This window comes from Eurytemora carolleeae, unplaced genomic scaffold (genome assembly GCF_000591075.1).
Source record: "Eurytemora carolleeae unplaced genomic scaffold, Eaff_2.0 scaffold217, whole genome shotgun sequence".
NCBI lineage: Eukaryota > Metazoa > Arthropoda > Copepoda > Calanoida > Temoridae > Eurytemora > Eurytemora carolleeae.
This window is the reverse complement of record NW_019396108.1, coordinates 195,044-339,222: the sequence shown is the minus strand read 5'-3', so window position 1 is coordinate 339,222 and position 144,179 is coordinate 195,044. Positions and strand designations below refer to the sequence as shown.

Here is a 144,179-nt window from a genome sequence, read left to right as displayed (position 1 = left end):
GTAGTATATTTTCTAATTCTTTACTCTTTATTTTTTTATGATAATGTGAAAAGCCGTGTAAAATATTTTAAACATTTAAATTATTTAAAATATGGTTCATCTTTCAATAATCATTTTTTGATCTTAAAAAAATGTTATCTAACCTACATGGGTATATAGCTAAAGAATTAAATTATTTTTTAATTAAACAGTTAGAAATACAATTTATTTTTCTTTTTAGGTTTGAGTTCGTTAGAAATTATGGGAATGCAGAAAAATTAAAAGTTTTAATAAAAACGGATTTTTAATGAATTAAATTTTTTTTTAATTTCTTCAACATTTGAATTTATCAACTTGTTTTATTCAAATTTGATTTGGTGTTTTAAGACACACTGTAGTCCCAACCGTTTAATATTCATGCCAGAAGCATAATATACTATACATACCTAAATACCTGGATACCTGGATACCCAGATACTTAGATTCCTAGATACCTAGATACCTAGATACCTAGATACCTAGATACCTAGATACCTAGATACCTAGATACCTAGATACCTAGATACCTAGATACCTAGATACCTGGATACCTAGATACTTAGATTCCTAGATACCATGGATTCCTGGATACCTGGATGCCTGGATACCTGGATACCTAGATACCTAGATACCTAGATACCTAAATACCTAGATACCTAGATACCTGGATACCCAGATACCTAGATACCCAGATACCTAGATACCTAGATACCTAGATACCTATATACCTAGATACCTAGATACCTGGATACCTGGATACCTAGATACCTGGATACCTTGATACCTAGATACTTAGATACCTGGATACCTGGATACCTAGATACCTAGATACCTAGATACCTAGATACCTAGATACCTAGATACCTAGATACCTAGATACCTATACCTAGATACCTAGATACCTAGATTCCTAGATACCTAGATACCTAGATACCTGGACACCTAGATACCTAGATACTTAGATTTCTAGATACCTAGATACCTAGATACCTAGATACCTAGATACCTAGATACCTATACCTAGATACCTAGATACCTAGATTCCTAGATACCTAGATACCTAGATACCTGGACACCTAGATACCTAGATACTTAGATTTCTAGATACCTAGATACATAGATACCTAGATACCTAGATACCTAGATACCAAGATACCTAGATACCTAGATACCTAGATACCTATACCTAGATACCTAGATATCTATACCTAGATACCTAGATGCCTAGATACCTGGATACCTGGATACCTAGATACCTTGATACCTAGATATCTAGATACCTAGATACCTAGATACCTAGATACCTAGATACCTAGATAACTAGATACCTAGATACCTGGATACCTAGATATCTAGATACTCCCCCCTGCCTCTTTGCCCATTACATTAGATTAACAGGGTTAACAAATATAAGTGATCTAATGGAAGTTGATGAGGTTGAAGGTTGAATAAATATCTTTAAATTAAGCACAACAATGCTAAATATTTCATTAACCAGCCAAACTATTTGTCATGAATAATAATTCATTAATATAATACAGGGTGTCCCAATGAGCGATGACATTAAATCGTGTTCAATCTTAGATTTTATATAAGTGACACTGTATGCATGAACGAGAAAGACTTCTTGAATCTATAAAAAATGGGATCAAAAGACTCCTTTATATTGAGAATTTATTTTCAATACTTATCGGAAAATCTTAAAATTTGTTCAATATATTTCCACAAAGGATTTGAACCTGATTTTCTAATCTCTTTATTATAGACCTTAGATATTAAAACTATAAATTCTTGTAGACCAAATATCTAAACTTGAAATATCAAAGGATATACCATTATGCATTAGGTTGCAAAGATATAGGGTATATAAAATCAGAGTTTGTGTAAAAGACGGAATTCATTATGTATTTCAAATCTGTGAATTTAGAGCTCACACGGTTCGATTCCTCCTCGAACGTTCAATGTAAACGTTGGATAAGAAATTGAGTCTTTGGAACAATATCAAATATTTTAACCACAATATCTTTAGAACTCGATTGTAAACCTTTGATATTTCATATATATATATATCTAAGGTATGCAACATTTGGTTCCAAAGATATAGTGATTAGAAAATCAGAGTTTGTGGCAAAGACTCAATTCCCTTTATCGTTTAAGCCCAGATTGGATATTGGCAGCTGATTTAAACTTGATCGCTAAACCCCAGATTAGATATTGGCAGCTGATTTAAACTTGATCGTTTAAGCCCGGATTGGATATCATGGCAGCTGATTTAAACTTGATCGTTTAAGCCCGGATTGGATATCATGGCAGCTGATTTAAACTTGATCGTTTAAGCCTGGATTGGATATCATGGCAGCTGATTTAAACTTGATCGTTTAAGCCCGGATTGGATATCATGGCAGCTGATTTAAACTTGATCGTTTAAGCCCGGATTGGATATCATGGCAGCTGATATAAAATCAATCGTTAGAGCCCGGATTGGATATTGGCAGCTGAGTTAAAGTGACGTTAACCAATTTTTGAGTGATCCAATATCCAAAAATAGAATTCCTCGTAACACAACGATGCCCTGAAGCTGAGAGCCATCCTATACAAAAGTGTCTGCCTCTAATATTCCTTATTTTTGTATGAAATGAATTCATGAATTATTGTCGAATGAAAATTCTGTTTTTAAAATTCTTTTATTCTTTTTATGGTCGTTTTCTCATATAACCCTGGTAAAATATGAGACACATTAGATGAAGAATTAATTTTATTTCTTAAAGGAAATATAAACGTAATTATTTTCAGTTGTGATTTCTCTACAGAAGTGTTTTACGCATATCTATACTACAAAAAAAACAAATAGGATTCATCCCAAGTAAACCTTTGCAAACTTAGAAAATTGACAATATTTTGATTATCTGATTATTGATCAAATAAAGGCTTCTGCAGAGGTACCGTTGTAAAACAGGTTTTGAAATTTTGCATTGAATAAGGGCAACTTGAAATTACGCTAACAAACCTCATAAATATGCTTTTAATTTCCTTTTAAATGAATTGAGTTTTTGCCACATATTCAAAGGAATTGAGTTTTTGCCACAAACTCTAATTTTCTAATAATTTTCTTTAATAGTTCAAACTATGAATGCTATTAGATCAAATAATGTAAGTTTGAAATATCAAAGGTTTACATCAAAAGGCTACAGAGATATATAGGTTTTACAAAAAATGAATTTGTGGCAAAGACTCAATTCCTTAGCAACATAAAAACGCAAGCCTTTGATATTTCAAACTTAAAATATTCTAACTAACAGAACTTATAATTTGAAATATATAAGGTCTACGACGTTGAATTTCAAGGTATAAAGATTAGAAATTCAGAGTTTGTGGCAAAGACTCAATTTCTTTTTGATTTTTTTTCTTTAAAAACGTGTGCGAGCTCTGCTGTGACACTACTCTATATTCCAGAACAATACTTCATAGTAACTTTGTAGAGAAATTTAAATATCTCCAATTCCTATATTTTTTAACTTTAAAACTTTCTCTATATCTGTTTTTTTGTCTGTTTCTTTGAGCCGTAAAAATTAATATAACAGTAAAATTCCAACGTGTCCTTTTAAAGAACGGAATTGAATTTTTGCAGCAAACTTGAATTTTATAATACAAAAATCTTTGCAACCTGATCAGAGTTTGTGGCAAAAATTCAGTTCCTTCCAAACATTTTTTAAGTTTAAAAAATACTACGATTTCTCCCATATTGTTGTTTAAATTATGAAACATCATAAGTTTTTTAAATTTCGTCGAAAGTCCCTTTAAACGTAATTTCAAGTGATCCTCAATTGATAGAGTAGCATGTCCCATTAACAGCGGCACACTAAAACATTTGCTTCAGAAATATTCGAGAAATCATGGTTAAAGCTAGATAAACAACATTATCTTTAACATGTTTAATCAGATAATGTGAATCGGACATATCTCTAGTTTTGAATGGTCACCTAAAGTAATGACAACAGTTTCTTTAAGTCCTGTTCGAGCAACATATTGGCAATATTGTGTCAGGTCCATTATCTGTAAATTGATCAATACAGATCATTTAATATAATCTTTACTCATCTTTCTATAAAACTTTGCTTGTCTGTTTGTCAGATTGTATACAATAAACGTCAAAACGGCTGGACCGATTGTGCCAAATTTTGGTGTGGGACCTTACATGACTCAAGAAAGGTTTATGATTGCTTAAAATTACAAATATTTGTCTCCAAAAAAATGTTACGTAAAATTTGAAAATCCACGAAAAAATGGAAATTCGCCATTTTTTTTTCGAGAAGAAAGATTGAAGAACTTAAAAAGTTGAAAACAAGATGGGCGCGAAGTGCCATGATAGTTTAGTTATATGATATACTGCAATTGTCATTTATTCAATTCCCTCAAAGTGTAACAACTGTTTTTTTGACAAATGCATATTTATGTACTACTTTAATCTTAAATCCTAAAAATAATTGAGTGCTACTCTGTGTCTGTTAATCTATCTCTAAAATGTTTAACAACAAATAGTAAAAGGTTATTATCTTTTAACAATAACCTCAAATTTGCTTCAACCTCGTAAATCTATCCTCTTTAAGATATGAGCATAGATAAATAAAATACAGATAGATTACTAGATGTCGTCTTTTCAAGATTTAGATGTTTTTCGTTCAAAATAACCCTGAGGGAGAAGCCCAAAGAAGTTACGCGCATGCTCTCTCTCTCTCTGTGAAGTCATACAATGATGTCTGCGCGTAACTTCTTTGGACTTCTGACTAAGGGTTATTGTGAACGAAAAACCCTAAAATGTTGAAAAGACGACATTTATTGTTCTATCTGTAATGTTACTAATTTATGATAAGATATGAGATAATCATAAATTATTCTAAAATATATTGTTATATTCGCTAAATATGTATTTCTTTTTCAATCCAACATATTTTAAAGTAGAAGACAAAAATAAGATTAATAAAAAGTCCTTGCATAAAAAAGGATCCCTTTGATTGTCTTTTGTTTGTTACAGCACTATTACAAAACAATATAGCCGTACCTAATTCTCATATTCAAAGCAATACATTTTAAGCTGAAGCAATGAAGTTCCTATAAAGGGACTCTACTCGTAATTTAAAAAGTTTCGCCATTTATAGATTGAAATGTGGGATTCACAACGGTTCCCTTTAATTCTTTGTCTGATCAGGAGTGCTTGAAATATGAATCATCTTATGTTTGAAAAATAAAATAAAAATTCCTTATAGTTTCCATATGAAGGTGACTCTTTCCCATTGCCGGAATAATTAAAATCAAAAACATGTGAGAATTAAATAATATTCAAGCTAAAAAACCGAAGATATCTTCGCCATTTTTGATCAGATAAAGGTTTAAAGTACTCACCATTGTGAATTTATTGAAAGTTCACTTGGAATTTTGACAACAGTTCCTTTAGACATTATTATTCAATGAAAATTTTTAATCTCCTGGCTTAACTAAATCGCTTCCAAGATACAGAATTTATGCCTTGTCAAGAGATTAAAAATTCAAAAATTTAGACTTTAGTTTGAACTTTAATATTGAAATTTGAAATTTAAAATAATTCTCTTGCCTTACTAAATTACCGTAGAATTTGTAAAATTATGGATAAAAGGGTTGAGATGATGAAAATATGATCAAAAGGCAAAATATATTGCAAAAGAATTGCAAAATATTACGGTACATACAAAAAGTCTCCTAAACAAAATCCTTTGGCCACAGTTCCTTCTTCCCTCCTTCCTCCTACCCTCGTGTAGTCCAATGTACCTCTTCTTTGAGAAGACTTGTCCTCAAGCTGGCATATTTTTCCGGAAAAAAAAGACACTAACTGCATTTTAAGAAATTGCAAATATATATATTAATCAGATTTACATTTTATTGATAAATCTTTAGAAATATATGAATTCATGAAGGTGTATAGCAGGGTTAAAATAAAAACCGGAAATTTAATACTTGAATGAGTTGGATTCAATCCTTTACAAAATATCAAATCATATTGAATTAAATGATACATTTTCCTGCTATTACAGTGAGAACCAGAAAACTATTGAATAGGAAGACGACTTTTATCAACATCAATACACTTAAGTATTGCTTTAACGTCGTCTTCCTGTTCCACAGTTTTCTGATTCTACTGCCTTAACAATTAATACGCACACCTGGTTTATCAATTTATGAAGCAAATTCAAACTGGACGTTTTGGCTAAAATAAACTTTTCACATTCAAGAAATAAACTTAGCGCTTTTTTCAGAAATAAACTAAGGGTTTTTTTCCCCAAATAAACTAGTGTTATTTTATAAATTAACTGAGCGTTTTTCAGAAATAAACTGATCGCATATATCAGAAATGAACTGAGCGTTTTTTCGGAAACAAATCTAATACTTTTTCGGAAACAAATCTAATACTTTTTCGGAAACAATCAAATACTTTTTCGGAAACAAATCTAATACTTTTTCGGAAACAAATCTAATACTTTTTCGGAAAAATCATGAGCGTTATCATTATTTAAAAAGTAGCATTTTTCAGAAATAAAAAATCTCATTTCAGAATTCAGCTGAGTGTTATATCTGGAAATGAACAGAGAGATTGTATCAAGACCAAAACTGAAAACACAGGTAACAATTTTATTAATTAATAATAACAGATAAAACATTAGATGTTCTCTTTCTAGATTTAGCATTTTTTCGTTCAATATGAACCCTGAAGCAGTAGCCCAAAAACGAAAAACCCTTAAATATTGAACTGACTACATTTAGAGTTCTATCTGTATTATTATTAATCTAATGGTAAAGGTTTTTAACTCAGTGGAAAGAGGGGGAAACTGTTGAATGAACAGTGGCCGAATTTAAAGAGTTTGAGCGGCGGTTTAAATTTAAGCCGCGGCTGAAATATGGTTGGTTCCACTTAAAATTGTATCAAATGTTTCAAGATTTAAGCCGGCGCTTAATTTAAACCGGGTTTTGGCAGATTCACACCGCGGCTCAAATTCTTTAAATTCCATTTCAGATTAGTTAAACCTTTTTTCACGAGTAATCTCATGATTTAACATTATCACCTTGAGTCAGAGTCAGAGTCAATTTTAGTTAAGCCCTTTTTTGCCCTATAGCTCTCTCATTTTTGACGCTATCAACTTGAATTTTTTTAAATTTTATGGAATATTTTTTTTGTACATTTTTTATGCATAGGGTAGGTTACAGGGCGGTAACAAGTCCGGTCCGTGTGATATAAAGCTACAGATCTAAAAACTACTCTTTTGAAAATCTCTTTAAAAATAGACAAAAAAACGTGTGTCACATCTGAATATCTGTCAAAACAAATTGTATTTAACATATTTTTTAACTATTTTTTGCATTCTTTCAAGCCCTCTCAGTACCCAAACAGTCAAAAAAAATTTAATGAGCTGGCTTTAAAAAATTGAGCCATTAACATGCATTGACACACTTTACCTTTTCTCTAAAGCCTTTTCTGGGAAGGGGGGGGGAGGTGCGGCCCTTAAACATAGATTATCAGTTCGGACTCCAAATTATTCATTTGTGGTTGAAATAATTCTCTTCTTGAAATATTTCTTAAATTTTACCTTGTTTTTATCCTCTATTCATATAATTAAATAATTATTAAATATCAAACTTTATATACAATTTATTCAGACTCGACTGGTTTGGAATGATCATTGTTAAACCGGATTTATGTTCCTCAGACCAAGAGAAGTTTTAGGATAGTCAAACACGAAATAAGCGTTTTTTTGGGGCTAGACATAGTCTAGTTCTACAGATTGGAGCGGTTTTTATGACGTAAAAAGAGTTCACGTCCAGAAGCGAACATTTTTACCTAATAAAAACAGCTCACTTCATAAGGTTAGCAGTTTTTAATGAAAGAAAGTGTTTGAGAGAAACCTAACTGTTATAACGATTACCAATGCCAAGATCCATAGTGATGTTTCTGAAATGACAATAATAATTCGCATTTTATACAGTGAAACCCTAAATAAACCATACATCGAAAGAATTCATCAAATGTCGTATTTTTCACTTACTGATAATGAAATGTTGCAGATATTTAGTTTTTTTTGATGAAATGATTATATGGAACTCTTTAAAACTCTTCCCGCATATTCATGGCTATTTCTTTATTTTCGCAAATACTGAGATTTAGGTAAAATAGTATAAAACCCATAGACAAATTGTCAAGACGACATTTGATGAATTCTTTCGATGTATGGCTCCTTTAGGGTTTAACTTTAGGAAAAAATTGAATTTTGAAAAAAACTGTAATTTTAAACATGAAATTATTATTTCTTAGCCTATAATACCCCCGGCCCATAATTTTCCTAAAAACAATGTCAGCCAATTCGGTCCGGCCGTTTGGCCAGCTATAGCTAAAATATAAACCTACAAATATTAATATGAGCAAATAGCTTTATATTTGTGTGATATATTTAGGTAACATTTGGTGAGGTTTCTGATAATATGGGAGAACCAGAGAGGACGTTTGAGAGGACAGTGAGCAGAGACTCAGGAGGTTAATTTCATTTTTATCTTAACAATCCATTGTTAACGTAATTTCATAAGACCCTACTGAAAGGGTGCATTGTCCGATTCACAAAGGTACTATTGAAAAGATTGTCTGATCAAGTATGAATTATGAATACATGATGTTTTTGAAAACTGAATATTTTCATTTGCGGAATCCTACAAAAGTTACTTTTCTTGTTTCGGAAACTAAAGAGAAATTTTCCAAATGAAAAAAATGACATTATCCTCCACAGTGCTGATCAGATTAAGGTTTCAAAGGTACTGGGGGGAATCGGCCGTGCCTTTTTTTAATGAAAGCCACCACGACGACATCTAATTCAGGGTTAGCCACAAAATATGAGACTTCAGAGACGACTCTAAGGAACTTACTTATTATTCTTCATTATGGGATCTTTGAAAATGTAATATTAATTCTGTTATCCCAAAGCATTTATTACATTATTTTAAAAACTATACAAAACTCCAGATCATCATGTAATTATAGAATATTTGATCATCATGAAAGTCTTACATTTGGTGGGGGTAACCCTAGAGATAATCGTAATCCTAATTAACATCATTTGTAAAATATCGTGCATCAATATTTTAACTTTATTAAAACATGCTCATTTTTTAAGTTTTTCCTTTAACCAATGAAAAATGTCAATTTGGTAGTTTTTTAATATTTCAAAAACTGCCAATGGTCACTACTAATATATATATATATATATATATATATATATATATATATCTCAGATTAAGATTTCCTAAAAAATAAACGGTGTTTGAAATATGAATTGTTGTTATAAAAGGCAACAGTTACAGGCTTGCCTTTATTAACACAAGTTGTTGTTAGGTTTAATAATATTTAGTCACTTTAAAGTGTAAAAATCATAGAATTGTGTAAATTTCATACAAAAAGATTGGCAATCTATTTTTGCAAAATTTCTTCAGTTTTATTAGCAATTTCCATGCAAGGTTTGAAATATAAACAGTTTTTTAAATATCATTTAAAATTTAATCAAAGATAAAAAAGATTTGAAGGAAAATTACTCATATTCACGCTTTGTCAAATAGCAAAATTGTAAGGAAAATAGAGGTTTTTGACTCGGTAGCAATACAAAGTTTTTGACTTTATTTCTTGCACTGATATTTTCCTGTCATGTACAGTTTGGTTCAATACAATTGATTTGAGTTGATTGTGATGAGCTTACTTTATCTCCAATCAGTTCTTTTCTAATTTTGGACCTTTTAATCTAACATTTTAGTCTTTTTCTCATTAAAAAAGATAATTTAATAAAAATTTTCAATCAATTTTCTAGATGTAGGAGGAAGGTATGAATTGAATGGAAAAGAAGGCAATGATGGAAAACGCCGAGGAGAACGTGATAAACGACGAAGGTTAGGTGTTTCATTTTTCTCTTGAACTAAACTGAGGATATTTCCATGCAAATAAAATTTAGAAAGATTTAATGAATAGAAACAATAAGTTGAACCACGTACCACCGGGTCAAGATAAAAGTAGTGGTTCATTTTAACTATGTAGTTCAACTACGTCTCCTATGAATTAAATCTGGCCCCACTGGATAAAATATGCAACAACTATTGAAGAGATGGACATGTTTTAGCTCTGGTTAATGTAGAGTTATATTGTCAATAAACCTGGACATGGCTAGAGATGGACATTTGACATTTTACGATCCATTTCATTTGTGCGTTCATTAAAAAAATACGTTTTACTAAAGTTTATGAAAAAATGTAAAAAATGTAATAAATTCATGAAATGCGGATCAAGCGTTAAAAATTTAAATTGTTTTTTTTTTGTTTGTTTTCTAATTTCCCTGAATGTTACAATTTTTCTGAACGAAACATTTCTCCCTAAAAAATGTTCATTTGTTCCCAAACACGATTCCCATCTCTAGACACGGTTTATTTAGAGAACAATTCCCATCTCTAGACAGAGTTTATGTAGAGAACGATTCCATCTCTAGACAGGGTTTATGTAGAGAACAATTCCCATCTCTAGACAGAGTTTATGTAGAGAACGATTCCATCTCTAGACAGGGTTTATGTAGAGAACAATTCCCATCTCTAGACAGGGTTTATGTTTGTCAGCACTATAAACCAATCTCCTCTAATAAATGACTGTGTATAAAACAATAAAACAAGTAAAGTTTGCAACAAAAAGCAGATTGCACACTAAACTCGGTTTAATATGAAGTAACTATGAGATTGAAAAGATAAAATTTATCACGAAATTAATAGTTTTTACTTTTGGCAATAAAAAGTAAATCATACATAACAAATTTGTACAAGATTCTGGCCTAATTATTATAAATATCCTGCATGTAACAGCTTTGTCTGATCAAGGATGAATTATATATCAACATTTATAACTTTGAAAGCTGCTTAGTTTCCATTGGGGGCTCTCAACACAAATGACTTGCGCATTTCTACTGCAGGACGACATATCAGAATTATCTGAATTAAATACTTTTAAATCTAGAAAAACAACAATATCTTCTTGAACAGATAAATATTTCAAGGGTACTGTTGTGAATCCGGTATTTCCAATATTGCACAGAAGGTCACTTAAAATTATGTTACCAGTCCCTTTATTTCAGGGAACTGGAACATCAAACTAGCCGAGCTAATGGAGACAGGGACAGATACAAAGATGATGATCGGGATCGAAGATCAAAAGATGATGATCGGGATCGAAGATCAAAAGATGATGATCGGAAAGATGATGATCGGGATCGAAGATCAAAAGATGATGATCGGGATCGAAGATCAAAAGATGATGATCGAGATCGAAGATCAAAAGATGATGATCGAGATCGAAGATCAAAAGATGATGATCGAGACCGAAGATACAAAGACGAAGACAGAGAAAGACGATACAAAGATGAAGACAGAGAGCGTAGACACAAAGACGATGAAAGGGACCGAAGACCAAAGGACGAGGATAAAGACCGAAGATACAAAGATGAGGATAGAGAACGCAGATCAAAGGATAGTGATAGAGATCGAAGATCAAAAGATGAGGACAGAGACCGCAGTACAAAATATAAGGGGGAGGATAAAGAGCGTAGATCAAAAGACAGCGACTTAAAGGATGACCAAGACAAAGAAAAAAGATCAAGCAGAAGCAGAGATGAGTCTGATTACAGGTATAATTAGTTCAATCACTGATTTTAAAACCTCACAAAATTGCAGTGAGAGGTTTTGTGAATATAGAAACTATTTCCCCTTTTAAAGACAATACACTTTTCTCAAGCGCCCTGTACAGCTTTTCCTAAATCCCTGACAGGAATCCAAGAAAGGAAATGAGTCTTTGTCAGAGACACAAATTAGAATTTGTGCGAAAGACTCAATTCCTTTGTCAGAAATTTCAAAAATTGTTTGCTCAGTAAAAAACAATCTTTAGATTTAGAAATTGTCTAAAAAATGCGAATGTTCGGTAATAATTTTAATTTTTCTGAACGATGAAATTTATTGTTCATTGTTTGTTATTTTTCCTGAAAAAGATAATTATTCAAGAAAAACTTTGTTCGTTTCGAAAAATGTTCAATCACGAAAACGATGTCATCTCTATATTTTAGGTCATCAAAACGACATGTAGACGATAGACAGAGTTCCAAATATGAATCAGATTCCAGAAGAGAGGACAGAAGGGAGTACAGGGAGTACAGAGAACAAAAGGACTCCAGAGAGAATAGGGATTCCAGGTAATATAATTGGCTAATAGTTAAGCCTAACTTTTCAGATTTTCAGAAAAAAAGTAAAAAAAACTTTAACTTATACTGTAGCACGATCCAATATGACGGGGACACCCTGTATAACCAAATTCAGCAATTCTTAAGTAACCAAGACGACTTTTAAGCAGCTGGAGCAAGCTGTACGGTACACTGGTTTTCCACCGGCGAAAACCGAACTCCCTCACAAGTTTATATAATTTTATAATCAATTTATAAGGGACAGTAAGCGTAAATTCAAGTGACCTATCTTTCAAAGATGTCAAGGCCCGCGTTACAACGGTGCTTTTAAAAGCTTTGTCTGATCAAGTATGAATTAAAAATTAACTATTTATTTTTATTTGGGATTTCTCTGCGAAAGTGATATACACATTTCAAGCTTTTTCAGAGGCAATGGAGATATTATCAGTGTCAGAAAAATCAAGGAATTTTCTAAATTTTTTATCAGCTTAAGGTTTAACGGATATCAATGTAAATCGCTGTAACGCTGTTAACTTCCTAGTGGGAATATTGATTTATTTTTAAGGAAGTTCAGCGCATGATACAAAACACGATATATTTCCTTGTATTTGATAACACCATAGCAGAAGCTCTTATATTTTAGTATCTGATAACTAAACAGATAATATAGCAGAGCGGAAACAGGATAATATATCAGAGAGGAAACAGGATAATATATCAGAGAGGAATCAGGATAATATATCAGAGAGGAAACAGGATAATATATCAGAGAGGAAACAGAAAATATAGCAGAGAAGAAACAGGATAATATTTATCAAAATATCAAAAAATGAAAAATTCTATTCACTCGACCACTAAAAACTATATGTTCAGTCAGTGTACTGAAAATTACTGCAGAACACATAGTAAGCTATGTTTAGCGTGTATTATCAGGTTTATGATTACACTAAAGATAGAGAGGAGAAGGACGCCGGGGCTTTCAGGAAACACGGGGAAATGGTCATAAGTTAAAGTTAGGCAAGCTATTGCACATTAAAGCGACTAAAAGCATAATTTTAACCAATAAACTCCATGTAGTTTCATTAGAAGAATTTCCATTTACTGATAGCGCCGATTGAAGAATTCATATCTCTAATTGGATAATGAGACAGATAGAAAGATAGATGTTACTGCCATACTGTTTCTATTGGTTCAGAGTAGAAAACAAACACATGACATGGCAACGCTCTAGACTCCATCAGCTGATCATAATATGGAAGATATTGTCGTTTTTCTAGATTTAAAAGTATTTTTTCAAATAATTCCGATGTTGAAATGCGCAAGTCACTTTTGTAGAGGCACCACAATTAAAAATAATCAGTTTTCAAATTATAAACATTAATATCAAATTCATACTTGATCAGACAAATCTATTAAAGCATTATCATCTTTACATGAAGTGTCGCTGGAAATTTTGCTAACAGTCCCTTTATTGCCACTATAATAGGAGATGGTTAAGTTTAATTGATGTGGCATAATAACTGGCAGTCGTAGTACATTTTAATTTCCAAGCCGGGTCAACCTTTCTGGTCCCAGTTTGTACTGTATCGCCCAGACATTGGCTAAAAACAGCAGACACTCAATAGGACTAGCCCGTGCAACAAGGTTGACGCGGTCAGACTTTAAATTGAATTTTAATTTAATAAAGGGTCAGAGGTGCGTGTGATAATTATTATTTTTTAGGAGTATAACGCAGCCACCATGGCTTACATTTTGGGACGTCAAGTAACAAGCAAAAACCATGAGGGGGGGGATTAACTTTTATACTATGACCCACCCTAATGGACAATGTATCTGAATCTCATTTAATCTTAATAAATATTTTGCACATGTTTTCCACCACATTTATTCTAAACCAGAAAATGACAAATAGCATATTTTGCCAGATCATAATTTTAGATTTTCTGGCATAACAAAATATGTTTATGAGAAAATGAGATAGAACCTGGATGTCAAAGTATAATCAAACTTTTTCTTTTGAAAGGGGGTGGGAGGAGGAGGGATTTGACATATACAATTTAAAAAGTTAAAAAGACAGGAAAAGTGTCTGATAAAGTAAAGGAAATAAGTTTGTGCCACAAACTCTAATTTTCTAATCCTCATTTTTGTCCAATGTTGCAGACCTTGCAAATAATCTACGCTTGAAATTTTAAAGGTTTACACCATTAGGTTATAAAGATAAAGGGACAAGAAAAAGTTGAGTTTTTTTTGGCAAAAACTCAATTCCCTTAGGGTCAGAAATTTTCATCAAAACGACTTATGTATATGAGTATCAGTCACAGTACACAACAATTTTCAAATCAACATGGTAATGATTAATACTAACCATTTGTTTCATTTATACACTTCATATAAATCTATTTATTTCCCAAAATGTTTCTGAATTGAGATTAGACTTTAAAAAAGCCTTTGATTAATTCATCAGTTTAAAGTTTCGGATTTTATTCTGTTACTGCAAAATTTTGCTTTGCTCTAGGTGATCATTTTTTAACAATTTGAGAGTATTTACAATCAATATTTTTATATATTTATTTTAGAACTTCTGATCCTGAAAAGAGAAGAGCAATAAAGGAAAAAACAGATTTATTAAAATTCTTTATTTTTAATAACATTCTAAACTCCATTGCTTGATTTTTTAACTTCTTTTTATTGCAACCTAATTAAATTGAACTAACATTTGTATCGAAATATTACCGAAAAAAATAAAAATGATTTCGATAAAAATAAAAATAAAATCTAATATTGTTTATTTTTAATTGCATGGATCTATAGAGAGAAAAATACCAAAAACTGGAGTGAATTATTATTATTTACAACTACTTTACAGGGAAGTTAAAGGAATTTGTAGACAAATTGGTCGAGGGAATCTGTGGTTAAATAAAATTTTGAAATTACTCGAAAAACTATAGTTATATACAATGTTATCATCTTTTGAGATGAAAATGGATGAATTTTTTCCCGAAAACTTTGCAGAACGCGACAGGTGGTTATTTTACATAACAGTCCCAAAAGGACGTTAAGTAACCTAATCTCCCTGTGTTGGGGGAATAATAGGCCGATAATGTTGGTCTAAAGGCGGTTAAGTTATTTAGATTTCAAAGAATTTTATTTTTGTTACCCGAACCCGCCTGGTTGGGCTCGTTTGAGAAATGTAATAAAGAAAAGTTTCACGAGGAAGAAAAACAAAAGAACTATTTTACCCTGTTGAATTTGGGAAAACAAAACATTTGAAACATTTGATTAAATTGGAACCAAAATACATGGTTTTCAACAAAAATAAATATGACACAGCTACTTTCTGTAACTTCAAAGCTTATTCATAAACTATTAAAACAAAGATCGATACTTTTTTATGGATATTGTTAATTTTACGCGCTTGATCTTGATATCCAATGTTGGCACTTTTGATTTGAAGATCATTACTTGATCACATCATTTCAGTTATTCCTTGAAGGTACGATTATCATGGGATATGGAAGAGGAATTAAGTTAATCCATAGACTTCAAAATATAGAGATTAAGGTTGATCCTGAGATTCACAAGTTCCAAGCTTATGTATATACTAGAACGTTAAGATAGTTTCATTACTAAAAGTTTATTTTAAAAAATTGCTTAAACATTTACTTTAGTTCAGAGACCCCCATGGCTATTAAATACCCCCATAGTAATCTCATAGGCAACCCACAGAAATTCATTGGAGCTTTTTATTGCAGACCCCAAACTTTTCATTGCAGACCCAAAAATTTTCATCAGAGACCCCAACCTTCTCATCAGAGTTCCAATAGTAGTTCAATGATGATGTTTTTTTCCCAAACTCTTAAATTGTTTTTTTTTTATGATCTGTTTTTGATTAGTCTAAAGGAAGTTCTGATGAGGACACCTCATCTCTAGTTGACTCTGTTAAATCTATAAACCTAGCAGCAGAGGAACAACCAATACCAGTGGTAAGTTTGGCTAGACACGTTCCTAACCTTTTTTGCAATCGTTCCTGATTTGGGATGTGTTCCTGATTTGGAACGTGTCCCTGATTTGAAACGTGTTGATCATTCTTAACATTAACAATTTCAGACGGGTTTTTTCAACCAATTACTGGTTGTTCCACGTTCATTAATTTAAAGATAGTTCTAATGTTTTTAAGAACTCGTTTTAATGCATTTGTTAATTTTTCGGAACAGCGGCATTAATCTTGTGAATTTTGTTTGTACTCCTTTAATGACATCCAGCCCTTGTGGTAAGCTATTTTAATTTTTACATGGAGTAGGATACTGAATTTATTCTATTATAGTATGCTTAAATTTGAAGCCATAGCCCATTGAACAATTATTTTAAAACTTAAACTTTATCTTTAACCAACATTGGAACATTTACATTTTTTTCCTAGAAATTTTTTAAAATTTCATAAAGCTGTTCACGATTCTAAACATTATCATCAAAAAATGATTAATTTTACATAAGCAATTGAGCTGAGGTTAGTTAATCTTACTTTGATCAATTTTATCATCCATTGTAAGTAATTGATCAAAAATATAAACAACATAAAAATTATTAATCTCTATGAAATGCAAATGCACTTAATTTAATTCAAACTATGAAAAAAAAGTTGTTTAGCTAATCCACCCCCTGTGAGGATAAAACTGCAAGAGATAACAAGAACTTTTTTTTTGTGAAATTCCAAAGTTAGTTTAAACTTTATTTTGTCTGTATTTCACAAACAGAAAATGAAAATTCAAAAAAAAAATATATTTCTGTTGTATACAATTTTCTTAATGTTTACCCTATTCATATTTTATGAAAGGAAAATGATTGACAAGCTCATGTCTGATAACAGGATTTTTTTCTTTCTTAACATTTAANATGTATAGACAAGGAGCGACAAAGGCCCTAAAGAAAAGGTTTGGATGTAGTAAATACAGTACTCTGTAAAGTTTGTCCCTCAAACTGTCCAGGCTAAAACACTCTGTTATCCATGTCAACAAGGATGTAAACCACCTGGCTCTAAATGCCACACAGGGACACAAGCTAAGCTTATCAATTGCTCAGGCTCTAAATGCAACAGAGGGACAGAAGCGTAGCTTATCAATCTGGCTATAATCAGGCTCTAAATGCAACACAGTGACACAATCATAGCTATCAAAAAGCTATTACTCTAGCTCTAAATGTCACATAGGGACACACGCTTAGCTATCAACAAGCTATTGGCTTTCTACAAGCCCCTAATCGATCTCTACCCTAAACAAGGTATGATCTCAACCCTAATACAATACTCTACACTGTAATACTGTAATACTCTAACTGCCAATACTTAAGGTTTAAATGCTACAAGTTAAAGTTTATAGATGTAATTAATATCACATGATTAAGGCAATCATGCTACGTATTACAGCACAGTTGAAATAGGCGCATGCAAAGATGTGCATATTTATTGGATTAGGGAGGATATTTAAAGCAGTCAAGCTAACTCCACACATGTATATAAGTTGAATGTACTTATTTAAAAAGGGTTTAAGCTAACCATGCTACATATTCAACTGAAACACAGTTCAAATGATTAACGAGTTTTTACGTAGAAGTTTACAAACATAGATGATTAATGTACAATGAACTGCAAGTTTACAGAATATCATGTGACCCAATATTTATTACATGGACTCATTTTTGGACAGAATATATAAATAAAGAAATACTTTAAAGATAAGTACTTGAAAGACTGCACTAAACACTAAGCAAACATTTTTACCAGCTCAAAGACACAACTTAGAAGCCACAGTTTTATGTATATTTAGGACTGGGCACATCCAGACTTTTTTTAACCCCTTTGTTAAAATCGTTAGCTAAAATTGTTTAAGAGATTAATTTTTCAAATATCAGCTATTTTTCACTCTTTAAGTATGTTACTTTTCAATAACAGTCTCAATCTTATTGTCAATGTTAAAGGAATATATTTTAAAATTTGTTAACGGCACCAGCCAGATTGCCATTCATTTATTAGTTATCAAAATGTTCCACCATGCCTTATGTAAAATGAGTAAGGGCGAAGGCAGCTCCAAAAGCGATGATAGTTGTTGGGAAAATAGTTCCTAACTATAAACAAGCTTAATGCCAATCATGTCGATCAACAAGTGCTTCGACATAGTATGATACTTATTCACACATGCATTCATGACTAACATAACAGCTACAACAATTTGCGTAGCTTGGCCACTGGCCAGTTATTTTTAAAATTTTATATACAAAATAGCAACTCCTCCACAAGTAAGCAATCTATTGGTGTTGACTAATGTGTCCAAGATTTATCAACTGTTTGAAACCTATCTCATTAAGGTTGAACCAGTTGCCCCTAAGACAGCAGCTAAAAAGAAGTTTGCAAGTAAAATGAGAAGTATCGTCAGCGCAGTTAAGACAGCTCAGCTTCTAGAGGTAATTTAGCTTCAAATATTTAAAATATTTTTTTTTCGGGGGGGGGGGGGATTTAGCTCGAATCTTTTCATGATCAATTCGCAGACTAACATTTTTTTTTGTAGCTGTTGAAAAAAACTTTTGATAGTTAAGTTCCAAACCTTTTATAGATTGAAATATGAATAAATGCTATGGATTATGGAACACTTTTTTACAAATCAATAAAATTCAATTGTTTTGTAAAATCTGGTGCCTGATTACAAGAGATATAGTTGAATCGGAAATATTGAACCATTTCTCTTTAGACTACAAGAGAAGTGGTTTAACTACAGAGCGTCCCATATCATATTAGATTATCTCCAATCTTTAACACCAAAATAGACCCCTTAATACTCGAAAATCTTATCATTTTCCGCAAGAAAATTCTTATATAAGCCTTATGTTATTTTTCAAAATGGTTCATTATAATGAAATTTTCTAATTAGTCCCGAAAATCGTAATTTAGACCCGTTCTCGGTCTTATATGATGTGGGACACCCTGTATGTCTCACTATGATTTATTCAAATCTAGTTCCTCAATGAATTGGTTTTGTTAAAGATTTTACCTTTCTTGTTTAGAAGAGTCGTCACAACACTACAAGTGCAACCTTTGTTCCTAAATACGCTAAGGAGGACATTGTTCGAACTGGGCATATGGAGTATGATACTCTGTATGCTAGCAATGAGCGTGAGGTAGCGTATACGGGGGGAGCGCAATACCAAAACCCAGGGGCAGCTCAATACCAAAACTACAATCTGTTGAGCCAGGTCAGAGATACTCACACAATTCAACTAGAGCAGTCAATTCTAGCAGAAGGGTACTTTATCTGTGTATTTTCTTCTAAACTACTAAACACAGAAGCATGGCTCCGGCAAGAGTTTTGAATTCCGAACAGTTTTTTGCCTGTATAAGGTTTGCGGAAGGTTCTCTCAGTTGGAAAGCATCATTTAGTTTTAGTTAAAAACCAATTGTTACTTTTCTTAATGGCATTCCGAACTAGATAGATATAAACGAGTGATAGTATAAGCCGATGGATTCAGTGAAATATAGCCAATTATAGGGCGGAATTAATCCCAGTACAATACAAGAATACCAATACAAATAAACTCAAGTTTTTGCCGCGCAAAAACTCGGTCCTAGACCTATGATCAAATCGTCGACGTGAATTATCATGGGATATTCATAGGTCACTTGTTTGAAATACACCAAATAATCTTCTTGTGTTCTTTACGGGTTTTTGTTTGCTGGGTATGGGTCTATTTGATCAACCATTAATGTAACCGTTCACTTTTTTGGTTAACTTCAGGGTAAACTAAATGTTCTATCGACTATTCATTGGTATTAGTCTTACTTTATAAAGATATCTATGGCCGGAGAAAAAGCTGATTTATCAGAATTCCAGCACAAAGGTCAGGTACAGTTAAATTGACACTATTTGATGCTTTTGTAGCAGTCATGGATTTTTTAATACGATAATTTTAATTTTTCTTGGGCTGTTGGTACTGAACAAAAAATGTTTATAAAATGGCTATTCAAAGGTTTGTGCTGGAACTCTGAATGATAAATCAGCTATCTTTAAAAAGTAAGACTAATACCAATAAAAAGCTAATAGTGAACAGTACCTTTAAGTGAAAGAATGAAAATATACTTACTTGCTCAGCTTATAGCTACCGCAAAATAAAGAGAAACTCATAGAATATAATTATTTATAGAATTATTCTCATACAACCAGTACCAAATATACAAGGTAGTTAAAATGTAAAATATGAATGAAGTTAGTGTATTATTAACTAAATCTAAGACACAAGTTTTGGGGAAAATTCTTACTTTTTACGTAGTTGAAACTCTCATTACATGCAAGTTATAGGATTAGCAGGCTAATTTCTGCATTGTAAATTGTTTTAAGTTTCTTAGACTTTCTTTAATTTCAAAACAATCTTAAACAAAAGAAATGCTGGAAGTCAGAAAAATGTTTTTGTCCCATATAATCCTATTTTTATTCAGAGTTTTTAGTTTTAATTAGCTTTTAACCAAAGTTTAACATTTATCAATTTTTTATCATTTTTTTGATTTTGCTTTTTGACAATTTTTGTGAAGCTAAATAAACAGGAATAAGTTAAAACATTTTAAGTCAACGACCATCAAAACCTTCTTAATATAAGTTTAATCATGTCAATAAAGACATTTTTTGCTCAATTAATTGAAAAATATCAAAAGTGTTTGCTCTTCCCCCGAATATTTGGTTTAAAATTTGGAAGGAAAGGAACACTCAGTAAACAAGCTCGTAAATTGAAGCTTTAACAATACATTTCTAATATATATATATATATATATATATATATATATATATATACATTGGTATATTGGTATATATACAACTAAACTTATTCTCTTGAGCAAATTAATTATTTTTTTAATTGTGGTTTCATTATAAAAGCGCATTTGTGCTGCATAAACAATAAAGGAAATAATTTGACCTGAAAATGAAGATTTAAGGGTACCGTTGTGAATCGGCTATGACCCTATATATAAAGAGAGGGTCACTCTTAAATACAATAACAATCCCTTTAAGGAGTCAAGGAAAGCTAGTCAAGGAAGATTATCTGGTGTTGATCAAAAAAATATTTTTATTTTTAATTTTTTCCATAATTGTGAAAATCTCTATAATTTTGACGACTATTTTACCATAACAGAAACTTTTTCAAATTACTATATTGGATTTAATTTTTAATCCAATCAGTGTGTGTGCGCGTTGAATGGTTGATTCTAAGAATGCAAAAGTAATGGAAATTTTGATAAGTTATTCATGTCGGTCACGTGGATTTAATGTGTACATACAAATTCTTATTTTTAGGCTATCCACAATGAATTCTTTTAAGGAAATTCAGAATATAAGGATTCAGAAATGACATTTTTTTAAGTAGAAAAACCAGAACCGTACTGGACAAATCATATAGTAAAGAATAGATATTCATGAAAATCAAAGGTAGTGTGAATTAAACATCCAAATTTGAGATTTCTGTCCCACATGACTCACAAGTTCATTACTTTAAAAATTTCAACCTGTAGGCTGTAAAAAGTAATCTCGGTACTGAAAAAAAATATACGAAATTTCACAATACAATTTGATTAATTTACACCCTCTTTGATTTTCTCCTGGACATGATAATTTCTGGTAAAAATTACCCTTCCCATAGAATTGACTGGTCACGTACTTAATCTTTTATTAGCTAGATATAAAGAGGATTCAAGCTCATTTAAACTCAAAACTAAGTACATAGTTAACATGTAATGTTTTCATAGTAATTATTTACATTACAATGTTACTATATTACAAACATATCAAATAAGCCGTCAGGGACTGTCAATGGACAAATAAGTGAAATCCTCCCACCCCCCCAAAAAAAAAATTGAAAGTGTATTGGGTGCTTGAATTCTAGTTCAAACTTTAAAAACTATGTATTCATATTATATGTTCTGAGGAGGTTTGAAAAACTTGAAAAATGTCATTGAAATGGAGAACATTTTTATCTTCAGGTTCAGGGCAAAACTTATTTTTTTCTTTGCTTCACTAGCCAAACCTTCCATATAGTATAGATAGACACTCTTCAAGCAAAAACATTTTTTGTTTTTTGTGTTTTCAAAATCTTTATAATTAAAGTCATTTGTTTCAGCTTTCGAGAGGAAATTTGCAAAAAAATCATTTAAGCTTCTTTTTGTTCTTCAAAAAAAAATTGTAATTTCAGCTATATTAATAACTATCTTAAGCGCCAGGTGTCTTTGTAATTGAATGTCGTTGACCTTAGATATTTCAAACTATTAATACTTATAGATAAAATAATCTAAGTTTGAAATATCAAAGGTTTGCACCATCAGCTTGCAAAGATGTTGGGATCAGAAGATTTGAGTTTGTGGAAAAAACTCAATTCTTTTAAGGAAAAAGCAAAGATATAAAGTTTTTCTTATAAAATTATAAAGATATTCTTAGATTCTTTATTTGATTACGTTGAAAATCTCTTTAACCAAGTTGAAAATTTAGGTACAGTCTCTTTAATTAAAATAATTTTTACCTAATTACTAAAGAAAACATTACATATTGCATGGTGTGAATATATATATATGTAATAATACTGATACTGGCTCGATCAGTTTTTACCAACTCTTTTTGTAAAAATGTCTTCTTCTACATGTTTTTCTTTACATTTTATATCTTAGTTCTGTGTAAAATTTTCTAATTCCTATATCTTTGCAACGTGGAAGTAAAAGTGAAATATTTAAAATTATTTTTAGTAATATCAGAATTCACAGTTTAAAATATCAAAGGTCTACGCCATTAAGTTGCAAAGATATAGGGATTAAAAATCTGTGTTGTGGCAACACAGCTCCTAGAGTCATCAAAACAAAAACAATAATTTAAGAAGTTGAGTTTCGTCACACACTCATATTTGTTAATCCCTGTATCTTTTCAACCTGAGGGTTTAATGCATCCAACTTAAGATTATTTTTTCTTGAATCCATAGTTGAACTTTCAAAGGTTTACGACATTGGGTTACAAAGATATAGGGATTAAAAAAACAGAGTGTGTGGCAACAATTCAGTTTCTTTTTATCAAAAATAAAATGTGTCAACATTTGTCGAAATGATTGCAGGCTGTGATGAAATTCACATTTTACTAAAGAATATCATTGTTTTGATGAACCCCGATGAACATTTAGAAATTATATGGAACATTTAGAAATTTCTAATACATTTGGAATTTACAAACATTTCATTTTTTTTAAATCGAGATTTTAAATTTCCTCTTATCCCTTATCCACCCATAATCCCATCCCATTACCACCCCCTCCCTCCCCCTCCTCTTATTAACACTTACAGTACTATTGATCCCATGATCCCAGCATTCCCTTAATGTAAATCCCGTGACCCTCATTTTTATCCCATCATCACAGCCCCCTCACTTCCCATTTCATTACTCATCCCCTTTCTTCATCCTCAACCTGTCTTCTCTTCTTCCCATTTTATTCCCCTCATTACTCAGAATTCGTAATTTGATTTTTTTTTGGGGGGGGGATTACATTTATTTTTCTTTTTCTTCTCTTTTCCTTCCCTCCCTCTTAAAAAATGAATATAAGGTAAATTTGTTGCAGGCGATCTTTATCTCATTAATATATTTACCAAAGATGTAAAAGGATACATACACATCTGTTGTTAACCTATCTGATGTTAACTTAATCACATAGTTTTACCCAAAATACTTCACAAATATACAATTCCGATTAAAAAAAAAAGTTGGTCGTGCATGATTTTTTTAGCTTTGAACGCACGGAAATATCCTTTTTTTTACCTTTTTAATGTAATTTGCATGAATTGTTGTTAAACCCATTCACATGAAGGAACAAATTCATTTGTTTAATGTTTTAAATCGATTATGAGATTATGTTTGATTTTGAATCGATTATGAGATTATGATTGATTTTAAATCGATTATGAGATTATGATTGATTTTAAATCGATTATGAGATTATGATTGATTTTAAATCGATTATGAGATTATGATTGATTTTAAATCGATTATGAGATCATGATTGATTTTAAATCGATTATGAGATGATGATTGATTTTAAAGGCCAAGAAATATAAGTAGATCCAAGCCCAATTATTAGAACAAGATAACGAATTAGTAAGTAGGAAAATTGAAACTTTGCCACTAAGTCAAATTTGCAAATTAGATATTATAAATTATTAATTAAGTTTTATCAAATAATCTAAGTTTTAAATATGGTTTACACCATCAGGTTGCCAAGATATTGAGAATGGAACATTTCAGTTTGGGGCAAAGGCTTAATTCCTTTTATTTACAACGTTGAATTTAAAATATATCCTTTGACTATGAATTTGCTAAATTGAAATCCGTTTATAAAGTGAAATCCGGTTTTAATATGAAATCCATTTTTAATAACTTTTAAAAGTTTTGTGAGATTAAATATTCAAACAAATCCCCGACAAACAATGCTTAATTGTTCTCGGCAAACACTCTTTTGACTCCCGAGTGCTGACTTTGTCCTTCAAAGATCTGATTTAATTTAAGGTTAGTTGGGCTCTTTATACCTCTACCTGGAGAAAACTATGCTATCTCTCTTCGTCATTGCATTTTTTTCCCAGATACAAGTTGTATTCCCCAGATAAAGTTGCATTTCCCAGATAAAATTTGTTTTCCCAGATAAAAGTTGTATTCCCCAGATAAATGTTGTATTCCCCAATTATAAATTGTATTCCCTAGATAAAAGTTGTATTCCCTAGATAAAAGTTGTATTCCCCAGATAAAAGTTGTATTCCCTAGATAAAAATTGTATTCCCCAGATAAAAGTTGTATTCCCTAGATAAAAGTTGTATTCCCTAGATAAAAGTTGTATTCCCCAGATAAGGTTGTATTCCCAAGATAAAAGTCGATTCCCCAGATAAAAGTTGTATTCCCTAGATAAAAGTTGTATTCCCTAAATAAAAGTTGTATTCCGTAGATAAAAGTTGTATTCCCTAGATAAAAGTTGTATTCCCCAGATAAAAGTTGTATTTCCCAGATAAAAGTTGTATTCCCCAGATAAAAGTTGTATTTCCCAGATAAAAGTTGTATTCCCCAGATAAAAGTTGTATTTCCCGGATAAAAGTTGTATTTGCCAGATAAAAGTTGTATTTCCCAGATAAAAGTTGTATTCTCCAGATAAAAGTTGTATTTCCCAGATAAAAGTTGTATTCTCCAGATAAAAGTTGTATTTGCCAGATAAAAGTTGTATTTCCCAGATAAAAGTTGTATTCTCCAGATAAAAGTTGTATTTCCCAGATAAAAGTTGTATTCTCCAGATAAAAGTTCTATTTCCCAGATAAAAGTTGTATTCTCCAGATAAAAGTTGTATTCCCTAGATAAAAGTTGTATTCCCCGGATAAAAGTTGTATTCCCCAGATAAAAGTTGTATTTCCCAGATGCAATTTCTTTAATTTCTAGAAAGGATTTGTGTTTTTACCACAAACGCAAACCTATTAATCCCGATATCTTTGCAACATAATAGTGTAAACCTTTGATATTTAAAGCTAAGATTATTTGATCTACCAGAACTCATCCTTTGAAATATCAAAGGTCTACGACATTGGGTTCTACCTATAATGGGGTCAGAATTTGTGGCAAAAATTCAGTTCCTTTGGGAAACAATCTGTTCCTCCATGTAAGGATATTAGTTCCTTGTTTAAAGTCTTTATAATGCAGACTGGTGAACTGACGGTCAACTCTATAAATGCTCCGAATGAGTCAACTTTACAGTGCGGATGCGAGAATATAAACTGTCCTTTCTGTAACCTTATGATGAGTATTGGGAGTACAGAACCATCCCTTCTTCAATAAAAATAAGGTAGTATAATAGTTCTGAATCCTCATGATCTATTGAGAGTGCGGAAACATCTCTTCTTCAATAAATAATAAGGTTAATATAGTTCTGTATCCTCATGATATATTGAGAGTGCCGAACTATCTCTTCTTCAATAAATAACAAGGTTAATATAGTTTTGTATCCTCATGATATATTGAGAGTGCAGAGCCATCTCTTCTTCAATAAATAATAAGGTTAATATATTTCTGTAACCTCATGATATATTGAGAGTGCAGAACCACCTCTTCTTCAATAAATAATAAGGTTAATATAGTTCTGTATCCTCATGATATATTGAGAGTGCCGAACTATCTCTTCTTCAATAAATAACAAGGTTAATATAGTTTTGTATCCTCATGATATATTGAGAGTACAGAACCAATAATAAGGTTACACTACCATCTCTTCTGCAATAAATAAAATAATATTGATCAAAATACTTATTCTTGAATTATTGATAAATTTGCTTAAAAAAACAAAATTATAACTCAAAAATTTTCTAATATAGATAAGACAATGTTATTTATTTAATTTCAGGGGTTTCTGGCGACCAAATTGTGAAACTTTCAAACAATATTCCATCACAATTTAACCATTTCAATGCATTTCTAAATGTTTTTTTCAACTTTTTATTAAAGATTAATATTTTCAAGGGTATCCTTTGGAAAAAATCTTGTTAAATGTGTTTGTGCCAAAGAAACTATAATAAGTAAAAATAATAATAATGATGATTTAGCAAATATTTTTAAATATATAAGACACAATGTTAAATTGTTATTTAAAAACTTTTGAACAATAATCCAATTATTTTGTATATATCCATTCTTTAATTTTATCATTTTTTTCCAGATATAATCTATGTATTTGGTGTATATCTACAAAAGTGTTATTTTTTACACTATTCTTCCTGTTCTTTATATCTTTATGGGAGTTCCAATACATATGGAAATCATAACAATCAACTAGGGTTTACACGAAATGATCATATTTTTTGCGCAAAATGTGCGTAATTTTCGCGCAAATACTTTTTTGCGAACTTTTGCGCATCTTTAGAGCATGAAGCGCAATAATACATTACGTAAATTTTTACGCAAAATGTCTTATTGCTAATTGACCAAAATTGAGAGTTTACAGCACAGAATCAAACAATTAAAGGTTTATTAAAATATTTACATACAAATAAGTTATGATTCTGTTGCTTTCAATTGGTTAATTTTAGTTACAACATCTTCAAAGGGACAAAAAATAATAAAACAGAAATTTGAAAATTGAAAAATTGATGCATAGTTTTAATAGATGTATGAATCATTGTGCGGTGTTAAACTTTGGTATTTCAAATGTTGACTTATACTTCTATAAAACGAATGCATATAATTGAAATATCAAAGGTCTATGTCCACTGAGATAAAGAAACACTGAAACTTAGTCATCAATCTTTTATACAGCCTCGACTTTGAAGAGATGGTTTTACCTCGCCAACTGACTGATACTTTTTTTGTAGGCCTAGACATATACATTTTAAAAATGCTACGCGTCTTTTTCTATCTTAAGATTAAAATGGGCAATTGGCAAACTGTTGCTCCACTTTTGAGGTCTTGTACATCTTGATTATCAGTGTGCCATCATGTATCAGGTTGAAAAATAGAGTTTCAGGCAAGTAATCACTTCATTTTTAAGCATTACAATTATATGCATAAAAGTGCAATCTCATAGTTAATTTATACATTTCACACCTTTACTCAACCTTTACTGAGAATTTGCTCCGCTAAAAAGAATAACGCAAAAGTGGAATAGCGCAATTTTGCGCAAAATGAAGTTTGCGATTGATTGGGAAAAGTTTTTTTTTTCGCGCAAAAATGAAGCGCAACGAAAGCACAAATTTGCGCTTTCTTTCGCACAAATTTGCACTCTCTTTCGCAAAAATTTGCACTCTCTTTTGCAAACATTGCGCAAAATTTTGCAAATGAAAACCCTACAATCAACTTAAACACTATTCTTTACAAATAAAAAAAAGTTTGATTTGAAGAGAGAAAGAGAGAAACTTTCAACAAATTTAAACTCTTGATATTTTCAACTTGATGTAGTTTATATAATTAAACTATGAATTCTTTTAGATCAAATATTTTAAATTTAAAATATTACAGATAATAAGACATTCGGTTACAAAGATAAAGACTTGAAAATTAAGATTTTGATTGACTGATCAGTTCCATAGCAGAATTTGTTACTTCAATATTTTAGATTTCAATATACTACAAACTTCGAAATGAATTTAGTCTTTGTCACAAACTCATATTTTCAATATCCTATATCTCTGGAACCCGATGTCGTAGACACTAGATCTGTCAAACTATGAACATTGTAGATTAAATATTCAAAGTTTGAGTAATCAAACGTTTACATTATCAGGTTGCAGGGATAAAGGGATACAGAAACTTATGTTTGTAGCAAAGAATCAATTCTATTCGAAACATGATAATGAGACACTGCAGTATAAATGACCAATTTGTATCATATTTATTCGAAATACTTATTAATATTAGAAAATAACTATGATAATGCTGCGTAAAAAAAACGAGCTTAAATTGATCTCAAAATTCCCATATATATTGAAACTCTCTGTATACATGTAGACATAGTTAAATGTAAAGTCGTGTTTTATTGTTAAAATGTTAAATATTAATGTATAGATCTTCTTTTTGAAATATATATATTTGTTATTTTATATTATATACTCCCTACTTGCACCTTATTTTTATATTTCTATAGATCTAAAAACTTTAGACATGGTGGATATCTCTTTTTGCTAATCTCAAAACTAATTTAGCCCTTAAATTAAATTCTAAAGATTAGAGATGCGCTCTGTAACTTTTCAAAAAGCGGTTTTTAACTTTCTCGGATTTGAGGTGTCATATCAATTGGACTAATGATCGATTGAAAAACGTAAGTTTTGGATTAATGTTTATGAAGACTTCAGTTTTAATCGAGATTTAATCGAGTTTTAATCGAGATATATTCTATAATAAGTTTATAAAAACATGAATAAATTATATTTGTTTAAATGCTCTTAAAGCCGGCTTGTGATTAGATGACTTAAGTTCAATCAATATATCCAATCGACATAGCGTCAAATCAAACGTATCTTTATATACAAGTATATATATATATATTTATAGGAAATGGGATTCAAAATTAAAAGTTTCCTTGGTGGATATTCAGATTAAGCGATCGAGATAAAAACTTTAATGAGATATCCTTAATCCTGATCGTTTAATCTGAATATCCACTTCACACACTTTTGATTTTCTTCTTAATCCTCTTTTTTGGATATCATACTGTATAAAAGTTACGTTTGATAACAATTACAGATACAATGTTATATCGATTGAACCAATATCCGATTGAATCAAAGTCATCTGTTCACCACCCGGCTTTTAGAGCATTTAAGCAAATATAAAATTAATCATGTTAATATGAACTTCTTAAAAAATATATTTTATCACATTTTAGGACTATCATCATTTTAAACGTTAGTCTTAACAAACATTAATCAAAAACTTACACTTTTAATCGATGTTTAGTTCAATCGATATGACACAACTAACACCAGAAAAAAAACAAGTTTTTCAAAAGTTACATAGAATACATCTTAACATGATACGCTGATTGGTAGAATTTTATACTTCTTTCTTGGATATCGAATATGTATTAAAATAATCTCGGGTTTAGTAAAACCAGGAGTTTAAGCATTAATCTTGATATCCATCATTCTAAAGTTTTCAGCTGGATTAAGGCCTTGTATCCAATTCTAATATTTTCAGCTCCGAATCGATCACTAATCACATTTTCTAATTCTTTAATCTAAACAAGTCGCTAGATATTTTGTATATGTCTCTGTCTTTACTTTTTAACATTAACATGGTTAGCATACCAACTGTTGAAAAATAACCCAAACCAGAAGTTTTACATTGGTACCCTTTAAAAATTAGGTTTATATACCATCAAGATTGGAAACTAATTCATAAAAAAATGGATGGAATTTTTGTTCTTGTTTTTTAAGCGGCAATTCGAAAAAAAATTGACCAAATTTGAAAATGATTTAAAATGGCCGACTTTCGCAGCAAAAGTTAAAAGCTAACATTTTTTTTTAAAAAGAGTGCGAAGCGCCCGAACAGCTAGCCTATTATATATATTTGTATTGCCCCCTCTATCACTCTAAGCATTTTATATATATATTATTTTATATTTAGATTGTTTATTTTACAATTTTCCTGTGAACTCTATTTCCCCTATATTCCATTATAAAGCATGAAAGGCCTACTCTATGTACAGGGTGTCCCACATCAAATTAGACCGCGTCAAGGGGACTAAATTACGATTTGGGGGACAAATCAAAAAATTTAACCATACTGAAAATTTTGAAAAATGTTATAAGGCTAATAGAACCTTTTTTTCAGAAAATGCTAGATTTTTCGAGTATTATTTGCGTATTTTGGCGTTAAAGATTGCAGGAGATAATCTTATATGATACATGACGCTCTGTATATAAAGTTGTAATCTCTGTTTTGCTGTTTGTTTGTTTATCCGATCAGAACTCAGGAGCCCCTGGACCGATTAGCCTCAAATTTTGATTGGGGAACTCAGGAGAGCCACGTGAATGTTCTTAGCTTTGTTTTTAGATTCGAACTTGAGTGGGTCGGCTTTTAAAGCGAAAATTTAGTTTTCCAGTAAAAATCGTCTATAATGCGGGTATTTGGCAGGACTAACTATGCCCCTGTGCAATACTGGGTTCCCAAGCTAGTTCTGTACATTTAAACTTATATCTTGTCTACTGTTTACTTTCTACTGTCTACTTTCTACTGTCTACTGTCTACTGTCTACTGTCTACTGTCTACTGTCTACTGTCTACTGTCTACTGTCTACTATCTACTGTCTACTGTCTACTGTCTACTGTCTACTGTCTACTGTCTACTGTCTACTGTCTACTGTCTACTGTCTACTGTCTACTGTCTACTGTATACTGTCTCATGCCTACTGTCTCATGCCTACTGTCTCATGCCCACTGTATACTGTCTACTGTCTACTGTCTACTGTCTACTGTCCACTGTCTACTATCTGCTGTCTGCTTTCTACTGTATACTGTCTGCTGTCTACTGTCTACTGTCTATTGTCTATTGTCTACTGTCTACTGTCTACTGTCTACTGTCTACTGTCTACTGTCTACTGTCTACTGTCTACTGTCTATTAAATTGTTTTTACTGTTTGTCTAACAATATCTACATATTTATGGAGTAAATGGGAGTCATGAATGTTTAGTAGGTATTTTATACAAATCATGAGAAGAGTATTTCAGAAATAATTCAAGAACTTTCTTTTGCAAATCAAGATGTGCAGGCTCTTGACAAAAAATCAAGCAGTTTTTTTGCCAATTACTCGTTTTAAAGTATTATTATAGAAACAAGTGACTGGTATTTTTATAATGTATATGCGTAGGGCTACATAAAAGTATGAGAGAGTTGATGAGAAAAAACGAAAGGCTGTGATAGTCACGATACTATAAAACGAGGCTGTCCAAAAAATTTTATTGACTAAGTTTGAGAGTTGTCTATATCTCAATGAGCTGTGAAGCCCCAGGTTTCTTCACTATTTTTGGGGTCAATAAATTACTCTTTTTTAGAAACACAGAAAAATTGAAATAGTTCTAATTATACTTCAGCCTTTTTGAAAGTTTTTGAGACTTAATATAAAAAATATAGAAAGCTTAAGGCTCTCTTATGTATGTATGGTCTTTAAACTTTCTTGGCTTAACCAACTGTAACTTTCTCATAATAATTTGAATTAAAACTTATTTAATTTTATTCCAACAAATTTGAACTGAGCTGTGAGAACTTCCACTAAAGTTTCCAATTCCAACAGGATGGGAGTTCAGCATTATGCAGGGAATATATGTATACAGAACTCCTGATGCAGGGTTATCAACTAAAGCTGAGACTTTAAAGGGACTGTTAAGGAAAATGAAGGGTATGAAGCCTACAAATTTTAGGAGTTGATTGCAAACAATTTTAGTTTTGTTTGATGTCTTTAGAAATTGATATAAAATTGATGTCTTTAGAAATTGATTATGCAAAAACTCATTTATACGTAATATGGCTGAAGGCCATTGGTGAAAATTCTGGTCTTGAGATACAGACGGAGCCACATGATCAGATACTGCACTGCCATTGGTGGGTGGAATATGCATATCNATAGATATGGTATACTATCTATATTCTGGTGTATAAAGTATATAGATATGGTATACTATCTATATTCTGGTGTATAAAGTATATAGATATGGTATACTATCTATATTCTGGTGTATAAAGTATATAGATATGGTATACTATCTATATTCTGGTGTATAAAGTATATAGATATGGTATACTATCTATATTCTGGTGTATAAAGTATATAGATATGGTATACTATCTATATTCTGGTGTATAAAGTATATAGATATGGTATACTATCTATATTCTGGTGTATAAAGTATATAGATATGGTATACTATCTATATTCTGGTGTATAAAGTATATAGATATGGTATACTATCTATATTCTGGTGTATAAAGTATATAGATATGGTATACTATCTATATTCTGGTGTATAAAGTATATAGATATGGTATACTATCTATATTCTGGTGTATAAAGTATATAGATATGGTATACTATCTATATTCTGGTGTATAAAGTATATAGATATGGTATACTATCTATATTCTGGTGTATAAAGTATATAGATATGGTATACTATCTATATTCTGGTGTATAAAGTATATAGATATGGTATACTATCTATATTCTGGTGTATAAAGTATATACCTTGAAACTGAATGAGATCTATCAATATGTAATCCCCTCGGGGCTTTCCTATAGTTACCTATACCTATAAACTTATTAACCTTAATTCTGTATTCTTTAGACACAGAGTAAAATATAAATAGAGTGGAGTTAACTCAATATGTTAAATGTTTATTTGTTCTAACCCCTTATTTGTCTATGTTTGTGTACTGCAAGCGTTCTTCACGCAATCATACTGAACTACCTTATAGGCCCAGGAATTTTTTGTCAAAAAGATCAAACAAGAACTTTTTCAACTCCTTTTCATGCTGTAAAGGGCTGAAAATGTTCATACCTAAGATGATACTTATTTCCTCTCTACATCATATCTCTACTCTGTGTCTTCAGCTCTTACCAATTGCAGTACATTGATAAAATTAGGTTTAAGTACAACAAGGTTAGTACATTATATATCTAATAGGTTGGAGTACATGATGAATTTAGTGAATCTACCACATGTGTATGATATGATATATTACTATAATATGATAAGTTTAGTGGATCTACTACAGTTTAGTACATGTGTAGATATAATATATTACTATAATATGATAAGTTTAGTGAATCTACTACAGTTTAGTACATGTGTGAGTTTAGTGAATATACTTTAACAGTTTCAGGGGAAATTAGTTCCAAAACTAACAATTAGCCCATTTCTAACACTCAGTGTTAGAAAGTTAACTATATATATAGAAACAATAAATATCAATTCTAAAAATAAGGTGTGAAAATTAATTTTTGATGATTCTTGATTTCATTTTCGAACATATCCCTATTTTGAAATAATTACCGGATTTCAGCTCATGTCGTGTTTTCGGAACATATACTGGTTTTGAGACAATTACCGGAATTTATATCAATGTCAATTTTTACGCATTTACGCACTTACGTAACAAAACAAGATTTTTTTATACGGTAAAATAAATATAAACAAAATAGAAAATAAAAACAAACTGTTCTTTTATAATTTAAAAATCATTACAGGCTTACAGCATATAGAAATCAAAATATTAATATCATTTGTTCTTATTATATAGATTTAAACTGTTTGTTTAAAATGCTTGAAAATAAATCATAGATATTCTCTAATTTAACAGATAAAATTTGGAAACTTAGATTCTAGAAATAATTCAGAAGTTAGTCTTCATAAGATAATTTTTGTTTTATTTTGTAAGTTATGAAAGTGAGTTTTGTTTTGAATTTTACTCAAAAACGGGAAAGTGTGTTTTGTCTCGAAAACGCGACAATTATTATAAATTATTATATGAGAAAATGCCCCCTCCCTTGCAGAAAGAAAGAAGGGGCACCCCACCCCACCCCACCCCACTCTCTGAACTTTAGTACATAAATGAAGTACTATGATGCAGTTCTGGAAGCAAATTTTGTAAATGGAAGTAATCCTATCACTTTATGTTCTTTATATAAGAAAATATAATTTTATTAGATTATTACATCCATTCTAAAGATAGAATGAGAAAGTCAATGGTGCGTCTTAACCACTAGTTTATACAAAACTGACATTACAGTAAAACACGCTTACTGCAAGTATTCAAAATACCAATTATACTATTTTGAATCTATTCAATGAAAATCCATTGAATTCTAATATATTTCTATTTTTAAGGGGGGTTTACTTAAAACACTAACGAAAATTGATTTAATTTTTTCAAAACATTTTTTGTAAAATATTTGTAAATATATTTTGAACTTTTTACTTAGTGAAGAACGTTACCCTTGATCTGAGTAGAGTATATTGGAATATACTGATATGAAAGAAATCAGGGCTGACCTTTGAAATATAAATGTTTAAAAAGAAAATTTGTTTTGAAGGATGAGCGGTTTTATCAACAAGTTCACACGGTAACCTTGAAACCTTGGCAGGCTGAATAAACAGGAGAACAGACGCAAATACAAATGAGGGTAGGGGGGGGAACCATGTTATATTGAGAACCCCCCTCCCCCCCTCCCATCTTCTAAAGATAAGAGTCTAATAAATATTTCGAACTCAAATTTCATCCCTCACATTGAATTGCAGAGTTTAAAGTAGTATCACAGTAGATTTCATTTATATATATATTGTTTCCATCCAATGAACCTAAAAAAACTGATCGGGTCCAAGCTCTGTGGCATCTCACAATACCTGAACCTGAACCTTACCTGAACCTGTTGGCCTGAACATGTAGGCCTGAACCTGAACTGAACCTGTAGGCCTGAACCTGAACCTGTATGCCTGAACCTTAACATGTAGGCCTGAGCCTGTAGGCCTGAACCTGAACCTGAACCTGAACCTGAACCTGAACCTGACCCTGAACCTGAACCAGAACCGTAGTACATGGAGACAGTTGGGAGAGAAAGATAGAAACCTAAACAAATACAATAATAGCGTCTGTCTGTAAAACATACAATTTAAAGAAATATTGATAGTTGTTCTTTTAGAAAAGAAACTGTGGTGTACGATTTTTAAATACCATAAACTACATCTTTAATAAGCAGAAAAAAAGATAAAGATAAAGATAAAGATAAAGACAAAGATAAAGATAAAGACAAAGACAAAGACAAAGACAAAGATAAAGACAAAGATAAAGATAAAGCTAAAGATAAAGATAAAGATAAAGATAAAGATAAAAATAAAGATAAAGATAAAGATAAAGATAAAGATAAAGATATGTGGTAACAAAGTAAAAAAAGTAGTGAGAAAAGAAGTTTTAATACTTACCTTTAACCTGAGCTTTAAAATTATAAGCCCCCCACAAAAAAAAATATATTGTCGTTGGTGACCCAATTCTTTTCATAATCTAATGAATTAATATTCTGCAAAAAGTTTGCATAAATTCAATTTGCAATTATGCAAAAGTGCAAAACTGAAAACCTCAAAGCAGAGAAAAAAATTATATTATGTTTCCGTATTCCCAAAGTGTTTTTTGTGTTTAATGGATTGATAGATTGATTGATAGTTTGAGCTGGGGGGGGGGGGGTATAATGTATTCATGGATATATCCGATATATCGAACAATTTAATCTAAACCCAATGTGCTGTGCAGGATAGTTTCCTGCAGCAGAGTATTTAGAGTTTTATCCTCCTACTAAATACTAAACAATCAAACGTACAGAGAGTCCCGGTTTATGAGAGCATAATGTTAAATCGTCTTTGTTCTTCGCGGCATCTAATTGTAAGAATCACTTGACTACATAATTTCCAATTTAGACATTTTAGTGAAGTAAGGACTTTAATTTACCACAAATTCAATTATGCAATTTATCTAAACCAATAAGAAGGAGAATTTTCAGATTTTTTATTCGCATCTTCATCGACGAAAATTAAGAAATTTTCAGGAAATGTGCATAAAGGTAGGCCACATTTTGAATATTCTTAAAAATATTCTTACGCATTTTGAAAACATAAGAAGGTCAAACAAACTTTAAACTGGGTTTGATGGTTAAAGTTTGTGCAAAAGCGGAAAATAAAATTAGTTATTTATTTTTAAAAAATGATCTACATGTCTATTTTTGTTGTTAAGTGATAGTTGACTGAACATTCAAAACAACCTTTCCTGGTTAGGCAGGCTCTGACTTTGTGTTTATATATTATCATGTCAAAAGCATAGTGAACTAAACTAGCTTAAGTTTAACTTCAAATTTGTTGAAATTTCCTGTAATTAAAAAATAATCATCAAAATATTTTTGTTGTACTTAATTAGATCTTATTTTTAAAGTGATCACTATATTGTTCATGTGTACTCGGCCTCTCTGTATTTAAACAAGAAATGGTTTTCTCCAGGGAGGATAGAAGTCTATCTCCGACTGTTCTCTGTTCTAAACTATTCCCGGAGACTCAGGGTTTCCGACAACCATCTTTATTCTACTCAGGGTGCAGGCAAACATTGGCAGTTTTCATGCAACCCGTCCGTGGGTTTTCAAATTCATCGCTTTTGCAAATTTCCTAAAATGTTTGCAGATTTCTTTACCACATTGCTGATAAATATTCAATACAAACATGAATAAGTTTTAAAGCAAACATTGGATGTATTACATTTAATATTCACTCTTGAAGTTCTAATATTCAGAGGTTTCTTTTATTCTTTTATCATTAAGATCAGATCTTCATAATTTAAAACCTTATTTTAACAAAGATAAGGAAAATTTTAACTCAGATACATTCCTACATTTTCCCCTACCATCATACTGCATAAACACAGCCTCCCTTATCCAATCTTTGATTAAACACCCCTTCCCCCATCCTTCCTCTGATTTGGAAACCCCTTCTCCCATCCTTCCTCTGATTAGGAAACCCATTCCCCCGTCCTCCATTGACTAGGAAACACCTTCCCCCATCCTTCCTTTGACTAGGAAACGTACACCTTTCCCATCCTTACTTTGACTAGGAAACACCTTCCCCCATCCTTACTTTGACTAGGAAACACCTTCCCCCATCCTTCCTCTGATTAGAACACACATTCCCCCATCATTCCTCTGATTAGGAAACCCCTTTTCCCATCCTTCCTCTGATTAGGAAACACCTTCCCCCATCCTTCCTTTGACTAGGAAACGTACACCTTTCCCATCCTTCCTCTGACTAGGAAACACTTTCTCCCATCCTTCCTCTGATTAGGAAACACCTTCCCCTATCTTTCCTTTATATTAAATATCCCCCATCCTTCCAGTTTCCACTGCTTAGAACACTCCTTTCCCCATTCCTTCCTTTGATAAAAACACACCTTCCCCACCCTTCCTCTGATTAGACCACACATTCCTTCATCCTTCCTATGATTAGAACACACCTTCCCTCATCCTTCCTTATATTATAACACACCTTCTTCCATCCTTCCTCTAATTAGAAAAAACCTTCCCCCATCATTCCTCTGATTAAGAAACACCTTCTCCCATTCTTCATCTAGTTAGGAAATACCTTCCCTCATTAGTCCTTTAATTAAGAAACACCTTCCCCATCCTTCCTCTAATTAGGAAATACCTTCCCCCATCCTTCTTTGTTATTGTTTACAATCTTTGTTATTGTTTACAATCCTTGTTATTTCTTACAATCCTTGTTATTGATTACAATCCTTGTTATTGTTTACAATCTTTGTTATTGCTTACAATCTTTGTTATTGTTTACAATCTTTGATATTGTTTATAATCTTTGCTATTGTTTACAATCCTTGTTATTTCTTACAATCCTTGTTATTGATTACAATCCTTGTTATAGATTACAATCTTTGTTATTGTTTACAATCTTTGTTATTTTTACTTTCTTTATAAAAACCTCCTTCTGAGCTGGTTACTAAGTCACATCAAATCGGGCGCACAAACTTTATCCCCACCTTTTTTTTGTCCTAAAGACTAAATAATATTTTAATCGAAGTCAAATTAATGAAGTCGATTATTTTAGAAGAGTGATACTGAATGTCCTGAAAACTATGTCTATGTGAACATGAGAAAACCGTCTCGAGGGAACAGGAATCGCTGGTACAGAAGTTTTCACATGGTTTTGTATTTTGCTCCGTTGACACTGGAGACAAGATCTGGAAAGAAGCCCTTGCTCCGCCGTGACTCCGCCGTGCCTTTTTGGGGGAGTACTGTGGCGGAAGACGATCCAATATGAAGAGTCTGAAGCCGGATATTCTGACGCGGCAAGATGAGCATAATTCCTGCCACGTCACCATCTATATATTCAATTTTTGATATTCTAAATTTACAAAGATTATTTATTCAGTTAATAAAGTAATTATTTAAACCGTCGTTGTTTAAATCTGAGCGTATCCAAAGTATACATATATTTGCAAAGTGAAGTAATTGATAAGGATATCTATTTTCTAAAACTCCATGCATATTTGTACACAATTCCAGAGCAAGAAACGATATATATTGGCTTAATAAAAAGGTTTGAAGTGGTTCTCTTCATCCCTCAAGTATAGAGTATATAACCTGAGCTGGGAACTTTTGAATGGTGGATATCGGGATTAATGCTTGATCCACTCTTTTTCTTAAATAATGCTTGTTCTCCTCTTAATATTAATCTCCAGATTTACATTCCGATCGGGATTTAGGATATCCCATTCTAAAGTTTTCAACTATGGACGTATACGGAATAGAGAATATATAGAATACAGAATACAGAATAGAATATCCAGATTAGGATATCACATATTCAGATTCAGAATAGGATACCAGATATCCACACAGGATAAAACATTTTGATTAGGATATCACATAAACGTACATACAGAGTAGAATATCTAGAATATCCCATTTTGAAACAGAAAAAAGATATTATATATTCAGAATAGGATATCACATATTGAATTAAGCAGAAAAAGATATTATATATTTAGAATAGGATATCACATATTGAATTAAGCAGAAAATTGTTATAAATTTTCGGTTTCTGTTTAATGTTAAGCAAACTTTACAGAAAATGCGCAATTTTAAACTTTCCTGCAATTCATGCAGAAAAAATATGAAAAAGAAAAAATTTGTTAAACATTAAATTTGGGACTGTCTGTGGCCCTATTTTTAGTTGTAACCTTGGCTTTTTGTTTGTTCTATCTTTAGGGACCATTTTCAGGCTTTCGTTCGTATACATTATTAAACTCAATCCAATAAAAACCATTCTTTGGTGGTTTATATATATTTATTCCAGGGTTTCGAGACTAAAATCCCAACTTTTTAATATTACTCGGTATTAATTTTTTAATATTCTCAGAATCATGGGATCTTTAATTTTTATGGGATACATTAAGCTCTTAGTATAAGAATGCACTATTGAGGACATACATAAACATTTAACACTAACAATATATAAAATATCAAATAAAAATGATTTTCTTTTACTAAAAAGTAATAAAACTCTAGAATATATTTCTAATATGCTACAAGAGTTTGTTTCATAATTCGAAAAATAAAAAGCATAAAAAAATGTTTTGTATCATTCATTTTTGTATATTTACTTTTTCCTTGAGAAAAGCAAATAAAATATTGTTTTCCCATTGTTTGACGGCTCGAGCATCCAAAGTTTTGATAAACAAATATTCTTTCTGATAGTTTTCCAATACTTCTGTATTATTCATATAGGAAAACTTAATGGAAGTGTTAGCAAAAAATGAAAGAGATACTGAATAAACCATTACTTTTTCTATCTGATGTTTCCACCTCCCACAAGCAGTCTACATCGAGAAACCAGTATTTAAATTTAAGTATTTGGAGTCCGTGTAAATCAGTTAATATCAACTTCTCATCCTGTCTGAGGCCTTCTTTAATTCTTTAGGAAACCGTTCGGATCCAATTTTTTTCTGGAACATCACATGACCGCTCTGAAGGTTTACGAAACGTTAAAATTTAAAAAATGTCTTGCAAGTCATTTTTATTTTTCTTATTTTCCTAGTTTACTTGTCACGTGAATTCCGTCCGTATCACGTAACAACGATACTGCACTGCCATTGGCAGAAGTTATGGTGACGTAATACGGACTATACGGACTATATGTAATTATACTATCAATTTTAAAAATGCAAAATAAAAATTTAAAAATTATAATAGGAGCAAACCTGAGATTCTCAGGCTTCTATTAAATATCGTCGTGTTCAGATTGGTTACGTATTTGTTCAATATGATCTGTTTTATAATACAACTTTTATACAAAATTGCATATATATGAATGTTCGTATAAAGGAATTGAGTCTTTGCCACAAACTCTGATTTTATAGTCCCTATATCTTTGGAACCCAATGTCGTAAATCTTTGATATTTCAAACTTAAATTATTTGATCTAACAGAATTCATAGTTTGAAATACCTAAGGTCTACGACATTGGAATCCAAAGATATATGATTTAGAAAAGCAGAGTTTGTGGTAAAGACTCAATTCCTTTGACACAGTTTTATATCAACTTCTTGAGACAGGAACATCAGATAGATGTTTTATATGTATCGTTTAACGCCTGAAACTCTCAGGTTTCATCCTATACCCCCTTTCATTTTTCCTTTAAAGTCCCTTTAAATGTTGGAACTTGGAAATCTTCCGATGATAAAGGGAAATTCTTAGATTATTTTTCATTGTTGTCCTTACTTTAAAATGTACGAAGAAGAAAGGTTTGCAGATTAATCAGCAAAAATCATGATTAGAAAAAATGGCGTCCAGTTTCTTGAAATACAATTATTTATTTTCTGTCTGTATATTGTAAACGGAAAGGTGTTGGAGTGTATACAATAATATACTTTATCTAAATCAATCAAATTCTTTATACAACCACCAGTATTTACTCACAGAAAATACATAACAAATCCAGAAAAAGTTTTTTATTCACATACAAGCATAGTCAAGAGATTTTAAAAGGATTTTATAGCACCCCACTCACAGTCCTCTTCTAGGTCTGTGATATGTCACACAATTCCTATCAGGTTGGCCGCCTTATGTACTCCTTATATTTTTTGCTCATATTGTGATTTATGTGTTCTTGTGTCAAGCTTATGTCAATGAGTACCTAAGGCTTCCATGTTTCAGAAACAGCGCTTCTTTGCCTCCCTGCGCGCGATATAGTGATTACCGTTTTAAACGCTCGTTCCGGTGGATCCGACGCTCCTCTGGAATCTTCCACAATCCTAATCTCTCTTCCGTCCCTTGTCCTTCTCCTCTTTCTGGTCTGCACAAGACAGACCAGCTGAAGGAACTTTGTGACCTCGTAGCTTCTCTAATTCAGATTTAACGCACTGCAGTTTAATATTTTGAGATTCTTAATAGCTCTTATAAACAATTAAAAGAAATTATAATTAAAAAACCTGAAGATTTCAATCTAAAGTTCAATTTACTTTATAGTTTGACGTGGAATAAAGGAACCCAATGAAAATAAAATTTAAAACTAAAAAATCTTGTAGAAAATGGTATCTTTTCTCTTAAAACTAGAATGGGGTTAAACCTTTTGTGAAGAAAATGAAAAAAAGTAATTTTTCTATTTTACCATTAGGATTGAGTTAAACTCTATCCATCTTACCTATCTTGACATTGTAATAATTTCACTTATATAATTCTTTACCTCCAGAGATATCACGTCAATTAAATTGATTTTAAAGCTTGGAAGACATTAACCATCATTTCCATTACACACAAATTATCCGCTTTAAAAAAAAATTGGGGGAGGCCGGCAAAATGCTCCTCTCAGGAATTTTGACAATTCCAAATTGTACAATGTACATATATTCTAAGTTTTGATAAATGTTGCAACTTTCAAAATCGTTAACGAAAGATTGGCTTTTTTCGCGCAGAATCTTCTGCCATAGTTAGAATTTGCATATGCAAAATGCAAACTTGTGAGGAATAACTTTTTTACTGATTTTCTAATCCCTATATTTGTGAAACTTGGATGTCGTAGACTTTAGATATTTCAAACTTTGAACAAATATTACCCAAAATATTCTGGAATCTGAAAGTGTTAAGCTTCCAAGATATTCTCGGATCTAAAAGTGATAGGCTCCCAAGATATTCTGGGTTCTGAAAGTGTTAGGCTCGCAAGATATTCTGGTATTCAAAAGCTGAAAAACCCTCAAAAAAGGATCGAAAAGAATTTCCAACCGAATTTCACAAATAGCATGGACATTGAACACGTCAGACACAGTTTTCGACAGAGAGAAAATACTTGTGTTCTACAATCTTCATATAAAATGAGATTAATATATTTTGCCGAGTTGCCTGAAGATCTGCACAAATGCTATAGAACTAAAAAGGACTAAAGAGAAATAGAAAGGATTACAAAGTTGTGTAGGGAAAATTTTACTGAAATATTTATTTAATGCAAGCTTTCTTGTGCAAACTTTTCTATCTATTATTCAGCAATACTATTATTCTTCAGTTTTCTCCCATCTTCAGCGTAAACAATGTAGCAGGGCATAGACAAATCAGAGCAAAACAAATGAAACAAAGCGACGCGATAGAGGGGGGGAGGTCTTCACGCAGAATCACATGTCTTTTTAAGGGCGGAGTCACGATACCAGAGTTATCGATTTGGAAAAAGAAACCAAATCAAATAAACATGATTTTAAGAAAAACACAAATATATATATAATATCGTTTAATGTTATTAGGAATTTTTATAGAAATAGTTTGCTATTGAACAATGCGTACAAGAGGCAAAAAAATTGAAAAAATCTACATTGTTGTGCAAATTTAAAATCGGGGAAGTTCTAGAAATCATTGAGTCCTTGCAGTGATTTTTAAAATTTCGTGATTGAATAAAAAAATATTTATTAAAACAATTTCAAAATGTGTTGTTAGTAGATCCAAAGTCTAAGCCCCGCTAATTTAAGAGTTTGACATTCAAATACAAATGTACGGACTCGGCAGGTTCTGATTTAGGTGAAACAGGATGGATGCAGCTAAAAGCAGGGAATAAGATTAAAGGGAAGGGAAATGTACGGACTCATATTTGTGGGTAACCCTGCATACACTATCATGTTTATGATTAAGAGTTGAAGAGAAGAAACAATAAAAAATGTTTGAAATAAGAATGTTTTCAGTTAAATTCATGCCCTAGAAACTTAATATTTTTGACAGAACTTTTAGCTTATAAATTGAAAACCTACAAATTTGAAAATTGTCAAATGTTTGCAGTCAACATCATCGAATTCTCTTTAAATAAAGAAAGAAAATCTAAAAATTGGTCGATTCCATAAAATCCCCCTTCAGAAATACGATCGCTCTATATACAAGTGTACAGCGTTAGAAACGTAAACATATCGTGATGAACACAACCGACCTGTCTATTAATTAATTAATAGACAGGTCGGTTGTGTACATCGAGTACATCTGAGCTAAGCTTCACCTCTTCGTTTTATTACTCTATGCAATTAACAATAAACAAATTTACTCTCCTAGACTGTACAAATATCGAGATTCTTATAATGTACCGTATATACCAACGGTACACGCTTTCGGTTCGTTATCACTCACACACACTCCTTTAGTACAGACATGACACATACATGACGTTTCCGCCCCCTGGCTTAAAGTTAATTCTACGAGCCTTCTTACCTTGATTAATTTGAGCCGTGGCCATTACATTAATAATAACTTCATAACATTAGCTTAATATGACTGGCTTAAGTTTTGGGACCAAGCGCCGCAGATAGGTCAGACTAGGGAACCGAGAGCTGAAGCTTCCCATCTAATTATGCCCGTGTGATTTGTAAAGGTCCTATCTTGTCCGTTTGTCGCAATTTAAAAGAAAGAGGTTTTTAAAAAGAATTTACTGCGGCGCCACTTGCTGCAAACTAGACAGAAGGAGAATGTCAAAGGAACTGAGTTCTTGCCACAAACTTAAATATTATAATTCCTAAAGCTTTGCAGCCTGATGGTGTAAACCTTTGATATTTAAAGTTTAGATAATTTGATCTGAGACATTCATAGCCTGAGTTGCAAAAATATAGGAGTTAAAGAACCAGAGTATGTGGCAAAGACTCAATTTCTTTCTAAGATATGGAATCTCCTCTACTTTTGATTTTACGTACAATTAGTATCAGAAACGCATTTTTATTCGGTTCCATATTAAACACATTCTTGTTGACTTTAAAAGTCAATATGATAAAATAAAAGGAGATCTACATGGATATTTCTAACATTTATTTAATAAAACGGATGTTTTGAAATAGTTTCCCAAGTGGCATTAAAATGGTTGGTTTAGAAATTAATAAAGAAACTATAGACGAATATCAATTGGAGGTGTGTTTGTAGAACTTCATGATGGTGGTGCAGATCATCAATCTTGACGGCAGGCTTACTTACAACTAGGCTTAGTCTAAGGGAGAGAGATTGCGGACTTATCCTGTATACAGGATAATGGAAGGAAGTCTGGTTCCGCCCGGATCTCTGGAACATTGCGGAGCGAACTATTGTTACCTTCTCCTGTGGGAGGGAGAGATTGCGGACTTATCCTGTATACAGGATAATTGAAGGAAGTCTGGTTCCGCCCGGATCTCTGGAACTTTGTGGAGCGCGGAGCTAGGTGTAAGCAGTGTCTTCTGTTGTTGGTTCTGTATCTGAATCATCATCATGGAGGATCCAGGGTTGAGACGGAGTTGTTAATGTCTTGAGTTTTCATAGCTGACTGCCGGGGCTGGGATCTGTATAAGGGGGGGGGGAGAAGAAGCGGGGTTTGACATGTGAGCACTACGTGGAGGAAATAGATCTTGGGTACGCAAACATCTAGAGAAAGGGCTACGGCAATTTGAGTCGGAAAAATAGTCTTCCTTATATTTCGAATTAATTTTAACAATTCTACTTCTTTACAATAACTCTTGAATAAGAAGAGTTTTGAGTGAAAACATTTAAGATTTCAATCTCAGGCGCAATTTACTTATAGTTGAATATGCTTTTTGCTTAATCAATAAAAATTAGTTATTTTTTTTTCCGGGGAAAATGAGGGGTTAAATCCCCCTCCCCCCCCCCTCCTCCCGGTTGTTTCAGGGTTACAAAGTTTTTTTTTAAAATCTAGATATTTATTCACGTATCATTATAGTTTACAGGATTGTTAATATGAATTTAACACAAAACTTTCTTACGACATTTTCCATGTAAATACAATTATAAATCTATAAGTTCGAGATTTAATTTTAACAGATACATTTATTTTCGTTTTTTCATGTTACAGGGTTATAAAGTTAAAATAGCCATTTTTCAATCACCCCTTACAAATTTTATTTGCCCCCCTTAAGTACAGATTTTGCCAGGTTGAATTCTAACATTGGAACTTTCTAGATTTATAGGATTATAATGTTTAAGGGAGATAAATTGTTGAACTTTAATTCTCATCCGAGCCTAATTTTGCACAATACAGTAAAATAAAATATATCTAGCAGATTCTGGGAAATCAAGAATAATTCTAAATTGGAAGAAATACTAAAATCTTGAAAAACAAGGAAGAATTAAGATAACTTAGAATAGTTAGGAAAGTAAGAGAATTGAAAATAATCTTTAAAGAAAATTTAACAGAATTTATAATAATTGGTAAAAGGAGCGGGAGAAGACAAGCAGCCATAAGCTACAACTATTCTGTCTTCCATGCCAAACCAACTTCGTCTTCGAGCAATTTCTACTTTTTTAAAAGATGAATTTAGTGCATTCAGAGATTGTATAGGAAGTATGTTTACTGGAAAAAAGTTATTGGACTGCCTGCACTCCCTGCACACCATGAATAATGGCTTTCCAACCAAACCCTTCCCATATCCGAATATTCATATTCGCGGCGGTTTCTAATGTTTGCATATCATTATACAGAGTGATAATTAGATTTCAGTCCGTCATCATGTTTAATTTATTCTGCTCACATTGATATATATATAAACTAGTATAGACAAGACAGGGGTAATAATGGAGGATGGTTTTAAAAAGTTCTATCTTCGGCGCGGTAAGGTCATGACGAGCTAAGGGCAAAAGCCTGAGGCCGAATTTAAAGAATTTAGGCCGCGTTTTAAAGTTAAGTCGCGGTTTAAATATGGTTGGTTCCACATAAATTTGTATTAAATTTTTCAAGATTTAAGCCGGCGGTCAAATAAAACCGGTTTTTGGGGATTTGGGACGTGGCTTAAATTGATTAAATTCGGACACTGGTTATATTTCAAATATCATGAACTTCGTAAACACAAAATTTCTGAAACAATTCTTTATATATGCCAAAAACAAAAAATGTCCTGTTTCTACCGACAGTATTTTTTTTCAATACTTTTCAACCGAAAACATAAACCCTGCTGAAACATTATAATGCTGTCTTTTTACTCACCTTTTACATGTTTTTACTCTGATATGAATAAATCTTACAAATCTACAGGATTTATCATCATCAATAGAATCATTGAATACAGAATCCATTTATGTTTTATATGAAGAAACCTTCGGATAATTCTTTTTCAGAGAAGACGCCAAAATTTTAGGAAAAGACTTCACTGTTTTAGGAAAAGAAGCCACTGTTTAAGAAAAGACTCCACTGTTTTAGGAAAAGACTCCACTGTTTTAAGAAAAGACTCCACTGTTTTAAAAAAGACTCCACTGTTTTAGGAAAAGACTCCACTGTTTTAAGAAAAGACTTCACTGTTTAGGAAAAGACTCCAATGTTTTAGGAAAAGACTCCACTGTTTTAAGAAAAGACTTCACTGCTTTAGGAAAAGACTCCACTGCTTTTGGAAAATAATCCACTATTTAAGGAAAATACTCAACTGTTAGATGAAAAGACTCCACTGTTTTGGGAAAAGACTCCACTGTTTTAGGAAAAGACTCCACTGTTTTAGGAAAAGAAGCCACTGCTTAAGAAAAGATTTCACTGTTTTACGAAAAGACTCCACTGTTTTAAGAAAAGACTCCACTGTTTTTGTTTTAGGAAAAGACTCCACTGTTTTAAGAAAAGAAGTCACTGTTTAAGAAAAGACTCCACTGTTTTAGGAAAAGACTCCGCTGTTTTCAGAAAAGAAGTCACTGTTTAAGAAAAGACTCTACTGTTTTAGAAAAAGACTCCACTGTTTTAAGAAAAGAAGTCACTGTTTAAGAAAAGACTTCACTGTTTTAGGAAAATACTCCATAGTTTGAGGAAAAGACTCCACTGTTTTCAGAAAAGACTCCACTGTTTAAGTAAAAGAATTTGCGGTTTAAAGAAAATAAAGAAAATATTTTTCTGAAGAAAACCTTAAAAAACGATCTAATAAAAAACAATTGGTAAATCTTTGTCTTTTAAAAAAGTGTTTTAGTTTAAGATGTTTATCAAAAATTAAGTTAGAACATTTCCCCGTTGCAAAATTGCAAAACATTTTCCTTCTTCACAAATGTTTTCTATTAAATTATTTCTGGCACAAAACATATAATTAGATATCCGAGGTTAGTTAAAGTAAACCATAACATCCCTCTCCTTCATCTTTCTTTACCATGCTTCTCAGCTTGGAGGATATCTGATCGGGGCATTACTCATTATTAACGGTAATTATACTAATACACATTTATTTTGTTATTTTTTTTTGTTTATTTTCAATCTAATGAATGGTAATAATATTTACTACACTAGGCTTTTAGGGTGCTTCGCGCCATCTTCTATTTAAATTGTGAACATGTTCTTTTTGTTTACATTTTAAAACAAAGAAGAAAAAAATTTTGCGAATTTTTAAAAAAAAATTCGCGGATTTTCAAGAATTAAAATTTTTTTACAAAATTAAAAACCTTTAAAACACATTTTTTATCATTTATAACCCTTCCCTGTGGTCACGTGATGTCCCACAAAAAATTTGGGCCCGATCGGTTCAGCCTTTTGGACGACGGACGTTTATTGGATACAAACAGACAAACAAACAGACAGACAAGCCAAATTTATATATAGATTTACTACTTTGAGGATTAAACGGACATTTCACTAGTTTCGGAAAGGAACTGATAAACTTACCTCTAATTTTTAATTTTCAAAACTCTTCATCTTTTAATCTTTTTTTATATTCCAAATTCGGAATTCTGCTTGATCAAATAATCAAGTTTGAAATATTTAAGTCTTACATCATTCGGTAAAAATTTGAATTTTTTGGGAAAATCATGGGTCAAAAATATCTAAAGAAAATGTCCTGAAACTGCGTAGCTTATAGTGTTTTCAATAATGCCAGAAAAATATAATTAAAAGTTATTTTGTGCCTGAAGAGCTGTTGCGTATCAGATTACATGGATTTAATTATTTTTTAAACTTGTTTTTGCTTATAATTTCTATATAATATATAATATATAATATATAATTTATAATTTCTGTTTGTAATTTCTTTATTTTACTATCATTCGTGAATCCCATTTTTCAGGGCAATTTTTTAGGTCTTTTTTCGAAATTTTCTTTAATTTAAAAAAAACTATTTTTCTCGAAAATAGGAAAAGTTTGTGCTTTTTCCAGGCCGCTGGTAAAAGGAAAATAAATGCTGGGATAATTTTGCAGTTGACTGACTACACTTCAACTAATATAAAATATATTTGACATTTCTTGATCCTTTTCGCTTTATTTCAACCACATTTTTACTCAGAGAGTTTTGAAATATATGCAATATTAGATGTTTAAGGCACTTCTGAAGTCTGCATGTATTCGAAGATTGATAACAAAAATATTTTTTACAAAATCCACGAAATGTCCATGAAAACTTGGGTTTCTGCAAATCTTGGTGGATATCTTTGAGCAATAAGAATAAACATGGATTTTGTACCCACTGTGGAAGACGATAGTTCCACAACTTAGGCCTCTAATATTTCCAAACCAAACCAGAAGACAGCTGTATATTCGACTCATGTGATATTGAAGACTGTTCATGGTTTCCATTCATACTTAAATATATCTTGAGAATTTAAGTCTTGTTTGATTAGATGCCGTTCTCACCACCTCCATATACTGGTGACCCTGACTTTGAACATTCAGTGATTTAGTGCTAACCTGATAATCATGATATTACTCCTGCGTCATCATGATTGAAGAAGCAGCAGTCCCAGCCTCCACCGACGAGTATGTCACCAAGGTTGCCGTCAAGCTCCCGGATTTTTGGACCGAAGACCCCGACCTCTGGTTCCTTCACGCAGAATTCTTGTTTTATAACGCTCAGATCACGCAATCTCGTACCAAGTTTGATTACCATAGCCTGATCATGAACTCTGCGTCTTCATCTTCCACCCCTTTTGAGTTTTGGGGACCTAAAGGCCAAGTTTGTGTCCTCCTATACCCTCTCACATTGGCACCAAAATCAATTGTTGCTAAAAATACAGTTATGATTTACTTATGAAGTTTACAAATGGATTTAAAATAAAATTTATAAATAGAAATATTTAAGACAACTCTACAAGTTATCATCAACTTTACATACAGCCTCGACTTTAAAATATTGCAACGCCTTTATGCCAATTTAGTTTTTAGATTTGCGGTAACAATATTTGTTCTTAGTTTTCTCGTGCTTATTAATTATGCATGAAAGGAGATGGGTTTTAAATGTTAATGAGTTTTTTTAGTTCTATAATTACTTTTCAGAAGTTTGTTTGTTTTTTGGTAGAATTTTTAGTTTCTGTTTTATTCATGAAACTGGATAATTTTATCGTGAACTTTTTCTTTCTCAAAATTAAACAGTCTAGTTTTTGGATGGGGGAATCATTTAAGAGTAATTATATGTTGAAAAATTCGATTAACCCAAATTTGAGGAATTTTTCTGTATTTTGCAACCATATCCACAGTTTAGCAGTTTGTTTGATTTCGAGAATATACTCCAAAGTCCTGACATGTAATTAGATATAACATTTCAAACATTATTTAATTTTATCTCCTGCAGTGGACCCATTAAACTATGAAGTAGGAAGTGGATTGTATAGATTCAAATTATTTTTTTGGATAGTCCAATGAACATAAGACACACAGTATTATTAAACGTATTATTACAGTGTACACAAACCTATTTCACTAAAGTATTCTGTATAAGTAACATGATAAATAGTCAATAAAATTTAGTTTTAGTGAAATTATTTCCAAATGGTTTACTTTGAAGATTTCTTTTTGACCCTAACCTTTTAAGGTCTTACTATCTCCTGACCTTTCAGGGTCAGAGGTTCTTCAACCCTTTAGAGTCCTGCACATATTTCCTTACCTTTCATGGTTAGATATGCTTTTACCTCTCAATATCCTAATTCTCCAACCTTTGAGGGCGCTTATAGGTTCCCTAACTTCTCAGAGTCCTAGATTTACTATTCTTTCAGGTTACTAGGCCCCCTAACCTATCAGAGTCCTAGATTTATTATTCTTTCAGGGTACTAGGTTCCCTAACTTATCAGAGTCCTAGATTTACTATTCTTTCAGGGTACTAGGTCCCCTAACCTATCAGAGTCCTAGATTTATTATCCTTTCAGGGTACTAGGTTCCCTAACTTATCAGAGTCCTAGATTTACTATTCTTTCAGGGTACTAGGTCCCCTAACCTATCAGAGTCCTAGATTTATTATCCTTTCAGGGTACTAGGTTCCCTAACCTATCAGAGTCAGCTAGATCTACTATCCTTTCAGGGTACTAGGTTCCCTAACTTATCAGAGTCCTAGATTTACTATTCTTTCAGGTTACTAGGTCCCCTAACCTATCAGAGTCCTAGATTTATTATTCTTTCAGGGTACTAGGTTCCCTAACTTATCAGAGTCCTAGATTTACTATCCTTTCAGGGTACTAGGTCCCCTAACCTATCAGAGTCAGCTAGATCTACTATCCTTTCAGGGTACTAGGTCCCCTAATCTATCAGAGTCAGCTAGATCTACTATCCTTTCAGGGTGCTAGGTCCCCTAATCTATCAGAGTCTTAGATCTTCTATTCTTTCAGGGTACTACGTCCCATAACCTATTAGAGTCTAGATTTAATATCCTTTCTGAGTACTAGGTCCCCTGACCTATTAGAGTCCTAGATTTAATATCCTTTCAGGGTACTAGGTCCCCTAACCTATCAGAGTCCTAGATTTAATATCCTTTCAGGGTACTAGGTCCCCTAGCCTATCAGAGTCAGCTAGATCTACTATCCTTTCAGGGTGCTAGGTCCCCTAATCTATCAGAGTCCTTGATCTTCAATTCTTTCAGGGTACTAGGTCCCTTAACCTATTAGAGTCCTAGATCTACTATCCTTTCAGTGTACTAGGTCCCCAAACCTATTAGAGTCCTAGATTTAATATTCTTTAGTGTACTAGGTCCCCAAACCTATTAGAGTCCTAGATTTAATATCCTTTCAGGGTACTAGGTCCTCAAACCTGTCAGAGTCCTAGATCTACTATCCTTTCAGGGTACTAGGTCCCCTAACCTATCAGAGTCCTAGATCTACTATCCTTTCTGAGTACTAGGTCCCCTAACCTATCAGAGTCCTAGATTTAATATTATTATTATAAGGGTACTAGGTCCCCTAACCAATTAGAGTCCTAGATTAAAAATCCTTTCAGGGTACTAGGTCCCTTAACCTATCAAAGTCGTTGATCTTTCATCCTTTCAGGATTCTATACCGTTTAACCATCTTGGGGTTTCCATTCCCTGATTTTTAAGAATCTATGAAATGTTAAATTTAAAAAAAATGTTGTTTGAAAGCAAAAGTTTAAGACCAGTTGGAAAGTTAAATGATAGTTTAGTGGTCATGTTTATTCATAAATTGTAAGAGAAACAAAATAGAGTCTGCACTTTTCTGCAAAGAAGAAATAGTTTAAAGAGACTGTTTGCGAACTCTGAAGACATCAGCTGACTCACCAAGTATTTAGCTGACCCACTTGGTACATCAGCTGACCCACCAGGTATAGATCAGCTGTTACACTAGATAGTTCATTTGAAGTACCAGGCCGACTTTTAGACAGATAGAGCAAATTGTACAGTTTACATACAGATTATAGACGACAAAGCGGAACATAACACCATATGAATCATCACCTTCAAGTGAGATTAATGTGACAAAGCTTTACAAACTCGGCTTTTTTTCACTTATCCTATCCCTAAATAATTTTCTCACAAATAAATAAAATTATTAGACAAAGAAAGAATTATTTACAACACTCTTACAGAAATAAAGATTTATAAGAATCTAAGAAAAATTTCTGGAACCGTTCAAAACCCTCTTTTATTATTTGTGTCTGTTTTCTTTAAAGCTTTGGAAAAGAGTAAACTCCTAAACTCCAGTATTCTCGTAGATCCATCTATTTTTGTAATAACAGTTTAAAGTTTTCCACTCTTCTACTCCTATAGAGGAAGGAATATAAAATATAAACAAAGATATTTCATTCTCTTCAAATTCATGATATCATGGCAAGGGGGGTAGAATAAAGTTGCTCAGGGTTTTCATACTTTGTATTTTCAACCGGCCGTAAATCCTTCATAGTGGAATGGAAAGAACTCAGCAAGAAAAATACTAAATTTAAACTTGAGAAGCACATCAAGATAGATTATTCTTTTCAACAGACACTTCAACTCCTTCAGCCCTATTTTAAATAAAGTTTAAACCTGCGAAAATATTTCAACCAACGTGTTCTCTTCTTCTTGGGTTGCTTCCAACCAAAACCACATTAATACAGGATGTCCTATAAATAAAAATGGGATAGAAGAGGTAAGGTTTCTACTTTGATATCTATATAAACGGCTGGAACGATTGTGCTGAAATTTTTTGTGGACACTCATGGGTGGCCGGGGTGTGTTATAGGCTAAAAAAATTATATTTTTTTGTTCAAAATTTGTTTGTTTTTTTCAAGATTCCTTTTTACGGGCAACGCTGGACCCTTCAGCTAAATAAAACAGAACATGGATCAAAAAGTTTTACATTCTTTACACTATTAAATTGACCGAAATACTCAAGAAATCGATAATATTGAAATTTGTTCATGATTTTCAATATTTACGTTAATTTTGAAAGTACGAAAAAGACAGACCACAGTTTGAAAATATCGATCCATGGGGTTAACACGATGTTCATTGTTTCAAATGGATTACATTTTTGACTACACATTCACAAATAACATGGCGTGTGGATATAGATGTTATATTATATTGGACCACCCTGCACATTGTCATGTATATACAATACATCTCTGTTTGTTTGTGTATGTCCAAAAATTCTGATTTGCCTGAACTGAACTCACTTGAAACATAAAGCAATTTTGTTATCTTTTAGAAGTTATATTGGAACTAAATAAAAATATATTAAATACTTCTATTTCAACCTTTTATGCCTATCCGAAAAACACGTTTGTCTCTCCATTATTTTCTAAAAAAATAAGGCTTTCTCCCTTATCCTTGATCCGTCGAAGATTTATAGGATTCAGTTGTGACGGATGCATGAAATTACAATATCAGTCCCTTTAGGCTGGCAGTGCTTCTTTTTATGCGTAATATTTGCATGCAAAAATAACTATTTCTGTAATTATAGTTAGACGGAAACTATAAAAGATATTAGACCGTGAAATTTGTATTTGCAAATTAATTTGATGAGAATAAAATAAACGAAGAGATGAAAACAAGTTGAGAAGAATTTGTCTGGAATTTTCTTCATTTTGTTTATAAAAAGTCTCTCTATAGTCCTGAAAAGTAATTCAGTGCACCTGCTTTAACTGTCCATCCTTTTTTTGACAACGTATTGCGCACTCGGCGTTTCTTAAATTTATGGAGAAAGAGAAGAAGAGAAAAAAATGGAATTGGTTAACGGGGGAAGAGAAGGAGAGAGCGGGGGGAGAAAGAATGGAAGGTTAATGGGGAAGAGAAGGTGGGGGATGGAGAAAAAATGGAAGGTTAAGGGGGAAGAAAAGTTGGATTGGGTGGGAGAGGAGGGTGGGGGGGGGGAAAGAATGGAAGGTTAAGGGTGGGATTAGGAAGAATAGAACAGAGAATAATAGAAAGAATATAATAAAGAAACTGAACTTATACACTAAGTAGTAAGTATATAAGATTAATTCTAACTTTTTCTCTAATCTTCTCCATGACCTGGATTAGCGTGTGTTAAGAGATTCAGGGTTTTGTTTTAGGAGTTTTAGAGTTGTGTTTAAACAGATTCGGAGTTGTGTTTTACGAGTTTCAGGAGTTTTAGGGTTGCGTTTTAAGAGATTCAGGGTTGTGTTTCAGGAGATTCTATGTAGTTCTTAAAAAGATATAGAGTTGTGTCTCAAGAATTTTAGTTTTGTTTTTTCAAGAGATTTAGGGTTGTATTTCAAGATTTAAGGGTTTTGTTTTAGGAGGTTCAGGGTTCTGTTTCAAGGGATTCAGGATTGTTTCGCAAAAAACTAATGCGAAAATTTTGCGAGAAAAATAAACGAAATTCTCTTCATCAGACATTTATTAAAGTAAAGAAAGAGACATTTTAATTATAATATTTTTAAACTTTTCATGTTGATCTCTCAGAGCAGAGAATTCCACAAGTTTTTTGTGCAGTTTATTGTTGCAGCTACAACACTTATGGTTTGCGCGGAAATTTTTATTCAAGAAATAATTTTTCGCATTTTTTGCGAAATTATTTTTCGCGAAAATTGTTTTCGCAAAATTTCTTATCGTTTTCGCATTTTTTTTGCTTAATTCATTCTCGCGAAATAATGCGAAATTTAATGAAAAAGTTTGTGAAACGAACGAAAATTATCGTTTTTTTTTCGCTGTTGTGTTTCATGAGATTTAGTGTATTTCAGAAGTTTCAGGGTTGTGCTTCAGGAGTTTCAGGGTTGTGTCTTAAACGATTCAGGGTTGTGTTTCAAGAGATTCAGTGTTGTGTTTCAAGAGATTCAGTGTTGTGTTTCAAGAGATTCAGGGTTATGTTTCAAGAGTTTCAGGGTGTGTTCCAAGAGTTTCAGGGTGTGTTCCAAGAGTTTCAATGTTGTGTATTTGTTTCTTTGGTTCTGAATTTGCCTGGATTGATTACAAAAGAGAATCTTTGTTTGTCAAAAAATGTTAACAGAGAGTAATGATAATTCCGGACCTCTGAGTTATGGTTCATGGACATCTTCTAGCAGGAAGGTTGTCTAACTTATGTTCCAAATGTCAAATGGCAAATTTTTTGGAAAAATTTGCAACATCTTGCATATTCATCATCCGTCTTTGTAAGCAAATTAAATATGGAAACTAAATCTCTTAAAGGGACTGTAAGCTTAATTTCGAGTTGAGGAGCTAGGCTATATGGAAGCTTAAGTCTCCAGGCCGAAGATAGCAATTTACCTGGTTCATAACTTTACTCTTGAAACCTTTAAAGCTGATTCATAATGTGGTTATATTGTCATTTTTCTAGTGTTTCATTTTGAAAATTCTTATTTTTTTTCCTGTAGCATAAATCACAATTGAAAATAATCAGTTTTCAATCTTTTAAACATCAGCCCCGTAGCCAGTATTTTTCCAAGGGGGGGGGGGGGGTTCACCGAGTGAAAGTGAACGAGGCTGAAAGGGGGGTAGAGCCCCCTAGCATAGAACATTTTTGTAGTTTTGGTTTGATTTTTAGCTTGAACTTAATGTTTCAGTGAAAGTTTTGTATGGTACACAACATTTTCATAAGAATTTTACAATACTGGACGACACTAAATGTTAATAATTTTGATAACACTGCACACGTTCGCTGATTTTGAATTGTCTAGACAAAATATTGAAACTGAGGCAATTAGTTTCTGCACAATTTAAGGAATTGAATTGTTGACGCCTACTGGAATATATTATTGATTTATTTGTTACATTGTATCATGTATGTATGTTTATCGACATATGCGAAAGAATAACAAACCAGTGGCCGAATTTAAAGAATTTGAGCGGCGGTTTAAATTTAAGCCGCGGCTTGAATGTTGGTTCCACTTAAAATTGTATCAAATGTTTCAAGATTTTAGCCGGCGCTTAATTTAAACCGGGTTTTGGCAGATTTAAACCGCGGCTCAAATTCTTTAAATTCCATCTCAGTCGATCCGAAAATCTTACCTCAGGACAAATATTTTAAAAAAAGGTTTAATTTGGTTGGTCTGAGGTTGGTCTGAGGTTGGTCTGAGGTTGGTCTGGGAACAGCTTTATTAAACAATTGTTCCAAACCCTTACACTACAGATCATGATAACAATTTTTCAAGAGTAGACTATACCAAGAAACTTATTTTAAAGGATGGGGCTGCAAATTTGCCGTTGCAACCCCTATTTTAGAAAAACGGGGGGTGCACCTGACCCTTTGAACCCCCTTCCCCTGCAGCTACGGGCCTAACATTGATATCTAAATTATACTGAGCTTTATAGGGTGCCATCTTTGCATGGAGGCCGTCACGTCTCTTGAAACAAAATGAAAATGATTTTCTCAAATCTGTTATTAATGTTTTACTAAGTTTTGTGTCTGGGAAGTTAAATAAGAAGTTTTATAAGATTTCTTCATCAAGGAAATATTAATTAAATGTCTAAATATAATATTATTACTTTCCTCAACTCCCTCAACTCATCCAATTCTTTTTCGTAAATATACTATATATACAGAACATGCGGAAGTGACGACTTTTGGATATAGTCTTCTGCAGCATCTGCACTCGCAGCTTGCAGATAAAATATTCCTATAAACATAATTGTACAATTGCAACATATATTACAGTTTTTACACGTGTTCTAGAAACATACGGGGTGTCCCACGAAACATGACATTTAATAAATAGTTATTTTTAGTTAAACAAATCTTTTGCATAATTATATTTTACTAATTGAAATCAATTTTAATATAACATGACTCCCATATAATATTTTCATTGATCATTGGTATCTTAAACAACTGAACAATTATAATGGAAAAAGTCCTATTCACCAACTGTTATGTTTCGTGGGACACCCTGTATATGTTAAAAATGGGAATTTTAAGCATGAAAATTATAAGGTAGAGATCAAAATCAAACATTTAAATATAGAAAGTCGTCTTCATTGTAATAATATATACGACGACGTCTGTATGCCTTGTGGGATTTCCAAAATGTGGTTAACAAATTTTTCAACTTTAGAATAAACGGAGAGTTGACTATGGTCCGTTCGAGGTTATAATTATCAATTTATCGAAAATAAACAAACATTTTATAAACGCCTTTATTAATATCGCCTTCTTTAATTTTAAAGGCACTAAAAGGAAAGACCACATTTTATAGAAATTTCAATTATAAGACCCCAAGACGTAAACTGTAATCAGGGGCGGTTAATGATATTTGATCCCGGGGGGTGGGGGAATTTCTTTTACGTTCCTTGCATGTCCTATACGGCCACCCAGGAATTTAAAAAGTTATTTTCGTAATTTTAAGTTAAAACCAGAAGCGTATTCTGGGGGGGGGGAGCCCAAATGATCGATGCTTCTAGCTCCTGGCCCCCCCTAGAAAGAAAAAATGTAAGACCCTCCCCCCCCCGGACGAATTCCTGATGACAAAATTATGACAACTTGATTCTTGACAAGCTTTAACGATGGGAGAGTGAAAATGTTACCCTTGTTCTTTTTTATGGTGTAACCACGCCATCGTTTGGATGGACCATAGTTCCGATGATAATTTTCGTGAGAATCAATATTCTAACAAAGACGACTTTGTTAGAGTCGCAAAATGCCGCAAAATGAACGTTTTGACAGAAGGCATCAACATTAAACAACAATAAAAACACCGAAAACAGCTAAAAAACAACCAGATTAACCAAAGTTTAATAGATTTGGATCTACTTGAAAAATATCTTATAAATTTTACTTTATTTACTTTTATATGGCATTTAACTAGTGTTATTGATATTAAAACGGCGTAGCATCGAATTAGATGTTGTTTAAGAATTTTATTATTTATCATCAGATAAGAAGTCAAATTTCAGATTCGTAACACAAGGCAACATGTCGTATCTTCAAGATGATGAGGAGAATCCAGCTTTTTCATTCGAAACCGATCATTTAGCACTGAAAGGAAATACTGATTATCTAAACCTTATTCAAACCCTTGTTCGCCTGGAATCTATTAAAGTTCAATCTTTACTTGACATCGAGACCTTGTATGACAGGAAAAAGAAGGCGTTAGAAAACCCTCTGGAGTTCTCCCAGAGATTGGTCGCTGGTCAGACAGACCTTCCAGCCATGCTTGAAATACCTACAGTTCCTAAAATAGACTGGAGTAAATATAATTTAACAGAACAAGTTTCTAAAAGACAATTGAAACCAACCTCCAAACAATTTTCGCTCAGCGAGGATGGGTTCAACGAGGCTAGTGGAGATATTCTAGTTCGAGGACGGATTTACAAAAATAATAAACCAAGGACGTTTAATCAACCCTGGAAGATTGAAGAGCAGAGAAGATTGGAAGAATTGCTGGTCGTCCATCCGACAGAGGAGATTGAGATGGAAAGATGGAAAAAGATTGCAACGGAGCTCGGCAACCGGACTCCAGTCCAGGTTCAGAGCAGGGTTCAGAAATATTTTCTCAAACTGCAGCGCGCCGGTCTACCTATCCCTGGACGTCCTCCTCCCACGCGGAGTAGGAACCGATATTTGAAACCAGCGCTTAAAAAGAAATTTTCAAAGCAACCTCTTCTGGAGTCTACCAAGAGATCGACGTTCCTAACAAGTGTCGTTCCAACGATACGGATGGATGAAAGCGAGGATACGGAGGAACTGTCCGAGGTTCCAGCTTCTCCAGATATAGTTGAGGACGAGAAGGACGAGGACGAGGAGTGGTCGGATGAGGCCAAAAATAGTGACGAGTATAAATTACTTCAATTTTTGAAGAAGATCAAGACAGAAAGTGAAAATGAATTAGAGAACGGATCAGTAGACCATCCAGGATTCGTCTGCAATCACTGCTCTGCCGATCCTATCCTTGGAACTAGATGGAGCTGCAAAACCTGCTCAAATGTTGATCTTTGTAATGATTGTGTAATTGATTCAGGTCATGATATAAATCATGATTTTTTTCTGAACCGGTGATACAGACCCCTCCCTTGATTTGTCCTCCTTTATTACCCAATTTCAAATACCCTTCTCTGAAAGAGAATGCTGAAGTAAATTTTAGTTTGCCTCCTATCTAATGAGTCTTTTGCTCGGTTCACAACGGTACCGTCAAACATTCTTCTAAGCTGAAATATGTTTTGATATTCTTGTTATTTTATATCTAAAAATTTATAATTTTCAAAATTGTTTTACACAGAAAAATATTTTATGCAGCAAAAACAAAGAAGAAAACTCAGAATATTTTTCTAACTTTTTCTTTGAAAAAAGTTAAATGTGGACCGTTGTGAATCGAGGATGGAACTTTTTAAAAACATGATCTTGTTACAAATCAGGGATTTTTTCTGATTTAAAATTAATGCAGAAAGAATGGCGGATGTGACGGTCGAGGAGATTGAATCCCTGCAGCGAGAGTTCGACTGGGTTCTCAACACTGAAGTCAAGTCTGTAATTAATCAGCTCAAGGAGGCTGTTCAGGTTCAGGCAACTTTTTCTTTTCAATACTTATTCATAAATGATTGTATTTCAATTTACGTGACCGAAAATATTTGAATTTTTTGTAAAATTATTTAAGTTATTATTTATAAGAAATATTTTTATCCATTCATAATTCTTATTTGCAGTGTTTCGGATCCATATCATTTTGATTCGGATCCGGATCCGCGGATCCGCATCCGTGATGATGGATCCGGATCCTGATACGGATCCATCCGGATCCTGATACGGATCCATCCGGATCCTGATACGGATCCGGATCCGAGGTAACTTTTGATTCTGTGAATCGGATTTTCCCTATTAAATGTTATGCAAGGTTATAATTTATAAAATGTCGTCATTAATTTACTATTATATAAATGTAAACATTAAATTATTAAAGATAATTTTGAAAAATTTTCGTCATGTAAAATGTAAATAATACATTTACGAACCATTTTGATTTATTTATTCCATGGTTTTGGTTAATTTTTGGCGCTACCCGGATCCATATCAACGTTTCCTGATACGGATCCGGATCCGACCAAATGATACGGATCCGACCGGATCCGGATCCGAAACACTGCTTATTTGTGTTGTTGTTAGGAATGTGCTGCCAAATTCCCAATCCCTGTAGGAACAACCAACAATGATACTCTGTTTACAACTGACCGGTGTACGATGACCGGTCACGCGACCAGCCCGCCTGACCAGGTTAAGGTGGTCGTCACCATGACAGGAGATAAGATAAGTCAGGTAGATGAGACTTTCTTTCAAAATTGTTCCATAAAAGATTAATAACGGTTTTAAAACATTTATAAAGTTACAAATGGTAAAGATATTGCTGTTTTTCCATCTTTTGTATGACAAATCTTTTTTATCGTTTTTGCCGTATAAATCAAAAGAAAAATATTTGGAAATATTTTCTAACGAAAATTGATAACTTGAGGCTTTTTTGAGTTTAGATATAAAGTTTATGAAACAAAAAAGTGGAAAAGATTGTTAAAGCAAATTTAGATTTTTTGGCAGTAGCTTTATTTTTAATTTTCATATTTTTAGGCTGATATTAATCTGAAACTACCCCGTCCTCATGGTAAAGATGTTTACTACAATACATCTATTAAGGAGGATTGCCCTTGGAAACTTCAGCAAATTCAGGTATTGGAGATAATTGGATACAAATACAGAGAAACCTGAATCCAAGGATAAATGGATACAGAGATACCTTTATCCAAGGATAAATGGATACAGAGATACAAGAGATACATGTATAGAATAAATGAATACTATATGCTATTTTTCAAGGATAAATGGGTACAGAAATACATGTATACAAGGATAAATGGATACAGAGTTACCTGTATACAAGGATAAATGGATACAGAGATGCTTTTATCTAAGGATAAATGTATACAGAGATACCTATATCCCAGGATCAGGGTTTGCATAAAAAAACCAACCCAAAAGAACCTAATAAGACCTACTTTAAATTTTAAAAAAAATACCTGTAAATGGACTTTTTTGGGTTTTAATGGTTTTTTTAAAGAATTTTTCTAACTATTGCCTTTTCTTCATTCTTTAATTATAAAGTTTTCTAGAATTAAGGTCTATTATCAACAGTATTGATTTTTAGGAGTGTACAACACTAAAACTAACACATTTATTCATTTCCTAAAACTTAATCCAATGATCTTAACAATGCATATTGTTCGAATATTGAGTTATTTACAAAAAATGTTGAATGAATTTAAAGTATGTTAACCTCTGAACTTTTAGATGGTTTCTGGTTTTAAACCAGACAAATCCAGTTGTAGAAATATTTTGAAGCAATCGATCATCTGCAGTGCTTGTTTTTTACAACAAGTATCAAAGATATTGAAAAAACCCAAGAAGATGCACAGAACTACTTCACACCTGAAGTTTTTAACAGTGTTCTTCCTTCTTGAGCAGAAAAATATTAAATATCTACCGATTAATCTGAGTAGCCCTACCCCAATCAGAAATATGTTTCCAAGTGAGAAAATAGTGTATTAGTCTGAAATCTATAGAACTATAATATCAAAAAGTTGCAGAATTCACCCTCTAAATAAGGGAGGTGATATTATTGTATTTGAAGAGTAATATCATTATTGCCAATTATCACAACAATATTATTATTTTTCTTAACTATTGACTTCACACTTTGCTTAAATAGTCTTATTATTATGAATTTTTCTGAATTTTAGTAGGTTTTAACTACATTCAAATTAAAAAACTATCAAACCCAAAAAAAAAACACTTTGCTGTTTTTGATTTTTTTTAACCAGATTTTTTTGCAACCCTACCAGGATACATCTTTACTTTAGCTTACCTCATAATAAATATGTTACCTATATGTAGGATTCTGTTAACCAGCTCGAAACTTGCCTCTGATAAATATGTTATCTATCTGTAGGATTCTGTTAACCATCTCCAGCTTACCTCTGATATACATTTTATTTATCAGGAGGATTATGTCAACCATCTCCACCTTGCCTCTGATATACATATATCTCTAGGATTCTGTTAACCAGCTCCAGCTTACCTTTGATTATTTGATATACATGTTATCTATCTGTAGGATTCTGTTAACCATCTCCACCTTGCCTCTGATATACATATATCTCTAAGATTCTGTTAACCATCTCTAGATTGTCTCTGATATATATGTTATCTATCTGAAGGATTCTGTTAACCATCTCCACCTTGCCTCTGATATACATATATCTCTAGGATTCTGTTAACCATCTCTAGATTGTCTCTGATATATATGTTATCTATCTGTAGTATTCTGTTAAGCATCACTAACTTGTCTCTGATATATATATTATCTATCTCTAGCATTCTGTTAACCATCTCTAGATTGTCTCTGATATATATGTTATCACCTTTAGTATTCTGTTAACCATCACTAACTTGTCTCTGATATATATATTATCTATCTCTAGCATTCTGTTAACCATCTCTAGATTGTCTCTGATATATATGTTATCATCTGTAGTATTCTGTTAACCATCACTAGCTTGTCTCTGATATATATGTTATCATCTGTAGTATTCTGTTAACCATCTCTGGCTTAACTCTGATATACATGTCATCTATCTGTAGGATTCTGTTAACCATCTCCAGCTTGCCTCAGATGAGCTTGAGTCTATGGATCCTGATCATGAGTTTAAGTCTGCTCAAGAAGTCAAGAATTTCTTTAGGTATAACTTAAAATTTAATTATATAAAGGTAACCTGAAGCCTAATTTAAAGAATTTGAACAGCGTCGCTGAACCGCAAATCGAATTCCAATTGATCGCCGGCTCAAATCTTGTGAAACTTATTAAGATTTTCAGCTGAATTAACCGTGTTTGAACCGTGTCTAGACGCGGTTAAGATTATTTAAATTCGACCTCTGAGCTGAGAACTTCTGTGTTGGATACCCTCAGTCTCGATCCTTGATCTAGATATCCACATTGGGCAATTTTGAATTTTTCGGAAAATCTGTTTGATCTCTTAATTTTGGTTTTCCCTACTTTCTCTGTTCTCTCATTTGTTGAACGCAAAATTCCTGGTTTCTAATTGGCTGTTTGTTTTCCACACTTCACAGGATATAGAATAAAGATTTAATTAATTTGTAGAATAAAAAATATCGAGATTAAGCATTGAGGAAAATGAGAAAAAAGTTTAACTTTGAATTCTATTTTTTATTTTTATTTTAATTACATCATTTACGATCTTTCTTAAAATACATAAAACAAAAATATACTTCAAACCTCAAATAAAACTTTATTTATAGATTCATCTGCACTAGTCAACTATTTTCCAGTCACCTGTTCGTTATTTATCAAATGCCAGGTTGGAAACCGAAGAGTGTAAACGGGATTTAAAGTGACCCTTCATTGAAAAAGTTGCATGACCGATTCACAACAATATCCTAAAAATTTTGTCAGATCAAGTATGAATTTGACATGTTTTTTATTTTTTTCTTTAAAAGGATTATTTTTTGATTATTGATCAGTATAAGGTTTCAGGGGTACCGTTGCCAATCGGGCATGCAAACATTTCCTTTAGCGGAGGCTGCATTATAATGGGGTCTCTTGCAGATAGCACTTCCTTATGATTCCTTATGATTTACGTGATCAATCCCTTTCAGTTCTGTGATGGTATCCCTGCAGCGGAGTCGGACTTCTCTAGTTATCCCGAAGAAAAGAACCCTGGATGATCTGCTTTCGAGTAAGAACGTGAAGTCCTTAAATCCTCCGCTCTCGAAGGAGGTGGCGATCTCCTTCTATTTGCAGTCCTGGAAGCTAATCTTCGCTGTCTATCACTTGGTCGTGGATAAGGGGGCGTCAAGGTAGGAATCATTTTCTTAATTGTTTCAAACAAACAAATTAAAAAATTTCCTGAAGAAATTCTGCGGTCTTACATTTTCGGAATGTTTAAATAAAAGATTTAAAAAATTAGGAATTGCCTTATGTTCTCTAGGTTTTCCGTCAATCATTTTCTTAATTGGATTGGATAATTGGATAATTGTATATTCTGTCCCACAAAATTTTCGTTCAACAACCTTAACTTAGTTTACGTTCTTTTCTAATTATTATTATTTGAAGTTTGTTGTTTTTTAATACTTTTCATACCTATTTATTGTTACCAGTACTTCTTGAATCCATGAAATTGTAATTCGTCTAACCCTTTTATTTTTTTTAGCACTCCCTTACAGGAACTCTTTTGTTAGGTTTGACCGATATCAGTCTGAGTGTGTAGTTCCCTGGGTTAACGATGTTCTGCTCCTGTTGACCGTCGCGCTACAGACTGGTCAACAGCTGACAGATAAAATAGATATTCTAGCGCAGTATCAACAGGAGATCAATATAAACAATGACAGAGAAATGTAAACATGAGGAGGTCAGTAATGATTGTCATTGATCAAACATCAGTAACCAATTTTATTTTCAATCCAAAGTTGAAACTAAATACGCATTTTAAAGTTGAATTGATAATTTTATTGACAGTGTTTAAGGATCCGGTATTTGTCGGATTCTAAATCCGCAATGAAAATACTGGATCTTAATTTTGGTGTGTTTATCTGAATCCGGATCCCGGATTTATCGATCCGGATTCTAAGCACTGAGATTTAGGTAGCATGGAATCCAGTTCCTAATTCATTATCAATTCCTTCAACTCTTCCACTTGATCTCTTTCATTCATTTATTATAAAAACAAATTTTTAAAAGCTTTGCTTTAACTATTTGTTTTTACACTGAAATATGATAGTATTGTGATTTTGATCTGTTAAATTTTGTTAAAATAGATATTATTGCGTATAAAATTAACAATTGCAAACGCATTTTTGCGTATTTCTTAGTAATTTATTAATGCCTGACAGTGAGGACACTGTAGAGTTTAAATTCATTGTTATTTATCTAGTCGTCAAGTAGACAAACTGTAAAGTAGAAATTGTTAAAATTATTAGGTTGTGATTTAAGCTGTCCAAGGAAACTTAATCGAATAAATTCAATTGATTATAATATTGATTGATTGATTGATTCGTTGTAAACCCCGCTTTAGAAGGTTGTGCATTTACCCTGAATAAACTTTAGTAAAAATCCTAAAAAATAAAAAATAATTTTTTTATAAAAATTAAAAATATAAGTAATTTTTGCATTTAATTGCACATTATTGATAGCTTTTAAGACATTCTCATCAGATTTGTTCAATTTTTTGTAATTTTTAAATCAATTGTCTGAAGTCCTTGTTATTTATTGATATCCATATATATCGTTTTATTTCAGATAAAAACCAGATAAAAGATGGGAGATAGATATAATATCCTCTCCCAGATGGAGCATCTGCAGTCTAAATATATGGGGACTGGGCATGCTGACACCACCAAGTTTGAGTGGGCTACAAATCAACACAGGTATATTTCTTCTATAGTTTTCAACTTTTATAATGACCGGTAAGAGTCCTAAGGGGGATATATTTTCTTGAAAAATCTCCCCCCCTCCTCTGAAATAATATCCTATTCGATGAATTGTGTAAAAAGTATAGTAAAGGATGAAATTCTTGCGAAGACCAAATTTTTTCATTTTTCCACCATAAGTATTAAAGAGCATATTAATTTTAATTCTCGAAAATATATAACTAGCTTTGGAACCCAGCGCTGCCAAGGTTACCTAAAGTTACTCCCGCCGTTTACCTGCAATTTTACCGAGAAACTAAATGCTCACTATTAAAGTCACGTGGATTTGACGGTTCTGTCAATATTTTAGACAGCTGTGACTTTTGATCACAATTCGACCCATTATACATTATTTTGTTAGCCTTTTTTCTCAAATACTTTTTTGTCGGCATATACGTTTTGAATGAATGAGTGCAGAATAAACAAATTCGTAAATTTTAAGTTGTTGAATTGTAGACCAATTTCAAATAAAAGAAACCAAATGCTTCTTACTCCGGTTAGTCCCACTCAACTTTGAATGCTTATCCCAAGAGAAGAACATTCCCGTGGGCATGCCGAATTCCGCAATGAAAATTGAAGCAAATCTGAGTTAAGATCGGATAAACAAACAGACAGACAGACAAACAGAGATTTTAACTTTATAAATATACTAGCTTGGGAACACAGCGCTGCCCAGGTAACTTAAAGTTACTCCCGCCATTTACCCGCACTTCAACGGTCATAACGGGAAACTGAATTTTCGTTTTTAAGTCGACTTACTCAACTTAGAATCTCATAACCAAGCTAAGAACATTCCCATTGGTCTCCCGAGTTACCCAATCATAATTTGCGGCAAATCTGTTGATGGGTTCTCAAGTTATGATCGGACAAACAAACAAACAAATATATAAATAGAGTTTTATAGATATATAGATCTATATCTATCTATCTATTATGAATCCTCAATAACACTAATGTTATCTGGTAACCACCCCTCCCGGCAACCCTCTGCCTTCTTCCGGAGTGCGTGGCTCACAGAGTTAGGATGACATGTACAAAGATACTGTTTTTGTGTTTGTAATCGTTAAATGTCTGAAAATATGTGTTTGCCTTTTTTTTAGAAAAAAGAGCGAAAACGACAATCCTTTTGCTGTTTTTTGGTTGTCACTAAATATTTTCCCGAAAAAAATTTGTTAATGAATTTTTTAGAAAACACTTAAAATATTTTTAATATCTTATTTTTAGGGATACGTTCTCCAGTTTAATGGGTCACTACGACCTGACGAATCACCTGGCTATCGCCGAGAACGAGAGCAAGGCGAGGATCAAGTTTAATCTCCTGGAGAAAATGCTGCAACCCTGTGGGCCACCTCCAGAGAAGAAATCAGAAGATTAAATCTCTGTTCTCATTTCAGCATCAAACCCAACCCTTCTCATCTTTACAGAAGAAAATCCAAACCGCTCTCATCTTCTCAGCATCAAACCCAACCCGCTTCCATCTTCTCGGCATCAAACCCAACCCGTTTCCATCTTCTGAGCCTCAAACCCAACCCGTTTCTATCTTCTTAGCATCAAACCCAACCCTTACTCATCTCCTCAGCGTACCCAACCCATTCATATCTTTTCAGCATCAAACCCAACCTGCTATCATCTCCTCAGAACAAAACCTAACCCGTTCTCATTGCATCCGTCCCAGTTCTTGCTTTTACTTCTCTCCGCTCCATCCCTCATTTGAAGATTTCCAGCCTCCTTCATTTAGCATTTATTTTTCAGATCTATAAATGTTGGAGTAAACCCCTTGATCACCATGTCGTGGAGTATCTGCACCAAAGAGGTGATCCTCTCCTTGATCGACGATGTCGAGCTGATCAGCCTGGAGATGTTGGAGAACTGTGTGGCCCCTAAACCAAAGGTTTATATTATTTTTGTTGTAATCTTCATTTTTTATTTTCACTGTTCTAAAGTTTACAAGTTTTCGCGGGACACAGTTTTTTCAAAATTTAAATCAAACTACTTTTAAGTATATTTTAAAGGAAATGTCTTTGTTTATTTTTGTTGAAAACTGTAAATTATATAAAAGATAAAAATAATTGTTTAATAATAATAATGATTTGATAAATAATGAATGCACAACATTTTTTTACCTAGTTATTTGTTTGGTCGCGGTATTTATTCAGTTTTTTCGCCGAAAAAAGTTTTACTTATGTGATTTTGTTAAATGTGTCCCTAATTTTGTAGAGAATGTCAGCTTCTGAACATAGTTCCCTGACCGAGCTACTGGTGGATAAAGACAAGAAGCTGCAGGCTGCTCTCAAGCTTGCTGCTGAACAGGGAGAAGTAGAGCAGCAGATTGATGAGGTGAAGGGTGAGGTTGAGGAGCAGGATAACCTGATCAGGAACCTGCAAAAGCAGTTAAAGGAGGCTGAGTCCTTGCTTTCCAATACCATCTACCAAGCTAAACAGAAGCTGGAGAGCGTATCCCAAGCCCAACCTGTTCTTTCCGAGGATCTTATCAAGTATGCTCACAAGATCTCCGCCAGCAACGCCGTGGCAGCTCCGCCAAATTGGCAGCAAGGCGATCCCCGCCGCCCATACCCAACAGATATTGAGATGCGAGGCGGGTTTCTAGCGAGGGCGGAGCTGCCTCTTTCTCAACAGATACAACACATGGCTCCGCCTCCAGCTACTTTCCCTTCTCCAGCTCCGCCCCAACCTTCGCCGGGCAGAGGCGGATCATTATCCTCTCATTCCCATTCTCCCGGTCGACCCGCCCACGGACATTTTGGTTGGAACGCCCAGGGTGAGCTAAGTATGCAGGTCCCCGGAGGGGGTCAGGTTCACATAGATACTGGTAGAGAACGACAGGGAGCAGAGGAGGTTGAAGTGATGAGTACCGATAGTTCTAGCTCTAGTTCTACAGATAGTAACTAGACAGTTCTAGCTCTAGTTCTACAGATAGTAACTAGATAGTACTACAGATAGTAACCAGACAGTTCTAGCTCTAGTTCTACAGATAGTAACTAGATAGTTCTAGCTCTAGTTCTACATATAGTAACTACTAACTAGATAGTTCTAGCTCTAGTTCTACAGATAGTAACTAGACAGTTCTAGCTCTAGTTCTACAGATAGGAACTAGACAGCTCTAGTTCTAGTTCTACAGATAGTAACTAGATAGTTCTAGCTCAAGTTCTACACATAGTAACTAGACAGTTCTAGCTCTAGTTCTACAGATAGTAACTAAATAGTTCTAGCTCTAGTTCTACAGATGGTAACTAGACAGTTCTAGTTCTAGTTCTACAGATAGTAACTAGATAGTTCTAGCTCTAGTTCTACAGGTAGTAACTACACAGTTCTAGCTCTAGTTCTACAGATAGTAACTAGACAGTTCTAGCTCTAGTTCTACAGATAGTAACTAGACAGTTCTAGCTCTAGTTCTACAGATAGTAACTAGATAGTTCTAGCTTTAGTTATACAGATTGTAGCTAGATAAAGACAGAAAAAAAGGAAAATAAAAGCGAAATGTGCTTGAGTGAAACCTTCTAAATGTGATACACTAAACAAGCTGGGTGTTAGAAGAGAATTCTCTGAAGTGAAGTGGGAAAAATCTCAAATTGATGAAAATTGAAAAATTTATTTCAGAAAAATGGGTGATAAACCTGAAATAGAAGAGGTTCCAATTGACGATGGGAAAAATAAGAAAGATTCTCCCTCAAAACATGGGTAAATAATTTGGTTAATTGAATGCTGAATGTTAGATTAATTTCCCTTCATTAAATAAATGTCAATCTATTGTTGATTATGATCTAATAGGTAAAAGATAACAATAGTTGGTTTTTGACATGTCATATCTCAATAAATGTGGAACTAACATCTACTTTTTTACTCTACAGAGGTTTGGTCCGTCACCATCACCGAATTATAAGTCGATGAAGGTTTGATTGATTTATGGGCCAATTGATTGATTTATGGGCCAATTGATTGATTTATGGGCCAATTGATTGATTTATGGGCCAATTGATTGATCAATTGACTGACTACGTCAATTCTTAAAGATATGAAAGTTAAAGCATTTGATTGATTTGATGAATTTATTTAATGGTGATACGATTGATTGATTGACTGATAGCTTGTGGTGACTGGTGATACGATTGATTGATTGACTGATGGATGGTGGTGATATGATAGATCAAATATATTATTGATTGATTGACTGATGGACTTTGATGAAATGATTTAACAAATATATGATTGATTGACTGATAATTATGATGATATGATGGCAAAAAATATATGAGTGATTGATTGATTGAATGATATGATATGATAGATTAGATAAAGGGGGGGGCCACAAAACGTATTACTCTCCGGAAAATTTAAACAGTGGTTAAACATAACTTAGAATTGTCGTAGGAGGCTGATTTTTTGCATGCAAACTCAGAATTATGTATATTACATGCATTTTTTGGTTTTGAAGGAATCTGAGCAAAAGTGCGCGCATTCTGACCGGCGCGCTAGTAGCCAACCATTACATTATGGGTCATCTTAGTACATTTTTTACATGTTGTATGTCGATTTATAGGTAATTTGGCATGAGGAATTCATTTCTGAGGTCAAAATAAATATGAGAACATTCTGACCGGCGCGCTAGTAGCTGGCAGTTTCATTATGGGTCATCTTCCCACATATTTACATGTTGTATGTCGATTTATAGGTTATTTGGCATGAGGAATTCATTTCTGAGGTCAAAATAAATATTAGAGCATTCTGACCGGCTCGCTAGTAGCCGGCCGTTACATTATGGGTTATCTTCCCACATATTTACATGTTGTATGTCGATTTAAAGGTAATTTGGCATGAGGAATTCATTTCTGAGGTCAAAATAAATATTCGAGCATTCTGACCGGCGCGCCAGTAGCCGGTAGTTACATTATGGGTCATCCTGTCATATGTTTTGCATGTAGTATGTCGATTCTGGGGTACTAGAAACAAGGATTCTCTTTCTTAGGTAAGAAAAATTAAGTTTTAGAACTCTGATCGGCGCGCTGCTGGCCATAGGGTAATTACGGGGTCCACCTATCATAGTTTTTCTAAAGTTTGTTCAGGTTGTATATCAGGGTTTAGGTATTAGACCACAGGAATGAAGAATCCATCTAGGTGGAGTAAATCACAAGCAGAGCATTCTGACCTACTACTATGTGGTTTATCCTACCAAATTCGAGGACATACCGGAAAACATCTTCAAATTGGTATTTTAGCATATTTCTTAGAATCCAAACAAAGTTAATGAAAACTAGCCCGTGACATCGTTCTCGAAAATGAAATGACGTAAACTAAACGAAAAACGCAAATAAAATAAGAACTGTTAACAATTTACTTCTGAATTTAAATCATTAATTTTTCTATTTTTTCCCAAAAAGCGCGCGCGCGCGCGCACTTTTGCTCAGATTCCTTCAAAACCAAAAAATGCATGTAATATACATAATTCTGAGTTTGCATGCAAAAAATCAGCCTCCTACGACAATTCTAAGTTATGTTTAACCACTGTTTAAATTTTCCGGAGAGTAATACGTTTTGTGGCCCCCCCCCCTTATTGATTGATTGAATGATTGACTGTGGGGATATGATGGATCAAATTTATGATTGACTGATTGATTTATTGATTGATTGACTATCATGATATGAGTGATCAAATATATGATTGCTTGATCGACAGAGATAATTTGATGAATAAAATATATGATTGTTTAATTGACAGGATAATGGAGGGTGGATCTAAGCGTGGAGCTGCGGATGGAGATGTATCGGGGGAGGGAAGGGAGACCAGAAAGAAGGCCAAGGTCGACTACAACGAGGAGAAGATAATCTCAGCCAAGAAAGAGGTAAAATAGAAATTCAGGGTCTACTGCGTAACCTTACGCGAAACTTTAATTTTGGTTAATCATAAAATTCAAAATGTTTTTAAAAATCCTAAAATATTTTTTATCTTTAAACCCTTGATAGTTTTTCATAAGAAGGGCAGACAAGGTCTATACAGTTTACATGATGGCCTGTTATAGAAGTTGCTCTTATGAACCGTTGTTTGTATTTTAAAGCCCCTTAAAAATTGTTCAGGACAGCGAGGATGAGGTGAAGGAAGTGACAAAGGACAGCGTAAAGGATGATCTGATGGGACTCCCTGTTGAACCAACAGGTAGAGAAATAGATTTATCATTCATCATGTTTTACTCACTGCTTAGGATCCGGTTTTATCTTGATAAAGATCCGGATCCTTGATTCAGGGACTTAATTTAATGCTAAAGTGCTTTAATATCGGAGACTTAGTTGAACTACTTCTCTTCAATTTAAATTGGCACACATAAGAAAAGGTTAATTTACTTCTACTTAGTTCAACTACTCTGTTTTCATTAAATCTGGTTCCAGTACAACTGGATAGCTTTAGGTGTGTTTGAACCCCTGGATTCGGATCCAGGGAGCAGTAAGGTGTGGGTTCGAATACTAAGCAGTGAACCTTGATTTTCTTCAAGTTATCAATCAAAAAAGCTTAAAGTTAGTCTCATTCTTTAGGAGATTAAAGTTACCGCAACGCTCATTGTATTGATTGATAAATGAAATCTAGGTTTGGAGGGAGCTGCTTTCCAGTCCCGTGTACCCTTTGATAAGATGACCCAGATAGAAGCAGCCTGCTTCCCCGACTTAGTTACTCCTGTTCAATCTCAGAAACTGTTTATCAACATTAGAAACAGGTAAATTACCATTTAATGGTCATNTCCCCTCCTACGGTGAAAATAATTGAATTTTTGAGTTAAACTTGTCTAAGAGGGGTAAAAATTTGCCTTTTAATCAAAATTCATTCCCCGCCCCTTCTTTTTGAAAATATATAAAGTTTGAATTATGAGTCAACAAATCATAACTGTATACACTACAGTGATACACGCTGTGGTATTTAAATCTTACGAGGTCATTTTCTTGATTGTCTTGATATTTATATTCCGTTTATTTGTTTATTAATTGATAATCCATCTGATAACATTTATTGAATTTTAGGATTCTGCAGATGTGGTTGGAAAACCCAAAGCTCCAGTTGTGTTCGGAGACCACCTTGTCCAGGCTGGAACCCCCCTGGGACTCTGACAAGCAGATGGTGATTAGGATTCATGCATTCTTAGAGAGACATGGATACATTAACTTTGGGATATATAAGAGAACTAAACCATTACCACAGAAGTCCGGGAAGGTCGTCATTATAGGTTTGCATTTTTATTGATATATGATGTTGATGTTGATGTTGATGTTGATGTTGATGTTGATGTTGATGTAGATGTAGATGTTGATGCTTGATGCTTGATGCTTGATGCTTGATGCTTGATGCTTGATGCTTGATGTTTGATGTTTGATGTTTGATGTTTGATGTTTGATGTTTGATGTTTGATGTTTGATGTTTGATGTTTGATGGTTGATGTTGATGTTGATGTTGATGTTGATGTTGATGTTGATGTTGATGTTGATGTTGATGTTGATGTTGATGTTGATGTTGATGTTGATGTTGATGTTGATGTTGATGTTGATGTTGATGTTGATGTTGATGTTGATGTTGATGTTGATGTTGATGTTCTTGTTGATGTTCTTGTTGATGTTCTTGTTGATGTTGATGTTGATGATATTGTCGATGTCGATGTCGATGTCTAGGAGCTGGTATAGCTGGACTAACTGCTGCTCAGCAGCTAAAATCCTTTGGAATGGATGTTGTTGTGCTGGAAGCCCGGGATAGGGTCGGAGGGAGGATTGCAACATTTAGGAAGGGTTCTTATATCGCAGATCTAGGAGCTATGGTGGTTACAGGTAAACTCTTAAGAAACTAAGTTTTAGCTTAAAATTTTCATAAAAAGATATTCAGAGATGGTTTCCTTGAAATTTGTTAAATTCCCCCAACCCCCACCCACCCACTGCACCTCATCCCCTCACCTCACCTCATCCCCAACAATGTGGAAAGATATTTTCGTTTTATAGGTTTAAAAGTGTTTAATTCTAATAATACCCTCATGTTCGCCTGAAATAGTCACTTTTGTCACTTTTGTAGAGAAACCACTATTGAAAATAATCAGTTTTAGAAATAATTAAGATTGACACCAGACAAAGCTTTTAAGGGTTCGTTGTCAATCGAGCATTGTTATCTTTGCATGGTGGGTCACTTGAAATTACTCTTACAGCCTCTCTACGTGATTTTCGGCTTAATTTCAAATGATCGTGAGATTTTTAGGGGGCGTTTATCGATGAACTTTTATTTTTAATATTTTGAAAAATGAAAAGATCGCGTATGGAAAATTCCAAAGGATGATTTATTCCTTGAAAGCTTCTAAATAAAATGTTCTTATGTTCTTGTAGATTTTTGTCAAAAACAATTAAGATAAATCCATATTCAGAAAACATCCATATTTTATGAAATATTTATTAGGACTAGGTGGGAACCCTATCACAGTTCTGTCGAAGCAGGTGAATATGGAGCTCTCCAAGATCAGCCAGAAGTGTCCTCTCTACGAGAGCAACGGAACTACGGTTCCCAAGGTCAGTTATCAAAAGAACTACTAGTGTCAGTAAAAAATCTCGATTTTTGTTGAGAATAGGGGGGCTGAAATACTACGTATAGTCTCCAATTGTGATCATCTAACCAAATTACAAAGAAAATTCGGGATCGCCGGTCATTGATCTACACAACAAATCAAGGTTTTGCCGAAAAACCTGATGCAATGCTCCAATCAACCTAGAATTTTTACAAAATGCTCAATGCTCATATTGGGCCACATCACCCGGCCATAGATTGGAACCTAGGTCCCCCAAAAAAATGTTGAACCCCTTTCAATCTTCATGTGTCACCCTACTGTATATGTATTGTTGAGAGAGAGAGTTTAATCGTCCTCCTGTAGTGTAGAATAAGGAGGAGATGGTTGAGAGAGAGAGTTTAATCGTCCTCCTGTAGTGTAGAATAAGGAGGAGATGGTTGAGAGAGAGAGTTTAATCGTCCTCCTGTTGTGTAGAATAAGGAGGAGATGGTTGAGAGAGAGAGTTTAATCGTCCTCCTGTAGTGTAGAATAAGGAGGAGATGGTTGGGAGAGAGAGTTTAATCGTCCTCCTGTTGTGTAGGATAAGGACGAGATGGTTGAGAGAGAGTTCAATCGTCTGCTTGAAGCGACGAGCTACCTGAGCCACCAGCTGGACTTCAACTACTGCAACGACCTCCCCGTCTCCCTTGGGGAGTCCATGGAGTGGGTCATAAAGCTCCAGGAGAAGAATGTCAAGGTCATTTTTTTATTATTTACATTTCTTATTATTTAGACTGAATCTGTATTCCAGATTTAAAAATCAATTTTGATTTGATAATTATTTCTTGAACATTTCAGGAGAAACAATTGAAATATTGGAAGGAGATCATCGGAGTTCAAGAGCAGTTAAAGGTAATCAGATTTATATAATTCAAATATAATAAGCAAACAGTTTAGTCGATGCGTTTCTTTACTATTCCCTAGAAAAGCTTAGAAATTATTATAGTATCACTTTTCAAACTTTATGATCATGTCACTCTTTTTCAATAACGAGTTTTTCATATTCCAATTTTCGTTCCGCCGTGTTAGTTCTTATTCAAATTATATTTTTTTTTACATTTACATTTTTTTTTATATAAAGGGGGGGGGGAATAAACGAGTTTTCAAGGTAATGGATTGAAGCAATATTTGTTTTTTTTCTTGAATTTGAATGTTGCTAAAAAGTACATTCTGTGTCTTGTTTATATTGACTTCAAGTTTGTCTTGATGGATAGTTAAGTTGTTTATTATCACCTTAACAGATCAATAATAGTCACGAATGAATGCCTTAACAGCCATACGACACTTAATTAATCTTTAATATAAAACAGAGACATCAAAATATTCATTAAATTCAGTTTAATATTTACCTTTTCACTTTTTATAAGTTGTCCTCAATCGTCTAGTTTGAAAATTGTTGTGTTGACATATTGAATTATTCAAGTTTAAAAGGTAGTGGTATTTTTATTAATATATAGATTAAGTATTTTTCGTACAATGGCCTCTTTTGAGTTTCGGTTTTCATTTGTGATCCATAGAACCAGGAACCGGATGAAAATTAACTATTGAAGTTGCTGTCGATTGAATTGAGATTGACAAATGATATAAAAATTGATAACATTTTACTGTTTAGTGTGTAATCAAGTTCTGAATTAATAAATAGAGACAAGAATCTAAAAATTGCAGAAAAAATCAATGAATGAGGTGGATCCTGAACCAGATCCGGACCGGATCCTGAACCAGATCCGGATCCGGGGTCCGGATTATTATGCATCCTAAGTTTGGTATGGGTAGTTTTTATGGCATGCTAAATTACAGTAAAGTTAAAACTTAAGTACGGGGTGGGGGGTGGGGGGGGGGGTATTTTCCATTTAGACTTTCGGCTTGGATTCATGATCTGTGGAATCCGAATAGAATGTTAATGTTGTTGGTTGTAGGTAAACCAGACGAAGTTGTCGACCATGAAGGAGAAGCTGGCTGAGGCGAACAAGCACTATAAGGAACTTGAGGCGCTCACCAACAAAGACACCATTCAGGTAGCATATGAATTGACTGGGGGGGGGGGGTATAATTTTATGCAATTCAACTACAATACAACTGTTTTGTGTTTGAAAATAGCTAATAACTTGTGGGGAGGGTGGACAACTTTTTAGGAGAATTTACATCCCTAAATTAAAAAAATATGTACATAAAAATTAAAAATATAAAAAGTTTATATTCCTTAAATTTGAAAATAAAACTGCGTAGGATGTCAGATGAAATTCAAGTTTGTAAATTTTCTATCTAAATTAGTTTTTAGATCAAGTTTGTATTTTTAATGTTTAAAAATAAACCGCAACTTTAGTTTAATCTCAGGAATCTCCCGTTTCTTAAGAAAAGATTTATTTTCAGCAAAAGAAAATGTAATTCTAAAATGATTTTTTTGGGTTTAAATAATAACTGAATAGTAAATATGTATTAAAGTACAAAGGTATTCGAGTGCCCATTACCGTTAGTGATTTCACGTTCCTAGTGATACAAAGTTTAGTTGTTCACATTTATTTATGTTTGTTTATAAATTTTACGATAATCAAATTTTTTTGTAAGTTTAGCCGTTTTGACGTTTTTTTGGATACAAACGGGAGAAAAACACACACCCAGACATGCAAAATATAAAAATAGATAAATTAATAATTGTTGCAGGAATTCGCGTTCAGGACGAAGACCCGTGATCTGCAGAACTGTATTGAGGAGTTCGACAGGCTCATACAGGAGGAGAAGGAACTAGACGAGAAACTACAGGAGCTAGAAGGTCAGTGACACGTGGACTCGGGTTGGGGTTGGTTTATAGTGTTGGCAGGGGTTGGCTGGGGTTTGTTGAGGATAAGATGATTTAAATCAGATCGGACTTGGTTATTTTGTTGAGTTTGGTGGGTTTTTGGGGTTTTGTTGATTTGTTGGGTTGGGTAGCTTAGGTTGATTGGGGTTAAGTTAAGTAGGAATGGGTTGGATGAAATTGAAAGTTACACTTTTAGAATAAAAAAAATCAAATTTAAAAATCCATGGCGCTTTACAGAACTTCCGACGTGATTTAACGTACAATTTACAGCGTTCCATGTTAGATTCACAAGGATACTTCTAGCCCTTCATCATTTTCCTCTCTTTAAAATATATAAATTCTCCACATTTTCTTGGTTTTCACTTTTTCCATAAATCAGTAAGTCACTCTAATTGAGAACCGCGATTGAAAATAATCAAATTTGAGATTACAAACAAGAAAATAATCAAATTTGAGATTAACAAACAAGAAAATAAACAAATTTCAGATCAATAAACAAGAAAATAATCAAATTTCAGATTAACAAACAAGAAAATAATCAAATTTGAGATAAACAAACAAGAAAATAATCAAATTTTGCGATTAAAAACAACAAAATGATCAAATTTGAAATTAACATTGTAGGGAGTGTAATTAGCGGAAGAAGTGAATGTGTTAACAGGGTGTTTAAAAAGTTAGATGTAGCATTGTGAGAAGTGTGATTCAGCAGATTAATATTTAGTTCCCTCATGATTTGAATTTCTTCGGCTTTACTCAGTGATTTGTCGGATGAAATATTTTTTAGAATTGTTAATCCCTTTCCCAAATATAATATCCAAAGTCGTAATTTTTTTCAAAAGTTTATGTTAATACCGTTTGCAAACGGCAATGCTTTGAATGTGAAGTTCCTGCTGGCGAATCTCTGCAAATAATCAATTTCTCAATTGGCTACCGTCCAAAGTACAATTTCCTCCCCTACAACATTCCGAATGTACAATTTTCCAGGATTGTATATTTTTCGACCTACGCAAATCCGCTATACTCCACTTCTAACCTACGCCATATCCGCCATACTACACATCCGACCTACTAGCACGTGGTTTTACAGCTGCTATATGGACTTGTGGCCGCAACAATCGGCCCCTTAGCCTGTCTTAGCCGCGGCGCTCGGACCAGAAATTGTCTTAACCTAACCTAACCCTCTAATAATACAAAAATAAACATCTGGCGTAGGTCCGATATTGCAGTAGTTGGTCAGAAGTTCAGTAGGGGGGATGTTGCGTATATACGATGTAACATTACCTTTTCCAGCTCTTAACTTTAACTTCTCAAATGTATACAATTTGAGGGAAATGCCATTCGGGATTTAGCCAATTGTGAAATCGGGAAACTTATTCGTTACTCCATATTTAGGCTTTTCAAAAGATTAATTGAAAGTGTCATTTTTGAAGGCTGCATGTAATTCAATTTATATTTACAGGGTTAAATAGAAGATATCTTTAAGTCGTTATTTTAAAACTAAATTTTTAAGAAAATCAATATAATCAACCTTTACACGCTCTGTACACAGCAAGGATTTTCCAATAAAGGTGGGTGAGGTCCTTCTCTTTTAGTGCTTCTTTATTATTTTTAGTTTTGCCAACAATAATATTTTCAGGATCTCATTTAACAGTGCGGAATGGGTACAGCTGTGTTCCTGTTTCTCTCAGTGAAGGTAAAAATTCAACATTTCACTTACTGAATTTAAACAGTCAATGAAGATTATAATATTTAAAAGTAAAAAACCGATATTCATAATTCATATGCCGTGCATTTTTCTGAATGTATGATACAAACAAAATGATGATATATTTTATATTTCAAATTGTTATTTATGTTCCACTGAAAAGATTGATTTCATATTATATCATATCTGTTCGGTTCCATAGTAGTAAATCTATCGTGTAAGAATTCCCATTATTACACGGTTCAGGAGGAACAATTTTAATATTGTTCGCTTCCTTGCGTTTAAGAATGCTTATTCTTTCACTGCGGGTGTAGAATTTTCCTTCTGTATCGCTCAGACCGTGCAAGAATGAAAATTATTAAATGGTCAGAGCGTGAAAGAATGTAAATTCTTACACGCTCCGAGCATTAAAGAATGGAAATTCTTACACTATTTGAAGATATTCATTCTTACACGCTCCTTATATTGATCTTTTCAACATAGATCAATACTGATATTAACTAAATTATTTTGTTCTGACAACATGCACAGGGCAAACTAACCTTTTTTATATTAATACATGCAAACTTACCTTTTTATGCTTTAAAACAACATGCGCACTTATTTTTTTCTTTATTATTAAAACATGAAAACTTGCCTTTTTATACTTTAAAACAGCATGCTCAATTACCTTTTCCTTTAATATTAAAATATGCAAACTTACCTTTTTTACTTTACGTAAAACATGCTCACTTACCTTTTCCGTTTTTTGAAGTATTGATATACCTGAATTCAGTAATATCCATTTAAATCTTAACCTTAGTCCTGACAGAAGAGTGGAACCCCCTGTGTTTATTTATCATTTTTTTACCTTTCCAAAAAAAAAGAACAATGCTTTTAGCATTACATTGGACCTTTTCATCAAACTTCCGAGCCTCGCAACATACTTAATCAACTATTTTTAGTTTTTCTTCTTTACAAACTTGTAATAGTACGGTCAGAGCTTTTCAAAAATGGAAAGGTTGTCATTCTTGACAATTTCACTCAATTGTTTTTTCACTTTATAATTGGATACTGAAGAATAAAAAGGGTTTCAAAAATTCCAAATTCAGTTGTAATATTTAAACAAATTAGACAGAATAAAGAGGTCGATTTGTCCCATCAGTCTGAGTCAGCAGTCACCATATCTCGCATATCCCGGAACCTCTTGGTTAAGAATTTCCATTATTACATTTTTTCTTCATAAGATTATCATATTCTTTCTATTCACCAAATATTAAGTGTTCAGCACAAATGCACAATTTTCCTGTATTTTGAGAGAAGAATGTTTATCTAATATTGGTTGTTATAGGTTTGGATATAAAGTTGAATACTGCAGTACGGCAGGTCCGGTACACAGGAACCGGTTGTGAGGTGACCACCAGCAATGCCAGGAACAACACAAACCCCGTCTCATACAAGGCAGACGCAGTACTCTGCACTCTACCCCTCGGGGTTCTCAAGCAGGCTATTGCTCCAAACCAAACAGGTGAATACAGGGGGTTCAACACTGGACATTTATTAATTCAACTGTGTATTTACGTCATTATGGTTTTCTCATGAAATGTTTTTTCCAGTTTTACATTATCTTCTTAGTTCTCCGTTCAATTATTTTCTAAACAATGATTTCCAAGAACTAAACGTTACTGCACTTATTATTATTTTACACTTTTAAGAAAATAAATGAAGGTTAATGCTAATTTTTGCAATTATTTGCAATTTCTCTAAAGTATTTTTTCTTCATTTTTTATCTCGCTCATGCGGGAATTTTTTATATATTTATTACTAAGCGCTTCGTGCCCATCTTCTTTTTCAACTTCTAATGCTGCTCAATCTTTTAACATTATCTCTTCGATAAAAAAAAATAAAAAAAATTCCGGATTTTCTTCTTTTTTTGTGGATTTTTCCCTGGGGTCATTTGAGGTCTCACACAAAATCTGTGTGCACTTTCCAACTTTTGGCGTTTTCTCAATTTAATTTTCAGGGTCGGAACAATAGAAGTGCATAAATATTTGTAACCAATGTATTGTTTATAAACTTATATTTATGAAATGTGATGAATGGTAAAATGTTGTGACCAGATAATGTTGTTTGACAGAATACATTAAAATCCAATATTTCAAAATGTGATCTCTGGCGAAATGTTACGACCAGATAAAAGGATTTGAAGCATTACATGAGAACTTTTTAAAAGTCTAAAACATCTGTTTCAAAAGGCACATGAGAATATTTTACGAAATATGATGGTGTCCCAAGCTTTCTAATATGAATCTTACATTTGATGGCGGTTTTGGTTTTCTCGCACACTGATCCAAATGTCTTCTGTCTGTTCTCCGTGTGTCAGTATAATTTCTTCTGCGAATGTAAAGAACTATGAGCAACAATAGTTTTCATTGTGGATATTACAGAGTTAATGTAGATTAGGTTTATTAGATAATAACCCTTTAAGTGTGTCCTGTGAACACTGCAGACTGCAATTCTTCCTTGATTTCGTAGATTACCGATCTTGATCTTCCATGACGATCATTATTTACCATAAAAGCTTGGGATTAAACATTACATGTTTACAGTTTTAACATTTAAAATGTGCCAATATTATTTTAATTCAATAAAAATATGGTTTACATTATTTCTTAGTTTTTTAAAATACAAACTAAAATTACATTTTGATGTTCTTTTAACTTGAAAATTGACAAGATTAAAGGGAATGTTCTTGATTGTTTAATCATCCTGCATATATAGTTCTTGAGTGGATCACACTGGTTTAGCCTTCTTCTTTTAGGCTGCAGTTTATCCTAAAATAATAGTTCAATTATAATCTGGAACCCGATCCGTTCGGCCGTTTTGACGTTTTGTATACAAACGGACAAACGAACAAACAAGCAAAGTATATATAAAGATTATGTATGTTTAGGAGCCCCGAATATGGTTTCATTCAATCCTCCGCTTCCGGAGTGGAAAACGGAAGCGATCCAGAGACTGGGATATGGGAACCTGAACAAGGTAGGTGTTAACAGGGAGAGGGGGGTATATAGGATCCAGAGACTGGGATATGGGATCCTGAACAAGGTAGGTGTTCAACAGGAGTCAGGGGGGGTATACATAAAGGATCCAGAGACTGGGATATCGGAACCTGAACAAGGTAGGTGTTCAACAGGATTCAGGGGGGGGGTTATACATATCGGATCCAGAGACTTGGGATATGGGAACCTGAACAAGGTAGGTGTTCAACAGGAGTCAGGGGGGGGGTATATAGGATCCAGAGACAGGGATATGGGAACCTGAATAATGCAGGTGTTCAACAGGAGTCAGGGGGGGTATAAAGGACCCAGAGAATTGGATATGGGAACCTGAGTGGTGTTTATTGGCAATTTGATGGCAATAAGATTATATTTCTAATAGAGATGCATATTTATAATTGATATGCAAATTTTGTATCAAAACATTGTTATTTATGGAAAATAGTATTTTTACATGCAATTATGGGATATTTTTAAAACCATTTATTTTGGTTTCCATCAATTTTTTAATCAACGTTAATGGTAGGGAGACAAAATAAACATATTGCTTGACATAAATCTCTAAGTTAATACCGAATAACTCACAAGTTTTTAAAATTCGATTAAAATCCTTTTAAACAATTTTAAAGAGAGAGAAAAAAATTTGTTTTGCATTGTGCCTTGAAGTTAGGCACATAGATAAAGATAGATTGCGCATAAGACGACATTTTTCATCTTGAAAGATATAAACGTACAGAGATGTTTTAAAGATATTCCTATTATATAGATTAACTAGGTCGGTTGTGAACATTGACCGTTCTTATGTCATTGAGTACTTGTGGTGTACATGAGTTCTGTAGAGAGAAATTTAAGTTAGTTTAGTCCTTCTCATGTCCATCTTCAGTTCTCGTCAATATGATATATTGCTCAGTGAAATATTGTTGTTCAAACAATTCCAATCCCGTAGTTATTTTACACTCTATTATGAAATCCATTAAAACACCAAACCACCCTGCTTATCATTAAAGTACACTTTGACCCCTAGAAGTATGAGTTCGCGGACTGTACAATTCTTGGTGATTTTGCGTACACAAGTTATCTATGTTTATTTATTTATCTATGGTTAGGCAGTGTGTTTAATGTTGGCCCTGTTAGATTCTCTACAAATCTAATTTTATTATTTATTTTTTGAATTTACAATTTTACAATTTCAGGTTGTTCTGTGTTTTGATCGTATATTCTGGGATAACAGTTCAAATCTATTCGGACATGTAGGATCCACAACTGCTAGCAGAGGAGAGCTTTTCCTTTTCTGGAACCTGTATAAGGTAGAAATATATTTAACTAGGCGACAGGGCGCTTTTAACCCCTGTTTTACAGCTATAGAAGTTACTGAACCTGATTCTTGGATGAATATATTGATTTTTGGAAGAATATATTTATGGTTGAATGAATATATTGATTATTGAATGAATATATTGATTATTGAATGAATATATTGATTGCTGATTGCTGGATGAATAAATTGATTGTTGAATAAATATATTGATTATTGAATGAATATACTTATTGATCAATTGTTGGATGAATAAATTGATATCCGGATAAATATATTGATTGATTTATTGATTGTTGGGTGAAAATATTGATTGGTTTATTGATTGTTGGATGAATATATTGATATCTGGATGAATATAATGATTGATTGATTGATTGTTGGGTGAATATTTTGATTATGGATGATTATAATGATTGAATGATTGATTGTTCAGGCTCCGGTTCTGTTGGCTCTGGTAGCAGGAGAGGCTGCTGCAATTATGGAAAATGTTTCCGATGACGTCATTGTAGGGAGATGTATTGCAGTACTAAAAGGTACTCCTAACAAGACTATTCCTGCTCAATTTCTATGCTTATAAGACATTAACACAAATTTTGAAAAAGAGATTCTGCAATTGTTCCTTTTGGCCTATATGTGAGTAAAAATTTTCTAGCAGTTAATCCGAGTTATTCTATCTTAGAAAGTTCTCAGTTCTGATTGTTTCTTCCAATTTTTTTCTGCATGTAAGCGCAAGTCATTCATAGAGAATGACTGAAAATAAATGTTAAAGGGTACCGTTGTGAATTGTGACAGGCTTTTCTACCATTGGAGAGTCCCTTTAAATTACGTTTTCAGTCCAAAACAACTTAAAACAATCGTATAATAGTTTCCTTGTTTAAGGAATATTTGGAACTACCAATGTTCCAACCCCAAAGGAGACTGTTGTAACGAGGTGGCGAGCTGACCCTTGGTCTAGAGGAAGCTACAGCTACGTGTCAACAGGGAAATTGATCTTTTACCGATATATTAGCGTTCAGCGCTCTTTTTAGATTCTATTTTGTCTTATTTTACTTTTCGCGGTCCAGAAAAATAATGCAATTAAATATCTTTAATTTGGCTCTTAATGCGCACTATTTAAAGAGTGTAAATTTTTGTCGCGGTTCTAAGCAAGTAAAATAAAATACGCTTTAATCCAGTAATAGATTAAAAATATTTCTCATTAAATCATATTCTTGAATATTATTGAATTGCCGGTAAAGATTGGTTCCTCTAGGTTCCTCTGGGAACGATTACGATATCCTGGCAACCCCCATCATCCCTGGCAACCCCGGCAAGGGGAACGATATGATCAAAAACCCGCCAAGAATTTTTTTCGGCGGTGAACACACTATCCGTAACTACCCTGCTACAGTTCATGGCGCCTTGTTATCTGGGCTACGTGAGGCGGGAAGAATCGCCGATCAGTTCCTGGGATGTCCCTACGCACCGCCAACCGGCTCCCTCCCAACAGACACGGACGTTTATAGCAAATCTGACGCGGCATTGAAACAGTGAAAATCCGATTTCAGAGCTGACTGTTCACTTGTTTATCTTTGACTATGCAATAAATTTGTTTGTACATCATGGTGAAATATTAAGATTAAGAATGCATGAAATGGAGCAAATCATAATTTCTCTTTCTATAATCAATGTAGTAGAATTTTGCACCTGTGCGTTCTACTTTAATATATTTGAGTGTCATAGATGATGATAGAACACATGTTTTCAGGCAAACCCTTCTGCGTCAATGATTGTAAAACATGGAAAAATTCGGTTAAAAAATACAAGCTTTCTTTATAAGTTTATAATGCTCAGATTTTTGTAAGTTTTGAACTGTTTTTTCAAATTGGATATATTAACTTGGAGCAATATTAAAATTTATATTAGGTTTGCTAGTTAGGTGCTCTTTTAAAACCGTATTTATTTTTTGTGTGCTATGCTACCTATCAAATATCAAGTTACTCCCTGTACTTAGGAGTTTAAGTACATTATGTCTGAAAGCTGCAGTACCTTGTACTCTGTAAAACTTTGTAATCTCTGAAAAGAATAAAATGTGTAAACTCTGCGGCTAGAACTTTCATGTTTTAAGATAAGAATGAGTGGAGCCGCTGCAGTACCCGCCAACACACTGCTCCCTTTGGAGCTGGTCGACAAGGCCATCGGCTCCAGGATCCATATCATCATGAAAAACGACAAGGAACAAATTCTTGGTTGATGTATCNCCCCCCTATATTCTAGGAAATCTAGGATATCTTTTTTACCATGGTAAAAACGAATTTCTGTAAGAATAGTATCAATTAATTTTTTAAAAATTCTTTGAAAGTAACGAGCATATTAGGTTTTAGGCAATAGGCAATCGGCATCTGTTTTTGTTAGGCCTCCCAAATTTTTACAATCATTGGCGTTATACCAACCCAACAAAACATAAAATATGAGTGATACAAAGGATTTCGAGTCTTCACCATAAACTCTAATCTTGGCAACCCTGCAATGTCGTAGACCTTAGATATTTTAAACTATGAATTCTGTAAAATCTAATAATCTAATTTTAAAATATCAAATGTCCACGAATTTGGGTGGCCAAGATGAAAGAATTTAAAATAATGAGTTTGTGGCAAAGACTCAATTTCTTTCATTTTAGAAATCTAGAATAAAGATAAACATCCTGAATTCTGAGATCAAAAGTCAAGAATTTGTTCTAGGAGATAGTTGGAACCTTGCTCGGCTTCGATCCCTTCGTGAACATGGTGCTGGAGGACGTGGTTGAGTACGAGAGCACGAGCGAGGGCAGGCGGGTCACCAAGCTCGACAAGATCCTCCTCAATGGGAACAACATCACGATGCTGGTGCCGGGAGGAGAGGGACCCGAAGGAGGAATCTGATTTGAGTCAAGCATTTAATTTACTTATATTTTTTTCAGATTGAAAATGTCAGTTTTAGGCCGGCTGTGTTTGAAGTTGGCTAAACCAATTCAGGCATCGATATGAGCCGTCTTAATATTAAATCTTGATTACTACATTTCCTTTTTTCCCCGCAGTTTTGCTTACCGACCCGGTTGCCACCATCCTTCTAACAACTACTCATTAATCGTTTTTTAATTAAACCTTAAAACCTGATTTTATAATAACTAATTCTATTGTCTCTTATTCGTTAAAATTCTTTAAATTCGGCCTCAGATGATTAAACATAAAAAAACTTGAATCACGACAGTCAAAACTCAAATAATTATTTAGCCCTGGATAATCAAAAATATTTTCCACTTAAGCTATTTAGTTTTCTATCCTTGGCTTAATGGTAGTTAATAACTATCCTATACTGACAGCTCTATGTATATTTTTAAACAGATAAAACCCTGTGATCTTCTTCAAACCAGGTGTTTCAGAACAAAGTAAGACTAATGTTTAATTTGACCCGGAAACCTCGATATACTTATTTATTATTTAATTGTTCAACTATCGGAAGAAATGTATCAATTATGTCAGAATTAAGTGCTTCTTCTTGGAAAACATAGAAATTTTATCGGCATAGAATTTTTAAAACTTTTGAACGTTAAAATTTTTAGACGTTTTTAATCTTTATTAAACCTCCTTAGCCCCCCCTGAATGGGTTGCCTATCAAAAATGAAGTTTGAGTATGTTATTATGTCGACCATTTACTGCTTATGTCATAATGTCATTAACGTTCTGCAACATAAGGATAAATGTCTGGACCCTACGCAGCAAATTTAACCTATATTAGTTTCTTATTTTTCTTATGAGCTCTGAATCATCAAAAACAGATTTAGGAGTTACTTTTACTTATCTAGTTTAGTAGGTTAATATGCTACATGATTCGTACTTTGCTTGAATAAAATAATTAACTATAAACATTAATTAAGTCTTCAACAGACTTTACAAGATGGCTTATTAACATATTTTTCCGCCTAGGGCCATTAGACCCAAAAATCATCCGATAACTTTCGTTAGATTTACTATTGAGTCTTTGACGAGACTCGTAAAGCAAATTATAATTTTTGAAGTCCGGTGTCCTGCATGGAGTCTTGCATGGGACGGACTCGACCGCTAAAGTTTTAGACATTTTAATACAATATCAGACATAAAAAGCAATGTTAAAACTGTAAAAATTATTAGTTGACATTTATTAAACACATGTTTAGTTCTAAAATGTATATTAATGGGAGTAAAGGCAAAAAAGGTGGTTCTTTCCTCTTGAATGTCGTCTTCCTTTCAAATCAAACCATTAACATTTACTCGAGACATAGATAATTTTTAATGTGTTTTTCAAATCAAAATATATTAATAAATATCGCAAAATGTCATAACATTGCTTTTTATGCCTAACATTGTGTTGAAATGGTTAAAACTATAAGGGAAGTCCGTCTCATTCCATAATTCCGAAAAATTGTCTTATTTATGTATTTCCAAATAAAGAACAATCACTCCATATATCCATATATCTTTAGAATACGTTATATAACTTATTAATCATGGGACTTTATTTCACTCAACTGAACTATAAATTGTTTGAATTTAACTGTATTTAATATTATTGTTCGTTTAACTGAACATAATGTTTTTTTTCAGCTGAACTTAATATGTTTTTTTAATTTAGCCAGAGTTAAATATTTTTTTCAATTAACTTGTCAATTATTTTCTTGAAATTTTTCTTAAACAGGGCACTTAATTCTTAATTTTATGTACGGCCCAGAGATAAACAATTAAATAAATATTATCTCTAGATTATTTAGAGCTCCACCCTATGAGATATCTAGGAGACCACCAGTATTTTATCTAGAAAACAACTTCTAGGAGAAACCCTGTACTTTATCTAGAGTAAACCCTGTAAATTATCTAAGAGAAACTCTGTATTTTATCTAGAAGAAACCCCGTATTTTATCTGGAAGAAACCCTGTAAATGTAAATTATCTAGGGGAAACCCTGTATTTTATCTAGAAGAAACCCTGTATTTTATCTAGAAGAAACCCTGCATTTTATCTAGAAGAAACCCTGTAAACTATCTAGGAGAACTCGTATAAATTATGAAGGAGAACTCGTGTAAATTACTAAATTATCTAGGAGAAAACCCGGAGAAAAAGATCTAGGTTCCCAACCAGTAATAGAGGATGGAAACCTTCCTGCTGTTGGGTTTAAGGCTCTAGGAAGGTAATGAGACAAAATCCAAGAAGTCACTGCACACCGGATAGGGGTGGAGGAAGACTGAGGTCAATTGATCTGTAGTCAATAGACTTTTTTTGAACGTTCCCACCTGGAATCAATGCATAATTAGGGGTAGGGGAGCAAATGGCTAGAATGATGGTGAGATTTGGGGATTAATCCCGTAAAATGTGAAATTGTATTGGGGGGGGGGGGGGGGGGGGGGCACGGTACCATCATGGCCCACAGCACCCTTGATTTGTATGCCCATGTTGAATAGGCGCTAGAACTGTGATGCCCCTTTTCGATCACCTTTTGTCTTTACTCTTTACAATCTTAAAACTAGTTATATACCTCCGCTGTGGGTCGGAGCTCCTCAAAATGGGAAGAAGGAGACTTATAAATTTCTTCTTATGTTTGTTAACATCTGTTCCTTGTATAGACCTGTGGTATTCAGCGCTGTTTTCTGTGGAGGTACACTGGCTGGCTGTGCAATATGGCAGTACGAAAATATGAGAGAGGCTGCTAAGTAAAAATATTTTTAAAATCATAAATGCAAAATGTTATTATTCTAGTTTTGATCGAAATAATGTCGAAAAAAAAATCCAAATTTGTTAGGATTTGTCGTCCCTTACTTTAAAACAGGGGTTATGTTATTAAGAAATGATTTTCAAAGGTTTTGAGTGTACAGTTCCCTTGCACATCTACAAGTATTTATTGTTTATTTATTTCTTATAGTTGGAGTTCAATTTGTAAGGTGTTTAAAATCCTTTTTGAACTTCTTACACCAAAAATTCATAGAATTTTTTAATTTAATCTTTTAATTACCCTAAACTGTATAATTCAGCAATAATAAATTTAAAAACTTGAAAGCAAGATTTTCGATGCAATGATTCTGAGTAATTTAAATTATTAATCTATTTCATTTTTATAAAGTTATTTTACTTATTCAATTCATGCTTGTTTATTGAAGAGTAACCTTAATATTACTTTAGACGATCTAGAATATTGGGTTGGAGAAATGAATTGTTGGGCAGGAAAGCTGGCAGTCTTAGGAATATTCAGCTAAAACAATAGAATATCTGTTCATACAACTGCCTTGTGTTATTTAGGATTATGTGGGGTTTTTTTAAGGAAGTTCTTAACATTCTTTTTTGTTTCAATTACAGTTTTTATGATCTTTTTACTACCTTTGTTATAAAATTTTTTTATTAAAGTAAAGTTACAAGAAATTAGAAATCATAAGAGTCCACAGTGGATATCGAAATTTGGCAAATTTATAAAATTGTTTTAAAAAAGTTGTTTCAGCTGAATGACCAAGGGAGGAATTCCGACAATGGTGGAAAAGTTTACCTCATGCGGACAAACTTTTTATACCTATTTGTGCCTTAAACTGCCTTGGTAAGTTTTTTAGTTATACCCTACAAATGTATGGAGAGGAACCAGGANGTCATTAAGGGGGGGGGGGAAGAAGTCAACACCTAAAAATTACTGGGAAAATTATAAGGAAAACATTTTTGTAGAAAAGTTTTAAAAATTAATTAATTACTGGGAATTTTAATAATAATAATAATGCAAAGCCCATCACAGTATAAAAAAAAACACCTGGTTATGATAATGCAAATTGGTTAAATATAACATTTTGTGTCATCAAAATTCCTAAAGTGATGTCCTGTCGTATCGATCATTTAGCACCACAATTAGTGGCTACTGAAAAAAAAGAATATTTTTCAGTATTTGCTGCGTGGAGGATACCTAATCTTCAGGCAATTTAATATAAAATTGTTTAAAACTAATAATATCTGTTTTTTTAAAACTCCGAACTTACTAATGCAAACAAACAAATGTACAGATGCAAATAACTTTTGGGTTCTATTTGGGATCTTTGTATCACCATTTCTCATTTATTTTCCAATGATTTCAAAATAGTTTTTCTGGACCCGAAACTGATGTTGTACAAGTAAACATAGTTGTGTAAGATGATATTTATATAAATGTGAAGGTAACCATGTTAAAATGGTTTGCTTCGAACCCTGCAGGAAAAGCTACTTGTCTACCAATGCTTCTCTCAGCTTTCTCACACTATTCAATCTTCCATTTAGGAATTTAACTCAACCAGCAGATTTATCTTTCGAGAAAATCAAAAAAAAATGTAGTTTTTTTCTAAATTCAAAGAAAGGAACTTTCCAGAATTTATTTACAAAAATATGTAAAGCAGTTTCAAATCAAATGATGTTTTTCATCCCTAATTTTTTGGACTTATATTGCTAAGTTTTTGTTTTTTGGTTTGGAACAAATGATTTTGTGGAGAAAATGTATAACATTTTATGGATAAAAAAATCAAAAAGACCAGTGACTAGGCTTTGAAGTAGCAATCTCCATTTTTAATATTCAAAGTTTCCAAATTCAAATTATTTTTCATGAGTTTTGAATGTTTTAATAAGATAAAAAAATGGCGTATTTTTTAGCTTCCTGGGGGGGATAAATTTTTAAGAAAATCTTATCAATCTGAATTTTAATGCATCCTGAGGCCGAATTTAAAGAATTTGAGCCGTGTGTCTTTAAAACGCGGCTAAAATATGGTTGATTCGACTTGAAATTCAATTTAGTGTGTTAAGATTTGGAACCGGTTTTTGGCGGTTTAGAGACGCGGTTTGAATTATTTAAATCTGGCCTCAGATAAAAAATATATGAACAATGTACATTGTACATGGTACATGGTGTACACAAAGAAAGACATGTGCGGTTGAGTTGAATGATAACACTGAGGATTTAATATGTTTGTTCTGCACAGCTTCATGGGACCAGCTGTTAAACTTCTTGGACAGGAACCAATCAATCATTCACAGAAATTTCAATATTTAAAATTTATATTTCTCTTGCATTTAAATCAATTTTTTAATTTGTCAATGTAAAGTTTTATTTTGAGGTCTAGTTAGTTATAGATTTTTTTCTTTCAAATATTTTTTGTACAGATTTTTTGTTTTTTTACCAATCATAAATTTATTGCTGTTTGATTTTTTCTCAATCAAAAATTCATTATAGGTTTAAGAATTTTAGTCAAAAAGAATTTTTCAGTTTCTGTTTCAGTTATATGTCGAAACTTTCTAACTTTTGGTGAGACTTGCTAACTTATAATAACTTAATAATTTAAAGATTTAATTGTTTTATGCGAATCCGAAAACTATATGAATAAAGACTAAATTTGACGCTTATTTTGTTGGGTATAATCTTTTGATATTTTTTATCCTATGCTGAATAAGCTTTTTGTATTTTCGCAATATCTTTTGTTTCCCTATTTTGCATCAGAGCGTTTTCCCCGAATTAATTTTACATTTTCATATTTCTAACATTTTCAGGGAATCTCATTTTGCCTTTTCATATTTCTAGCATTTTCAGAGAATCTCATTTTACATTTTCATATTTCTAACATTTTCAGAGAATCTCATTTTACATTTCATATTTCTAACATTTTCAGAGAATCTCATTTTGCATTTACTTGTGAGCGCTTAAATTACCTTCAGTGAATTCAAATTTTAATCAGAAATCTTTATTTTCGAATCATGAATATAAGTACTCTGAGAAATGAAAATAATGTTCTTCTTTGAAGAGTGAACATTAATCCCTCCAACCTAATGGTGGTCTAGGAATCCTGTGTTCGACTTCTTTTCAAATTCTAAGAAAAGAAATTAAATTTTAAGCACGATATTTTAGATATTTTAATGGTAGCATTGTTTAAATTTGGGAGTATTGCTGGATTCTTCTCTGTAAACTAGATAAAATGAAAAATTTTGAAATATAAGTTTAAACCTACAGAAGCCAGTCTGTAAAGTGGAGTCTAATCGAATCCCAGCATGATTTTATTTGATTTCATTTCATTGATTTGATTTGATTTGATTTGATTTGATTTGATTTGATTTGATTTGATTTGATTTGATTTGATTTGATTTGATTTGATTTGATTTGATTTGATTTGTTTTTGATTTTGATTTTGATTTTGATTTTGATTTTATTTCGATTTCGATTTTGATTTTGATTTGATACATAAATTTCAAATAATATTTGTGAAATGAATAATGATTGGTTCTAGGAACAGTTTATGGCGGTTTATCTTAGCTCAGGTGTTCTCACATCTTTGGCCAGCTATGTTCATAAAGTAAATATCATTATAGAACAATAAAAAACAATATCTTTTTATCTTGTTTTTCCTTTCAACTATTTATCATATCTATCCATACACTTTGCTTGTCTGTTTCTCTTGTTCTTTGTTTGTATCCAATAAAAACGTCAAAACGGCTGAACCGATTGGGTCCAAATTTTTGTGGGACTTCACATTTCCCCAGGAATGGCAAATAGATGATCAAAATTTAAAAATTTTGCCTGTGACAAAATTTAAAAATTTTGCCTGTGACAAAATTTGATTGTCATTAAATTTTGAAAATCAAAGAAATATTTTTATAAAATTTGCGAGCATTTATTTGATTTTATTTTACAGTGTTTACAAATGGAAAATGTTCACAATCGAAATGTGCCCTAAGAGCCTAGCATTTTAAACTGCTATACTAGTTATTTTTTATTTTTATGTCTCACTAGAATATTTGAAGAAAAACATTATTTATATGATCAAAGTGTTTGTTAAACAAAAAATATAACCTTGGGAAATAATGGATCAAGATTCTGGATTCTTACATTTAATATAGAATCTGGATCCTACCTGAGAAATAATGGATCAAGATTCTGGATTCTTACATTTAATATTGAATCTGGATCCTCCCTGAGAAATAATGGATCAAGATTCTGTATTCTATATAAAGTAATGAATATGGATCCCCTTTGAGAAATAATGGATCAAGATTCTGGATTCTTACATTTAATATTGAATCTGAATCCTCCCTGAGAAATAATTGAACTTGATCCTGGATTTAGTATAGAATCGATTCCAATTTTTTTAGCTCTCGATTTTAGGGGCCTGTTTTACGCTTAATTTTTGAGAGTGAATAAGAATGTGATTAATTTTTACATAAAAGTTTTTTCACTTTTAAAAAAATTCTACTAAAAAGAGAGAAATAATGGATTAAGATTCTGGATTCTATATAAAGTAATGAATATGGATCTACTTTGAGAAATAATATATTCTGATCCTGGGTTTTTACATTTAATATAGAATCTGGACCCTCCCAGAGAAATAATGGAACTTGATCCTGGATTCTATATAAAGTATTGAATATGGATCTACTTTCAGAAATAATGGATCAAGATCCTGCATTCTATATAAAGTAATGAATATGGATCCCTTTTGAGAAATATTGGATCAAGATCCTGGATTCTATATAAAGTAATGAATATGGATCCCTTTTGAGAAATATTGGATCAAAATCCTGGATTCTAAATTAAGTAATGAATATGGATCCTCTTTGAGAAATAATGGATCAAGATCCTGGATTATTACATTTAATATTGAATCTGGATCCTCCATGAGAAATAATGGATTAAGATTCTGTATTCTATATAAAGTAATGAATAAGGATCTACTTTGAGAAATAATGTATTCTGATCTTGATCCTTACAGGATGTTATGAATCCAGATTTAAATCAACTAACAACAATCCCGATATTAAAGCTTTAATTGATTGGTAATACACCTGCAAATATTATATTCTCTCAAAGCAATGTTTAAAATTTCATTTTATTTTCTCTTATTCTATTTTAGCATTGTTTTAAATTTTTAAGGTTACCAATTTATTTAAAGGTATTTATTAATGCATTAACATATTAATTATTCAGATCCAGCTTTACATATTATATAAATACTAATACTATTTTTAAAACAAAACGTAATAATTAATATTATAAATGTTAACAAGATTAATTGTGTAGTTAGAAAAAGTATTTCACGGGGGTACAATACAATCTGCCCCATATTTCAGCTAGGTGCCCTCCCCCCATTTTTAATAAGGCGCCACTTTCGGGACTTTATATGCAAGATAATGTACACTGTACAGTGTACAGTGTTCAAGGTGTCATTTAAAAACGGCATAGTTGCATTTCTACTATTCTGGTATTTTCTAGATTGGAATTGGAAGAATGGGATATAGTCTTGGTGCCAGTGGAGCTATTTATACTGTTCTAGGTAAACGCCTAGGAGTCGGAACTATTGTGTTGGTAATCCGGGGTATCAAGCATTGATCTCCAAACGTTCAAATTTTATACTACTCCATACAAGTGTTCCGTCCTCTGTCTTATCTAATTAATTTTTGCTTCAAGTTTTGTCTGTTTCAGGGAATATTTTTATCCGATGTTTCTGTAAGCAAAGTTTTTAAACCATAAATCAATATAAACTCTGCTACTCTGCTCTGCTCAGCACGTGCAGCCAGAAAAGAGGAAGGCTAGGCAGGCAGAGTGAAACTAACATTTAATTTTTTCGGAGCTTTTGGAAAAATACTTAAATGCCCATATACAGTGGCGTACATAGGGGGGGGGGGGCAGTAGTCCTCTTGTATATTTGATCTAACAGAATTCATAGTTTGAAATATCTAAGGTCTACAACCATAGATAAAGACGACATTTTACAGAGATATTTTAAAGATATTCCTATTATATAGATATACATAGATATTAACTAGGTCGGTTGTGAACATTGGCTGTTGTTATATCATTGAGAACTTGCAGTGTACATGAGTTCTGTAGAGAGAAATTTAAGTTTATAGTCTAGTCCTTCTCATGTTCTTCTTCAGTTCTCGTCAATACGATATATTGCTCAGTGAAATATTGTTGTTCAAATAGTTCCATTCCCGGAGTTATTTTACACTTTATTCTGGAGGAATGGTTAAACCTAGTAGATTGGAAAAGACCCAATCCGAATGTTATCAGAAACGAACATTTTCCTAGTTATATAAAAGTGAATGGGAAAAAGTTGTCAAAGTCTGCTGTTCCCTCAATTTTTAACATTATTGGAGCTGTTCAGAACTGCTCCCTGGAAACTGTTCTGAACGAATATAATTATGCCGTCCCAGCTATTCAAAAGAAAAAGAAAATGTATGACGGAAACACGAGCAAAGGGAAAAAATTCCAAAATCAGAGTTGTTCCCTCAAAGCTCAAAAAAGAAAACTCGACGAAAAAATTCGCAGTCTAGAATCTGTGATTGTCGAAATAAAAGACAAGTTCTCTTTACCAGAGGAAACTATAAACCTTCTTCACAGTTCAGCAAGTAAAATTCTGGAGGAGTTGTTTCAAAGAGTTATAAAAAAGTTAAAATATTCGGATTGTAGAGATAAATATCATTGCAGCTCTCCGATCCTTTGCTTAGCAAGCTGCAAGATTATTCTTTTTCAAAACCAGTGATTGTGATTGTAGACTAAATTATTTTATCAATAAAAGTTTGATGTCATTATGCACAAAGTTTTTAAATCTAGGTTTATAGACTGTTTTTATCATTTATGAAACTTTTCCACTTTGACTGATTTTAAGCCGTATATCTTTACAACTTAATAGTCTTTGATATTTAAAACGACATAAATTTGAGTTTTTGGCAAAAACTCTATAAGAGAGAGCAAAATTTTTTATCAAATAGGTTTCTCATTTTTGAAAAAATCAACCTGACACTTCTTGACTTTTAGAAAAGAGCCATTTTTTACAGAGCCGGAGTTGTCAAGTATAAATCAAAAATACCTCAGAACTTAAAAATAATTGAGCTATGACCCTTAAATGTTTTACCTCAACCCCCCCCCCCCCTTGTTTGATATTCTCAAAATAAAATTCACTCCTGAGTGGTTTAATAATAAAAACACCAAACCACCCCACTTATCATTGAAGTATACTTTGACCCCTAGAAGTATGAGTTCGCGGACTGTAAAATTCTTGTTGATTTTGCGTACATAAGCTATTTATGTTTATTTATTTATCTCTGTCTCCAACATCTGGTTCCAAAAATATAGTGATTAGAAAATCAGAGTTTGTGGCAAAGACTCAATTCCTTTATTTTCATAAAGAGATAATTTCAAGTTCCCCTTTATGCAATGATGACAATAATTCTAATTCTAAAGAGAATACTTCATTACACAAGATGTATTATGACGGAGAGCAGACCTAACGATTATGCACACTTATGGCTCACTACTGAGAAAATCATTGAAATGTTTGTGCAAGCAAATCCAAGAAAATTGTAGCTTAAAAGAGTTGGTGAATATGTAGATTAAGTAAATTCTATCTACAAATTTCAGAAGAAATTTCGGTTATCAGTGAAAATATGATTTTTAATGATGCTGTGATATTGATTTAGTTAGCTGTGATGGAGTAAAGTGATAAATTTATAAATTTATTAAGCTAAAAAGTTAAAGTTAGTTTTTTAAGCAAAGGAATAAATTTTAGAATAAATTTTAGAGTCTATAAGGTTAGTAACACCCAAAAATGTAGTCTTTTTGGTGTAATTTTATGGTGTTAATTGACTTTTTGAACAAAACAATTCCAAGGGGGGGGGGGGCAAAAAATCTTGCCCTGGGCCCTGGCTAAAATCCTGTGTACGCGCCTGCGCATATAGATTAAATATGCCTTTCTCTTAAGATAGAATTATTCTAAAATTTTAAAGTAAGACTTTATTGATAAAGTTTAATGGAAATATTTGCATCGTTACTTCTCAACGCTACTTTTATTTCATTTTTAGAAATATGATAATTTAATGTTACGTTGACGTTTTCTGTAAAACAATTATTTGTTGAAAAAAAAAAATATTTATATTTGTTGAGGTATATTTGGAACCTTGGTTCCGGACGCACAGCTTCACATGATTTTACTTCCAATGTTTACATTTTCCGCCTCTACAGCTATAAAGGTAAATAATAGGTTTGTAGAACAATACTTTCTCCTTAACAATTGTATTATCTAAAAGAAATTCAATAGTAGAATGTTTTTATTTAAACTATATTTTATGGACTTTCGACGTTACTTTACATGACCCTTCATTTTAAAGAGGTGGATGCTCAGTTCACAACGGTACCCTTGAAACCTTTCCATCAATAATGTGAAAGATAACATCGTTTTTTGGGGAGGTGAGGGTTGAAACATTATTTTTTCCATCGAAAAAATTATGTGCAGGTCATGTTTGCAGAAAAACAACAAAAAAAAAATAAACAGTTTTCAAAAACAAAAACGTGGATATCTAATTCATACTTGATCCGACGAAGTTTTTAAGGATAACGCTGTGAATCGGACCGTCTCTCATATAATCACGTTTACGGTCCCTTTAATGTTCCTTTATCTATTTTAAATCCCTGAGCTGCTGGTTTATTGTAGGGCTTGATGTGTATGGATGCAGTAGGATTGGTGATGGGATGGAGAGTTCTAGATCATTCTGCTCACTTGGCAGGAATTCTTTACGGAATTTTCTGGGTCCATATGGGTAGGTTTATATTTATTCTACAATGGGAGCCATAAAACGGTGGAATAGGACTCTAGTTAAAGCATTTAAGAGGGCAATTGACAATTGTGCAGTTTACACAAAATAATTTCACTTAAAAAGTTGGTTTTAACGTTACTAATTGCTTAACAACATAAAAAAGACTGAAGATTGCTTTACTGTCGTCTTCACATTCCACAGTTTTTAGGGTCCCACTTTACTGTAGTAATTTTATATTAATTATCATTCTTGATGTACAGAGAGCAGTATATCTTTAAATACAATCAGCAATACCCCCAACCCACTTATTTACCCCCCTCCCTCATTATCTTTCCTTCTTGTAGTTTCAAACTGTGTAATTTAGTCTTTCACAACTTAAAAAAAAACTAATTATAACTTAAAGTTTTGAACTAAAGTTAACTAGAGTTTTTTTCTAAATAAACTTGTTCCTGAATCTAATTTATTGCGCGTCTTTCATGTTTTGGCAGTTGAAGAAAAATTACAAGGATCAAAGGAAATATTCCAGGAATTCTAAATATATTCATTTTTCTCTTATTTCTGAATTTATTTCAAGGAACAGGGTATTTACAAAAATTTTATGGTTATCCCACGAAAGTCTGAAAAGGTTTCGTCTTCCTGAAAAACTGCCTGTATACTGTTAATTGACGGATATTGTAAAATTTGAAAAATGATGCTATAATTTCAAGATTTTCGCTTCCCCTCATAGTCATTAACATATTGGCATTGTCCACCTTTTCGTTATTCATGATTCGGAAAATATAATAAAATTAATTTATTAAACAGTTTTATAAATGATTTTTGAAACTTTTTGCGGAAAAACTCTTACTATCCTCTTTAGTTTTGAAGGTACTAAAATGACAACCCACAAGGCTAAAAGATTTTCTGCCTAATTGTCAACACTGGAATACTCGGAATACAACATTCATTATGTCCATAAACAAAATTAGGATGGATCGATGACTATATGAAAGTTTGTCACTTGATTCCCCATTTTTTTGGGGACACCCTGTACATTACCGACTTGAACAGGAGTTTAATCGTTACTTCAGCTTTATTTCTTTCCAGGTAGTAGACTGTTATGGGACTCTAGAGAACCTGTTGTGCAGGCCTGGCATTCAATCAGATCACAGAGATGAGGGGGGTTGGATATAATACAGTATATGAGAAGAAAAAAACGGTGTTTAAGTCTGGCATTCATTCAGAACACGGATATAATGAATTTTTTAGCTTGTTAAGTATCAGAATAAATCACTTACTTAATTTTTTACTAGTATTACTCCTTTTTAATTTCATTTTATATTCATCTAGATTTCGTACTTGTTACATATTACGTCCTATTTCCTGTTATATTTTATTTTTGTCAATCATAATCCCTAGTTACCACATCCTTGCTAGTAACCAAAAAGAATAGAATATATATTGGAGGGGAATTTACTAGAAAAAAAGTGTTGTGTTGTACTGTTTCCATACTGCAGGTGTACTTCACATATTTATGCTATATAACCTTTTGGGCCCTGGAATATCATTTTATGGAAAATCTAAAATTAATATTAAAAGAAAACCAAATTATGAAATAGGCTGGTTTCATAATCGACCAATGATCATTTCACATAGACTCTTTGCCTTTCACTTTACAAACGATGATTTTCCGTTATAATTCTATTTCAAATTATGTTTTTTATTCACCTAATTCATTATAAAGTTTATTTAACAGCTTTAAAAGATTCGAAATTGAAATGGATAGTCTAGGGAACATACTGTATTAATGTACTCTACTGCATGTAATTTGTGAACATTTACATGATTTGTACACTTTGACCTCCCTTTCAGGCTGAAAGGGACTGAAAAAATTCGTACCGAGAGATTCTCTAAATTCCCCTCTAATATATATTCTATTCTCTTTGCTAGTAATATTTTTTATTTTTGAATAAAATCCATAAAAATTGAGTAAAATTTTCTGTATTATCTTATTATTTTTTCTTGAAATAAATATGTTTTGAAATAAAGCCCGATCAAGTATTAGGATGAGAATTTCCAATTTAAGGGGTTTTTACAAAGTTGACTTTCTCAATCAAAGAGAATAGAATATATATTAGAGGGGAATTTACTAGAAAAAAAGTGTATAACGGTCATTTTGTTGTACTGTTTCCATACTGCAGGTGTACTTCACATATTTGCGCTATTAACCTTTTGGGCCCTGGAACATCACTTTATAGAAAATCTAAAATTAATATTAAAAGAATAACAAAAGTTTGAAATAGGCTGGTTTTATAATCGACCAATGATCATTTCACATAGACTCTTTGCCTTTCACTTTACAAACGATGATTTTCCGTTATAACTATAAATCAAATGATGTTTATTATTCACCTAACTCATTTTAAAAGTTTATTTAAAAGCTTTAAAATTCGAAATTGAAATGGATAGTCTAGGAACATACTGTATTAATGTACTCTACTGCATATAATTTGTGAACATTTACATGATTTGTACACTTTGAACTCCCTTTAAGGCTGAAAGGGACTGAAAAAAATCATAACGAGAGATTCTCTAAATTCCTCTCTATATGTTCTATTCTCTTTGTTCTCAATCCATCTTCATGGAAGGCGTATTAATTAATGCTGTCATATCCGCTGCGCCTCTTAGCCAACTAGCACATCTAAATATAGATTTTAAAGTTTGTTTCTAGGGTAGTTTATCTATTTTGTCAATAAAATAATTGACAATTTACTTGTTGGATGATTTGTTCTTATAGTGAAAGCTTTCAAAAGTTTGTTTTGAGAATGGAGGGGGTGGGATTAATTTTACAATTTTACAGCCTAATATACTTGAAGACTTGCAATCTGCGGCCAAATTGATGCTTTTTAACTGTAAGTAGACATGAAATAGTGACTCGAAATTATGAAATATTTAAATTATTGAATATTTGTATTTGAATAAGCTCTCTCTCTAAAAGAGCCCCAAATACAGGAACATAAAGGGTCACCAACAAAGGATGCTTTATTGACCGAAAACTTTTTGAAGATTTAATTTTCTGTTCTGTATTGTAAACAGTCTTGAAATGATACTCGTAACTGATCTAACAAAAATAAAAAGTTCACAGCTGCAGGAAATCATTAATGGAAGAAACAAGACTGAATAAATCCGTACAGTCGTCTTCTTTGTCGGTAGCCTCGTAACTGAACAATATGCCTAAATTATTCTTGTAATGCTGGTATTTCCAAATTATGGTCTGCCTGTTGTGTGTCTTCAAAATTATATTGTTAGATGTTAAGAACTGGCTGGAGTGCCCTAGGTTTTTTATTATTACTCATAATCATAGCTACTCCCACCGGATATTAAATATAATGATTTTTGCCCACGAAGCCCGTGTATTTTCAAAAATATTTTTATAGCCTATTTAGCCACGGGTTCCCTATAAAAAAAAGTCTGCCAAATTAGTCCAGTCATTTGACCAGCTATAGCTAACATGTATATAATTTTATACTATCAAAGATTATTATTCCATTAAATAAAGATTCACTCAAGTTTATATATATATATATCTTTTTTTCCAACCATTCTAACATTTCTAAATTCAGTTTGTCGATTTTAATGTTAAGAAGCTTAGATTTCCAAGTAAAGCTGGGTTTCCAAGCTATTATGCAATTAGATTAAAGCGGGTTTTCTAACCTCTGCTCGTGTATGAACATTGAAGGGCCCCTTCCTCCGTACATTTTACAGCAAACCTTCCGCCTTACAATTCAAATTTAAATGAAAAATACTCTGGTAATTATGATTACTAAAGAAGACAACATAATTGCTTTAAGTAATTTTTAAAAAATTATGATATATAGCAACGATACAGCAGCAGGCACGGCTGTTGGTCATTACTAGAGCATGCTTGGAAGACACTGCAATTATAGAGCAGAAAAAAACTTTTGATAAAAATTAATTTAGTTTAAGATTCTAGAATTTATTTCTGAAAAATCTACTAAAAACAAGAAATTCGAGAATTTAATTCCGAAATTTTCTCTAACACATTATTTAAAATCAGTTCAGATAACCTTTAAATTTTCAAAGCAAATAATTTTTTTCTCATTCAAATGGTGTAACATATGTATTTGGTATGATCAAGTGCGTATACAGAAATGAATTTGGGGGGGAGGCGAAATTTTTTTTGCCCCCCCCCCCCCCAAGGAGCTCCTTAGGGGTGGGGTAAAATTTAAACTGTAAATTAAAAACATTTGGCTTCTTGGATATCAGGCATAAGTTTAGGATACTCTGAAGGTTCATATACAGTCCAATTACCTAGCAAGTACTACTTTATCTCTCCTAAAAACAAAACAAGCAGAAAAAAGCATTGTTTCTAAAAACCCGACATATTATTTATACTGTTATGTTAGTAATAATTGGTATTTAAACTAAAGATAGTAAAAGACATTTTTGAAAGTAAAAACTCAACTTAAACTTAAATTCTATGCGATGAAAGAAAGGACAAAGGTCCAGAAAATAATTATGACCAGTAAAAGTTTCTGAAAAAAAGTATGAGTACAATTGTAATCTATATAATAAACCTTTTCGTTCATTTATATGTTTACTATGGCTGGCCAAACGGCTGAATCAAATGGACTGAAATTTAGTAAGGAATCTCTGAGGACCATTGGGGATGATATTTAAGCTGAATAAATTATAATTTTTTTGTTTTAATTCGATTTTTAAATTTCCACGTGCAATGCCTGGCACTTAATCTAGTTTGTAATAAAAATGAATAAAGTAAATTAAATCCAAATTTTAAATAAGTAGTCTTTTACTACCTTCGTGGCTTTTCATTTAAAAATAATTGTTTTACTTCGCTATCCCTGATAGAGCCTATCCGATTACGGTGAATGTGCATTCTAGATAGATTTTGCATTCGGACTTCTATCTAGGTGGCTCTGGTTCAAGTATACAATCTTCTTCTTCTTTAAAGTGCACTGAATGACCAGGAGGCAAACTAATTTGTTTTATGTTCTTTACTCTTGAGTTTAAGATTTGAAAAGTGAGAAAGCTCTTAGTTCAAGGGAAGGGGCTATGCCCCCCCTTTACAGGCCTAGGGGGGCACTTCCCCTTTTACCCCCCCCTTGTATACGCCCTTGCTTATGATGCATGCATCCGTAATATAGCACCATCCGCTTTATACATTTCACATATTTATTGCACCATTCGTTGAAACACCTTGACTGAATCATTATCTATGACTTCGCAGCTTGGATTACAGCTTAGCTGCGACTCGAAGTCACAGCTATCAAATGCTATGACTTGAGACTAATGAACGAGGTGTGATCCAATTTTGAGATCAGAGCTCAGAGCTATGTCTGGAAATCATAGTCGTAGTTACAGCAAGTTACAGCTTGTTCTATGAACCGGGCAACTTTATACAATTTCAATCTTTAAAATTCGGTTTAATGAAAAGGACTATTTATTAGTTGAACTACGTAGATTGAATTGTAATATTTCTCTTCATGCTAGATCCGGCGATACCTGGTGCCACCACTTTAGTTTTCCATCAGATTTTTTCTTTCTAGATTATGAAACAGACTTGAGCAGTTTCCTATATTTAACGGAAAGTGAGAACCATTAAACTCTGGAATAGGAAGACGACATTAACAGTCAAATAGTCACAGTAGTTGTGCAGTGTAAACAGCCCCATTTCACTTAATAAGTGATTTAATAAGGTACTAGTAAATCTGTTTGCTATGTAACAACATCAAATGTCTACATAATTTTCCTAAATTTCACTTTTTTTATTGTGTATATCCATGGGCCAATTTTTTCAACCATTTCCACAATTATTTGGGCAAAGCATGAAAAAATAAATAGAATATTAAAATATAAAGATCCTTCGTTTGAAAAAAATTGATTCTTGAAATCCTAATATTCTGTTAAAGTTTACTAAAGCATTCTTATTTTAACGACACTTGTATGTTTATAATACATTTTAACAAGACACACTTGATAAAGGAAAAATTCTTCAGTATTCAAATATCTCAAAATATATATAATCGTTTTTTCTTGTATAAATAAATCATTTGTATATTCATTATTTATCCTTCCCTGATCAGTAAGATTCTGTTAGTTTTTAGAAGTTCTATGTAAGAGGGTTTTTACTATAAAAAAATTGTTTATTTATTTCACTTGATAGGCAAAATTCACATTTCTTTCATAAATTAATTTAAATGTAAAAAAATCAATTTAGATATCTAATTCAACCCTTTCATTCGTGAGCACATTTTCTGTTTCAATCCAAGTAATTTTTTTTAACTTTCACAATAATATTGTTTTTCATTTAATCCAAATCCTGACTATTCTTTAACGTATTTTCTTTAATATTCTCTCTTCGTCGTATTCAGCATATCAATAAATTTACAACACCCGTCATAACTTATTGAATCTTTTTGTAAACATAACATAATTAGAACGGAAAACCTTCTTTAGGTAAGCCATACAACTTGTAAGGATTTTTGGTATTAACTCTAATCCATCAAAAATATTCTTTTTAAGCTTCCTTCAATTGATCCAATGATTCACAAATTTAACTTCTGATAATTTTTATTTTTTAACAAATTTCCAGATTATTTTCCTTATCAATCAAAATTTACTCTCTTAAATGAATGTAATAAATCGCTTATATCTTTTTTATTTTGTTTTTATCTTGCTTGATAACTGCAGTGACGAGCTAACACGAATAGTTTAATATTTCATCTTAAAAGACGGGCACATGATGCATAACCTTGATTTAAAACTCCTTTTTCTATATCTTAGTACCAGAGAAAAGGGAATTGATCGCAGGATAGGATGTATGAGAAGTTGTGCTCCAGGTAGGAGGATTAGCTTGAAGGGTTGGATTAATTGTGCTCAGGGATAGGCTAGATACAGGGAAAAAAGACAAGATGTAAAAATGATCTGGAGATCAATACTCAGTATATCAATGTATACTATAATAAATAGATGTACATGTATTTTAGCGCATGTACATATAAATATCCTTGTATATCCGAGGAGGAAACGAATGTTTGAGCAATAGACAATTGAGATTATTCAAAGCAAAAAAGATTTTAGAGTAAAACTAACTTATGGAGAAAAAAACGATTTGCATGAAATATGTGACAGAAATATTTGTGGGTTTCAACAGTAGATTCAGAATGTATTTAGAAAGGTTTAGATTGAGTGGAGTGAGCGTGTGGTTTCAATTTGAAAAATTCCAATATGAGGGTTGACGGGAACAGTAGAGGTGTGGATTGGGTTAAGGGTGGAATGTTTACAATTAATAAATATCACATTTGGATTTTACAAAAAATCCGTTAATTTTCAACATATATATATGCAATGCATCTATACTATGAAGGATATAATGGCACAAGTACAGATAAAACAAGCCGATAAAATATGAGTTTAATTTTCAAACAACCAAGCTGCGTTAATTTACAAGGTTATGCAACATTAATATATAATAAAATATTTTTGTAACATTTTATAATTTTTTTTTGTTATTTTTTATCTAGAGCGGTATTATATGCATTGAAAAATAATAAACATGATTACGCTTAAATCTGACCTTTGGTGGTCTTAAGAATTTCATTTTTCTTAGAGCCACGTCTTAAAATTGATAATTGATACATATAAAACAGTTTTCCTACGCAAGCTGAGTGTTGCGGGAATGGAACAGATTTAATATAAATATAAAGACTAAAAAAAATATTGCCCTATGATGAAGTGCATAGGGACATCGAGAAATTTTTCTGAGAACTTTCTTCTGCTAGGAAGAACACCATTCTTTATCCAGATATTGAAGTTCTGGCGTAGAAGAGAAAAGTTCTCATAAAACAGGGAGAAGGTTTAAACAAAAATTAAATTATTATTTGATTCTGATTTAATCCCCATCCCTGTTGCATAATAGACCTCTCATCAAACCAAAGAAATAAGAATTCATTGAACAAAACTGCTCTAGTTTGCATCTTGAGACAGAAATATATATAAAATGAGCTTAAAGTAGAGTTTTTCAAATATTCGAGGCCAAACAGAATGAGGGGTCGTCAGCATGGTTTCAGCTCTCCTTACCAGGAGCTTCTCATAGTAGTAGTAGTAGGACAATATAAAGGTCTCTCTCTGGTAGAGTCGGCTTTTTAGGAGGAGGAGGGCAGAGCTTTCAGGGAGAACAGGATAGAACTTGAGATCTGCTTTTATTCCAATCTGAATTCGTTTAAATTAAAAAATTTCAATAAACCTGGATATGGATTCACCACGGCGTATGGATTATACGCCGCAGCGGACTGTTAGCTCTGGAACAGCTGACCCCGGCGGAGCGGGGACAGTATCACAAAAGATTTAATTTTATCTTCTTAGCGGCATTTTGCATACAGGATACAGAGTAGAGGGGGAGACGGTTTGGTGAGCTAGAGCTTGAATAGAATCAAAACTGAATGAATTTGTGGTTTATTAACCTGAGTTGGGTTCTCCGCCTTGGAAGGACAGAGAACCTACTCCGGGTATGCCCGAAGAATAATGTCCGTGTTTGTCAGAGTAGGGATGAGTCAAAAATATGAAAAGTTTGCAGGGGGGCCGGTTAATGCCCGTTTCAAACGTGTAAGCGAACCAACGAACAGTTCCGTGGGTTTGTGACAAGGCTGTCGCTGTGGTTCACCTGCGACTAGATTTCATTAGTTTCGACTGGATCAAGTGATCCAACATGTCTTTGTTAGTCACACCATGTCGCGTAGAAGGAAGCTCGTTAAAAGTCGGAAAATGGCGAAAGAAATGTTTTCTTCCTTCACCTCACAGCACTGTCCAGGAGTTAGAAAAGAACTACGCTGGCAAAATAATTCAAATGCCTGTTTATAAAATCTGTCCGGGTCTATTCACTAGAAGTAGGAACTTATAGGCACATAATTTTCAAATTGGCACGCTCATAGGGAGGCACAGGAGAGTCCGTAACTAAGAATTCGTCGCGTTAGTGTCATATTCACAGAATATGGATGGGAGGAATAAACTGATTAGGTCAATGAGTCGGTTGTTTAGGCGAGATATTTTTGCTGTTGTTGGTTACGAAATTAAATGCATACAAGGCTCACTCACTTAGCTCAATCACTACCGGTTCACATCAAACGGAATGCCATTCTTCATAATTAAGGAACATTGATATATAAGTTATTTTTTCTTCTTCATTTTCTCCAATATGATGCTGCAATGTGGCTGCTCAGGGTTCGAGTAGAACTGGTTGGTTTAAGCCTGGATATGTTCAAGAGCGGAGATATCTGCAGGTTCCAAAGTTGAGCGCCGCTTATCAGAGGCAACCAACTCGGAGGATTGGCGGAAGGCACGGTTGTGTGTGGAAGATAGCAAGGGCTGGGTTTCTATCTCTAGAAGAACGGGTTCAGGAAAGAATGATAATATATCCTCCGATCCTCAAAACCGGTTCTAAGATGAAGAGGTTTAGCCCTAACCAAATATTGGAAGGTCTCCAAGTCTCCCTTTGGAGAAGAGGTCAGTGCTCGTGAGGGTCAATGACCTCACGAGGGTCTGTGACCTCATGAAAGGTGTGTGACCTCATGAAAGGTCTTTGACCTCATGAAAGGTCTGTGACCTCATGAAAGGTCTGTAACCTCGTGAGATGGAGTTACCGCTGCTGGGCAGTATCATAATCGTGGACCAACTTCTTGAGACAAGCAAGCTTCTCATGGAGGTACTGGAAGTTCATCCTTGCAGCCTGGTACTCCTCGTCCGTCTTGAACTTCTCGTACTCCATGACTATGGCGCTCCGAATCCCCTGAAAACAAAAGAGAAAATTAGCCAGGTTATGTTAATTATTCTCTATTCAAAATAAAATCCAACCCTTAACCATGTCTGACGCTTTAGTAATGGTAAATTGGCGGTACAGTCCAACCGAGGACCGCTAAGGTTGGCCCAGCTCGGATATTCATACAAATGTAGACCAGTTGTGCGTACCCTTCCTTTAAAGAAATAAAATTCTATGATTTTTTTTAACAATAACAAAAATATTTACCGAGTACTCGGGGCTTCCTTTTACTGCTCCTTTAAGACGGTTCTCTAGCTCTGTAAAGCGAGATCTAACTCTATCAAGAATCTGGTGGAACTGAATGTAAGTGTTGTAGTGGGTGTTAAAATCTTTTTTATATTGCGTTCTCTGCTCCGCACTAGTGATGGGACCGTAGGACCTAAAATAATAATAAATAGATAAAAATCATCAAGTGACAAAGTAATAACAGTTTAAATCATTTTCCGATCCAACGCACAGTCTTTACTCTTTAGATTTGATCTTTCATCAAGATTTTGAAGGTAGCTTGGTTTAGAAAGGGCAATTAATAAGTTAATGCTACATAGGAAATTCCAGTATAGAAATACTAACTTCTTCTGAACACCCCCCTCTCACACACTTCCTTCCTTTCCAAAATCGATATTATTAATACATTTGAGAAGAAGCCTTACCGAGAGTAATTATGAAAAAAATGTGTTTCAATAACGGTTGTAAAATTGTAGGACGAACCATGATTAAATCAGGTTAGTAAAATTGTAGGATGAACCATNTAGCAAAATTTTAGGATGAACCATGATTAAATCAGGTTAGTAAAGGTGTAGGATGAACCATGATTAAATCATGTTAGTAAAATTGTTGGATGAACCATGATTAAATCATGGCTGCCTTCCTGCCTACATTTTTATTTCTTACGGAAGATTTTTTGTGGAGTGTAAGATGTCAAGTGTCACTATTGCAAGGGTGTATATTGTTTAGAATTACTCCCCCTCCCCTCCTTGGGAACAGGAGAAATGATTTTTGATGATTTGAAGGGGGGGGGGGGGAATAAAAAAGGCAACTTTTTTCATTATTTTTGACACTTTTAAACCAAAAATTAATTTATTTTCACAAATTCAGCAAATAAAACCCTAAAAAAAATGTTTTCTTCTAAGACTTTTGGGGAATAAATGCATGATGGGGGGGGGGCGGGGGGGAAGAAAAATCTACTCATGCCCCCTTCAAATTAAAAAAACTCGCGAACAATCCCATTCAAATTGGCATAAGGCTTATGGGGTGTAAATTATGGGGGGGGGGGGGGGTGACAAATATATTCTTCAAGGATGGATGTTGAAAGAGAAAAAGATAAATGTGTGACCCAGTATTGGCAACTCTTTGCAACAAATCCTTGCTAAAATTACAGTTTGCACACACCTCGCCAATTCAAACTTTTTTTTACGAGAATAAAAGATGAAGGAAACCTACTTTAAATTCCTTTAGTTATTAATATTGCAACAGAATGTAAAAAATAAATAAAATGTTTTAAAACTTACGTAAGAAAATCCTTGTTCGAATTTTGAAAATGGAATTGAATATTGAGCTGAGGATCTGCCGAGGACGAAGATAAATCAAGGTTCTCCGCGTCCGCCCATGGACCTCGAGTGGAAGGACTATTTGTTCGCGCTAGTTGGGATTTAGGAGAATTATACCGATGACCGGCGGCGTCGGGAACCGAAACCATCGGACTCCTTCGCTGCACGGCCGGACTACTTTTCCGCTCTGGACTATTGCGGACTAACTGGTCGTTGTCATGGAACTGTCCCCAGTCGGGGGCAGAATCGTCCTCGAACGTGTTTGGAAGATCCAGTCGATCCATGTTGGATTTGGGAGATATATGGTCTAATCCTGGTGATATTCCGGTACCTATCATAGGACTTGATCCGCTCATTCCGTAAGGAGAGCCAGACATCGGTCCCGTCCGCTTAAAGTGAGAAACGCGCTTCTTTTTACTCTCGTTGCTTGCGTCGTAGTAACTCTGGCGTTTCAGCGGGTTCGTGATCTGTGGGGGTGAGGCTGGGGTGGTGGAGGACGGTGAATGACCGGATGAGGTTGAACCTGTGTCAGAGACAGGAGGAGTAAGGTTCTGTGGTTTCCTCCGTCTAAGAGCGGCTTTATCCCCCTCGGAGTAGAACGGCCAATCTTCCATAACATCGTTCCAGACACTACGTTTGAGCTCGAAACAGTTGTTTTTCAGCTCCGACACCTCACGGAGAATATTCATCCAAATTTTCTTATCCTTTTCCTTCATACCATCTGAAAATAAGAAAATTAATTTGATTGAAACAAAATACCTAAAAAGAGAGGAGCAGAAACAGATTAGAAAGACATCAGATAAAAAGGGATTGTTACCTTTATGCAATCTAGGAAGGAGTTCAAGCTTCTTATAAGGTTTAACTGCGAGCAGGTGTATCAAGCGTTCCCTAAAATACGCAATTAAAATATACATTATCTTCGTAATATATCACTGAAGTACTACTAGAACATGTATCCTTTTTGTGGGAAATTTGAATTTCAGAGTCAGACTCAAGTGTATATTTCTTCATTCAATGAGACCAAGTGTTAGCTAGTCTTTAATTCATGAATGATGTCAAATAAACGATATAATAAAAAAGTTCGATATATTAAGTACGGGCGGCAAGAAAAATATTATACTTAAACAGATTTTGTAATAACTGTTCTTACCTAATTGGACGTTTACTGATCTCCGAATTTGATGAGGGTTTAGAAGAAGTAAAGGTGTGGCACTTTTTCAATTCAGATTGGCGAGAAAAGGCGTGGTCTGGCGAAGGGGGTCTTGGACCCGAGGGGCGGGCCTGACCGCCTCCCCTCCCTGGGCCTGAGAAGGATGGTCCCGAGCTTGAAATTGCACTTTTATAGTGTCTAGACGAAGTTGGGTTAACTATTGAGGTCTTTTTCACTATACTGGACTTGGGGAGGGCAACTTTCTTCTTATCCTTGCTTTCCAACAGGACAGTGCTGAAATTCAAATATATTCAAATATCAAATATTTCACTTTTTCAATTCTTAATTCGACAGTGTATACTGTATTTTCTTTAAAGACAAGACAAAATAATTTTTCAGTTTATGCTAAATGTTCGCATGGTTAATTTGAAAGACGACTGTTAGTTTATTGAGCGTGAAAAGCGATGAATTTAAAAACTAATTTATAAACATGCTGTGTAAATAATCATTGGCTGGGATTTTAAGTTGACAAATTTAAACTAAGATTGCGCTGACATAGAAACTGCTGACACCGCATACTTTAACAAATAGATTCCTCGAGCCAATAAACAAGAGGCTGAGTTTATTTATAGAACAAAAACAATCCATTGTCTGTTACAATTATGTGTTCTATGTTTATAAAATGATTGATTAAAAGACAGCTGATTATAGATTATGTGACATATAGTCATCAGCTGACCGCCATTTCATAAGTTTTACAAGGTTACAAAAGCCATTTTCAAAGTTATCAGCTTCTTGTCAGCTTAAGATGTTGTCATAAAGTTTTCATAGCTTGTCAGTCAGTAAAATATTTAATCCGGCTGACGACTAATTCAAACAATATGACAGCAATTTAACAACCAGCTGACAACATGAGATCATGTTAATTGCAATTTTAGTGGTGAGAAGGCATTGTTTAAACTTGAACCGTTATGCATCCATCATTATATATATATTTTGTTGTGTTTTGTTCACAGAATTTAAAAATTAAATTGAAACATTATAAAGACTTCTTAAGTTAGAGAACAAATAAATCTGTTAATGAGGTAATTAAATCTGAAAAAAGATTAATGATAATTCTCACGTACTAGCTTACTAACTCAACTATGTATTAATTAAAGTCTAAATGCATAAATTTTAGATTAAATTTTTCTATTAAAATACTAAACCAGGAATTATAAACCTAAAAGGAACCGACGTGAATTGAATAAATATAATACTAAACATTTACGAGAAACGCCCCCCCCCCCTTTATTAACCACCCAAAATAGAGCGAGCAGAGGGGGGGGGAAGTGCCTATAAGCGTGCATCATGTACCGGAAATGGTTTGTACTTATCTAACTGTCTATTATCTTTCTATCTTCCTGACAATTTTTATACAAACCAACTGTGTATCTGTCTTATCAATCTACAATCATTTTCTGTCCCAAAAAAGTCTATTTTAAATGTTTAATATTATCCAAAGTATCTGCATATATATGCGTCTAATACTATATATAGTATTTGTCTATATAAATGACGACAATAACGCAAAGTATCTGTCCATCTAGATAAATGTCTAATATTATCCAAAGTATCGTCTATCTAAATGTCTATAATTATGAAAAATATTTGACTTTGTAAATGTCTACAATCATGAAAATGTCTGTCTATTTAAATGTCTGTAATCTTGAAAAATGGCTGCCTATCTAAATGTCTATAATTATGAAAAATGGTTGTCTATAAATGTCTACAATCATGAAAAATGTCTGTCTATTTAAATGTCTGTAGTCTTAAAAAATGTCTGTCTATCTAAATGTCTAAAATGTAAGATAATCTATGCCTACAACCTGGTAGAAACAATAAAGCTCACCAAATCCTACCCATACACCAACCACCGTGAATCTTTTATGCCGGGATATACATTTCCTTGAAAATAATTCCATTCCTTCCCTCATTATTTTTTTGATATCACATTACAAACTTGAATAAGGTTTATTATTTTTACGACTAAATTTGATCTTTTTAAATACAACTAAATCCATCAAATGTAAAAAAAAATCCTTAGGGAGAAATATTTACTATTAATATCCTGTTTTATCCCACAAAACTTTTGTTACTCTGTGAACAAGTGTTCAGAACTAATTCCCGACAAATTAAAAATTTACACAATGACACCAAACTTTAGTTACAGTTTTTAATATTAAAAAATACGCAGCGCATTGAATTCAAATACTTCCATTACTTTAAAGTGAATTGTTTCTAGAAATTGGGTGTTTTTTAATTTAGTTTAGGCGCCACAAAAAAAACTACAATACATAAATAGTTTTTTTCTTCTCTCCATTGAAAACAAAGATAGCATGAACTAAGATATAACAAGGAAAAAAACCGGTTTATTGAGAACACTAGGTTATAGATCTCACACCGCTATTATCATTAAAGTTAATATTCAGGCCTGTGCCTCAGTTTCAACATGAAAAAATATTGACATTTAGAACTAAATATATTTCCAATTATTATAAAGAAAAACCCGGACGAATAATTGTTTCGAGTTATTTGGGATATCGATAATATCAAATTTTCAAATTTTCAGACGTCTCGCCAAAAATTTGATAAGAGTATGTTTTTAAGAAAAAGATGTTTTGAAGTTACAGGGTGGCCAAAACTTTTTTGAACCCATCCGTACAAAAATCCGTACATTTTCAGAAGAAATCCGTACAATCCGTACAATTTTCGAAAAACAATCCGTACAATCCCGTACAATTTTAGGGTTAAAAAAAATCAATCCGTACAATCCGTACAATCCGTACATTTTGGCCACCCTGAAGTTAGAACAAAACAAAAAAAGTAGTCGTAATTTATACAAGTCCTAAAAAACGACTGGAAAAATTCGACATCGGAGATTTAACAAGACCGGAGTTGATAAGTACAAGACAGGACCGAGTTATGATTAGGACAAAACTAGTTCAAGAACAGGACCAGATTCAAGAACAGGACCAGATTCAAGAACAGAACCAGATTCAAGAACAGAACCAGATTCAAGAACAGGACCAGATTCATGAACAGAACCAGATTCAAGAACAGGACCATATTCAAGAACAGGACCAGATTCAAGAACAGAACCAGATTCAAGAACAGGACCAGATTCAAGAACAGGAACAGATTTAAGAACAGGACTGGAGTTAGGAAAATACTGAAGAAAAAATGAAGACGACTAGTGCCATGTTCTTTAGGAATAAATACCAGGAGTTCCGAGTTAGGAATAGAGACGGAGTAAGGAAGCCAGAGAAGGTCGTATATCGAGAAGCACTAGTTCCGAGAATTATAAAAATGTCAAAACTGCAACAGTTTATCTAAACTTATCGTTTATTACTCAAACAAATAAAATTAACTTACAAATTTGCTTATAAAATGTAATTATTAGAAGCCCCCCCCTAATCAGGATTATATTTTCATTGACAGGGGAAGAGAGATAACGATTTACGTAGAACATGATATCATTAAAATAAATAAATTCTGAGAATATAGACAATTTTCTCTAGAATTTACATGAAATTTACTTAGTACATTACTTAGAATCAATGTGCTTTATCATAAAGGGAGCGCCATATTCCCAATTATTTCGGCCTTTTAAAATCTATTTGAATTCTCAAAACCTCATCCCGTATTAAGGTCTGAAATCCCAGATTTGTAGCAACCAGTTTTAGCGCAGCTACTTCGTTCTTTACTCATTGCATCATCCCCCCCCTCTAAAACTGCTGTCTTCTCCCCCCTCCTATTCCCAACCACCTCACGTGTACTTGAGTTGGTTAGTTCAGAAGCTGGTTTTATTTCCGTGTCTCAGATCTGAACAGGAATCTGAGATCTATCTAGCGACTAGAGGGAGCAAAAACACTACTCCGCAGTCTCTTATATAGGCGTACATAAATATATCAAAACATGAATACAATGCGTAGAATACATAAAAACTTCCTTATGTCACAGTCAATGCCCTTTCGACATACTAGTCAAATTTTGTATCTAGTTCTAATTATTTTGTCGACATAATATTTTGAATTTGTGCGACCGAGTCGAAAGTCGAAGCTTACCCGTGTGACGTAGATTGGAGACAGTGAAAAGATCCTGCATCTTCTAAATTGCTGATGGTAAATCCAAATCTTTCAGGTTTACTATTTCCAATCCCAGGAACCACAATAACCTGGAAAAAAAGAAAGAAAAATCAGTTAAACATGATTATCAGTGTACGTACGTATTATCATTTATTTATCGATAAGAAAAGCTTTTTTAAAGAACTGAGAACTTGGCGGGGGGAATGTCCTTCCCCTCCCCCTAGTTGCGTCTATGCATGTTGATCATGTCAATGCTTGCTTGAATTTCCACGCGAATGGGAAAAAATTTCTAACCGTCATTTATAGTAGTAAGGTTGGGTAAGTAAGGGGTGGGGTGTGTGGGGGGGACAAGGGGAAGCTCTTTAGTAGGCAGGGGGTCGCGTGGGGGAGGGGTTAACAGTGATGATGATACAATTCCTAAGCCCGGGAGAGGGGGGGGCTTTATAAGCCAGAAATATATCATTTAAAAAATAAGCTTCAAAGACAGCTGAATCTTAAAACGGAATGCTAGGCTTGGTTGATGAAAACTTCTAAAGAATATAAATTCGAACAAAGGAGTTTTTATCCCTGATTGGGTTCAATAATTGTTCAAATCAATTTAAATTTGAATCCACGTATTTTCAGACTTGAATCCCACGCTTATGAGACGGAATTGTGGGCACAATTCTCTATAATTGTTAAATATCACTCTTTAAATCTTTTAACACAAAGCAACAAAGAGTTAATTGAGAGTGTAGCTTGAACATATTTACAGCTATATTGGAGAAGGGCCAGTGGGGAGGGGGGTTAGAATTAAAACATAAAATAAAACTGAATTTCTAAAACATAATTGCATTAAAAAAGTTCACTGTGACCTCGGTGACTAACACAAGCTTTTTAGTTACATTGATAATTAAGTACACTTGATAATGCTAAATAGAGTTTAAATATTTCTCAAGTCCTTGGAAGTTGCAAAAGTTAAAGAATGCAAGAATCAAGACTGTTTCATAGGGGTGGGGGGGGGGGGCGGATTGCCCCAACCCACCCCCCCCCCCAATTGTAAAATTCCTGATTCACAGCTTCTGACCCTTTAAGCTTTTGTTTAGGCCCGGTCCGTTGCCCGTGCGAATATTTTTAATTCCGGACCAGATTTAAACCTGCGTCCAGAATATCCAGTTTAGGTTTTAACCTGGGTCCAGAATATCCAGATTAGGTCTTAACCTGGATCCAGAATATCCAGATTGGGTTTTGACCTGGGTCCAAAATATCCAGATAAGATTTAAATCTGGGCTAGAATATCCAGATTAGGTTTTAACCTGGGTCCAGAATATTCAGATTAGGTTTATACCTGGGTCAAGAATATCCAGATTAGGTTTTAATACCTGGGTCCAGAATATCCAGATTAGGTTAATACCTGGGTCCAGAATATCCAGATTAGGTTTAAAAACCTGGGTCCAGAATATCAAGTTTAGGTTTTAACCTGGGTCCAGAATATCCAGATTAGGCTTGAACCTGGGTCCAGGATGTCCAGATTAAGTTTAAACCTAGGTCCAGAGAATCAAGATAGGTTTAAACCTTCACTAGGATATTCAATAGATAAGAAATCCAATTTTGTTGTCAAAACTAAATAGCATATCCATTATTTAGGTATAACTTTGCTGATATCGTTATATGGTTAAACTCTGCAATAGATATCCAATATCCAAGCTTAGTCATCTCTAGGTTGAACTTAACACTAGTTGAACCTTGCCATGGATAACCAACCTTCAGAACAAACTCTGGATATCCAATCTTTGAATCATGAACTTACGATCTTAGGGTAAAACTTCGAATTGGACTTGCAACCTTTTGTTAAACCTTAACATGGATATAAATCTATACAATTCTGAGATGATATATTTTAACATTAGTATTTTTTCGACATAATTTGCAGGTTGATAAAAGAAATGATATCTCAGTATCTCCTAAATCACCCAGGAGAAAGTTGGCCAAGTTCTAAGACGGAGTGAGAGTAAACCAACATACTCAGCAAAATAATAAAACCTCTCTTCCTCTCTCATCCTCAAAATTAATTTCCTATTTCCTCAACCTTAATTTATAAATCCTGACTAAACCTAAATTAAAACCTCCCCCTTCTTATGTTGATTACTCAATTAAAATTGGGACAATTTATTTTTATCAAACCAAGAATTTGTATACATTATTAAAAGTAATTTAAAAATCAAATTGATGTGGAAATCTATTCATAGGGTTCAATTTTATGTATTCAATTTTGTATATGAATATTTGAGATTATGATAGTGAACAAAATGCATGTTTATTTAATGTTTTGTTCGAAGTTTGAAATGCGCAAGTGAGGTAGTATGTTCGTGTGAGTGTGTGTACGTGTGTGGGTTTAACATCAGCTGATTTTAAACTCAGAAACAGCTGACTTCTGCCTGTTGCCTGCTTCGTGCTTATATATACAGGACAGGGACCAAGGTCCCTCGTTTAACTGCTCAATCATTAAGAAATATTTTCATAAAGTAGGACAGAATTAATGTTTAAAAACGAATCCGTGACGAAAGACACCTAATTGAAAAGATTTGTCGATTATAGTCATTTCTTACTCGTTTAAACATCCATTATGTACTTAACCATTATCTTGGACAAATCTCGAGGTTTGAGTGAGTAAACATTTAAAAAAATCAAGTACAAGTTCTAGACCGGAGAAGGTTCAGGTTCCGAGTTCTCCAGGTCCTATGTGCTATGAATAGTTGAATGTAGGAATTTTCCTCCGGAGCCCTGATAAATAATTTATCAGGAAGTATTGAAACAAGAGGAAGGACATCATGCCGAGATCTGTACCATAGTTCAACGGTACACAGAGTAGAGATCTGTACCATAGTTCAACGGTACACAGAGTAGAGATCTTTACCATAGTTCAACGGTACACAGAGTAGAGGAGTGTACCAGAGTACAGCAGGTACACAGAGTAGAGGTATGTACCAGAGTGCAGGTACACGGGGAAGAGATATGTACTGGGGTAAAGCGAGTACACGGGGTAGAAGTGTGTATTTGAGTAAAACTGGAAAGAATTTGAATCCAGAAATCGGTTCCCTTACACTGTACACTGTACACTGTACACTTCCAGTACTTTAGTTGGGAGAATTTGAGTCCTTGACTTCAATTTCTCTTTTTTGAGCTGTGGTCTCTCGTTGGCAATTTAATGAAAGAAATCTAAAAATTTTATCTCGAATCTTCTTAAAACTCATTCCCAGCTCCAGAACCCCCCCCCCCTTCTCACTCCCATCTAACCAGGCCGATAAGGTTCCTCCTTCTAATCAAGAATGAACCCGGAGCTTTAATTAAATCAGTTTAAAACCAGCAGTTAAGATTAAAAAAGTATGTTTGTCAATCCTGATTCCATTTCAAGGATACCCCCCCCCCCCCTTCTCCTCCTCCATATGCATTTGAATATCATTCCCACACTCGAATTCCCACTTCATACTCCCCTATTCTTGAATACCTTCCATAGGGCTAGTCCTATCTATCTATCAAAGTTCTGAATATTTTCTAAAAATGTTCTACTTTTTTTCTTTGCTCGACTATTATATCCAGGTCCACCAATGCTGAACACATTTATTTATATAAATTATTGAATAAAAATAACTTAAATACATATATATCTTTATCACAAGGAAATAATGACTATGTGTGATAGATATTGTCCACTGAAGATGTAAACATACACGTGAATGGATGAGAAGCCCTAGATTTCAATAATCCCCCCCCTTTACACAATAAGGGTGCAGTACAAACCCCCTCACTAGGGGTGAAAAAACGCGCCGGATCTTGTTTTTATTATTAATTAATGTTTTCGCTTTCATTGTCATGTAAAAAAAGAAAGAAAAACAATTTTGGCTTATTTTTAACTTAGGGATATAAATGCCTGTGTATGAGGGGGGGGGGAGCTTCACCATACAGCATTATATGTCCAATTGTCCAACCACAATGACTAAAAATATTGATTACGGTTGCATAGGTACAGTTAGTTATACTCTCTTCATCAGCATATTACACATAGTAAACAAATAGTTTCACAATTCTGAAAACCTGTCTCAAATACATGTTATGTAAGACAAAAGTCCTTTAAACAGATGAGGAGAAAGTTGGACCAATTCAACAGCAGGGCGACAGATGATATTGTTCTATTTTATTCTCTGTACTCGTATTAATCATGTACAGTCAGCTGTAAACTTTACTGTACGTCCTGGTGTACGGAAGAAAACGGGAAGAGGGGAGTTACAAATGTGAACTCAAAACATTGTCGAGGAAAGTTTTCTTGAGAAATATATCTTAGAACAATTAATATCCAGAGCTGAAAACTTTAGAATGGATAAACTTTAATCCTGACTTCTTGATCCGAATATCCACTGTGGAAACTTTTCATTTTAGCTTAATCCACTCTTTTTCTCTCTCCCTGGATATCCGTTAATTGTTTTCTCCAATGAGAATATTTCTGTTCTCTCATTGGTTGGCCGCTTTTCTCTGATTGGCTGCTACAGTTTCTCAGATGATTAAATATTTATTTGAATTTTATCGTTTTTCATACACTTTTAAGATAATCTTGCAAGATTATGTTAATCTGGAGATTAAGAAAAAGAGTGGATTAAGCCTTAATCCCGATATCCACCATTCAAAAGTTCCCAGCTCAGAAGATATTTTTTTACGCGCATTACTATATTACAATTAAAGTATCTGTATTCAATCCTTAGTCCGGAGTAATATTCTAGTATTCAATCATTAGTCCGAAGTAAAATTCTAGTATTCAATTCTTAGTCGGGGTAATATTCTAGTATTCAATCCTTAGTCCGGAGTAATATTTTAGTATTCAATCCTTCGTCCGGAGTAAAATTCTAGTATTCAATTCTTAGTCCGGAGTAATATTCTAGTATTCAATCCTTAGTCCGGAGTAATATTCTAGTATTAAATCCTTAGTGCGGAGTAATATTTTAGTATTCAATCCTTAGTCGGAGTAATTTTATAGTATTCAATCCTTAGTCCGGAGTAATATTCTAGTATTCAATCCTTAGTCCGGAGTAATATTATAGTATTCAATCCTTAATCCGGTTTAACATTCTAGTATTCAATCCTTAGTCGGAGTAATTTCATAGTATTCACTCCTTAGTCCGGAGTAATATTTTAGTATTCAATCCTTAGTCGGAGTAATATTATAGTATTGAATCCTTATTCCGGAGTAATATTCTAGTATTTAATTCTTAGTCCCGAGTAATATTCGAGTATTCAATCCTTAGTCCGGAGTAAAATTCTAGTATTCAATCATTAGTCCGGAGTAATATTCTAGTATTCAATCCTTAGTCGGGGTAATATTCTAGTATTCAATCCCTAGTCCGGAGTAATATTTTAGTATTCAATCCTTAGTCCGGAGTAATATTCAAGTATTCAATCCTTAGTCCGGAGTAATATTCTACTATTCAATCCTTAGTCCGGAGTAATATTCTACTATTCAATCCTCATTCCTATGCCCTACATTAACCGACACGTCGTTGCTAGATTTTTCTCTCTTTTTTTGTCATTCTTTTGTAATAAAAGTAATTTCATTATTTGAAAGTCCTGTGAATGTGTTTTGATGATCAATTAAATTCTGATTCACCCCTGATAAAATACAGAGGTCACGCTTCCATTTAAAAATTAACCTAAAACAAATTCTAGGCATGACTAAAAATATAAAGTTAAAGAAACCGGTAACTTCTAGTGGCGACTGATTCAGGCAAGCTCAGGCAGAAAAAAAAACTAAAATTCGTAACGACTAATATCGACCTGAACAAAATAGTTGACAAAAATTGACCGACTTGAATCGACAAAAAATTAGGAAATATTCACTAAGTTAAAAAAAAAACTGCGTCACGTTGTATTAATTGCGTCACTCAGGAGTTTAAACCTAAAGCATATTGTAACTGTACACAACTAATATTGAAGGTTAATAATGCCCAGCAGGTATTATATCCCGGCAGGTATTATATCCCGGCACAAGAAGGAAGGTTGAGTGACATGTTCTTTCCAAGATGGTGTATCACGGAGAATGTAAAACATTTCAAGAAAATTCGGGAATTTTTAGAGAACCAGAGTTCAAGGATGGATAGAATATCTTCAATTCTGACCACTATCATTCAGAAACATTTGATATTAATTCATCTTGTATTAAAGTCCATACAAATTCACATTATTAGATACGTCAATATTGTTAACCAATTTTTTATCAAGATTTAATATTTAAATTGTTTACAATGTTAAGAGAGAGCGGATAGGACAATTATGAAGGAAGTATTTATCTAAACCTCTGGGAGATGGTTGATTACTCATTAATTCAATATATATATATATATACAACAGGATGATTGGCAGCGGCTAAACAGCTCCAGGGTAAACTGGGAGAACAGGACTGGAGAGTGGAGGTACAAGGATAATAGAACTGGAGGTACATGGATAATAGAACTGGAGGTAAAGGGAGAATAGGCCGGGAGGTAAAGGAAGAATAGTACTGAGGTATAGGAAGAATAGGACTGGAGGTAACGGGATAATAGGACTGGGAGAACAGGACTGGAGGTACAGGGAGAATAAGACTGGAAGTAGTTGGAGAATAGGATTAGAGGTACGATTAGACTAAAACTGGAGGTACAGCTACTATTTTTACAAAGGTTTAAAAACTGATCTTGAACTAGAGTTGAGCCGGAGGCACGGTTTACGGTGTATTTTTAATCCCGCGATTTAAACCAAAATTCTAAATAATCCTGATAAAACCTTCAAACCAATCTGTTATCACGCTACCCTCAACTTTGGTCCATTATTAGTATAAGCCCTAGCCCTATATATAGGCTCACCAAAGTACAAAGAAGACTAATAAATGAATCGATTTTCAAGACAAAGATGGTTTACAAAGACCATAATATTTACCCAGATTAACTATTGAAGTGTATGATTAAGTAACCCCGCCTCCCTGCTATGGGGGTTAAAGGTCCCTGCGTAGTGCAAAGCAGCGCAGACGAGATGTAAACCTGTTTTCCCCAGGCTTTGTCCAGTTTCAATGTCTACCTCCTAAACCTTCTCTCCCCTCTCTCTCTCGTATTTGTTGCCGATGGTCTGGTCTGACATTTGAAGTTAAGAATTCAAGATTCAACATTTATCCCAGCAGAGAGGTTCAAACTTCTCTCTCTATTTTAGCCTGGAGGGGGATGAAAAATATGAAAAATGTAAAGTTCCTTCAAAACAAGTATTTGTATCCAAGTATTCTCCAATATCTTAGAAATACAAAGGTTGGAAGAATGAGAGTTTGATTAATCAATGAATTAATTATATATCTAGAACACGCTCTGAGAATTATTAAGTAACCTTCAAGAGAAAAATAAACACAGATATATTTAATTTTAATTAAGAAAATTGCTCGTAAAGAAGTGAATTAAAAAACAACAAAAACAAAAGGAAAGAAATGCATGAAAAATGGAAGTTAAAAGAAGAAAGATAAAATGAACTGCCAGGACTGAATGAATGTTAAAATGAATTTGTAAGATAATAGAGTTGGCAGATTATAATGATTTCAAATCTCAATGGTTGAAAACTTCCGTATTAGAGTAGGAGGAGGGAAGGTTTGCTCTACATGCAAAATTAGATAGAACCCCTCCCCCCTCTCCCAACTTTCGTTAATATTTAAAATAACTAGATTACATTTATAAACCTCCTCAAGCCCCCTCCCCTACCTTCAAAATTCCCACCCATGTCTGGTTGACTGCTTAAATTTACCCGTATCACTGCTCCATGATGATATACCGTTTTTAAACATAGAAAAGGAATTCAGTGTTGCTTTACGATGTTTGGAAACTAAACAGATCATTGAATTTAATTTATCTACTCAGAATAAAAATTTTAAATGCAGATCTTAATTAATCTTACATTTATCTAAATCAATGTGATTTGGTTAATCAGTACGGTTACTTAATAAAATGAAACCTAAGTAAACCAGGATACACAAAATCTCCGTCCCTGTGTTTAAAACAAGACCCTGAGACGGGTTGGCCCCGGATCACAGATCCTTGAAGATTCAACCAACTAAGATCTTTATCAGCCTGCACGCTTCATTCAGACCGGATAAATTCTTCGTAGACCCGGATTAAATTTTCAGAAATAAAAATTAAATGTTGAGAACTTGATGTTTAGGGCGCAATAAAATTTCAACATTTGTAAATAAAAACCTCCCGTAGCGGGCCCCATCTGTAACTATGAGGTAGATTAGTTTTACACCCAGAGAAGGGGCAAAACAAAATCACCCCCCCCCCCTGGCTGCTGTGAGGATTGAAGGAACACAGTAACGCCGAAGTTTTCATTTTTTTCTCGTGTACTTCCTCATTCATGGATCACCTTGGTCCGTTACAAGCTGACCTTGAACCTGGAGCTGTAGGGTCCTTAAACACACTCCCCACACGTATACATATATACTCAAGAAGGAAGGGTTTAGTCTCCCCGGGGTCAATATACTTTCCATTCGCTAACTTGAATCCGGTATTTATGTATGTTTAATCCAAGACAATGGAACAGAAAACGACATATCGGTATTCATTGTTCCTATATTATTAAGGAAAGAAAGGTTTCCTGGAAAATGTATCCGGCTTCACTGACAGATTTAGGTAGAATTAAATAACATTGGTTTGGAGAGACATTCTACCTAACAAACAAAAGAGAGCAAATGACTGATCTTCGCAACGCGTACGGCATAACAATGGATAGACTTATGCAGTTTTATGTCAATTAATGAATACAAAATGTACACGGAGAGCGCTGATTTGAAACTTGAAAGATCCCTAAAGATGTTATTCATTAAACGATCGTTTAACAACAACCTTTAAATCTTAACATTTTAGTATTGTTAGCTTCAGAACTAAAACAAAGGGCTTAGTATTCAATATAGCCTTAGTTGGAATATTCTAAGCTTGGTTTGTCATGGTAAATATAAAGCTTTGTCTGGGCCACACATCTAATAAACCAAGGCTAGGCTTAGAGGCTTTTCATCAAACTTGGCAATGAAAATTTTCAGTTCATTTTATATTTTAAAAATATTATATATTGAACAAAACTAATAGAATTAAGTTTTTAAAAAAATTTACGAAATTTAAGTTAGGAATATATTGCACAAATGCAAGCTTCAGAGATAGAAGAAAATTTTTGTTTTGATGATTTAGTTGATATTTCAAATCGTCCAATAAATCGACCGGAGACGAACTTGCAACATGGGGGGGGGGGTCTATAGATTTCTTTTTACATAAGATTAAAAGATTATGCAACGACTTCTTAGTTTCAATCAAGTGTAGAGTTGTGTAGTAAACATTTAGCATGTATGGTCTAGTGGTTCTGGATAATGAAATGAAAAGAAACTGGAGAGAGAAAATATCAATGATTGAAGGACGAAGACACCACCAATGAACCCGGGGGCTTGATTAGATCCAGAGAAAATTGTATTTAGAGAACTCTCAAACCTTCAAAACTTGAATCCGACCATTATTTAACTCAGGAACCACAATCATAGTACACATAGTTTCAACATACCGAGATATCTAAATTATCCTGAAACCACAGTTTTCGTCCATCCTTGGTTTATTCGTCAATTCAGCTGGTGTATTACTTTTTAATGGTAAGTTTAGGGTTGGGTAGAAGAGAAGGAACAGGTTTTTAACAGTTAGGTAACAGAACCCAACTCTAAGTCTTCTCAGCAACACAAGTTTAAACCATATAAAAGACAAGAATATTCCTTGAAACAGCTTGCTTTTTAAAGGGCACGAAGTTGGTGGATTGCAAGTTTCGGGAGATAGGGAACAGGACGGAGAGATTATTTAATCATCAATCCTTTGGTTGGAGTTGATGTGGTGTTTATGGGTTTGGTATTTGCGAGGAGAGATGTATGAAAGGATAAGGACCGATTCCATCTTATCCTTTCTAGATCGGACAAATAATCAGCAGGATAAAGAGAGGGTGGGGGTGGGCGGGTGGCCCCCGGAGAGTGGTAGGAGGGAGTTAAGGGTTAACTTTAAAAGATAGGAAGTTAGCGGAAAGATGAGGACTGGTACTGAACACTGAACACAAGGGATAATTAAGTCATTATAATATTTCATCCTATTACAAGATTTGTGTGTTTCTAATCCCGCATTATTCCCACATATTCTTCTATTCCCTAATCCCACCAATATCAAATAATACAAGAAGGGCAATCTAGGTAATTCTCTGCTCCAACCAAGAGGTAATGATTAACATAAAATCTCAGGAATTGTCGGCGCCTTGCACCTCCCCCCCCCTTTCTACAACCAGTCCGGGTATTCATCTATCACCTGTAGCCAATATCCCCTTCTCCCTTCCCTTGCTATGTTTGTCACAAATATTTATCAAGAGCCCTAACCCCCCCCCCCTCAACACCACGTGCTACTCCTCCACCATATGGAGAATTAGAGGATTTATATTTAGCCCTGGTTAAACCGCAGGTTTAAGTAACATGTTTCTATCCTTAATCAGACATCTAGTCAATACGAGGATTATTACTTCAACAATTGGAGTCGAGAGAACATACTTAAATAATGTTGATTACACAATTATAATAATATGCAAGTGTGGTTTCATTGCAAAATTATTATATAAGACTGTCTTTACTTGCAGAATTTAATTGAAAGGTTTAATATGGAACTTGAGATGAATTTAGGTTTCCCCTAGCCTCCAGGCATCAGAGAAACCAGGAGAGTTAGAGAAGATGAGAGGGGGAATATAGGAACTAGGGGGGGGGGAAGTAAATATGGGGGAAATCTGGTGGATTGTAGGATGTTGCACCATTGAGTTCAGAAATACAAGCCAAAAATATTTTATCTTTGTTTATTTTTTAGATAACACATTTGGCCCAGGCTAAAACATATTCTAGTGAATACAGATTTTAAAATTGTTAAATTTTATCGGCAGCAAGAAAATAATAAAAGAAAATTAATGTACGGAAAGAGTTTCGAGAAAGAAAGAAAAATAATGTCGGGAAAGAGTTTCAGAAAGAAAAGAAAAATTAGAAGAAAATAGTAAATTGTAAGTAAGGTGAAAAAACGAAGATTCAGAAAAAAAGAGCCAAGAAAGAGAAAAATAAAAAGAAACACATGAAAGTATGAAGATGAAAAGGCAAGGGATGGAAAATACTAAATGAAGAATTAAGGAGAATATGCATGATTGATAGATGAGTAGGATCGAGGATGAAGGATGAGGGAAAAATATCTTGTTTACTTCAATTAATAGAAATTGATTAAATTCGAACTGCCAAAAGTCAGAGAAACATATAAAATGAATAAAAGGAATAAGGTTAATACTATTCATAGATTACATTGATAGGACAAGAGAAGCAGGAGTTTTGGAGAATCAGTAGGTTTTAAAGTAAAAACAAACGAATATTACTGATTCAATCAATCATTCTTTTTCTGTTCTATCTGAGTAATCTATTGTTTCACCAGAACTATTTAAACTATGTAATTTATAGAATTAATAATCAAATGTTGTCATATCCATGTAAACTATGGAATTGTTATTCAACATATCTTGCTATTATGATATTTAATGATCGGTGTTTGGAGCCGCTTGATTTAAATTACAATCAGAGCTCTCAAAATAAGTTTTTAGAAACATTCTTTCAATAAATTCTTGGTTCTAAAATTTTGTGAAAAATATCTGTAAAAAGATTGCACATTATAATATCTTATACAGATTGACGTAGCAGAGTTGCAAGAGAATGAATTTTTGTTCAAGAGTTCTATTTTTAGATTTACTGGATTATTTCTATTCTTAAATTCCTGAATTTTTCTTTTATTTATTTATAAAGATTTGCCCAGAATTCATCTAATAAATAAACCATAAATTTAGAAGTAGACTAACTAACTTTATATACATTATACAATGAATAGAATGAATGATACTAAGGCAAGGTTTAGATGGATAATTTTGTATTATTATAAGTTGTATAATTCTTGCTCAAGTTATCTCACAAAAAGGATTTGGTCTTTTCGCAACGCACCTTTTTAACATACTTTGTACATACTTTGTACATACTTTGTACATACTTTGTACATACTTTGTACATACTTTGTACATACTTTGTACATACTTTGTACATACTTTTCTTCTAGGCCAGTAGATATATCTTCTAGGCCAGCAGATATATTTTCTAGGCCAGCTGATATACCTTCTAGGCTAGTAGATACACCTTTTAGCTAGCACATATACCTTTAGGCCAGCAGATATACCTTCCAGGCCAGCAGATATACCTTCTAGGCCAGCAGATATACCTTCTAGGTCAGTAGATATACCTTCTAGGCTAGCACATATACCTTCTAGGCTAGTAGATATACCTTAAGGTCAGCACCTAGGCACCTAGGTCAGCAGTTATACCTTCTAGGCTAACAGATATACCCTCTAGGCCAGCTGATATACCTTCTAGGCTAGTAGATATACCTTCTAGGCCAGCACATATACCTTCTAGGCTAGTAGATATACCTTCTAGGCTAGTAGATATACCTTCTAGGCTAGTAGATATACCTTCTAGGTTAGTAGATATACCTTATAGGCTAGTAGATTTAGGATTCAATTGCTCGAACAAAGTTTAATGAAGTCAGTCGAGTTTAACTTATTCTCTCTTCTCTCAGTGGTCAAATCTCAGCGGAAAGTTTAACTCATTTGATCCGATTTAAATCCGTTCCGTAAATTCAAAAGTTTCCAGATCTGTGTACATATTTATGTATATATCAATAATTGTAATATGAGCTTCGATGTCTGCCAAGGCTAAGCCTAGTAGGACCACTCAACCCGACAAACTTAGTTCTTTTAAAGAGAATGTTTCCAATAATTTAAATGACAATTAATTTAAAAAATGCCTTCACGGATTCGCTACGTCCACCTATATTCTAGTACGATTGACACTTCAACAGAAACCCAAACGTTTTTCAACAGAAATTGTATTTTTTTGGCCATTTTCGTGCTCGTTCGACGCTGTAGAATTGATCCGAGAAAGTGGCAGAGCAACGAAAATTTGCAACATATAAAACAGATTATATTTTAATATCCATTCCCTGCCCATAACAACAGTCTTTGGTAAGGATTTATCTTTGATTTTTTTCTCCGTAGGCCAGTAGTAAAAACCCGGATCTGAAACCGGTTCAAAAATGCTAGTTGCTTGCTAAGTTTAAGGAAGAGCCTGATTTGGCAATGAAATAATCATATAATAGAATCATATTAATATTTTGGCTAGCAGTTGGCTTGGGTTAAATAGGGGTGTGTAATACTGTGTAGATCATATGACTGCTGAGAACAGGGGGGCTAATTTGAATTATATAAAATAAAAACAGTAAAGTCTATATGACAATCTTCAAAATTCCGAGCTTTTCATTTATCCAATATCGACAAAATGCACAACATATAATTTACATAAATACCTTTTTTTGATAGATGGTGGGGGGGGGGGGCATATTGTTTTAATCATTTGATTTAGTAAAACGTGTTGCATTAAATCGCTTGAAAAAGATAAGGGCCGCATGTTTACAAAGTATTATTCTTTTTATCTTTGAAAATTGTTGATGTAATATAATCGTTTACTTGTTGTACATTGTTTTTACAAGAACTGTAGTGGATTAATTTTCTAAACATTGACATTTTAATGATTTAATTTGAATTTCTGGCATTTAAATAAATTTATATTATTAAATGTTAAGTATAAACATTCTTATTAGTTAAAGAATTAAAGATTATTAAAAGTTAAAACTGTAATAAATAAATAAAATACATACAAATTTAAGGTTGAAAAATGAAGTTGAAGCATGCATGAGTAGGTTTAAGGTCTTTAATTCATTAAGAGGCCAAGTTAAAATTTAATAAATAATAAAATTAATTTTATTAGATAGATTAGGGGTCACTGTTTAATTAACCAAGATTAGACCGAAAAATATTAAATTTAAATATGTTTTTGTATTTAAAAAAAAATGTTATACAATTATTTCATAACATTTAATGAAAACGCCCAACAGCTAGGGTTTGAGCATTTGCTTATCAAGGACATGGACTCCCATGGACAGGAAAACGACAGTTTTAATATCATATATATTTAAATATATATATAGTGCTACTGTTGCAATGTGCCCCCCCCCTCTCCCTCCCCTCCCGTTTGTATCCCTTAGTGTCGAGGGGCTGTTACAGCTGATTTTTAACAATCAGCTGATGATAACCCCCCCCCCCCTCAACACCAGCCCGCACGTATATCAAAATTCGGGTCAGTTACCCCAGCACCTGCAACCCCCCCCCCTCTACAGAGCCACAACATGATATTTAAATGGAACAAAAATTAACAAGGGACTCCCCCAGACCCCTCCTCCCTCTTTTGATAAGAAGTTTTAATAAGTTGTTAATAAACTAGAGAATTCTGAAACATTCAGATAAATATAGTTAACAACAAATTTAGGATAAATTATTCAAAAATGGCAAAAAGGGGAGTGTGTGTTGTTGAGTTGAGGAAAAAGAGACGATAATGGGATGAAAAAGAATGGATAATATTGGAGGTAGGGTGTAGAGAATGGAGGTGGGTGTATTGTAAAGAATTGGATGGTAGTTAGCGTGAGAAAGATGAATTAAATGATTACCGTTATAAATCTATCTAACAGAGATTTATACAGAAATCGGAAATTACTCGAGAAATATAAAATATCGGATATATATATTATATAGATACTAGGTTTTTAGGACGCTTCGCGCCCATCTTCTATTTAAATTGTGAACAGTGAACGTGTTCTCATTGTGTACATCGTAAACAAAACAAAAACAAAATTGGCAGATTAACAAAAAATTTCTTCGATTTTCAAAAATTTCAAAAATTTAATAAAAATCGAATTTTATGAGGGGAAATTTTTTTGAAAATTCGATCATCAATAAACCTTCTCTGAGGTCAGGCGAGGTCCCACAAAAAATTTGGGTCCAGCCGTTTTGACGTTTATTGTGTACAAACAAACAGACAAGCAATATAATTATAGACACGGAAAAAAATGAGATAGAAGAAAACGGAAGAATCGAAAAGAATTGAGTCTTTGCCACAAACTCTGATTATCTAATCGCTTTCTCTTAACAACTCAATGTTGTAAGATATTTCAAACTATGGATTTGGATAGATCAAATGATCTAATTCTGAAATATCAAAGGTTTAAATCTTCAGGTTGCAAATATATTGGCATTCGTAATTTTGAGTTCATGACAAAGACTCAATTCCTTTATCAACAAAAAAGGGGGAAAATTAATTTTTTTAAGTGGAAGGAGGTGGGGGTAAAACAAGAAAATATAATGCCCTGGCTAAACACTGATGTATTTAGTATATATTGAGTGGAAGGGGGTTGGGGTAAAATAAGAAACTATAATGCCCTGGCTAAACACTGATGTATTTAGTATATATTGAGTGGAAGGGGGTGGGGGTAAAATAAGAAACTATAATGCCCTGGCTAAACACTGATATATTTTGTATATACTGAGTGGAAGGAGGTGGGGGTAAAATAAGAAAATATAATGCCCTGGCTAAACACTGATGCATTTAGTATATATTGAGTGGAAGGGGGTTGGGGTAAAATAAGAAACTATAATGCCCTGGCTAAACACTGAATGTGTTAAGTATATATTGAATGTGAGATATAATTATAAAAGTAAAGATTTATCTCCACGCAATATACCGATCCCCTTAATCAATTTTATAAATACTACACGTTATTTAAAGAGACTGTAAGCGTTATTTAAAGAGACTTTCCATGCAAAGATGACAATACCCGATTCACAAAAGTACCCTTTAAAACGTTATCTGACCATTAATGTGGAATATATTGTATTTTTCCACGTTAAATTGATTAATTCTGATAATTCCTGAGTTTTTCATTAATATAAATACACAATTCACTTTTGTAAAGAACCCACAATTGAAAATAATCAGTTCTCAAGATTAAAACATTGATATATAATTCATTCTTGATAAAACAAAGCTTTAAAGGGTACCGTTGTAAATCAGACATGTGAAATTACGCATACAGTCCCTTTAGCATTATTGTTGAAAACAAACTGTCCGAAGGTCACATGGTTTCAGCGTGTAGACTGTGAATGCTGGCGAAGGGAGAACCGGTTTGCAATCACGACAAACTTCGCATCAATTCGCAGCTCATGCGTTTGCAAGTCTGTTATATGCTAATCTTGCCAAACCATGCAAAAAGATTGCATCTCGAACTAAAATCTGTATTTTATATAGGAATTCGTGTTGAAAAGGGGAGGTGGCAATTTTCATCTTTAAAGTACGGAGGAGGGGGGGGGGAGCTTTCAGATATCCCAGCTTTGATATCGATAATTAGAAAGAATAAACAATATGAATGCGATGTGGAATGGAGATTTCCAAGGCCGGCATGTCCAAGTATATAGGTTATTGACACCGCCGCCCCAACCAGGTTTATATAATCCAGAATATAAAATATCCAGGAATTATTCCAATTATCCGTCCTTACGTCAAATCCCACAATTTTATAAAATTGAAACAAAAACCACTGAAAAAAATTAATTGGCAAAAAATGTGTTATTTTTAGATAATTAAAGAATCATGAGAATTTGATGGGGCAGCTTGACATTTGAGAACACAAAAGCAGGATAAATACTGAGAAAGCAAAATTAAGAATAGATAGAAAGCTTATTAACAAGATAGATAGAAAGAAGGATAGACAGGATAAAAACACGAAAAGAGAGTGTAGATATCGCAGAGGGTCAAGGATAGATAAAAAAACGAGAACTGAGACAAAAAAGTATGGTAGGCATGTAGGAATTATAAAATAAAGCAGATTAGTAAAGACAAAGGATATATTAAAAGTAAATTGAGATAAAAACAGAAGTTATAAAAAAGTAGAAACATTTTAGAAAATTGATAAATTTGTATATTGAAGAATATAAGGAATAGATAGTAGGATAGAATGTTCAATTACATATTAAAGAATAGAATAATGGATAAATGGATAAATTGGTTTATTGAAGAATAGAATGGTTAGACAGAAGAATGAAATGTTAGAGAGAAGAATAAAATGTTAGAAAGAAGGATACAATGTTATATATATATAAATTTGTCTTGTCTGTCTGTTTGTTTGTATCCAGTCAAAACGGATGAACCGATCGGGTCCATCACGTGACCACAGGGAAGGTTTATGAATGATAAAAAATTTTAAAAAATGGGTTTTAAAGGTTTTTAATTTTGTAAAAAAAAAATAAAATTCTTGAAAATCCGCGAATTTTTTTTTTAAATCCGCAAAAAAAATTCTTTGTTTTAAAATGTAAACAAAAAAACATTTAAATAGAAGATGGGCGCGAAGCGCCCTAAAAGCCTAGTATATATATATAAATGGATAAATAGAAGAATAGAATGTTAGATAGAAAGCTTAGGAGTGAATCATACCGGCATTTTGCTCATTCCAAGGTGATTTCCAGGCTACAAGGATACACAACGAAAATTCAAATATTCTTAGGACAGAATTTTTTTCCAACCTTTTCAGGATTTCAGGTTTATACAACTTATAAAAGATTTCTACTTTTATCAAATTCAGCAATTTCTCATTCAAAAGAACAAAAATATCAACGAAAAGCAGAAAAATTGCATAAAATATAAATTTTGGACAGTATCAATTGTTATCTATAAACGGAGTACTCTTGACGTAGGATATAAAGTTTAGAACACTTGTAGAATGTAGGATGATGGGGCTACCAGATCATATTAAAAACAAGCTAGGGATGATTATTCTTCAGAAAAATCTTAGATTTTTTACTGAACTGTAAAAAATTGAACCCAAAGGAAAGAAAATTCTTGGAAGAAAAAGTAGCAAGTTTTTTCTGAAACACCAAAGCTACAGTAATGAACGAGGGGAGGGGGGGGTATATTGACGGTTAGAAAATGTTGTTGGGCCTAAATATCCTGGATTACTCACCCCGTCTGAGTTTCTAAGCTGTATAGTGGGACAGGCCCGAAATTCACTACCCTGAAAAAATATAAAACAATTAAAATCATGAAAAAAAATCCTACAAGCCAATCAAGAAAAACTTTTAATGAGAAAAGTTATATTAAACCAAGAAATTATGAATTATAATCACATCTTTCATACAGAAAACCGACTAACAATGTGGTTAGTAATTTTAAAAAAGAAATGAAGATACAATTTTAAATAGGAGGCATCACAGTTCATCAAACCAAATTGAACTTTGTCAATATTTCATTTTTTGTATTCCAACATATGGTATATTCGGGTATTCATCTATCTACTCGTCTATTTATCTTTCTATTCGTCTATTTATCTTTCTATTCGTCTATTTATCTTCCTATTCTTCTATTTATCTTTCTATTCGTCTATTCATCTTTCTATTCGTCTATTCATCTTTCTATTCGTCTATTCATCTTTCTATTCGTCTATTCACCTTTCTATTAATCTATTCATCTTTCTATTCGTCTATTTGTCTGTTCAACTATCTATTCCTCTATTCAACTATCTATTCCTCTATTCAACTATCTATTCGTCTATTCAACTATCTATTCGTGTATTCATCTTTCTATTTCGTCTATTTATCTATCTATTCGTCTATTCATCTATCCTATCTATCAATCCATCTGTTCCAACTATTCCGTTTATATCTAATATATATCCATTATCAAATATATCTATAGATCTAATTCATCTGTCTATCCTTCTACTCCTTATCTATCCATCTATCCAAACCTTCTATACATCTATCCGAACCTTCTATCCATCTATCCGAACCTTCTATCCATCTATCCGAACCTTCAATCCATCTATCTGAACCTTCTATCCATCTATCCGAACCTTCTATCCATCTATCCAAAGATTCTATCCATCTATCTGTGATACAGGAAGTAATAGCGTAACAAAGGAATAATACAATGCAATGAAATAAGATAATAACGGACTAATTTATCCATCTATATATTCATATATTTATCTATATTTGTTAAACATTACCTAACAATATTCCCTACAATTAACATAACANTGTCCTGAGATGGCAAAACAATGAAGGCCTGATGAAAAAAAATTGGATTGTGAAAACTTTAAAACTAGTTAAGAACACTAAGCAGATTTGGGGGTTCATAGTACTGAAGTTAGCTTTAAAAAAAAGTTTTTAAGTTTGCATATCAAAGATAAGGCTTTAAGCGATGACGAGAATTTTTATTAAATGCTGCAAACTTTGCAAATTTATCATAAATCATTTATGTCAGCTTTTGTATAAGAGAGAACATATGGATTTATTAAATATCTTTAATCTGATTGGTTTTCAAAACTTCCCCTGCATCCATGTACATTGTACACATTAGAACTGTGAGACATTCAGATTTAAATCCGTGTTCTCAGGGTAGTATTTGATATTCACAATATGTCTAGTCTAGACCCTGTTATCCCTGGTACCTGGAGTAAACCTTGAACTCCCCTCCTACACATCCCTCAATCCTTTATCAGGGATCGAACAGGAAGAGATGAACGGAGATTTTTTTCCGTTTTTTGTAGCTTTAGGTTTGGTTTTAAATCTGATAGGTTTGGATCAATATACTGGAGCCGTGAGAAAATAAATAAAAACGATAATTATAGCTTTAATTTTAACTTCACGCCTGGTTTAAGAAATTGGCACGAGGTATGAGATAATAGATTTAATTGAAGGATCAAGAAAAACATATTCAAGAAAATTTTAAACATTTCCATGTAGCGCGTACTCAATTATTACGATTGAGTCCATGTTTGATTATGGTAAAAAAAAAACCAGCATAACAAGATTTTTCAGATCTATGGGATTCCCCTTTCATAAAACAAAAGGGGGGTTATGCCCCCCACACACTTAATGTTGACTAAGCGTGAGACTTTTCGTTCAACATTTTCACATTTCCATACTTGGATCAGCTGTCCCAGTTTACGAGACCTACTACCGCCACCTAATCAATGACAAGCAAGATCTTTGCTGACCCTAATACCCCCCCCCCCATTGCAAACCAGATATAAAAAGCGTACTTTTTAAAACTGGACAAAAAAACCCCGGGTTGACTACGGGCTTGGGCGAAGGGCCTGAATTGAGCGACAGAGAGCGAAGCCCACCAAATATATCAATAGCCCGAGGGCAGGTCTGCTCATTACTTGAGTAAAAAACCAGTTTTGTTGTGTTCACGGCGCAGCCATGCATGCATATAGCAAGCAGGAACTAGGCCTATACTTGACAATCACGTAAACTTGTTCATTTCCAGGATATATGGAATTTTTGTTGAATTATGTGTTTCTTATTATATTCATCTCTTTCTTATCCATCCTTCTGAAGTATCAATCCTTCCCTAGTATCCATCCTTCCCTAGTATCCATCCTTCTCCAGTATCAATCTTCAAGTATACATCCTTCTGCAGTATCGATACTTCTTCAGAATCCAATATCCATCCTTCTTCAGTATCTATCCTTCTCTAGTATCCATCCTTCTCCAGTATCGATACTTCTTCAGGATCCAATATCCATCCTTCTTCAGTGTCTATCCTTCTCTAGTATCTATCCTTTTCTAGAATCCATCCTTCTCTAGTATCCATCCTTCTGTAGTATCCATCCTTCTCTAGTATCCATCCTTCTCTAGTATCCATCCTTCTTTAGTATCCATCCTTCACTAGTATCCATCCATCTCTAGTATCAATCATTCTCTAATATCACCATCCTTCTGTAGTATCCATCCTTCTCTAGTATCCATCCTTCTCTAGTATCCATCCTTCTTTAGTATCCATCCTTCTCTAGTATCCATCCTTCTCTAGTATCCATCCTTCTCTAGTATCCATCCTTCTCTAGTATCCATCCTTCTCTAGTATCCATCCTTCACTAGTATCCATCCATCTCTAGTATCAATCATTCTCTAATATCACTCCTTCTCCAGTATCTATCCTTCTCCAGTATCCATCCTTCATCAGTATTAATCTTTTCTAGTATCCATCCTTCTCCAGTATCTATCCTTCATCAGTATTCATCCTTCTCCGGTATCGATACTTCTTCAGAATCCAATATCCATCCTTCTTCAGTATCCATCCTTCTCTAGTATCCATCCATCTCTAGTATCAATCATTCTCTAATATTCATCTTTCTCATGAATTCTTTCTTTAAATGAATCATGTTTAACCATTCTTGTTTCATAACCGCCACTTGTAATAATAATTAATACGAAAAATTGATAAGCCAGCAATAATAATTAGTGCTTTGTAACTTTGCTTTTGTAAATGTTCTTAACAACATTTTATTTTCTAACAAATAACTTATTAACGAGCGATAAAGGCCTATTTTATTGAAAATTTAGTCAATAAGTAATTTAACCCTGAAATTGCGAATTCCTGTCATTTTTTAATTAGCTTGGCTTGCTTCATATCTTTCTTTTAATCACTCAAGAAATTTTAAATTTAAGCGTGTTGCAATTTAACATATTGTTAATAGTTAACTCATACCATTACTACACCAGGTTGCGCAATTAGGTGCGAAGGGAGATCTAGAAAAATGTTGATAACTATATATATTATTTCTAGAAAAAAAATGTCGGAGTTTTTGTTAAAGGGAAAATATGACTTCAAATTGGAGACCTATGTGCATTTCCTACATATTGGTAAAAATTGAAGAAAAAAACTTATGGTTTATATTTAGACCTACGCAAATCCGCTATACTCCACTTCTGACCTATGCCAAATCCGCTATTCTACACATCCGACCTACTAGCACATGGATTAACAGCGGCTAAATGGACTTGTGGCCGCAGCGCTCGGCCCCTAGCCTGTCCTAGCCGCGGCACTCGGCCCCCTAGTCTATCCTAAAGGCAGTGCTCAGCTTGTCTTAACCTAACCTAACCCTCAAAAAATACAAAATAAACAGCTGGCGTAGGTCCGATATTGCAGTAGGTCGGAAAGTTAGTAGGTCAGAAGTTCAGTAGGAGGGATGTTGCGCATAGGAGATGTAACATTACCAAAAAAATGGGAGATAAAGATAGAGAATGGCACAACAAACCAAAAAAATTCGTTAAAAAATAATTATTTCTTCTTTAAAAAGCTGATTATACCAACAAACAATATGATGATTATTATGAAAATATTTTTGAAATCTTGCAAGTGCAGTTCCCAAGGACAATATTTTTTCCACGTCCACACAGCTGATATATTCTCCAGCTCAACACGTTAGAATTTACAGAAAATGTCGCAGCTTTTTATATCAAACAAAAATTCAATTCAAAATCACTTGCAAATAACGGACGTGTGTTAAAAAGAAAAAAATTAATCGGTAATTTAATTTTAAAAATAATTTGTTTGTCACGTGTTGCGGTTTCCACACTGTAAATTACACTTTTTTTATAAATAGATCAACAAAAATAGATACGTAGAGAATACATGTGCATTGTGCAGTATTCTAATAGATAATTGTAAAACAAATAAATTACATTTAAAAATCAACTATTAAAAAAGTGGAAACTAAAATGGCAGGCAGGAAGCTTGTGAAAAAAGCAATTTAAACTAATTATAGCAGAGAAAAGTCGAATTATCTCAGGTTAAAATGGGTCTGAATTGTGAGTGGGCCTAGGCCTAAAAACCTGTTTTTAACACGACTTAGTTTTAAACTCAAACCAATGCGCAAAAGTACAAAAACTAAAACTAAAACAAGTCGGGTTTATCCAAGAGGGTTCCAGAATAGTTGGAACGATTCTTATGTAATATTTTATATTCGAATTCATTCGAACCATTATGGAAACTCGTGTCAAACGCGGTAAAACTCAGGGATTCGACTTTATTTGATAAATTTTCGGCCATATCGTGCCAGATAAATCATGGACATTTCGTCATTTACCTTTTGCCGGACAGATTCTTCTAGTGATTTGAGAGCAGAATCTGTTAGTTTTACATACACTACACTTTTTCCAGTACAAAATCTGGAGGATAGGGCTAGTGCCTCCCCCTCCAGCAATACAGCCATCTCTACTGACTAGATTTCAGGTAGTTAAGAGTGAACCGAGTCCTAGGAGCGCTGTCAGGCAGGCTGGACTACAACTCTCAACCCGCCAAGTTTAAACTTTCAAACATTTCACAAATCCGCAAATATCGTCCTTAATTCAATTAAGCTGGGTCATAATTAAATCTCATTTGGTGCTAAAATAAAAGCGTAGGTTAGGGGGCTGTATAAAAAAGGTTTCTGTTTATATGAAGGCTTCTGTTTACATGTATTTTAAGTGCATGAAAATAATGATTTATTTATATTACTTCTGAGATATAATTAAAAATCTTAAATCCGAAATTTTGCTGTTGTACAGCTGGTCATAAAGATTTTAAGAGGCGCATTTTAAAAAAGTAAATTATGCAAAAATTATAGCTTTCATACGTTTAAGTTATGTCATTTTGTAAAAGTAAAAGTATCTACAGGGTGTCCCACATCATATTAGATCGTCGATCGGTCTAAATTACGATTTTTGGGACTAAAATCAGAAAATTTAAGAAGAATGATTCATTTTGATAAATTGAATAAGGCTAAAATAAGAATTTTCTTGTGGAAAATGCTAGGGTTTTCGAGTATTACGGGAATTATCTAATATGATTGATATGGATTGTCAATTCTGTATACTCTCTTATACATATATTATTATATTTATAATACTCGAAATAATTTAAATTATATAATAATTCCAGCCCACTCTTAAATTATGTCATAACATTAGGAAGTTTTAAATCCCGTATGTGGTCACACTCATTTTTTGTTGTCACTATATAGATTAGATTTAAAGGTACGTTAGGTTATAAGTGTAGACAGGGATGTATTGTATACAGAAAACAGGATTGTTTTCTGGGGGGGGGAAGACAATTTTGAAAATTACAAGAGGTTATAAGCTTAGGAAGTGGATTTCAATTTCTAGAGCCAATCTGTGTACGCCTCGGAGTATAGTTCAGTTTCAATCTGCAATCCATGAAAATTTTCTTTTTTTCAGAATCATTTATTTTTCCTTTTTGCCAGGAGTCGTAGATTAAGCGTTATCGTTTTGTTAAAATATCTGGTGTAAAGTTTTCTTTTTTTCATTATTTAAAAATTGAAAGTTTTCTTTTTGTCAGGATTTACATTAAAATTTATCTCTTGTTTATATCTAAAGTTATCTCTTGTTTTGATTTACCGATATCTCTTGTTTATATCTAAAGTTATCTCTTGTCTAGGTCTAAAATTATCTCTTGTTTAAATTGAAAAATATTTCTTTTTTAGATCTAAAATTATCAATTTTTTAGATTAAAAAGTATTTTTTGTTTAGATTAAAAATATCTTTTGTTTAGATCTAAAATTATCTCTTGTTTAGATGTAAAGTTATCTCTTGTTTAGATCTAAAATTATTCCTTCTTTAGATTGAAAAACATTTCTTTTTTAGATCTAAAATTATCTCTTTTTTAGATTAAAAGTTATCTCTTGTTTAGATTAAAAAATATCTCTTGTTTAGATCTAAAATGATCTCTTGTTTAGATCTAAAATTATTCCTTCTTTAGATTGAAAAATATTTCTTTTTTAGATCTAAAATTATCTCTTTTTTAGATTAAAAGTTATCTCTTGTTTAGATTTACCGATATCTCGTGTTTTGATCTAAAATTATTCCTTGTTTATATCTAAAGTCTCTTGTTTAGGTCTAGAATTATCTCTTGTTTAGATTGAAAAATATTTATTTTTTAGATCTAAAATTATCTCTTTTGTAGATTAAAAGTCATCTTTGTTTAGATTAAAAAATATCTCTTGTTTAGATCTAAAATAATCTCTTTGTCAGGATAATATAAAGAGTTTAGAAGTATAAATAAGAAAGCAAAAAGATTTATGTTTATATCCAAATAAAATGAGAATTCAAAGATTTTATTTTTTCTGTCTTTATTTTCATGTCAAATCATTTATGATTTTATAAAATGTAGATTTTTAAACTACATTAAAAAATTCCTCAATTTTGAAGGTACAAAAGGCAGACCACATTTTTGAAAAGTTCATTAGATATGCAATGTTTTTATAATTCACTTTTTTGTCAGTTATTAAGTATCAGAAATCGAAGACGATTTACAAGTCGTCTCTTAATTCCCATGTTTATTGGGACACTCTGAATGTAAACTTTTCCTTACACATCATTTTAAGTTCAAAGTTATCTTTTTCTTAATAGTTATCTTCTGTCTTCAGTATATTTGAATATCAAACAAAATGTAAGAGACAATCAAAATTAATTTATTGCTTATAAGTACAGGGTAAATTATTTTATTACTATTACTAGATTTATAAATAAACAAAACGTATAACGAAGACGCAGCTAAATTCTCATTTTTATTGAGATGCTCTGAAAGAAAATCCTCAAATTTGAGTTTACTTATGTTGTATCCCTGTAAAATGCTTGACATTAAAGTCGATCATTTATTTTTCTTACTATACAGCCTTAGAACAATTGGCAATATAAAAGTCTAAATTTAAAAAAACACACTTAACAAAATTTAAAATAAAAATAAAAAATTTAGATAATAAATAAAAAGATTTTAAAATTTTTTTATTATTTTTATCTTTTTTAAAGATTTTTAATTACTCTTGTAACATTTTAAGTGCACTAAAGACAATTGTTAAAAGATGAGAGTTTCTATGTATATAGCTATGTACTAGCCGAAACGGTAATGTAAGTCACCTACTTCATATTTACGGGGAAAATGAAAAATTTTTAATTTTTGTTAAAACTCTCATAAGTGATAATGCAAAATATTCCACGGTCAACAAAAGAACTTTTAACTGCAACCATAAGAGCGTAAAACTAAACAAATGTACCCTTTAAATGTAAAACATATCGATTCAGGTTTACTGATCATAAATTAATAATTTATTGTGAGATAAATAATACAATAATGAATAATAATGAATTTTGAGAAGTACGAACAGGTCAGAATTGTAGCGGTTGACCCAAAGCTAGACTGGGCAGGAGATAGGAAAGGGGGGGGGGTTAAAGGGCGAGGATTTGGTATGGTATCTAAGAGAACGGATTATAGGGGATAAGATTAGGGTGGTGGTGGGGGGAATGGGGTAGGGGTACAGGACTAATTAGTAATTATTACATTACGAAATTTCAACAAAAGATGTTGTTAAACTTTTATAAAAACCATAATTTGGAAGGTTCTAGTAAATTTAGTTTAAACCGCATCAAATACACTTATAACGACGTCTTCTTTTTTTACAGTTTTATGGGGATTACCGTATTGCTAAAAAAATAACTAAAGATTTAAAAAAAAAACCTAGTGGAATAGCAAACGTTTAGAACTTACAATATTGTTATACATATAATTACTTAGATCTTTGAGAGACAGCTCTTAAACCCCGCCAACATTCAACATTCAACATTCAACATTCAACATTCAACATTCAACATTCAACATTCAACATTCAACATTCAACATTCAACATTCAACATTCAACATTCAATAAGAAAAACAATAAAACAATCCCAAATGCTAATCAGTGAATTAAATATTTCATATTTCCACATGGTTGTTTTTTACGATATAACTAATACCTGAAGTGCACAGCGTTGCCCGTGAAATTTAAAAAATCGAATTTTGAAAAAGATTATCCATTTTTTAGCATATGTTATGGTGTTTTCCCATATATAGCTAACATTATGAGCGAAGAACTTTATTATATAGATAATAGATTTACAACATATAAAGTGTTTGTTCCTTGCAGTATGCTTTAACAATAAAGCTGTAAAACATGTATTGTAACCTTTAGGTAATACTGTTAATCTAAACAAAATACACGGTATGGTGGTCTAATTACCAGGATTTTAAATACCAAAGGATATTGGCTTGGGCATTAAGCCTTGTTATTTGTTTTGGAATTTTATCTTCAGCACGCATGTCGTGTACTCTGCAGTCTGCAGTATGTATAAAGGAAATGAATTTTATTTATGTTTACTCCGTTCTAGAGGACAAGGTTTACTCTGTTCTAGAGGACAAGGTTTACTCTGTCCTAGAGGACAAGGTTTACTCTGTTCTAGAGGACAAAGTTTACTCTTTCCTAGAGGACAAGGTTTACTGTGTTCTAGAGGACAAGGTTTACCCTGTCCTAAAGGACAAGGTTTACTCTGTCCTCGAGGACAAGGTTTACTCTGTCCTAGAGGACAAGGTTTACTCTGTCCTAGAGGACAAGGTTTACTCTGTCCTAGAGGACAAGGTTTACTCTGTCCTAGAGGACAAGGTTTACTCTGTCCAAAAGGACAAAGTTTACTCTGTCCTAGAGGACAAGCTATTTAATCAGTCTTAGAGGACAAGGTTTACTCCGTCCTAGAGGACAAGGTTTACTCCGTCCTAGAGAACAAGGTTTACTCTGTCCTAGAGGACAAGCTATTTAATCAGTCCTAGAGGACAAGGTTTACACAGTCCTATAGGACAAGGTTTAATCAATCCTAGAGAACAAGGTTTACTCTGTCCTAGAGGACAAGGTTTACTCCGTCCTAGAGGACACGGTTTACTTTGTCCTAGAGGACAAGGTTTACTTTGTCCTACAGGACAAGGTTTACTTTGTCCTCAGGACAAGGTTTACTTTGTCCTTCAGGACAAGATTTTCTCTCTCCTAGAGGACAAGGTTTAATCTGTCCTATAGAACAAGTTTAATCAGTCCTAAAGGAAAAGGTTTACTCTGTCCTAGAGGACAAGATTTACTTTGTCCTATAGGACAAGATTTTCTCTGTCCTTGAGAGGACAAGGTTTACTTTGTCCTACAGGACAAGGTTTACTTTGTCCTTCAGGACAAGATTTTCTCTCTCCTAGAGGACAAGGTTTAATCTGTCCTATAGAACAAGTTTAATCAGTCCTAAAGGAAAAGGTTTACTCTGTCCTAGAGGACAAGATTTACTTTGTCCTATAGGACAAGATTTTCTCTGTCCTTGAGAACACTAGGTTTACTCTGTCCTTTAGGACAAGGTTTAATCAGTCCTAGAGGACAAGGTTTACTCTGTTCTATAGGACAAGGTTTACTCAGTCCTAGAGGACAAGGTTTACTCTGTCCCATAGAACAAGGTTTACTCAGATTATTGGTTTTAAAGGGGATGGTGGAGTTGGCACATTTGATGTAGGGGGGGGGGCCTGCCTTCATTTTTGGTTCAAATCTTCCAATTTTTTGGGTGCACGCCTAATTAGGGTTCGAAATTTCTATAATAAAATCAAATTGAACTTTAATGACCTCTAATGACCTCTAATGACCTCTAATGACCTCCACAAATAGAAAATATTTCAACTATGGCTTAATGCATATCAAACGAAAGCTAGAAACTCAGGGAATCCAGTAGCAGCAACAAATCCAGTGTATGACCTTCTAATGACCTCTTACGACCTCTAAAACACGTGTAATGAATGCACAAAACACGTGTATAATGTATTGCTTAATGAAACATTTTGTGTATTAATGTATTACTTAATAAGGAAACATTTTGTGTATCAAATGTGCCAACTCCACCATCCCCTTCAGGTTAACTCTTTCTAAAAGGACAGCGCAGATTTTAAACCTTACAAATCATAAATAATCTTGAAATATTTAAATCCCCCCTTTTTCTCCAAGATAATATTATGCCCAATATATTTAATCTGATGACTCTTGACAGTTTGAATGGTTAAAGACAAAGTGTCGAATTTTACTAAAGGAATTGTAAGCGTATTTTCAAGTTACCCTCGATTTAAAAAGGGATATGACCAATTCACAAGAGTAACCTTCAGACCTTGATCTGATCAAGAATGTGGAATATAATCAGTTTTTAAAATTATAAACATGGATATCTAACTCATACTAGAGCAGTGAAAGCTATTTGTGTTGCCGTTGTGAATTAGTCCTGGCATTCTGTAACTGGAGAGCCACTTGAAATTACGTCCACACTCTACAGTTCCTTTCAGCTCATATGTAGACTTAACTGTGTTTCTATTTTCATTCCTCTTTTTGATTTTTCCTCAATTTTTTTAATTTTCAAAATCTATCTCTTTAATCTCTAAAACTATACCAAGGATTGTCAATCTAAACGCGAGGAAAATTGTTGAAGGGGTTCTTGATTTATATGATAGGACATACATAAACTACGAACAGACATGGATAGATGTAATTTTCTTCTGCGTACAGGAACAAGAAACCTAAACATATTCTTAAAATGTATTTTATTAAACGAAAATTTCTATTCAACTAAATATCAGCAAATTTAATTATTCAATCTGGAGTTTTGCTTTCTTCTGTTTCTTTTCCTTCTCATCTTTTGGCTTGGTTCGTTTCGCGGAGGACTTGGACATAGTTTGCTCTTTCAGGCTTTCAATTCCACGTTGAATGTCCTCTGAAGTGCTATCAAAGCTATCTGAAATACTCTCCGAAAGATTTTCTAAATTTTTCTGTGTTTTTCTAGGCTTTTAGCTAGTTGTTCTCTCTTTCAGACTCTTAACACTGGTTCGTATATTCTTGGCAGTGGTTTCCAATCCATCTGCAGTGTTTTCTAGGCTCTCAGCGACGCTTTCCTGCAAATCTTTTATAGCTTTCTGAGC

At 33.2% G+C, this 144,179-nt stretch overlaps 9 protein-coding genes and 1 long non-coding RNA gene across 10 annotated transcripts; 8 read left to right on the top strand and 2 right to left on the bottom strand.

The window, feature by feature from the left end:
• Window positions 1-6,599: 6,599 nt before the first annotated feature.
• Window positions 6,600-26,952, top strand: LOC111695148 (serine/threonine-protein kinase fray2). The gene is made up of 11 exons (XM_023464359.1): window positions 6,600-6,669; window positions 8,494-8,572; window positions 9,888-9,966; window positions 11,190-11,738; window positions 12,171-12,296; window positions 14,861-14,894; window positions 16,178-16,267; window positions 18,645-18,740; window positions 19,338-19,451; window positions 26,018-26,159; window positions 26,715-26,952. The coding sequence occupies exons 1-10, from the start codon at window positions 6,628-6,630 to the stop codon at window positions 26,150-26,152; spliced, it is 1,344 nt and encodes a 447-aa protein (XP_023320127.1). The 5' UTR covers window positions 6,600-6,627; the 3' UTR covers window positions 26,153-26,159; window positions 26,715-26,952.
• Window positions 26,953-58,167: 31,215 nt separating this feature from the next.
• On the top strand, window positions 58,168-59,791 carry LOC111695151 (ZZ-type zinc finger-containing protein 3). Its single transcript, XM_023464363.1, has 2 exons — window positions 58,168-59,561; window positions 59,753-59,791. The coding sequence occupies exon 1, from the start codon at window positions 58,353-58,355 to the stop codon at window positions 59,433-59,435; it is 1,083 nt and encodes a 360-aa protein (XP_023320131.1). The 5' UTR covers window positions 58,168-58,352; the 3' UTR covers window positions 59,436-59,561; window positions 59,753-59,791.
• Window positions 59,792-59,793: 2 nt separating this feature from the next.
• Window positions 59,794-64,840, top strand: LOC111695153 (protein rogdi). Its single transcript, XM_023464365.1, has 6 exons — window positions 59,794-59,933; window positions 60,537-60,686; window positions 60,990-61,088; window positions 63,057-63,154; window positions 64,089-64,289; window positions 64,671-64,840. Exons 1-6 carry the CDS (start codon window positions 59,826-59,828, stop codon window positions 64,828-64,830), a joined length of 816 nt encoding a protein of 271 aa, XP_023320133.1. The 5' UTR covers window positions 59,794-59,825; the 3' UTR covers window positions 64,831-64,840.
• An 863-nt stretch (window positions 64,841-65,703) lies between these two features.
• Window positions 65,704-67,650, top strand: LOC111695156 (probable splicing factor 3B subunit 5). The gene is made up of 2 exons (XM_023464369.1): window positions 65,704-65,855; window positions 67,122-67,650. Exons 1-2 carry the CDS (start codon window positions 65,746-65,748, stop codon window positions 67,270-67,272), a joined length of 261 nt encoding a protein of 86 aa, XP_023320137.1. The 5' UTR covers window positions 65,704-65,745; the 3' UTR covers window positions 67,273-67,650.
• Window positions 67,651-67,668: 18 nt separating this feature from the next.
• Window positions 67,669-69,520, top strand: LOC111695154 (mediator of RNA polymerase II transcription subunit 4). Its single transcript, XM_023464366.1, has 3 exons — window positions 67,669-67,788; window positions 68,115-68,842; window positions 69,223-69,520. The coding sequence occupies exons 1-2, from the start codon at window positions 67,684-67,686 to the stop codon at window positions 68,805-68,807; spliced, it is 798 nt and encodes a 265-aa protein (XP_023320134.1). The 5' UTR covers window positions 67,669-67,683; the 3' UTR covers window positions 68,808-68,842; window positions 69,223-69,520.
• Window positions 69,498-85,414, top strand: LOC111695147 (lysine-specific histone demethylase 1A). Its single transcript, XM_023464358.1, has 18 exons — window positions 69,498-69,596; window positions 71,632-71,755; window positions 71,988-72,066; window positions 72,493-72,619; window positions 72,921-73,123; window positions 73,563-73,715; window positions 74,329-74,438; window positions 75,015-75,170; window positions 75,272-75,325; window positions 76,390-76,488; window positions 77,135-77,243; window positions 78,883-78,963; window positions 80,306-80,482; window positions 81,908-81,996; window positions 83,207-83,320; window positions 83,765-83,864; window positions 84,211-84,312; window positions 84,584-85,414. The coding sequence occupies exons 1-18, from the start codon at window positions 69,520-69,522 to the stop codon at window positions 84,862-84,864; spliced, it is 2,235 nt and encodes a 744-aa protein (XP_023320126.1). The 5' UTR covers window positions 69,498-69,519; the 3' UTR covers window positions 84,865-85,414.
• Window positions 85,415-85,418: 4 nt separating this feature from the next.
• On the top strand, window positions 85,419-86,270 carry LOC111695155 (U6 snRNA-associated Sm-like protein LSm5). Its single transcript, XM_023464368.1, has 2 exons — window positions 85,419-85,546; window positions 86,052-86,270. Exons 1-2 carry the CDS (start codon window positions 85,445-85,447, stop codon window positions 86,229-86,231), a joined length of 282 nt encoding a protein of 93 aa, XP_023320136.1. The 5' UTR covers window positions 85,419-85,444; the 3' UTR covers window positions 86,232-86,270.
• Window positions 86,270-99,179, top strand: LOC111695152 (presenilins-associated rhomboid-like protein, mitochondrial). The gene is made up of 14 exons (XM_023464364.1): window positions 86,270-86,324; window positions 86,694-86,737; window positions 88,425-88,511; window positions 88,945-89,031; window positions 89,498-89,557; window positions 89,824-89,903; window positions 90,237-90,268; window positions 90,505-90,604; window positions 91,272-91,330; window positions 92,593-92,658; window positions 94,572-94,632; window positions 97,245-97,330; window positions 97,792-97,897; window positions 98,981-99,179. Exons 1-14 carry the CDS (start codon window positions 86,277-86,279, stop codon window positions 99,049-99,051), a joined length of 987 nt encoding a protein of 328 aa, XP_023320132.1. The 5' UTR covers window positions 86,270-86,276; the 3' UTR covers window positions 99,052-99,179.
• Window positions 99,180-100,431: 1,252 nt separating this feature from the next.
• On the bottom strand, window positions 100,432-102,337 carry LOC111695157 (uncharacterized). The gene is made up of 3 exons (XR_002763801.1): window positions 102,206-102,337; window positions 101,588-101,650; window positions 100,432-100,574 (listed from the first exon to the last, which is right to left on the bottom strand). It is a non-coding gene; the product is annotated as an uncharacterized LOC111695157 (long non-coding RNA).
• A 2,220-nt stretch (window positions 102,338-104,557) lies between these two features.
• On the bottom strand, window positions 104,558-114,105 carry LOC111695146 (RNA polymerase II elongation factor ELL). The gene is made up of 7 exons (XM_023464357.1): window positions 114,101-114,105; window positions 113,402-113,620; window positions 110,427-110,720; window positions 110,094-110,164; window positions 109,238-109,997; window positions 107,937-108,108; window positions 104,558-107,699 (listed from the first exon to the last, which is right to left on the bottom strand). Exons 1-7 carry the CDS (start codon window positions 114,103-114,105, stop codon window positions 107,550-107,552), a joined length of 1,671 nt encoding a protein of 556 aa, XP_023320125.1. The 3' UTR covers window positions 104,558-107,549.
• Window positions 114,106-144,179: the final 30,074 nt, after the last annotated feature.

Bases quoted from the DNA above. Each gene is read 5' to 3' on its own strand.
- LOC111695146 (XM_023464357.1), bottom strand. The intron at 110,721-113,401 runs GTCCTAATCATA...TTTGAATTTCAG, and splicing joins CCTGTTCTTGAACTAGTTTT to CACTGTCCTGTTGGAAAGCA. The intron at 110,165-110,426 runs GTAAGAACAGTT...TGCGTATTTTAG, and splicing joins ATCAGTAAACGTCCAATTAG to GGAACGCTTGATACACCTGC.
- LOC111695154 (XM_023464366.1), top strand. From the start codon at position 67,684: ATGTCGTGGAGTATCTGCACCAAAGAGGTGATCCTCTCCTTGATCGAC. The intron at 67,789-68,114 runs GTTTATATTATT...CTAATTTTGTAG, and splicing joins GTGTGGCCCCTAAACCAAAG to AGAATGTCAGCTTCTGAACA.
- LOC111695153 (XM_023464365.1), top strand. From the start codon at position 59,826: ATGGCGGATGTGACGGTCGAGGAGATTGAATCCCTGCAGCGAGAGTTC. The intron at 60,687-60,989 runs GTAGATGAGACT...TCATATTTTTAG, and splicing joins CAGGAGATAAGATAAGTCAG to GCTGATATTAATCTGAAACT. The intron at 61,089-63,056 runs GTATTGGAGATA...ATCTATCTGTAG, and splicing joins GGAAACTTCAGCAAATTCAG to GATTCTGTTAACCATCTCCA.
- LOC111695151 (XM_023464363.1), top strand. From the start codon at position 58,353: ATGTCGTATCTTCAAGATGATGAGGAGAATCCAGCTTTTTCATTCGAA.
- LOC111695152 (XM_023464364.1), top strand. From the start codon at position 86,277: ATGTCAGTTTTAGGCCGGCTGTGTTTGAAGTTGGCTAAACCAATTCAG. The intron at 94,633-97,244 runs GTAAACGCCTAG...ATATTTGTTGAG, and splicing joins AGCTATTTATACTGTTCTAG to GTATATTTGGAACCTTGGTT. The intron at 97,898-98,980 runs GTAGGTTTATAT...ATTTCTTTCCAG, and splicing joins AATTTTCTGGGTCCATATGG to GTAGTAGACTGTTATGGGAC.
- LOC111695156 (XM_023464369.1), top strand. From the start codon at position 65,746: ATGGGAGATAGATATAATATCCTCTCCCAGATGGAGCATCTGCAGTCT. The intron at 65,856-67,121 runs GTATATTTCTTC...TCTTATTTTTAG, and splicing joins TGGGCTACAAATCAACACAG to GGATACGTTCTCCAGTTTAA.
- LOC111695147 (XM_023464358.1), top strand. From the start codon at position 69,520: ATGGGTGATAAACCTGAAATAGAAGAGGTTCCAATTGACGATGGGAAA. The intron at 72,067-72,492 runs GTAGAGAAATAG...AATGAAATCTAG, and splicing joins ACTCCCTGTTGAACCAACAG to GTTTGGAGGGAGCTGCTTTC. The intron at 73,716-74,328 runs GTAAACTCTTAA...AATATTTATTAG, and splicing joins AGGAGCTATGGTGGTTACAG to GACTAGGTGGGAACCCTATC.
- LOC111695148 (XM_023464359.1), top strand. From the start codon at position 6,628: ATGAACAGAGAGATTGTATCAAGACCAAAACTGAAAACACAG. The intron at 6,670-8,493 runs GTAACAATTTTA...TGATATATTTAG, and splicing joins GACCAAAACTGAAAACACAG to GTAACATTTGGTGAGGTTTC. The intron at 16,268-18,644 runs GTAAGTTTGGCT...TATCTCATTAAG, and splicing joins AGGAACAACCAATACCAGTG to GTTGAACCAGTTGCCCCTAA.
- LOC111695155 (XM_023464368.1), top strand. From the start codon at position 85,445: ATGAGTGGAGCCGCTGCAGTACCCGCCAACACACTGCTCCCTTTGGAG. The intron at 85,547-86,051 runs GAACAAATTCTT...AATTTGTTCTAG, and splicing joins TCATCATGAAAAACGACAAG to GAGATAGTTGGAACCTTGCT.